Source organism: Pistacia vera, unplaced genomic scaffold, assembly GCF_008641045.1.
Source record: "Pistacia vera cultivar Batoury unplaced genomic scaffold, PisVer_v2 Contig539, whole genome shotgun sequence".
In the NCBI taxonomy this organism is placed as follows: domain Eukaryota; kingdom Viridiplantae; phylum Streptophyta; class Magnoliopsida; order Sapindales; family Anacardiaceae; genus Pistacia; species Pistacia vera.
The window spans coordinates 764,964-909,142 of NW_022196378.1; the positions used below are offsets into that span (position 1 = coordinate 764,964).

Genomic DNA, 144,179 nt, shown 5'->3' on the forward strand with positions numbered 1-144,179 from the left:
CATTTGTTTAGTGTTAGTGGCTCACAGCAAAAAGTTCTCTTTGCCTTTTCCAAAGTAGTTCAAGTGACACTACTTTTCCATAATTTCCAGATCTGGCTGATTGCTCGGCTGACCATATATTCTTTTTCGTTTACTATTTCACTTAAACAAGGATTTTCAATTGTTCGGAATTTAATTCTTGTAGATTGTGGGGATTTCTCCATTCATATATTGTATATATTATTTGACTACCAGACGCTCCGGAACATGGGGTTGTTGCGAAATTTCAATCAATTGCCATAATCGTTTGTTTAATCTTTAGATGGCTAACCGCATTTTGCAGCCTTAAATCATGCCTTCAAATCTTGTAACTGCTTTCAACATTTTCTACAGCTTTGACTATTCACATTATCATTTCTACGCATTATTATAAATGTTGACCTTCCGGGGTTTATGGCTTTCATCTCTGCTGAAATCAAACGCTTCCTTTTTATGTGAAATTATTTATTTACAGTGGTAAGTTCAAATTCAATTTAAATGAGCTTAAATTAATAAAATAAATTTCGTTCAGCTAGTTAATAGGACATGTCGGATGGTATTCTTATATAAATAAGACGAGGAGAAATTATATTTTGAAATCTATAGGATTTGTTTGTTTACAACTTTATGAGCGTAATTCGAGTAATTCCATCTCAGAAACAAACAAAACAAGTACGTCTGCGTGTCACGGGTGATGGCTCACCAATAACCTACCATCAACTGTTTTACCCAATTTAATACTTTCTTTAATCTTTATTTATTGATTAGTTAAGAATCCGATAAATTTCAACGTCCACCTCTATTAAAAATTAAACCTCTAAACCCCTTTGATTAAATATCCATTTATACTTGATATATATAATGTACCTGCTTTTGTTGGGCTCTAATAAATAGATTTAATGAACTTCAAAAGTTAGTTTTTTGCACGTATTCAAACTTAATAACAATATTTTTTTAGTTGGTTGACAAATAATATTTCCAATAATTAATTATTTCTTTATGACTAAATGTCCATAAAATAGAATGTTAGAAATTAATAAACTTAAAATTAACTCATACAAAAATATTATTCACGATTGATTTTGTATTCTTAAAAAAAGTGTAATAAATGAAATAATGAAACATAACACAGGGGGGGGAAAGAAATAATTGGCCAACCGTCTCAACCGCTACTCCTATTTGTGTTTTTATTTCTGATTGTTGATGCGGGTAGATTTTAATTTTGTCATTCACTACTAATAACTAACCCCCGCGATTTTCTTTGATGTAATTATTAATAGGTGGTATGATAATAAATAAGTAAAAGAACATTTAATATAGTTTCCCAAATTTAAATCCCTTTAATAATAAAACAGCAAAAAGATATGTTCTATGGTTTCTCGAATCTAGATTCGAGTTCCCACCCCTTTTACCCATTAGCAGTCGGATCATTATACTCAACCAGCTAATCATAAATTATCTAACTAATGCATGGCTGCCACGTCGGCACGCTAAGCTGTTCATTCTTCATCTACTTAACCTTTGTTTAATTAGTTGACTTCATCTAGTGAGGTTAGCTGAGCCCTGAGCAACATCTCCTCACATTCACACTCCCGCAACTAGTACTTTACAAACTTCAATTCCATTTCCATCTCCAAACCAATCCTTGGTCATCTCCTTTCAATCCCGCTAATCTCGCTTCCCTTTCATTCTTCTTCCACTTTCTCTTTCCAAATTTCTGTTTTATGTGCAAACACTCACTCTCCTCCCCCACCTTCACCATGTCTCCCTTCTTCCTCCTCTCTCTCTTCCTCTTAATTTCTCTAACTTTTTCCTTTCCTTTTGGTAACTACATTTCTATCTCTTCAACTAATTTAACTGATTTTTCAAGCTCTCACTCACTTCTTTTTCTTTCTTTTGTGCAGACACCAGCTTCCATATTGATTGCGGTAGCGCAACCTCCACCGTCGATCCTTTTAACACAACATGGGTTGCCGATCGCTACTACACGGGTGGGACCACTTCTATTGTCTCCGAGCCGTTACACTTCCGTTTCCCTCACGAGAAGACTCTCCGTTTCTTTCCGCTCTCCTCCGGCAAAAAGAACTGCTACATAATACCCAATTTGCCTTCTGGCCGTTACTACATCCGCACCTTTACCGTTTACGACAATTATGATGGGAAATCTCACGCTCCCAGCTTCGACGCCTCTGTCGAGGGCACTTTAGTCTTTTCTTGGCGCTCCCCCTGGCCCGAGGATTTAGCTCGTGATGGAGCTTACTCCGATCTCTTCGCGTTCGTCAAAGACGGCGAACTCGATTTCTGTTTTTACAGTTTTGCCACTGACCCTCCCGTCATTGGCTCACTTGAAATTCAACAAATCGATCCGGCGTCTTACGGTGCCACTGACATCGGTAACAACCACATTTTAGTCAACTACGGTCGATTATCTGGTGGGTCAAACCAGTGGGGCCCGGGGTTCAGTGACGACCCCGATGATTTTGGACGCTCATGGCAATCCGACTCCGGATTCCAATCACAAACTACCAAAAACTCAGTTAAGTCCGTGTCTACTAGACAAAAAATTAGTAACACTAATCAACCACCGAATTACTTCCCAATGAAACTGTATCAAACAGCAATCATGTCGCGCGGAGCTATTGAATACGAATTGGAGGTGGATGCGAAACTTGATTATTTGCTTTGGTTCCATTTCGCGGAGATTGATTCGAGCGTTACTAAGGTGGGGCAGAGAGTATTTGATGTGGTGGTGAATGACAAGAATGTGAGCCGAGTTGATATAGTGAAGCAGGTGGGGACCTTCGCTGCCTATAGTATGTATTACGTGGCAAAGAACTTGAGCAGTACCGGACTGAGTGTGAAGCTGCTGCCTGTTCTTGGTGCGGTGCTCATCAGTGGGCTTGAGAATTACGCGATAGTCCCCGCTGATCTCTCGACCATGCCTGAGCAAGGTATTTATTGTATCAATTTTACAGTCGTTTCTAAAAATAGAGAATTGTTCTTGTGGATAGTCCACGTATTGAGTTTGGGAGTTATTAATTTCTTCAAGTGAAGGTTTCTTGGATGTGAACTGCAAAATTAACCCTGTTTGATAGGTTAGTCATATAAAAACAGAGTTTTAGTTTCCAGAAATAGTAAGCTTCTCGTTGGAGTATTTTTTAATGCGTAGAGGTTTTTGTTTTTATTTCCTAGTAGAAGATAAAACATTAGTTGTTGATAATGTGTCCTTTTAGCTAGCAAATACAGATCATAGGAAATGCATGTTTTACCCCACTTTTATATCTCATTGCTGAGGGAATGTAGAATGGAAAAGAAATTCCTTAGAGAATAAGATTGACTCTCAAATAACTGAATACTCCAATATAGCGTTTTTGAATTTTTGAAACTGTAAAACATGCTAGATTGATCACTTTTCAATACTCTGTTTTTCTGTTGCTTTTAGCCTCAGAATGATTTTTTATTTTTGGCTTTTCTTGTTGATTATGAATGACGGGGAAAGAAAAATTATTAATCTGGTCATGACATTCATAAAGGAGAAGAAAAGAAATAAAATTTTGAGAATGAGGTTGCTTCTGCTTTAAATTGTGAGAATGCGAAGTGTGCTTATTATGAGCTTGTTTTTGTAGTGGTTGCCATGAGAGCATTGAAAGAGTCACTTCGTGTTCCTGACAGAATGGGTTGGAATGGTGATCCTTGTGCTCCTACAAATTGGGATGCTTGGGAAGGAATTACATGTCGACCCAACAAAGCTGGAACTGCCCTTGTCATATCACAAATGTAAGCCCTGGCTTTACTTTATGTTACACATCTAATGAACATATTGAACATACAGTCAGTCAATCACAGTGAAACAAAGCAACTTTTTTCCTTGAAGAAGATAATAGCACATTGTTAAAAGATATCAAGGAGTTTTACCTAGACGAGTTAGTTAATTAATCTAGGAGGCTGGAAGTCCAGTCTATTGGGAGAAAGAAGAATGCATTATCTTGACATAATATGGTTCATGACGCAGACAGTGTCAATGCAAATCATTCTGAGTTCACAGTTGATTGGGTAGGTGGGAAATAGAAGGTACAGATACAGGCTGAAAGAGCGAAAGGGTAGGAAAGACCATTTACCCGATATGGTTGGGAAGGAGTATAAAACTCAATTCTTCCATATATTAACAGAAGAGTGTCAGAAAGAATAAGAACTATGGAGGGAGAAAATCAATTTTTGTTTCCACTACTTTTCTTCCATAAAAGCATACACATATAATTATAGGTGCATACAACTTCAACATATAAAGGTAAAAGTGTGTAATTTTTCTCTTTTCTTCTCTCCGTTGATCATGTGAATGGTTGAAAGTGACAGTTCTTTCTTTTGCTTCCCCTGTCTGTCTTACAAACCAAATTGGTGTAAAGAAAGATGGGTTTAGTTCCCTTTTTCTTTTTCTTCCACTTACCATACTGTTAGTGATAATCCTTTACATCTCATATGAATTTGTAGCAATACTGGATCCAGTGCCTTTTCTTTTTCTATTCTTTCTTATTAATATTGGAAATTCCCTCACTCTTTCTTTCTCTATGGCTCTATTTTTTAAAACAAAATTTGTATATCAGATTATACATGCAACTCATATGTTTTACATTTATATCAGAGATCTTGGAAGTCAAGGCTTGAAAGGGACTATTAGTGACAAAATAAGTCTCTTATCAAACCTGGTAACCCTGTAAGTAACAGCTGCCTACTTTTTATGCGTTAAAATTCCTGTATGATAATATATTCTCAGCTTCTGAATTATTACTTATTTATTGTAATTTTCTGCTATAGTTCAACATAATGAATCGAGATTTCTATCCTGCTCAGAGTATATATACCAATAAGTTTTAGAATTCTGTATCTTGTCTCACATTTCCTGCTTTTGTTTTGGCCTATTGCTTGCCACCTTGCGTTTAACCTAATCCTTGTCCGTCTTTATTGTTATAGTGATTTGTTTTCATTAATATATGATCAACCAGTCAGTGAAGTACATGTAATACCTCTTCATTGTGACAATAGTTTGCAACAACTTTTATTCCCACATTATGTTGGAAAAAGTCCTCTACCTATAGGATTAGGACCTCTTCCAGGCATTTATTTAGTCAACATCTATAATTAGGTCCACACAATGAGCAACTGTTAGCTAGTTTGACCATGTCCAATGATATGCTCATGTGATACTTGCAAAGTTTGGGCTCATTTAATTGAGCAAGACCATTTAACCTTGAATAGAAACAAAGTTTGAGTTAGCATCAACCCTTTAATATGAGCTTGAGCTCTACTTCCAGATAACCAGCTACTGTAAAACTTTGTTGCTTAAGAAAAATTATATAGGATAATTTTAGTGTGTGTTGAATATTTATGCTCCTCTGGAGAAAAGAATATATATGCTTGCAAGCTCTGGCCAACTCAGTTCAGGCTTGTTTATTAAACTATCCAAAATCTTCCCAGGTCCAAGCTCAAGTAGCTGGCATGTGGCTTCTTATTTGCCACCCTGACTCTGTCCAGAGCAAGAAGAGTAAGACTTTATGATCAACCTTGTTTTAGCTCACCATGGTTAGAAACCTACTTCCCCTTAGTTCTCATGCTCCCATCGTACTAATTATCTAAAATGATCGTTCCTTTTGTTGACAAAATGCAATTTAGATAAAAAAAAAAATTTCAGATATTCGAATGTGATGTATTGCTTGTTAATATTTTGTGATGTTCGGTTTCTTTTCTTTGTTCTATTTTGATGGATAACCCAACCCACCCCCCCAACTAAAAAATAAATAAATAGATAAAGAGATAGAGGAAGGAAAAAGTTGTAATTACTGTTGTAAATCAATTGGACATTCAGAAACATTTTGCTTCTTTATTTGCAGGAACTTGAGCACTAATTCTTTGGGGGGTGCTTTACCAGCAGGGTTGGGTCAACAATCTCTTGCACGACTGTAAGTATACTATTCTGTTACTATCACTGTTTCTGATTGTTAACGTGTATGACATGTGCTAGGTGGTATCTGCACTTAATTCACCTAACTTGCTTTTTAGAACATAGTTCAAGTAAGCTCCTTTATGTGTTCATTTTGGTGTCTTTATTTCATTTTCATTATAGCTAATAATCTGGTTTTTTTTCAACAAAAAATAGAAGATAAAAAGAGGTCTTCAGTGTGATTTAGTTTACAGTAATTATACAAGACTGATACTTTACTACTTTGTGTATCGAATTTCTAGGAATTTGGGTCTTTTGGTTGATTAAATAACTTTACCTTCTCTCACAAGAGTAGTTTTGCTTGATGATCTTCTATCTCTAGTTCTCTGTGGATTTCTGGATGTACATGAGGCTTAAGTTAAGGAGCCTACACTTTGTTTTCCTGATAAAACAATTTTAATTTGCCATTTGCAATCATGTTTTATGCTTTGAAAGCTTTCGCTTTCCACTCAGCTTCTTGTTATCTCACTAGGCTAAGTTCCATTAGTTTAGCTGGATCCATTCTTTTTATTTGTGATGTTTTTCAATATAATTCTTCTTGTTTCCAAGCCAAAAAAAATTGTTTTTTTGTTAGCATTATTGTATATATACTTTGAACCTCCTGTGAGGTAGATTAAAGACAAAAATAAATGAATTTTCTATCTTCCTTTCAGTTTATAGTTGATTGCAATTCTTTCATCCCAATTACTCCATTTTCAAATGTAATGCCTTGTCAAAGCTGTTTTAAATGTGGCTGCTGAAGTTGATATTAATAGTTTTCTGTTTTTCACATTTCAGGGATTTGTCAAATAATCTGTTCACAGGATCTATACCAAGTAGTCTAACTTCTTCAAAGCTGCAGCTTGTGTAAGTAGTTTGCACGGTTTTATTATGAGAATTTTTAAATTTTTGTTCTACATTCTTACAGAAATAGGGCTTTGCTGGATTATGCTTTTTATATGATTCCCAGTTAAGATTTGTACTTATTGAACTATTTGCTTATGTGTGTGTTGAATATCTCAAGCATAAGTATGTGATTGATCTAAAATTTTAATTTATGTCATGGTTAGTCCATTTTGATTTTTTGTTGGACTTATTCACATACAATGGTAGTTTAAATTTCTATTATTAACATGCCAGCAGTGACATTCATGAGTTTTTTTCTGGAAGGAATTTTCATAACTATATATCTTTGCTTTTTAATGTCTATTTCAATTTCTATAAATCAATTTGCTTGACATGACATTCATGGATTCAACTTAATATTAAAATTACCATCAAGAAGTTCTCTGTCAATTCTACTTTCAGTACTATCCTATTTTAGCATATTTTTCCAATTACTAGTGGATGTTTAGTAGATTTGTAAGCAGAAGATATCATAGCTTCCTACACACATGACAAAGAAACTAGATGATGAGCGTGGTGGTAGCTACCTCATTGTCATTCCAAATGTGAGGACTTCTAGGAAACAGGCAGAGAAGTAATCAACCAGCATATACCAAAAATCTTTTCAATTATTTCATCTGCAGAGGCACATAACGTCAAATATATGGAGAAAATTATTTCTTGAAGGTCTATATATGCTTTTAGTCTAGTTCTAGTTGCTTAGTATTTAAAGGTAGACTCAAGAAAACATTACTGGAACCATGAACACCAGTCTTTGACTGAACCAGTACATCTCAACATTGGTTAGACTTCTTTTATTCTGCTATGGTACAATCCTCTAGTGGGGGAATCTTTGCATGATCACTCAACCCTTAAGAAATGGTCATTCCAATTTCAATAAATTAATATACTTATGCAGAGAGCCAGACACATAGAGATAAGGGGTTCCATCAGCCATTACAAAATAAATAAAGATAATCAGTACCATTTTTCTGTGGGTGAACATATAGCAGTTTTGCAGATTGCTTTTGTCTGTTATTTCAATATTGCTTTTGTATTAACTCCATCTTTGCTCGTTTCTTAGGCTATTGAATAATAACTTGCTAGATGGGCAAGTTCCAGAGGAACTTTACTCAGTTGGCGTGCATGGTGGAGAAATTGAGTAAGTTACACTTAAAGTTGCTAACCTGTAATTATTCTTTATGTGGCTATTCAATTTGTATTTAGAGGAATTTGTGGAGTCCATAAATTACATTGCATACATGATGTTGTGTTGTCTTAATGGTTACTGACTTTACTGAATATTGTACATATTAGATTTTGTTTTTTGCAGTTTTAATTTGTCATTTTGCTTTTCTGATATTTTCTTCTTTAGTAATGTAGCTACTTATAATGTAGCAAATTTTCCTTCGATCGCCTTTTGATTCTCTGATTGACTTCTCCCTGAGAATTTTGTTGTAGACGGTCATACTCCTTGGGTGAAATTTTCCCCTCCAATCCCAGGTTGTGTACCCTTTCGGGCACTAGCTATTACGTCAAAGAATGTTGGTTATAATTGCTGTTAAATTTGCTAATTTATTATTACTGTCCAACTGGTCTTTGCTTCATAGTATGCTTAAATTTGGTCATGATTTTTATCTTGTTAGCCTGTGATGGCTGATTTTCCACTTTTTCCAACCCAACTGTTGAAATCATGTACAAAATTTACTTTTTAGAGTTGACCATAAATATGTTGCACAACTGATTTATGTTTTCCTCTCCTGTCTAGAGTCTAGACAATTATGTCCAAAGCAGATTTGACAGCCTTTAAGTTTAATTGGCTTTCATAATTTGGGAGTTGGTGTTGGTGCATCATCAAGAATTGGCTTTTAAATTAATGTGAGAAACATTATTGATCATAATGGTGTAGTTTGTGGAGAAGAGGTATCAATCTGAGTCTCCTTCAATTCTAAAAGGTTCCCCATCTTTGCTTGCATGTCAATTTTCTTCTTCAGCAATCACTATATTCCTTTTAAGTCTGTTCTCATTGACAAGTAAAACTCCATACAACCCTCTTTCTATGGCCACTTCTTTCCTTATAGCTAGATGCCTTTTTATAAGGCAGCATGCTTTGTATTGTATCCCATGCTTCCATGTTTCCGCCCTTCCAATTTCTTATTGCCAACTCCTAAACTCGGATAAAGATCAAGAAAAAACCTCTATCATTGCACCCAGCTTTGTGAAAACCTTGGAATGACAAATTTGAATAATTATTTAGCTTATGGTTTTGTGGAAGTTCTTTCTGAAGCATATTCTGTACTTGGTATGTAAAGACAAAACTGATTGACTGAATAAAAAACGAATGTGGCTGCTTTGTTGAAATGACATTATTCACAGTTCATCACTATGATCAGCATTTATTATTTGATTAGCGTACTGAAATGCATTGTTATGAGTTATATTTGGTGGGATATAAAAACGTTAAACAAAGGATTAGTTCATTTGCTCTGGCTGAAGTGTGACTGCATTCTTGCTTGTATAAATATCTGAAACTAATTTTTATACTGTGCACTCTCTCAATGTAACACAATGTCTCTTTTCAGCCTCTCTGGTAACAAAGGTTTGTGTGGTGTACCTTCTTTGCCGTCATGCCCTCTATTTTGGGAAAATGGTGGCTTATCTAAAAGTGGTAAATTAGCAATAGGGCTATCGTGCCTTGTAATTCTTTGTGTGCTTCTGCTGATCGTATACATGTGCTGCATCAGGCGGGGTAGGAATGATTATGACTTTGGTCTACCACAAGATTTGATGTGTAAGTATGATCTCAAATAAGTTAAAGTTTGTCAATCTTCTTTTGGTTTCTTTTTCATTAGTTTATCATTATCAGAGTATTTTGTTCCACCTTAAACACTTATCATTTGGTTTAACATGCATGAAGAACAGATATAGTAATAATTAAGTATCTGAAACAAATTTAGGCTCCAATAAAACAAAAATTAGCCACTGCTGACTTGATTTTCATCTTGAAAGCTTAAACCAAACGGTGCAGAAGCTTAGGGTGCGCACAGATACATTCTCATAATTTTTTTTTTTTTTTTTTTCCATTTTCAATTTTACAAAATGGAAAGGACAGTTTTCAGTTGTTTTGAGAAATTAGTTTTACAAAATGCAATCTTCTTTCTAGCCTTTTTTGACAAAGGAAAGACCCAAAAAAAGCAGGGAAACTATTTGACATTGTTTTCTCCATTTTCAGGATTTGTTTCTTAAAACTGGAAAGCAGTTTTGAATTATTTGATTTTTGTCTGCAATTTTTTTAATTCTTCTTTTAAAATATAAATAAGATATTTTTAACGAATACATGCTGAAAATATATTTTTATTCTTTTCATAAAAAAAAACTCGACTAGACACGTTTTTATTGTTTCCATTTTCATAATACTATTTCAAAAATGATATGCATTCTTAAATTTTGCTAATACTAAATTCAACTTCTTTGTTGCTTTATCTGAATTCCATCTGGAAAACGACAACGGTCACCCTTTAAATTCCTATTGTTGTATACCTTTAATTAAACTGAAGAACTCTCTGAAATTGTAAAATGATAATATATTGAGATCTAGAATTAAAAGTTAGGATGATTTATCCAAGCAGATTATAAAACATTAAAGAAATCAAATTTCAAAACTCTGATTGCTTTTAATATCAAAAAAAGTTCAAACAAGGAGCAGAAAACACTGACATGCTAGAGTTTTGCTGCTATTTTTACGATGTTGTGGAACTATATCTATATCGAACTTGTTTTCTCTTATTCTGGTTCTACGTTCCTTTCAACTTGCTTATGCTTTCTTATTTATCATGTCCATTGTGGGAAAATATATTAGAACTGTCCACCTGCCTGGAATTATGCCATCAAGATGTCTCCTAATGGCCTCTATGTGTACCTCCTTTCTTCTTCTCTAACTAGTAAGAATTAAATGTCAGTAGCTTATGGTTAAAGAGGGCCAATATTGAACTGACCCTATATACTTCAGGGTGTTATTACTTCTTCCAGTCAGTCTTATATAGCACAGCTGCTTTGATTGAAATTAACTCATCTGCATTTGTCTTTTGCAATATGTTCAAGTATTGCACTCCCTAGAACATTTCTGGACTTCTTGTTAGAAATGTAAATGCTTTAAATGGTTTTGCATCAAATTACTTAAATATAAAAGTTTTATAATGATTATAGTTTGATACAATACAATAATATTTGTGCTTGAAAAATATCTCTAAAACGATTGAGGTACAAGTTTCCATATGACTATAAAATATCTGACCTACTTGGATTTTTTTTTTTTTTGGATATTTATCTCCAGCACTTGCAGCTAAGAGAAACAGATATCAAAGGCAAAAATCATTGATGCTTCTTGAAATGGAAAGCCAACATGCGAAAGGACTGCCATCACTTCCTCTAAATCCACACTAAGATCCGATGGAAGAAGTATAGTATTGATGTTGATAGTGTGTCACTCACCAACAGAACACAGAGAAGAGATGCTGAAAATGATTGATTGTACTAACTACTAAACGCTGAGGTGAGCTGTATTGCTGCTTTCCAAACAAGAAATCCATCGTTCAATGATTTCAACCAAAATGGGGTCTTTTGAGAGTCAAAACCCTGAAGAATACAATGCATCTCACCTTTATCCTTATCAACAAACCTTTAGCCCTCCACCACTTTGCGGCATTCTTCGATGAATGTATAATATATGTTGTAAATTCATACTTCAATGCATGTAAAGGCCACCACATATTTGTACCAAGCTGGTCCCGCCTTCATTATTTCTGCATGATTAACTTCATGCCACTCTTTTCCCATACTATCTCTTACACTAATTTGATTAGTTTCACACTATTAACTCAATTTTGTATTTTTATTCATAATCAACTTTACCAAAGCTGTTTCAATTATACTAATGATTTGCTTTTCCTTATTTGTGAATGAGCTGTTGTTGCAAAATATATCGTCCAGAAAATAATCACCTTAAGTTTCAATAGATAATGTCTATTTTTTTCTGGTTTATCTAATAATAATTCTAGATGGCAAAATTGATATCAAACTGAGGTAAAGGGATAGGCTCTGGGTCTACAAAAATAATTGGGGTTGTTCTTCTTGGAACTATTTCGAGTACAGCAGAGAAGATTGTGAGTGTTGGATTGGATAAGATGAGAATAATATAGCCATATGAGGCTGTTCTTGACACTTGAGGTTAGACTAAGACAGTGACAACAGTCGTTAAGCCGAATGAAGTTCATGATATCATATTATTATACAAATAATCAATTGGAGATTTACAGCCGTCAGCTATGACTTGAAGGGTGAGAGTGAGACCAGAGTCCGAATCTGAGAGGAAGGTAGCAAAATTTATGGGTACCCACTTTCTTAATGGGGTAGCTACTAAAATTTAAAAAATAATGCATAATATCCTTAAGAGTTAGAGAAGAAAATCGAAACAAAATCTGTATGGATCCACCCTGTTTGAAAACGATGGTAGAAGTAGGACAGGGATTTGCGAACAAACCCAAGTCTGTGTTCAATCCAATCCTTTGGACACTGGTTATAATGTAATAAGATGAGGAATTCCACCTACAATCTTTAGAATGATTAAATTAGAAATAGGAGGTCAGTTTCCATTGTATTTTGGGAAGTTAAGAATCAACTATATGTCACGTTTGACCTTGTAAGCACTCTCGTGACCATTATTAATTTCACCAACATTCATAACCAGAGTTTGTANTTTGCATCAAATTACTTAAATATAAAAGTTTTATAATGAGTATAGTTTGATACAATACAATAATATTTGTGCTTGAAAAATATCTCTAAAACGATTGAGGTACAAGTTTCCATATGACTATAAAATATCTGACCTACTTGGATTTTTTTTTTTTTTTTTTTTTTTGGATATTTATCTCCAGCACTTGCAGCTAAGAGAAACAGATATCAAAGGCAAAAATCATTGATGCTTCTTGAAATGGAAAGCCAACATGCGAAAGGACTGCCATCACTTCCTCTAAATCCACACTAAGATCCGATGGAAGAAGTATAGTATTGATGTTGATAGTGTGTCACTCACCAACAGAACACAGAGAAGAGATGCTGAAAATGATTGATTGTACTAACTACTAAACGCTGAGGTGAGCTGTATTGCTGCTTTCCAAACAAGAAATCCATCGTTCAATGATTTCAACCAAAATGGGGTCTTTTGAGAGTCAAAACCCTGAAGAATACAATGCATCTCACCTTTATCCTTATCAACAAACCTTTAGCCCTCCACCACTTTGCGGCATTCTTCGATGAATGTATAATATATGTTGTAAATTCATACTTCAATGCATGTAAAGGCCACCACATATTTGTACCAAGCTGGTCCCGCCTTCATTATTTCTGCATGATTAACTTCATGCCACTCTTTTCCCATACTATCTCTTACACTAATTTGATTAGTTTCACACTATTAACTCAATTTTGTATTTTTATTCATAATCAACTTTACCAAAGCTGTTTCAATTATACTAATGATTTGCTTTTCCTTATTTGTGAATGAGCTGTTGTTGCAAAATATATCGTCCAGAAAATAATCACCTTAAGTTTCAATAGATAATGTCTATTTTTTTCTGGTTTATCTAATAATAATTCTAGATGGCAAAATTGATATCAAACTGAGGTAAAGGGATAGGCTCTGGGTCTACAAAAATAATTGGGGTTGTTCTTCTTGGAACTATTTCGAGTACAGCAGAGAAGATTGTGAGTGTTGGATTGGATAAGATGAGAATAATATAGCCATATGAGGCTGTTCTTGACACTTGAGGTTAGACTAAGACAGTGACAACAGTCGTTAAGCCGAATGAAGTTCATGATATCATATTATTATACAAATAATCAATTGGAGATTTACAGCCGTCAGCTATGACTTGAAGGGTGAGAGTGAGACCAGAGTCCGAATCTGAGAGGAAGGTAGCAAAATTTATGGGTACCCACTTTCTTAATGGGGTAGCTACTAAAATTTAAAAAATAATGCATAATATCCTTAAGAGTTAGAGAAGAAAATCGAAACAAAATCTGTATGGATCCACCCTGTTTGAAAACGATGGTAGAAGTAGGACAGGGATTTGCGAACAAACCCAAGTCTGTGTTCAATCCAATCCTTTGGACACTGGTTGTAATGTAATAAGATGAGGAATTCCACTTCCACCTACAATCTTTAGAATGATTAAATTAGAAATAGGAGGTCAGTTTCCATTTTATTTTGGGAAGTTAAGAATCAACTATATGTCACGTTTGACTTTGTAAGCACTCTCGTGACCATTATTAATTTCACCAACATTCATAACCAGAGTTTGTATGGGATGAGAAGAAGACTTGGTCATTATTTTGGCAGAGTTTTGAGTTTTCTTTTCTTATGGTTTAGGTTTACTTTTTCATGTCAAACAGTGCTAGATTTAAAGAGCTGTACTGTACTGTCCGTGTCAAGGGCAACGACGGAAATGTGGAAATCTCCCCATGCGTTCACATTTCTAAGTGATCAAATTGTCAAATCCTAAAACTTAGACTTTGAATTTAAGTATCAAACTTGGACTGATGATTAGTAAAACAGATGATATTACAAGTTAGGTCCCATATTGATATTATATTATCATATTTTAGTGACTTCGTTACTAATTTTCATCTTCCATTGAAGTTATACATCATCAAGTCTTGAAAACTTTTCAAATTCCAAAGTTTAATTTATAATGATATGGTTTTTTCATTAGTTTTAATTTGGTCAAATATATGCATTTTCGTAATATTACTGTATAAGGCTTTTTATAATCCAAGTTGTTTTAATTATTTTTGTATGGTCTTGTCAACTTGGACACACAGAAATGATGAATCCGCGCATTATTGAATTTGAGGCTGCCACATGTATAGAAATCAAAGACTAAAAATTAGTCAAAGTCTTTTAACTTCAAATTACACTCTCACTACTGCTACTTTGACTTCAATTTTGTATTCCCTTTCATTCTTTGACTATTCTTCTTCTACATTCTGTGTTTGTAAAAATATCTTAATCCCAAACTTAGAGAATTTGTTATGATACTATATAAGGCCACGTAGCCTTCTCAAATGCCACATGATTTCCTATGAGGAACAAATGAATCCATGACTATGATATTAATTTGTTTTATTATCTTAAACCAAAACACAACATCAAATGCAAAACCCACCCCTGAGGTGGTATGATAGTAAAAATGTAAAACAGGACTTATTATTGTCCCCTAGCTTGAGTTTTCTTTCATGTTTTTCTAAATTTGAGTTCTTTTAATAATAAAAGAATAAGAAAAAAATCTAATATGATTTTTTCGAGTTTAAATCTATTAATAAAGATAATTACTAAAATTTGTATCTAATCAATAAATTTAAAATTTTAAAAATTAATTAAAATACGTATAAACTGTAAAAACATTTTACCATTAAAAAATAAATAAAAAAAATCAAACAAAGAATATTTTGGTATTTAATGAACATTCAATAAATTAAATGTTGAGTTCTAGAATCTAAAAATAAGAAAAGTACAAATAACATTGATTGTCACGTTGAGAAGGTGTGTGAAGAATCCAAAGGCGCAGCGCCATCTTTACGGCATTAACGCAGTGAGCTGTCTCGTCTCATTAAAATCAAAAAAAAAAAAAAAAATCAAACATAATTTTCAAGCAGTGGACCTATCAGCCACAGCTCCTCCATACTCTCTTATTTATTATAATTAATCTTAATATTAATTATAATTAATTAAAGATAATTTGTGAATTAAATGACGTGTTGTTAAAGACTTTTTCTTTTGAATACGACCAACAATAGACCTCGAAATATGCGTGAAGTCTTCTCTATCAACTCTGGCTAACAATCTAAACGTGAAAAATATAAAAATATCATAATAAATTTAAAAAAAAAAAAAAAATTGGCAACTAGTAGTAGCAACTTGTAATAGAAGATGAGGATTGAATGCTTATCTTGAATATAAACAAAACAGGAATTGCTAGCCAACTGCAACACTCCAAGTGGCCCTTTTTTATTTGATTTTCTAACGTCTCGTTTATGCGTGCCATGTCGGCAACATAACTTCATGTGATTTTTTAAATTTTTCCACGCTCTAAAAGTGTGGGGACCCATTTAAATTAAGTCGGTAATACCTAGTTAATATCTAATTATTATAATTAAAATTGTAGATTATATGTATACAAAAGTCTTTGATAAAAATCCAATAAAAGTGCCACAAATAAATTAAGGGTACTAGAATTAAAGAGTTATGATTTTTTCTCACCCAAATAATAATTTAATTACATTTTTTTATCCAAAATTTTTAAAATATTATTTTAATATTCAAATTTATATTTCAGTGACAAATAAAGATCAAACTTGATCCAAAGTATAGGGTTTTTAAAGAATAAAGGTCAATGAGTCTTTGGTTGTGGAAGGTTGAATTTTAATAATTGGGATTAATTAAAATTCAACTTAGAAGAGATGGTTACATAAACCATAATCGTTCGATTGTCGGCGATTAATGAAATCGGTAAGAGGAGGGTTTGAGAGGTTTTGATAAGTGATAATCATATAAAAGAATGGTGATGGTGTGAGGTCGTAATAATATTGAAATAAAAAATAGAATATAAATTTTGGTAATAAAGTGATATTTTAAAAGTCTGGACGAGAAAGTGTCATTAAACCATTATTTGAGTGGGAAAAAGTCCTTTTACTTTAAAATTGAAATTTTCTTTTGAATAGAGGAGCATTAAGGACAATTCACTTTATTGAATCTAAATTATGGAATCTTCGTGAATTGCTATTGAAAATTTAAAATCATCTATAGGATTATAATGAGGATTTAAAGGAGATTGCTAAGATCTAATTATATAATTTACATTATGATATATAATCGTGAATAGTAAAAATAGTTAATAACTGGAGTTTGGTGGCTGGCACGCAGGAGACGGTGGGTTCCATTTCTGATAATAATTACAAGGGTGGTGATGGATGCAATAATATTAATAATAATAACAATTATTATTATAGTCAACAAAAAACAACTTATACTTAAACCATTTCATGGGATGGACATGGAGCTGTATTCTGCTGCTTTTATTAGCCTACTGTTTCAAGTAAACTCATTATTTCTTATACTATAAATATATAAATATTTGTTTTTAGGGTAGTCTAGCTGTTTTTTGATTGACTCATTAAGAATCTTCTCTCATACTTTATTTCCATAAACTAAAAGCCTTTTTTGACCAAGATTTTATGTTTTGAAACTTGCATACCATATTACAAGTTTGGCACTGTTTTATTTTTTCTTCATTTTTTATTTATTTATATTAACTTAATCACACTTGCCTTTAATTAGGTTTCAAAGTTTCTAGAATGCAGTACGGGATAACGTTTAAATATTACAACCATATCATTTATGATTATGATATTCATATCCAAACAACATTTTATATACAGCATAAACATAGCGTTTACAACATAAACATTATATAATTAAAAAAAAACCAACAAATTTAGTCTGAACGTTGATAAAATAAACCAATTTTGAAATATTTCGTGTTTCAAATATTTATAAATAATTTTTTTGTCATCTATAAATAGTCAGATATAATAATAATATCTGTTTTTGTTTTGAATTAATTATTCAATCTAACATTTGAAAGAAAAGGCGACGTACTAAATACGGCCCACAAATTATGTAATACAGTTGAGCCAATAATTAAGGGTTAAGCATAATTTTGTTGGTTAATTAAAAAAAAAAAATAAAAAAATAGAGAGTTAGATAATGAAAGTGGGCTGACAGCTGATACGATCACGTGGTTTGACCCGGAAAAGGTATGTCATGGTCCACGTCGGTAAAGGATGAAGCAACAGTCAAAAGACGCTAATAAAAACCATTTGAGTTAAAATTGTATTTGTTTGTTTTTGGGTGTTTTGGAGTTAGTTGCGTGTGAACGGATTGACGAAACAAGTTGGAGGATAAGAAACCAACAAAAGCCATGGAATAATGCGTGTTGTTGACGCGGCAAGAAACTTCCACAAATCCCAATTACTCTTTTTTAACTTTTACATAAAAAAATTAAATTAAAAGAAAGATAGGATTATAATTTTAAAAGCATGAACATATTCTTACTTATAACTTTCTAGCCAGATAATATTTGTTATTTCTTTCACTTTGATGTTAATTGGGTATTCAGTTCCTTTTATAAACCAATGATGTGGCACGATATTCTCATCTCATCTTTACTTTATTTTATCTTAATTATACATTATCTTGTGAACAGAGTACTGACATCATCAACTACCCTATTAACAATAATCTTTACTAATATAAATATATATATTTTTATTTGATAATCAAGGTGTTTATACCAGTTTATAAACACCTCAATTAATTTTTAAAATCTGTTGAATACTTTACAGATCTAAAAGACTATATAAATCATAATGTTATTGTGATAGATGACCTTAATGTTTGAATCTAAAATTATTATAATAATTAATCTCAATGTTTGAATTCAAAAACAAAAAAAAAAAAAAGCAAATTTTTTTAACTATTAAAAGCGTTACTAATATAACTTCATCTACAGTTATAAATAAATAAATAAATCAAGGTTATTACAGGAGTAAATACATTAATTAAGGTTATTAATTACCTCATCTTTTGAAAAGGGATACGTGGGTTAATTTGGTCATAATTAGGAGATTAAAAACAACCAAATGGTGTTTAAAATCTTAATAAATCTCCAAAAGTAAGCATCCAAATCAAAGATTCCTTAGATGATGAGATTTCGTCACAAACGTGTAGCATCTTGATTGGATTGTTATAATAAGAGTGAGGACTGAGGTGGGTTGGCGTCGGTGGGTATGACGTGGCGTAGGCATCAGAAAGTCATCTTCAACCGAAAAAATAACCTAGGGAGTGGGAAAGTGGGAGCATGTCATCAACTCATATTATAAAATAATTTGGTTGAGATAATCACAAACATTATATTATAATGAAAAAGGTATGCAAAATAGATAACACATGCATGCTTTTAATTATTAAAAGTATTTAGTGAGGCATAGCAATAGCAGACAGTAACCTAGGTGGAAATGGAATTGATGACAATATCCAAAATGAGGTTGCATTCTCTTAATATATAAACCTTATAAAGTTTTGTTTGGTTGTTTTAAGATAAAGTATTTGTGTGATATCTTTGAGAAGATTAAGTTATATGGTATATTTTTTTTATATGAACCCAAAGCCGTCGGAAACTGTACTTTAACAACTTAGATTCATACCATATGAGGTGGAAAATTAAAAGAATAGTAAGTCAATCTGAAAACCATACTCTAGATTAAGATTAAGAGATAAACCCATCACACATCTAATGATGAAAGTTTAAAGAGATGACTAGGACTGCACCGAACCCCACCTTTATTGTAAGCTTAATTAATTTCATTACATAAATCAACTATACAAACTCATTCTTTCTTTAAGGCATAATAACTTTATACTGTCGACAGTGACAAATCTAACCCAAAATTTGTAGTTAGCTACATGTTGCTAAGATAGTATATATTAATTTAACACAACATTTGGAAAGGCCACATTGGCTCAAAAAGTTGCCAGATCTTATGATGAGTGTTGGTTGTTCCGTTGAATAAACACATCACCAGCGTACGTAGGGCGGCCAGGCCCTACCACTCGATTGGATTCGATTGCAGCTTAGTTCATACCAAATGTGGAAGGCTGAGCTGCTTATTTTGTAATTGACTCATGTGCAAAAATCAATCTGGATTTGATTTATTTATTTATTAAGAAGCGAATCTTTTTATATACCTCTAGGTTTCCACTCAAACGGAATAATTTTAAACGTTATTTCGTATAAGAAGAGCTTAATTTGTTCTTATTCCATTTGGCTTTGGAAAATCTCGACAAAAATTTAGCGTGACATGTTTTGTTTTCCAAATGTTTACTATTATCCACAGAAATATAACATCATTTGAAGAATAAATTTTATAATTGACAAAGGACTGTACCTTATTGTATTTTCAATAATACAATAGCTAGAAAAAGTGAACAAAAAAAGGAAAAATGTAGGGTTTAATTTAATATTGTTATTGGGATTTGGGAATAATGCACCTTATGTTATAAGATCTTCCGTAGTTTAGGCATCAAAATGCCCCCATAGTTTTAGATAGAATGTTGTAGTAGTAGCATCAATTGAATGTTGATTTGTCTTGTGAATTATTATTATTGTGTGTAAGTGACCAACCAAATAGGTGAAATTGTGATAAACATCAAAACAAGGGACGGTCGAGACGTAAATAATAATGTGGCAAGAGAAGAAAGTAGGGTCCATAAAGATAGTGTTCATGTTAACATCAATAATGCTTCTAAGCTCTCTGTGGATGAGTCATGGCAACCCAGAACCAAAACCAAAACTAAAACCAAAACCAAAACCAAAACCAAAACCAGGTGCCCAAACATGATTTGATATTCACACGTTCCCACTTGTAAGGAGTGGCAATACACACCAACCCCTCCCTTTCCGTATATCACTACTACAGTACACATGGACACGGTACATCGTTACCGTACCCGCAACCTCTACTGTTTCTTCTTATATAATCTAATCTAACACTATTTATATTAACTATAAACTTAATTACATGTAGAATCTCTCAGTAGGACCCACCTTAAGGACCAAAATCACAGCCAGTACTCTCAAATGAAACCCCTGACCCACTCTGTTTAATGATCAACTCGCTCACTTAGTGGGCCCTGCCTGCATAGACTCGGGACTCGTCCGTACAGATACTTAATTCATATTATGAATTTGGATCCAGGGAAAATTAAGAGAAATGAACACCGTCGGATCGGGGATCGAAGGGTGGAGATTTAGGATTATGTAAGTGCATGAACATGTGAATGTTCGTTAGAAATAATGGAATGATGATGAATAGTTTTGGTTTTGGGAGATACTAAGGTGAACCTACCCAATAAGACAAAAGAAAAGTTGAGGGAGGACGAATCAAATCATGCCAGGTAATTTAGATTGTATTGTTATGGGAATTTCTTGTTGGATGAGCCTTTGTTTTTTAGTTTGTCTTCAATGTCCAATGTCTATCCATCCATCCATCCATCCATCCATCCATCTCTTAATAATAATTTGGCCCACCTCCCATCCTAGTGGCCAAGTAAATAGAGGAAATGAAGTTATCAATAGCATAGCAGTATAAGATAAGATATGTAAAATAATAATATGTTATTAATATGAAAGAGAGAGAGAATGAGAGGCCATGCTTGTAGTCAGCAAGAGCAGGGGGGATGAATTTAACTTAAACACGGTCCACAGTAATGTGAACCCCATCAACTTGCTTATGTAGGTCCCACTTCACATACATAACCCACAACATACACATACTATTATCACTATTACTAATATGAACATGAATCTTCCTGGTTAGTTCCTTACCTGGGTTGACCCACTTCGCCCACATCCCCATCTCTCTTATTTCTTTACCTACAAAACCCCATGTATCTTCCTTTATATTATTATAATAATAAACACTTGCCCCAAACTTCTCTTATATATATACATATGTCTTCACCCACATGATCTTCAAACAAATCTAAACTCATATTTCATTACCTCTCTTTTCTATACTCAACTTAAACCCTTTCTTTTTATCAAAAATATGGACGCAACTTCTTTAGATGAGAGTACAACAACTGATTCCACATCCATTTCTCCACCAACTTTCACTCCTTTTCCACCTACAAAGTCACCACCTGAGAGCCTTTGCCGAGTTGGGAGTGGCACCAGTGTTATTTTCGACTCTGAAAGTGGCATCGAGGCCGAGTCGAGAAAGCTTCCGTCGTCTAAATACAAAGGAGTCGTGCCCCAACCAAATGGCCGATGGGGTGCTCAGATATACGAGAAGCATCAGCGAGTCTGGCTTGGGACCTTTAATGAAGAAGAAGAGGCTGCAAAAGCCTATGATATTGCTGCGCAGCGTTTCCGTGGGCGTGATGCAGTTACCAACTTCAAACAATTGGCGGAAGCCGAAGAGAATGACATCGAAATTGCGTTCTTGGACTCTCATTCGAAGGCGGAGATCGTTGACATGCTCAGAAAACATACGTACAATGATGAACTTGAGCAAAGTAAGAGAAATTACGGTCTTGATGTCAACGGGAAGAGAATAAAAGTTGAGGGTGGTGTTAATTCGTTCGGTTCGGACCGGGTCTTGAAAGCGCGTGAACAGCTTTTTGAAAAAGCAGTTACGCCAAGCGATGTTGGGAAGCTGAACCGGTTGGTCATACCAAAACAACACGCGGAAAAGCACTTCCCTTTACAAAGCGGAAGCACTTCCAAAGGAGTGCTTTTGAATTTCGAAGACGTTACGGGGAAAGTTTGGAGATTTAGGTATTCTTATTGGAATAGTAGCCAAAGTTACGTGCTGACAAAAGGGTGGAGCCGGTTTGTGAAGGAGAAAAATTTAAAAGCCGGTGACGTTGTGAGTTTCCAGAGATCAACCGGACCGGATAAGCAACTGTACATAGACTGGAAAGCAAGAACCGGAGCGAGTGTGGAGAAGGCGGTTGAACCGGTTCAGATGATGAGGCTATTTGGAGTAAACATATTCAAAATACCTGGGAATGGTGTTGATAAGATGAATAGTGGGTGTAATGGGAAGAGAATGAGGGAAATGGAGCTGTTGTCAATAGAGTGTATTAAGAAACAAAGGATGATTGGAGCTGTGTAACGTTTTGTTTTGTTTTGTTTTTAAACTACTTGTATTTTTCCTTGGAATTTTGTGAATTTTAAGAAGGTTCGTGCGGTGGGGTGGGGGAGGTGATGTAGTTGCAAGTTGCAAAGGTGAATTGTAAATTACAAGACAAAAAGGCTGAAATTAGGTGTAACAAGTTTTAAATTTTATAAATTATAAATGGATAACTGTTAATTAATTCTTATGTGTCCAAATTATCTCGCTGGAAAGAACCTCTTGTCTTCAAAAGAGGTACAGATAAGATGTGGTTTATTTTGATTTGGTTTCTCCTTACACCTGTTATTTCACTTTTAACTTATTATATTGATTTTATATCACTTTGGAATTATGTGATAGTGATTCCGTTTATTATATGATTGTAACATCCAAATTAGTTGAGATTCATACTTAATTAGTACATGTACCAGGCACTAATTCAAAGTATATTTGATAGAATAGAAAGATGATGCCCTCTTATGATATTTTGAAAAATGCATGAAATTGATTCTGATTCTCATAAAGCTTGACAACATTGACCACATCAACCCACCAATTCAATCAATTGTTACTCTTAAAACCCCTTAATTTCCATTAATTTGTTAAATTAATTTTGTTTTTGTTTTTGATAACTGGAGTGTTTCGTGTACTTTAATTAATTTTTAAAACCTATTAAATATCTTATAAATCTAATGTTTTAACATCTTATAAGTCTAATATTTTAGATAAATCATAAAATTAGTAATTTAAACCCAATAAATCAATAAAAGTAGCAAACGGACGAACTAAAATATAAAGATTTAAGATTCGGTAGAATAAAATAATCCCCATATTAAAAGATTGTCAATTTACGTGCAGTAATGTGTGACGCACATAACATATCTGCTAATCTAATGAGAAATGTCAAACCCATTAACCAATTTTGGAAGCCGACAATAATATTAATTTAAAACAAGACGCGTTCAAGGCGGAGGCAGAACCACGAATGTGCATGATATTTTCTTAATTACTTTGATTTGACTGGAAGATGTCTTCACAAGTTTCTCTCTATAAATGCTTAATTATGTCAACTGTTGGGTGGTTCAAAATTAATGAGACAGTTTGGATATTTTCATCACAAGAATAATCAACCTGAAATATGTTGATTGTCGACGACATTAAATTGAGTTCGCAGCTGTAATTGGGCAAGTGTCCATGCAATTTGAGCACAGCCGTAGACGACTTTCTCTAGAAGAAGAAGAATATGCATGTGTTCAAACTTCAAACTTTCAATTATCCTGCATGTTTATCTCTGAGAAAATTAGGCCTCCTTTGACTAATATTATTATGTGATTTGGGTATAAATCAATATCATTTTCACTCCATGTTTTAATTTTGGCATTCTAAAATTAGTCAAACTTTAAACACTTTGTCACATCTATTTCCTTCATGTATTTATTGCCATCTTAATCAAATAACATAATACGTAATTTGACTAATTTTATTTCTTTATTTTCAGATTTCATTATACATTGCCTTGGGATAAATACTGGGTTAATTTGATAATTACCACAATTTCAGGGTCATTCAAAAAACTCTTCTTTAGTATTTTCTATAGAGTTTAAATAACACCACTCTTTATTTCGGGCCGTGATCAAACCCAAATCCTCTGTTACTTTGTGGAGGCAAAGCCCAACTATTTGGGCCTTTTCTAATTAGCCCATAGCAGAAGGTTTTATATTTCAAAGTGCTACTGGGTTCGTGCACCTTTAAATAAGCCCATGGACTCTGGTTGACTAGCCCAGCCCATGTTTACACAAAATCCTTTTTTTTTGTTCGAATGACGCGAAGTCCTTTTTCTTTTGTTATCTTCTTCTTGTTCTACTTCACTCTCTGAGTATACCGAGAATGGCATTGGCAGCTTCACTTTCACATGGCTCATCTTCCTTCTTACATGGAGAATCTTCAAATTCAAACTCGAAGTCAACTCTTTTCATGGGAGCTCCTCTCACCTTCTCTGTCTCTACTCTCTCTGGTCTGTCTGTCTGTCACTCTATTACTTTTGCTGCTAAATTAATGTCTAATTAAATGCTAATTATGCTTTGTTCAATTCAGGTAAACAATCATTTTCACAAAAGAAACTTGTCGTCCATTCCAGGAAGATATCTGGTTTGGAGGAGGCGATGAGAATAAGGAGGTATATACTAACCATTTCATATAGTGTTAACGATAAATTTAATTAGTGACACGGAGATAACTCTCCATAATTTTGTCTTATAAAAGCTTTAATTGTCATCTTGGGGATATTGAAGAATTTAAATGGATTGTATTTAAATTAGTATGCAGAAGAACATCACCGAAGGATTTCATTAGCTTTAATACAATTTGTTTGGTAGGTGATTTGAATTTTTTATTTTTTTTTTTAAATATTAAAATACAAGTTCTACTTAGATATAACTTGGATTTAAATACTATGAAAGCAGAAAAAACAAATAATAATAACTTTTTCCTTGTTTTTAAATTTGAACTAGTTTTTAAGTTTATATCCGTAAACTATTTTTAAGACCACCCAAGCGAACACATTTTTATGGATAATACTCTCTAATACCTTTTGTGTTAAAAAAAAAAAAAAAAAATAGTTTCTCTGTTGAAAATTACATATACTCTTCATTTTTCATATTTTTCTTGCAATGACATGTCCACAATGTGTAGTGTTGCTCTTAAAAAATGAGTATTAGTTTCTTGTATAGATAAATAGAAAGAGAAAGGATATTTTGGAGAAGCAAGAAACAGATAACCTAAGGCACTTCTATGCTCTGGCTACTCAATCCACAGGTTCTAACTAAAGGGCTTTGAGTTTTAAAACAATGAATAGGTTTTTGGTTTGTGGTTCCATGTAAAGCAAGCATATTTAGGGAAACTGGACATGTACTCCTCATAAATTCATGTTGATTGTATTAGCTTCTAAATAATTGAAGTTGAAACTTCTCCCTCCATCTAAGTGCTTTTGGATTAGGATTAAGGTTGTAATTAAAGTGCTTTCATAAAAATATAAGGATTTAAAATCATTTATGTGCTTTTTTTTTGTGTCATCACCTAAGTTGTATCTCAATATTATGAATCTGTTTTTTTTTTGGAAAGTGTGGCATCTGTGTATGTGGTTCTATTGTTCTATATTTGCCTCATTGATTGATTGTTCGTCATCTGAAGAGAACGTGAGCTTCAAAGTAAACCAAAATTTAGGAAAAGGCCGCCTTTGAGGCGCGGAAAGGTATCACCTCGTTTACCTGTGCCTGATCACATACCAAAGCCTCCTTATCTAAGTTCAAATATACTGCCAGAACTTTCCCCTGAGCACCAGATTCACGATTCTGAAGGCATCACTAAGATGAGGGCTGCATGTGAACTTGCTGCTCGAGTCTTAAACTATGCAGGAACTTTGGTTAGGGTAAGAATTGCTATATCATGTAATTATTTGAGTACAAAACAAATCAAGAATTGGATTTTTTCATGAAAACTGTCTAATTAAAGTAACTTTAGCTGGTCTGGATATGCAATGAATCATCCGGTTGAATATGTCACTGAGGGATAAGCCACGTTCAGGGGCTTAAGTGTATATGCAGCATCTACGAAAGCTTCCATCTTCTAGATTTTTTTTTTTAGTGTTCATGTAAAAAATTTCTTAATTTTGATTTGGAGACTTCTATTGTTCTCTCTGGAAGCAGAAAAGACGTTGCGAGTTAAAAGTTTCTGTTTTCAGGATCAAAGAATTAGCATGCACTTCTTTCTTGATCATCCACATCTAGGAATAATTTTTTTTTTTTTTATTTTGGGTAAATAGTAGTGTTAGTATGTTCTGATTTAACCATTGCATGTTTTCCTCTTAGACATTTGATCCTTGAACTCTTAACCTGATATATTATTGATACTTCAGTTACATATTTTTTTAAATCTTATCAGCCATCAGTGACGACAAATGAAATTGACAAAGCAGTGCACCAAATGATCATAGAGGCTGGTGCTTATCCTTCACCTCTTGGTTATGGAGGATTCCCCAAGAGTGTCTGTACATCTGTTAATGAGTGCATGTGTCATGGAATACCAGATTCTCGCCAACTACAGGTCTGTTGTGTACCTATTTGTTTATTGTATGACAAGTACATATATCATCGTTACTGATTTGTTCTGTTTACAGGATGGTGACATAATAAACATTGACGTGACAGTCTATTTAAATGTATGTTCTTAATTACTTTTATCCTAGCTTGTTTATGAATATGCTTGAAATATTGTCTGAATGCTTAGTGTTGACTGCCTGACACATCAAGTTGGTTATCATCTCTTTGTATATAGTGATTACTAATTTGATCATCAATGGGATCCATGTCAGTATATGTATTTATAAGCTACAATGGCATTGGATTATCTGAGGGGGGAAATAAGTGACATTGAGAATGATTAGAACTGTAAAGAATTAGTAATATAATGTAATTGATTCTTTGTTCAGGATTTTTATGTTGCCATATTATGGTTGGCTGATCTTCTTAGCCAGCATGTATTTTGGTGCCTCATTCACTTAAAATATCCTAACCGTTCTCTTGAACAAAATTTCACAGGAAGAAAATACGCTCCTTAAATACTTAATCTTTCTGAGATATGAATCGTGTAATCTAACTCTGTAGTTTCATGGCTTAGAGGAGTTTCAGAATTTGAAGAGTGTAAAGCTTATTATTCTCTGTATGAAATGAGCTTCCTTTTGTAGGGTTATCATGGAGACACATCAAAGACCTTTTTTTGTGGCAATGTCAGTGATGCACTTAAACACCTTGTGAAGGTAATTTTTTGTTGATTCTTGGAAGGATAACTATTAATTCGGTTTGTCTCAACTAACTGTCACGATGTTAAACTTATTTGAAAAACTTTAAATATCTGTCTGTACTCTGCTGTTAGTTGTACACGTTCTTCTTTGCTTTTTCTGTAATTTTTATTTATATATACATGATTACAAATGGCATACATAATCTTCAAGTTTTGCTTTGCACTTCACTGTTAATTTTATTTGGATGTTTTTTACATTGTTACCTTGTGATAGGTAACTGAAGAGTGCTTGGAGAAAGGCATAGCTGTTTGTAAAGATGGCGCTAATTTCAAGAAAATCGGAAAGAGAATCAGGTATAATTTCTCTTTTTTTTTGAGAAAATGTCCGGACAAAACATTTTTATAGATGATACACAGCAGCAAAATTTTACCAGAAAAGCTATGGTACAGATGGCAATTGTTAATCAGAACAGGGTTGGAGACGAAATTTGTAGTGTGATACTTAGGGAGATCCATCATCACTAGGTGATTTCTGATCACTCCTGTGTCTCTCATTTTTCTCACATTAATACCATTCTCTTTGGTATCCTCTCAATAATAATTTAAAACACTATTGTCTACATTTCCTAGAAAATGCAAAAAAATTATTTTATCCTATTTATTTCAACCAACTCCTTTGCAATTTTTTGACATCATAACTTAAAAACTTAGTTACGTAAAAGGGAGTTATTTGGTAGAAGTATTTCCTGCATAAATTGAAATTTTAAGGTGGTGTAGCAGTTGCTGAATCCAAAAGGCAGATCATCTTATTCATTTATAACATTCATAGATATGTTTCTTGCTTATCTGATTGAGGATGAGTTTTCTGGTACATTGTTATCTTGCTTTAATGTGTAATTCTTTGGATGAACTGATGAATACTAACATGATGCAATTGTCAACTGTTATACTTGTTCTTAACAATTTAAATGGATCATTGTCTCAGTGAGCATGCTGAGAAATATGGTTTTGGTGTAGTGGAGCGTTTTGTTGGCCATGGTGTAGGGACAGTATTTCATTCTGAGCCGATCATATTACATAATCGTAAGGATCCCCCAATTATTTTGCTAATCAATTTTTTTCAAGTTTAAACATTTACAGATTATCAGTCAAAGTTTAAACTGTTCTTAGATGTTTAGACATGCATGACATTTGAACAATAGTGGACTTATATCTTACTGTTTTTGACTTTTTCTTTTTTAATTTTTTACTTCCGAAGGATACTTAGGTTTGCTGATAACTTAAGTAATATGCTGTTAAATTATCTTTTGTATTAGTAGTGATTATTGTACCAAAGGTCTTCTGAATGTAATTATTAATTATTTGACAGGCAACGAGAAACCTGGTTGCATGGTTGAAGGTCAAACTTTTACAATTGGTGAGTGCATTTCTTTCTTTCCTGGGAATCCAGGAGGCATTTCGATTATACATGATTCCCAACTTTTATTCAGGTTAGACTGGCAAAGCTCATGTCAAACTTGTCAACCCAGACCCATCTGAAATAAATTGCTCTGGGTGGTAATTATGTTAGATTTTTATGGGCAGTAGAGGTGCTCCTTTCGACTTTTCCCTTGCTAACTGCTAGTCAAGGTAGGATTTGTTGGGTGATGAGAACTGTTCCAAAAAAGTGAGCTATGAGTTGGCGGAACTATTAATTTTTTTTATTGTTAAGATGAGAAGTGAAACTGGGTTGAGGGTTAGTTAATGTAATTTGGAGTAGACAACAATCAGGTTTTGGACTATCTTAAATTCTTAATAAAAAATACCATAAAATGTTGTGATGATGACGCAATGAAACAGATACTATAATTCATTTGAAATCTTATTGCAGAACCAATTCTTACAATGGGAAGCATCGAGTGTGTAACTTGGCCTGACAATTGGACAACTTTGACAGCTGATGGCAGCCCTGCTGCTCAGTTTGAGCATACCATTTTAATTACTAGAACTGGCGCTGAAATTTTAACACAGTGTTAAATTTTTTTTTTTCCTTTTTGGATACATCTAATTTTTTGGCCCTATTATTCAAAACTGTACATACATAGTGAAGAATGCGGAGCAGCTTCCATCCATTCAGCTCATTTAAGTTTTGAAATGGTTCAAGGTTGATGATTATGCCCTTTTATTTTAAAACAGTCTCTTTTGATTGTTTTTTGCTTGGAAAAAGCTTAGATTGTGTTTACCGCAGTGGTTGAATGAGTCAAGTGAGGTTGCTTTCCTTCCCATTCACTAGAACATAAACCTAGTTTTGTAACAAGAATATTCATTAAACCCTCACTTATTTTGTTTTAAATCAATATTCCAAAATCTAAATTCAAAAGAGTATGCGTGCAAAATAGGTTTTTGATGAAAAGGACAATGTTATATATAATAAAAGGTTAATAAGTCATGGCAGCATTAACAGGTAGTTATATTTGGATCTTGTCAGATCACAAGTTATGTACTGCATTATTCGATGATTAATTTGGGTTTTGCACTTCTTGGATTCCTTTTCAGTGAAAATAAATAAAATATGAAAGCAATGGCGACAGAGTAGAATATGTGAAATTTCCACCTGTTTTCCAACCGGTTTCGTAAGTTGACCCCCAAGTAAGCACCGGCTTTGTAGCAACTAAAATTACAAGAAGCACATGTCTTTAGTCCACACTCCACAGTTTTATTTATTTTATTTTTTATTTTTTATTGCACGTTGCAATGTAACCTAAACCTAATGCCTTTGAAATGTCTTCGCAAAGGTTTGCTTGCATCGACGTATTATCCAGAATCTGTTGTATATTTTTAAGATAATTATCAAGAGCATTTATATATTTCTACAAACTAATGAAGATGAATACTCTCTTATAGCTTATTTTATTTGATAAATAGGCGGCTATTTAATTTTAATCTTAAATTATTGCAAAACTAATTAGTGCTAATAAACAATGTGAAACACCTTTCCTCTAAAAACTGTGATTGGATGGTGGAAGATATAAAATAACATATGTTTTGTGAAGTAAGAAAAGTACCCTTTATTGATATCAAGAAAATGTTGTCCAATATGAAAATGAGGACAACCTGTTTTGCATATTTAACAAAAGAGCCACATGAAGACCACCATACCAAGTCTCATTGACGCCGACCATTCTTTATGCTAATGTGAATCATGCTCCTATTGAAAATGCAAATCATACGGGTTTTTAATCTTTGATCTACAAATTTCCACCGTACATTTCTCTTTTTCCTTTCAATAAACAAAAAGAAAACCCCACGTGCTCATCAACATAAACTTTATAATAATAGTACAACACTCTTGTATTAATATGCTCCACTTTCATCTCTCCGTCCATCTTCAACCTTCTCCATCTCTTATCAAACCTAACTTTACCAAATCAATCAATGGCTTCTGCAACCTCTCTCAAGACCTTTTCTTCCCTCAAGCTCTTCAATCCTAGATCCTCCCATAACCAATCCCTCCTAGCTCTCAATCTCTCTCAGAAATACTCTTTTTCTTCTCAAAACCTCAAACTCAAACATTTCTCACCCTCTAGATCAAGCTCCAAGAACATCTCCACTACAGCTTTCTTCTTCAACAAATCAAACCCCCAGCGCGATCCTCCTACTCCCAGTAAGTTTCTCTTTAAACTAATTTTAAACTAATTATTACCGTGAAGATCACTTATTGAATTTCTTTTTTCAGCTAAAGTTCAAGAATTGTTTGTCTATGAAATCAACGAACGAGATCGAGGAAGCCCAGCAGTTTTAAAACTAAGTAAAAAAGAAGTGAGCGCACTAGGTGATCTTGTCCCATTCACCAACAAGCTTTACAGCGGAGACTTACAAAAGCGTTTAGGCGTCACCGCAGGCTTATGTGTGTTGATCCAACACGTGCCGGAGAAAAAGGGTGATCGTTACGAAGCCATTTACAGCTTCTACTTCGGGGACTACGGCCACATCTCAGTTCAAGGACCTTATTTGACTTATGAAGACACCTACTTGGCGGTGACTGGTGGGTCTGGAATTTTTGAGGGTGTTTATGGACAAGTAAAATTGCAGCAGCTTGTGTTTCCTTTTAAGTTGTTTTATACTTTTTACTTGAAGGGTATTCCTGATTTGCCTAATGAGCTTCTAGGAACTCCGGTGGAGCCGTCGCCCGCTGTTGAGCCGGCTCCAGCGGCCAAGGCTACGGAGCCTCAGGCTACTATTCCTAACTTCACCACCTAAAGCTCATGAGGCTCATAGATAACATAAATAAGGTAGCGAATAGTTGGGGAAGCCATTGTGTTTATGTAGTTAATTTCTAGTTTTCTTTTGCAAAGCCGATGTATGAGTTTAGCTATTCGTCGGAGGACTTTTTGTATCAGATTTGTGCAAGTTAGATCCAATGTATTTTAAGTATGTTGTATGTCTTTTATTTCAAAAGAAGAATTGATTCTCTTGGATCAAAATCATTCATAACTTTTAGAATATCTTGTTGGTGAAATGGTATCTGATAACATTAAAATTGGTGAATTGATCTCCATTGGTAGTTATATTTTGGACAAGTTACATGATCCAATCTTAATTAGGACAGAATAATAAAAGTTGTTGTAGTAAGAGTTAAAAAAAAAAAAATTGAAAGATGATGGTGGTGATAGAGGTACTGAGAATTAGAAATTAAAAATGTTTTGCAGCTGTGTCTCGTAAGAAGAAGAATAATAATAAAGAAAAAGAAAAAGAATCTCAATTCAAAGCTGAGGTTCTTCTTCTTCTCTCTTTTTTTGTATTGTTTAAGATAGAACAAGTTAATACAAAATATTGTGTAGGTGAAGGAGGCCATGATAAAGCCCATGACATGAGATAGTAATTAGAAGAAGTGCAGATACAAGTGAATGAAACAAAGAGTAGGCTCAACAGACACAGTCCTGCCGTTGGAATGAAGAACATCAGGTCCACAATCACAGTTCCATTTCCATAGTGGACAACTATCTCTTTCATTTAGGATCACTCACTCACATTCTTATTTCTTAATCACTCCAATGCTTTTTAACTAATTTATATTGCACACTCTTTTCCTAAGTTATATTTTTGTAATTTTCTTATAGAGTTTTACTACTGAAATATAACTCTCTATCTAGTTCTTTTAGTTATATATAATTCATATTTTTTGTTGCAAGTGCAATATATATTTTATATTATTAATTATTAACAGTATGCAACTTTAGTCCTTCTTGAGTAATATATCATCTCTTTCAATTGTGTACTTGTGGATTAATAAAGTGGAAGTTGTGAAAGAAAGAAAGAAAGCGAACTACTTTCCTGAATAATGAATAGACCACATTACATATACATATACGATTACTGAATCGAATACTGAATACTTTCCCGACCCCTCATAACTGGATGATGAGTATATAGTTCAAACTGCAACTAATTTATAAATGAATTAATGGTTTATTCGAAGATGAGAAGGTCATCACAGTAAACCAGTCCACAATCCAATCAATCAATTTCTAGAAGATAATGTAGTAAAAATGTATCAATCAACTTCATCGGCAACCACCAGATTGCCCTTACGTGATTTGGCAGAAGAATTATATTGGGTTGTTTGGGTGATACCATGTATTGGAGAGAGGTGTAAATTTGATAAAAAAATTCACTGTAAAAACTAAATAAATGTATCAATTTATACATTTATTTAGTTGTGGAGACGTTGAAAGCCGATGAAGTTGAAAGCCGAGACCATCGGGAGCGAACGAGATTGCCTTCGCACAAGAGATGAGAGTAACCTTCATCGAAGGAGATGTTGGAGACGTTGAAAGCCGATGAGTTGTAAGATAAAACTACTGAAAAGCAACACAAATACAACGAAGGAGAGACCACTTTGATGATGCCAACCCATTTTTTTTATATTTTATTTTGGATTTAATTTATATATAATATTATCCCACGTAAATGCTTAGAAATTTCTTAGAGGAGAGAGCTTTAACGTGACTAGTTGTCTGATCCTCTATTGGATATTGATAATTTGTTCAGATATTCATTTGAGTTTTTTGTTTATGACCCTCAGAATTCACCGAAAGATGAACCTGGTATGCTCAAAGCAGTTCAGAATGTGCATGCAATGATAACAAGGAAGTAGCTACTGGAACAGATCCAAAAATGTGTTTGTATGTGGATTTAGTCAAGGAGGTCTCTCTCTCTCTCCCTTTCTTCCAGACGTTCACAGAGACACACTAAATAAGACTTACTGTTTTGCTATTTTTTGTGCAACTTGATCATGGCGCTGAAGAATCCGTGCTATTTCAGCCATGGATTTCAGAGCATATTTGTATCTGAGCTGGTAGACTGCTGCAGAGTGTTGGAAAAGGGCATCGTGCTTGGGCAGCACAGAAGAAGGAAGCAGCATGGAGGTTGAGAAGGGTTGAGTTGCAGCTGGAATCAGAAGAATCGTCCAAAGTTTTTCTTTAATTTGTAGAAACCAACGCCCATCCAAGCTTTTTTTTTTTTTTTTTTTATAGGACGTAAATAGGAACGCCCGTCCAAACATAAGGGACGGCCGTTCCCAAAGTTTTACAAATTTTTTAATTTTATTTTAATAGGGACGAGCGTCAATATTATATGGACGCCCGTCCCTCGAATATGGACGAGTGTCCATGTGAGTGAACGATCGTCCAAATTTTTTGGAAGGCCGTTCACTAGAAAAAAAATTGTAAAAAAATGGAAAGACGCATTACACATAGGCCGGTACAAAAATTCGATACTAATAGTTCGGTGTCCGTAGTGTTATTGTATATATTTATACATTGTACACTGATTGATTTTTTCATTCAAATCCTGTTTGAATTTCAAAAATATCATGCTCATGTGATTATAAAAAAGTTTCTTGTACACTGTGACCACGCACTAATCATCTCAACTTTCCTTCAAATCCACACAAAGTCCAGGATTTTTCCCTTGTATTTAATTAACATCCAACTTTCTTTTATGTATACTTTTGAATATTAAACTTGATTTGGGCCCAATAATATTTGGATTTATCAACTAAAACCTAGCTTAATATTTTTTTTCAAGCCCAATGTAAAACTCATATGTGGCCCAAATAATAGGCTTTGTAACTAAAAAGATCTTATTTGTTAGAGAGATGTTAGATAGCTATTAATTGTGAAAAACGTTAGATGATACTCCCTCCGTTTCCAAATAAATGACGTTTTGGTTAATTGCACACTTTTTTATACTCTGATTTTTTTAATGTAAACAAAAAGAGAGAGGAGGCGTGGGCATACAAAAAAGTGGAGAGAGAGACACATAGAGCAGAGAAAGAGAGAGAGAGGAGATGTGGGCCATCGCAAAAAAGTTGAGAGTTGAGGCAGACACACAGAGCAGAGAAAGAGAGAGAGGACATGTGGGCCATCGCAAAAAAGTGGAGAGTAAAGATCAGACAAGACAAGCGACACTTATTTTAAAAAAAAATGACATCCTCAAAACGACACTTAAAAAAAAACGGAGGGAGTATTTATTAGGCGCTACAATAAAATTATTCTACAGTAACATAAAAAAAATGAGGCTTTCATAACACTTAAAAAGTGTCATTACTAATTATTTTGTTGTACTTATTGAAAGTTATAAAATGAACTTTCAACAAGTACAATAAAATGCTATTATTAAGCATATTATAACACTTAATCATAGTTGCAAATGATTTTATGTTACATTCTATAAGTGCTATAAATTAGTTATTCGTAACATTCTTAAATTTTTATAGGTTAGTTTTTTGTAACATCCTTAAAATATTATAGATAAGAAATTTATAACATTTTTAAAATGTTGTAGATAGGTTTTTCATAACATTGTTAAAATATTGCAGATAAGTTAATATATGTATCTTGTATAACATATATAAATACTATTATAGTTGTTACAAATTATAAATAATGATATACTAATCTTATTTGAAACAATTTTATAAATCTGAAGATAAATTTTTTAAAAACACATTTCATTAATAAACTTTCATATATAAAAAGCTTCATATTATTAGATGACAACGGTTATACTTGCTATTATACTTTAGTTAGTTTTATTATCCTTTAGTTAGTTTGTTATTTAATTTTTGAATATTTCAAATGTAAATCTGATTGTATCTAAGCTATATCCTTAACTTTAGGATCTTTTGTTATCTTTTTAACTCTTCTCTTGTAATATATATTTCTTTGAGGGGGCGTTTGGTTCAGGGAATGTTGGATTACTGAAAAGTTAGATTACCTTGAAGATTACTGGGAATCCTTAGGAAAATGTGTTTGGTTAATTGGTGGATATATTATGTTAATATGTTTGGTTGGGAGGAATAAATTGGTGGGTATGTTATTTAAATTACTGAATTGTCCTCTAATTAAATATTATTTTTAATATTGATTATTATAACCCTCTGCATTTAAAAACTTAGCAAAAACAACCCCATAATAAAAGTTTGGAAAATCAACAAAGCACCCCCATCAACCCAGCCGCTGTCGGCCGCCGGCAACCACACCGCAGGCCACCGGCAACCTAACGGTGCATGAAAGGTAGGAAATGGCCTCCGTGCGCCGTATGACCATTTTTGGCCAAAGATTTGGCCGAAAATGGCCAGACTTGACAAATCTGGTCAGAAATGGCCATATTGGCGCACGACAACCATTTTTAGCCTTCTGTGCGCCGTTCCGGTGGCTGGCCACGGTGATGGTTGCCGGCGGCAGGTGGGTGGGGGTGGTGTGCTTGGATGGGCTACAATTTGTTTTGAATTCAAGGATAATTTTGTCAAAAAAGTTAATTAATTAGGGTGAAATAGTAAAATCCATATTCATGTAAATAAATTTAAAAATAAGGGCATTATTGTCTTAAAATTTTATTAATCAGGGATAGAATTGTAACAAAAAAAAGATTACTCTGGTAATCTTAGAATACCTAAGAAAATAGAGGTAATCAGATTACCTCCAATATTACTAATAGTAACTACTATTGGTATTTAAAGATTATCGGAATCTTATATTACTTGACAACCAAACGTGGTAATCAAGTAATATACGATGATATAACTCTAGTAATCCTACATTACCTCCAACCAAACGCCCCCTGAATAATAATGAAAAGATCTGACTTTGGTCCCACAACATAATACAATCACATGGTAGTAGAGTATTTTCTTTTTCGTTGAAAAAAAAAAAATTCTTTTTTCTGTTTTTTCCCTTCTTTCTTCAATAGCCACAAGGACCACTCAAACCAATCCCACAATCACAACCACCCCTCCAGCGAACTCAACCACTCTCCACACCAATGAATTTCAACTCATCACCATAAACACCTCTGCTCAAGCTCCACTCAAACTCACTCCTAGCAACTATGCCTCTTGGAAGCTTTAGTTCCAAGCTCTCTTTATCGGGTATGATCTTCTTGGATATATCGATGGATCCAAGCCTTGTCCACTTGTCAATCTAATTGCAAATAACTCAACAACACCAAATCCTGCCTACGATAGATGGGTTTGCCAAGATCAACTCATCCTGAATGCTCTCATTGACTCACTTTCTTCTACAATCATTTCATTTGTTGCCAAAGCCAAAACATCACAAAAAGCATGGACCATATTGGCCAACACGTATGGCAAAACCATCTCAACTCTTCTAAAAAATACTACCAAAGGTATTATAAATATTACAAACTTCCTTCACTTAGTTAAAGCTTGTGTAGATGAACTTGCTATACTTGGTGCACCAATGGATGCGGAAGATCTTACCAAGAAAATTCTAGATGGGCTAGGAGATGATTATAAAGAATTGGTCAATGTTGTTCAAGCTCATGATAACCCCATCTCATTTGATGAATTTCATGAGAAACTTCCAACATTTGAAGCTTCTCTTCAAGGAAAAACAAAGGAATCTGCTAATTTTCCCGCCACTGCCAATCCAACAAACAGGACCAACACAAACCGACGCTTGCAAAACACAATAATTGGTGTCCAATTCCTCCTGGCAACATTGGCTGGCGTTCGTCACCCAATTCCAATACCCATCCTCTAATGACTACAAATTCTAGCACACCACCCTATGGCAATTGCCTACCGCCACGCCTTTACTTGGGCCATTGCTGGATTTGTGGTATTCAAGGACACACAGCCAAGCGATGCTCGTCATTCCAATTGGTGCCAATTCAACCATCCAACATAGGATCTACACCGCCGCCAAGTACTCTAACAACACCTTGGCAACCTCGGGCTCACTTTGTTGCTAATGTTGCCTTTAACAATCCAACTTGGCTTCTTGACAGTGGTGCATCTCATCATGTCATAACGGACTTGAGTAACTTATCTCTTTATGCACCTTACACTAGCTCCGATGATGTTATGATTAGCGATGGCACGGGTCTTTCCATCACTCACATTGGTTCAACTTCTCTTTTCACCCCTAACACTTCCTTTAAATTGAATGATGTCCTTTGGGTGCCAAACATTAAAAAGAACCTAATTTCATTTTCTCAATTTTGCACCACCAATAATGTCTTTGTTGAGTTCTTACCAACTTCTTTTCAGGTGAAGGATCTTCATACGGGGGCATTTCTTGTGCAGGGCAACACTAAGGATGGTGTGTATGAGTGGCCGACTATCAAGTAATGCTCTCCAATTCTTGCCTTTTCAAGTGTCAAAACCACCTTCTCAAATTGGCATCATAGATTAGGACATCTAGCGTTTCCCGTTTTAAAGCATATTATTTTTTATTATCATTTAGATTTGTCATCTCCTTTATCCAAAGATTTTTTAATGTAATGCATGTTATTACAATAAGAGTCATAAGCTACCATTTTCTACTTCATCTCTTGTCTCCTCAAAACCTCTTGAAATTATTTTTTCTAATGTATGAACTTCTCATGTTCTTTTGCATGATGGTTTCAAATATCATATCATTTTTGTTGATCATTTTACCAAATATATCTGGTTTTACCCATTAAAAAAAAAATAAGTTTTGAGGTTGAAGATATTTTTATATGCTTTAAAGCCATTGTGGAAAATCATTTTCAAACCAAGATTCTCACACTATACTCAGATAATGGGGGTGAATATAAGGGCCTTAAAGATTATCTAGCTACAAATGACATTTCTTATCTCACTACTCCACCACATACAGCTGAACATAATGGCTATTTAGAAAGACATCATCGTCACATAGTTGAAACTGGCCTCACATTACTTTTACATGCTTCTCTTCCATTAATTTTTTGGTCCCATGCTTTTGCTACAACTGTCTATTTAATCAATAGAATGCCAACTAATACACTTGACTTTTCCTCACCTTATGAATTAATTTTTGGTACTACTCCAAACTTAAGATTTTCGGGTGTTTATGTTATCCTTGGCTTCGACCATATTCCTCCCATAAACTTGATGCTTGCTCCGAACCTTGCATTTTTCTTGGGTATTTGTTATCTCAAAGTGCTTATTTGTGTTTTGAACCATCTTCCAAAACAATATTCATTTCACGTCATGTCCAATTTGTAGAATCCATTTTTCCATACACATCTCTATATGATCATCTATCACATCCTGATTCCACTACCATTGGTTCATGGGTTCCTCCAATAATAACTGTTAAATTTCCTAGTCATTCACAGTCGGTAACTACTACCTCATCTAATGTGCGCCCACAAGAGATTCCAACATGTACTGATCCTACATCAGCACCCCCCTACCTTCATCACCACCAATCCCTTTACCCTTGACTACAGTATTGGAACCTAATCAACACAATCCTCCTTCAACACCAACAACCCAAGCCTGCAACCAACAATCAACCCAACAACTTAACAACCCCACACAAATACACCAAGCTTCTTCACCTCCTAACCCATATCGCATGATAACCGGATCTAAAAACAACATTCATAAGCCACTAAGAAAACTTAACCTTCACGCTCACCTTAACATCACCTCCGCCATTGAACCCACCATTGTGACCTAAGCCCTCAAAGATCTTAATTGGCGTCGGGCCATGTCTAAAGAGTATGATGCTCTAGTTCAAAATGGGACGTGGGAGCTTGTATCTCTTATCACTGCCTCCAATATTGTTGGATGTAAATGGATATTTCGTATTAAAGGACATTGTGATGGTTCTATTAACATGTTTAAAGCTCTTCTTGTAGCCAAAGGTTTCCATCAATAACTCGATGTTAACTATTATAAAACATTTAGTCGTTTGTAACCACTATTGCGAGGCTTGTTTTTAGCATTGCTGTTAGTCATGGTGGGCCTCTTCAATAATTAATGTCAATAATGCATTTCTACAGGTCATCTATCAAAGATGTTCATATGGCCCAACCATGGGCTTCATTGATTCTTATCATCCAACATATTTTACAAGCTTCATAAAGCCATTTGCCTTAACTGCGCTGAGCTTGGTACCATGAGTTGTGCCAATTTCTTCTTGTCGTTGGCTTTAGAATTCTCATGCTGACACTTCATTGTTCGTTCTCACACTGGCACTAATATTCTCTATCTCCTAGTACGTGTTGATGATATCATCCTATAGGTGATAGTCCTACTCTCGTCATTATTTTTATTGATTGTCTTGCTCAATAGTTTTCCCTCAAAGATCTCGGTCTCTTTCATATTTCTTGGGTGAAGTACTCTCACAATCATGGGATTTTACTGTCCAACGCTGCTGTACATTATGGATCTCCTCACTCAGACTAACATGACAGGTGCTAAACCAGTTTCCACACTGTTGCCTACTAGTCTCCAATCAGTTTACCACCAAGTACACCTCTTCCAAATCTTACTGAATATCACTCTGTTGTTGGCGTATGCAATACTTGTCTCTGCACCATCTAGACATCTCCTATGCGGTTAACAATTATCTCAATATATGCATCAACCATCAATTGGAGATATATTGGAGCTACTCAGTTGTACTATAATCTCGTGTTCCACTCAAGGATGAAGCATGTTGCAATATACTTTCATTTTATTCGGGATCATGTCCAAACAGTGTTCTCTTCGCGTGGCTCATGTCTCCACTGACGATCACTTGCAGATGCTCTTACAAAGTCATTGCCTCATTCAAAAATTTTAGTCTCTCAAAGTCAAGATGGCCTCTCATCCCGTGGCCTATCTTGAGGGGCCATATTAGATGACAGTTGTTATACTTGCTATTATCCTTAGTTAGTTTAGTTATTTAATTTTTGAATATTTCAAATGTAAATTTGATTGTATCTGAGTTGTATCCTTAGCTTTAGGATCATTTGTTATCTTCCTAACTCTTCTCTTGTATTATATATTTCTTTGAATAGTATGAAAAGATCTACTTTGGTCCCCACATAATACAATCACACATATATTATGTCAAATTTTTAACATATAAAGCCTTCATATACAAAAAACTTTATATATATCTAACAAATAGGAACCCATCATTCTTTACATTATAATACCTAGATGATTGGAAAATTACATGAACAATATTAATACTTTCCAATCATTCAAAAAATTTATCAACAAAACCACCAAATATATCATCTTCAATTTCGATGCGCTACCATTTTTACAAAAAAGTCTTTGATTTTCACAACCTACCAAACCATTGAACAAAAATCATAAGTATCTTATATTTTGGAAATATATAGTATCTCAAGGACGCCTCACATATATTGCAAATTCAAGAAGGTGAGAACCAAAGCACCGTAAATAATTAAGTAAAACAAGGAGGAAAAGAACATATTTAAATCTCCAACTTCACAATGACTAATCCTAAAAATTTCCACTAGGCAAGTTTAAATGATCTATCAATATTACCATATCTTCAAAATGAGGTGTTATTCATGTTTTCCCTTTCATTTTTCTTAATCATGTTACAGAACCGAAAGTATCAATAAGAATGCAAAATCAACAAACTTATCTCCAAATCTATCATTACCAACAGCTCCTAAAAGTGACAAGATAATGGAAAGAAGTTACCTAAAAATAGTTTGGAAAAGCCATGACAACTTTGTCCAGGCCAAGCAACTGTACTACCCACAACATCTTCATAGAAACATTTCTGATGCAGGCCTCCACAAAAACGTAGATACCTTGGCTATATCAATCCACTCTCATAGCATTAGGTCCAAAGGAATAGGATGAACAAGTGCTTCTAGAACATTTGAAGAAAAACTTTATTCAGCTACTAGTTCATTAGCCCCTTCCATAAAGCAACTTGCATTTAGTTTTGTGGGGGATGTTTTTACAATCTGCAACACCAAATGGATGCAATGAAAATTCAAAACAAAATAATAACTAAGGAAAAACGTATTCGTATATGCCAAGTATACATCTTCATAAAAAATAATCTTACCGATCCTCTTGAGATTTTTCAATTGTTTGCCTTTGACCTTGTAAACTTATATGAAATATTACAAATATTAAAAGTAAAACTATGAAATTAAACATTAGTTAATTTGTACTACCCTAATTTTGTTTCAAAGCTAGGTGAGCAAGCTCTTTATACGTCTCATTTCAATTTTCATCTCCGCTTGCTCTTGTTTCATTTCACCTTAACAATTAAAACTCAACATTCCACATATAATCAACCAACATTCAAAATCAGCCAAGATCATTTAATTTCATCAACTATTTTATTTCCACTAGTCTTACTGTTTGCCTGGAAAATCAAGGGTTGACGTGGGAGTCACGTGATGAAGTGTGACCTGCTCCCTCAGAACGGTAAGCGCATGTCAGGTCTGCCAAACGCTATGAGCTCCCACGTGTCCATTTCCCTGCTCCAAATCACGTGAAATCAGCTTGGGAAGTGGGCATAGGACGTAAAGCCGATTATGTCCTGACATTCGCACCACCCCATGGATTTAATGATGATTACATGCATTCATCTCGTTATAAAAAGAGGAAGACCCCTTCATTAAGGGATTCGGCCATTTTACACTCGAACTCTCTCTCTCTCTGAAAAACTTTGTATTTACTTTTCCTAATCATTTGTAAGTCGTCCGCTGTTGCACCTAACCCACAATATTAATACAATCAGTGGACGTAGGACTTGCTACCTTAGCACCGAACCACTTTAAAAGCTCTCATTGCATTTATTTCGTATTTTCTATCCAATCACGTGTGTCTCTTGACCAATTAACGTTGAGCACGTGTTGATTAGTTGGTGTTAGAACCGCACATCAACATTACTCATTTCATATCTACTCCTCCATTCAATTTCAAAGATACTAGCCCTTCCCAAAAATTGACTTGATTTTCCCACAACAATGACCCATTCCAACATACAATCCATCCATAACTTCATTCTTGGCATAAACATTAAACTATACACCATTTCGTACATGCATGTCAATACCTTAATTCCAAAATATAGAATTTCTCTTTCATACACCAACATATAATCAAATATAGTACAAACATGCACAACTTGGTTTACAAAGACCATTCACCCATACATAAATATGTATATATCAACCACACTCCGATATGAATATACATTTTCCCGACCAATCCAGCCAAACCATTAGCCCACCAATCGACTAGATTTCTCTTAAACACCAAAAGATTAACTAAACATCCTTTAACAAAAGCTGTCTCATAATCGAACAATGATCACTCTAGGTTTTTTTGTAAATACTTTGCTCACTCAAACAAACTATAAATTTAATGGGGCATCTAAACGCACATATGTCGTTCCCATAATTTCCTCAAGCCATTCCAGAACCAAAAACTATTTAAAACAAAATTTTCTTTCCACCTTTTCAAAACTGCCAACTATTTCCAGAATTGAGGTTATTGACTTATAAAATTAATATCAATTTAATCCTTAATCGACCTCATGCAACTTTCTAGAATAAAACAAGACACATCCGAGATTCACCAGAATTTAAAATTATTCAATCCGGATAACAATAGATGTGTCAAATCATTTACTAAAAATACATGTTCTATAGAAAACGAAAATTCCAGAATTCCAAGGCAAACTTCAAAAATCTATAGAAAATCCAATACTTTGAACTTTTGGGTGAAATAAATTTCCAAACACTCCTCAAGAAGTCTAAAACAACATATCTAGATTTGAGCTTCAAATAAACACTTAAAGCATGTAGAAATTTCTTTGTGTTCCAAATGGTTAGATTTTTGCACAGTAAACCCTTATATCAAAAATCATATCTTTAACCAATTTTGGTTTAAGAATCAAATATATGTTCTTCTCATCTTTAAATCACTGCAACTAATCTTGAAATTTCAATTTGATTTTCAAGCACTTAGAACCTAATCATAAACAACACAAATCAAAGAGGTTTTCAAATCAGTTGAGCCAATAATCACCAAAAAGGGAAATAATAAACTTTCACTTACCTCATATTTGATAAATCTTCCTTTAATCTTTCCGATCGCCAGAATTGCTCGTTGATGACCTCATTGTCCCACCACCACCATCGCATTCTCTCGGCTCGTCCCCCTTCTCTTTTGATTTCATCTTTCTCTAATTTCTTTCTTTTCTTTCTCTCTTCTCTCTCTTTTCTTTCTTTTCTTCTTTCTCTCCTCTCTTTTCTTCTTCTTCTCGGCTTTATCTTCTTCTTCCTTTTTCTTTTCTTTGATTAATCATTGTTCATCAAAATATTTGGCAGATTTCACTTTATCCTCACTTGTTTTTAGCTATGACACTTTACTCCCTCAAAAGTTTCACATTCTTGCACTTTACTCCCCCAAAAATCACAAAGTAAAATTTTATAAAATTCTAAATATTCAGGGTATTACAAGGAAATTTTGGGTTAGAGGGTATTATGTGTTTTTTTCTCGGTTAATAAAATTGGGTATACGATAATACTTTTAAGATGCTATTATATTTTGATTATATGGTAACATTATAAAAAGCTACTATATTATTGGGGCTAGGGTAACACTTTAAAAATGTTATTGTAGATATATATTAATATCATTTTAGGGAAAAAAAAAAATTCCATTGATAGATAATAAGTTATAAAAAGATAAAGTGTTACTTATCAAAATTACTATCATAACATTTTAACAACAAATGCTACCATGGAAACGTATTCAGTAACATATTAAGAAAAAGTGTTACTATCCAGTGTTACCGTAGGTTATTATTTTTTTTTTGTCGTGAGGGTAGATGGTAGTTGGGAATTGGGAGTTGGAATGTAGAAGGCTCCATTGAGCAGTGAACACTATAAAAAGGGGTGACCCTTAGTCCTTTTGTACAAGCAAAATTTGAGAAGCAATAATAATCCTTTCTTCCAACACTTCTCTTCTTAATTTCTCCTAATTAGCCTTGAGCTAAAAGCTCATCTTCCGACAAAGTGGAATTAGAGCTATTAAGATCTTGAAGATGGCAAGTATGATGGTTCCTTTCCAAGTTCCAGTGCTCAACCAAAGCAACTATGATAGGTGGAGCATCAAGATGAAGGCATTGCTTGGGTTGCAAGACACATGGGAGATTGTGGAGAAAGGTTATAGGGAGCTTGAAGATGAAGTTACTCTATCCTAAGCATAAAATGATACTCTGAAAATCAAGAAAGAGAGACAAGAAAACTCTCTTTACCATCTATCAGGCCCTTGATGATGATGGATTTGAGAAGATCTCAAATGCAACTACTGCCAAGGAAGCATGGGAGAAGCTCTGCATATCTTATCAAGGAGAAGAGAAGGCAATGAAGGCTCGTCCCCAAACTTTAATAGCAGAGTTTGAGTCTTTCCATATGCAAGAATCAAAGACAATCTCCAATTATTTTTTATGATTTTAAGCAATTGCCAAACAGCTCAAGAGAAAGGGAGAAACACTGAGTCTACTTGAGCAATGGATAAAATTCTCCACTTTTTGGACTTAAAATTTGAGCACATAGTTGTCACCATTGAAGAAATTATAGATTTGGAGGGCATGACTGTTGAGCAACTCATGGGATCTTTACAAGCTTACGAGGAGAGACAAAAGAAGAATAGGGAGACTTTGGAGCAAGTTTTCCAAACCAAACTAACCTTGCAAGTATAAGGAGAAGGGCTAAGACAATGAAAAAAGTCAATGTGGAGGCGGATGTGGACGTGGGTGGACAAGGCCGAGGAAGAGGAGCTTTCAAATTATCCAATAATGAAGAAAGCATACGAGGAGGCTCTAATTCTTCAAGCAGTCGTGGAAGATGCTATCAATCAAAGCAAAGTTACTACATCTCTCAAGTACTATGTTTCAACTGTAAGAAACATGAACATTATGCCTCGAATTGTAAAACCTCTCGAAATGTTGAGGAGAAAGTCAATTATGCTGAAGATAATAGTCAAGATGAGTCCATTTTGTTACTGGACTACAAAGGAAAAGATGAAGGTGAAAGTCATACGTGGTACTTTGGTACTGATGCAAGCAACCATATGTTAGAATATGTGCCCTAGAGCCAATCTTATTTTGTATATTGACTCTTTGTAATCATGTTTTATTATCAATAAAGACATCTAATTATATCATGTGATCTGATTATATTCGCATAAGAAAATGATATATGTCTTTAGGATAGTAGAACTGTGACGCAAGCATATTATTTTTTATTTCATTTAGATTTGTCATCTCTTTATCCAAAGATTTTTTAATGTAATGCATGTTTTACATAAGAGTCATAAGCTACCATTTCTACTTCATCTCTTGTCTCCTCAAAACTCTTGAAATATTTTTTCTATGTATGGACTTCTCATGTTCTTTCGCATGATGGTTTCAAATATCATTCATTTTTGTGATCTTTTACCAAAATATCTGGTTTTACCATTAAAAAAAATAAGTTTTGAGGTTGAAGATATTTTTTATATGCTTAAAGGCATTGTGGAAAATCATTTTCAAACCAAGATTCTCACACTATACTCAGATAATGGGGGTGAATATAAGGGCCTTAAAGATTATCTAGCTACAATGACATTCTCATCTCACTACTCCACCACATACAGCTGAACATAATGGCTATTTAGAAAGACATCATCGTACATAGTTGAAACTGGCCTCACATTACTTTACATGCTCTCTTCCATTAATTTTTTGGTCCCATGCTTTGCTACAACTGTCTTTAATCAATAGAATGCCAACTAATACACTTGACTTTTCCTCACCTATGAATTAATTTTTGGTACTATTCCAAACTTAAGATTTTCGGTGTTTATGTTATCCTTGGCTTGACCATATTCCTCCCATAAACTTGATGCTTGTGCTCGAACCTTGCATTTTTCTTGGGTATTTGTATCTCAAAGTGCTTATTTGTGTTTTGAACCATCTTCCAAAACAATATTCATTTCATCATGTCCAATTGTAAATCATTTTTCCATACACATCTCTATATGATCATCTATCACATCCTGATTCCACTACCATTGGTTCATGGGTTCTCCAATAATAACTGTTAAATTTCCTAGTCTTCACAGTCGGTAACTACTACCTCATCTAATGTGCCGCCAACAGAGATTCCAACTGTCTGATCCTCATCACACCCCCCTACTTCATCACCACCAATCCCTCTCCTTGACTACAGTATTGGAACAATCAACACAATCCCCTTCAACACCAACACCCAAGCCGCAACCAACAATCAACCCAACAACTTAACAACCCACACAAATACACCAAGCTTCTTCACTCCAACCCATATGCATGATAACGGATTAAAAACAACATTCATAAGCACTAAGAAAACTTAACTTCACGCTCACCTTAACATCACTCCGCTTGAACCCACCATTGTGACCTAAGCCCTCAAAGATTTAATTGGCAATGGGGACGTGGGAGCTTGTATCTTTATCACTGCCTCCAATATTGTTTGTGTATAATGGATATTTCGGATTAAAGGACATTGTGATGGTTCTATTAACATGTTTAAAGCTCTTCTTGTAGCCAAAGGTTTCCATCAATAACTCAAGTTGACTATTATAAAACATTTAGTCCCGTTGTTAAACCACTATTCGAGGCTTGTTTTAGCATTGCTGTTAGTCATGGTTGGCCTCTTCAATATTGATGTTCAATAATGCATTTCTACAAGGTCTCTATCAAAAGATTTCATATGGCCCAACAGGCTTCATTGATTCTTATCATCAAAACATATTTACAAGCTTCATGCCATTTATGCCTAAAAAGCGCGAGGCTTGGTACCATGAGTTGTGCCAATTTCTTCTTGTCGCTGGCTTAGAATTCTCATGCTGACACTTCATTGTTGTTCTCAACATGGCACTAATATTCTCTATCTCTAGTAGTTGTTGATGATATCATCCTATAGGTGATAGTCCTACTCTCGTCAATTAGTTTATGTATTGTCTTGCTCAATAGTTTTCCCTCAAAAGCTCGGGTCTCTTTCATATTTTCTTGGTGTTGAAGTGACTCTTCACAATCATGGGATTTACTGTCACAACGCTGTTACATTATGGATCTCCTCACTCAGACTAAAATGACAGGTGCTAAACCAGTTTCCACACTGTTGCCTACTAGTCCCCAATCAGTTACACTCAAGACACCTCTTCCAAATCTACTGAATACACTCTGTTGTTGGCGTATGCAATACTTGTCTAACTCATCTAGACATCTCCTATGGGTTAACAAAATATCTAATATATGCATCAACCATCAATTGGGATAATATGGAGCTACTCAGTTGTATTAATCTCGTGTTCCACTCAAGGATGAAGCATGTTGCAATACTTTCATTTTATTCGGGATCATGTCCAAACAGGTTCCTTGCGTGGCTCATGTCTCCACTGACGATAACTTGCAGATGCTCTTACAAAGTCATTGCCTCATTCAAAAATTTTAGTCTCTCAAAGTCAAGATTGGCCTCTCATCCCGTGGCCTATTTGAGGGGCCATATTAGATGACAGTTGTTATTGCTTTATCCTTTAGTTAGTTGTTATTTAATTTTTGAATATTTCAAATGTAAATTTGATTGTATCTGAGTTGTATCCTTAGCTTTAGGATCATTTGTTATCTTCCTAACTCTTTCTTGTATTATATATTTCTTTGAATAGTAATGAAAAGATCTACTTTGGTCCACAACATAATACAATCCCACATATATTATGTCAAATTTATAACATATAAAGCCTTATATACAAAAAACTTTATATATCTAACAATAGGACCCCATCATTCTTTACATTTAACCTAGATGATTGGAAAATTAATATGAAAATAGTTAATACTCATATCAAAAAATTTATCAACAAAACCACCAAATAAATCATCTCAATTTCGATGCGCTCCATTTTTACAAAAAAAGTCTTTGATTTTCCAAACCTACCAAACCATTGAAACAAAAACATAAGTATCTTATATTTTGGAAATATATAGTATTCTCAAGGAGACCTCACAATATTGCAAATTCAAGAAGTGAGAACCAAAGCACGTACCTAATTTAAGTAAACAAGGAGGAAAAGAACATATTTAAATCTCAACTTACAATGACTAATCCTAAAAATTTCCACTAGGCAAGTTTAATGATCTATCAATATTACACATATCTTCAAAATGAGGTGTTATTCATGTTTTCCCTTTCATTTTTCTTAATCATGTACAGAAACCTGAAAGTATCAATAAGAATGCAAAACAGCAAAACTTATCTCCAAATCATATCATTACCAACAGCTCTAAAAGTGACAAGATAATGGAAAAGAAGTACCTAAAAATAGTTTGGAAAAGCCATGACAACTTTGTCAGCAGGCAAGCACAACTGTACTACCCACAACATCTTCAATAGAAACCATTTCTGATGCAGGCCTCCACAAAAACGTAGTAGATACCTTGGCTATATCAATCCAAACTCTCATAGCATTAGGTCCAAGGGAATAGGAGAACAAGTGCTTCTAGAACTTTGGAAAAACTTTATTCAGCTAATGTTCATTAGAACCCTTTCAATAAAGCAACTGCATTTAGTTTTGGGGGGATTGTTTTTACAATCTGCAACACCACATGGATGCAATGAAACAATTCAGAAACAAAAATAATAAATAAGGAAACGTATTCGTATATAGCCAAGTATACATCTTCATATAAAAATATCTACCGATAATCTTGAGATTTTCAATTGTTTTGCCTTTGACCTTGTAAACTTATATGAAAATATTCAAAATATAAAGTAAAACTATGAGATTAAACAATTAGTTATTTGTACTACCCTAATTTGTTCAAAGTAGGTGAGCAAGTTTTATACGGTCTTCAATTTTCATCTCCGCTTGCTCTTGTTCATTCACCTTTACAAATTAAACCTAACATTCCATTAAATCAACCAACATCATAAACAGCCAAGACTCATTTAATTTCATCAACTTGTATTTCCATAGTCTACTTGTTAGCCTGGAATAATAAAGGTTGACGTGGGGAGGTCACGTGATGAAGTGGACCTGCTGAGAACGGTAAGCGCATGTCAGGTCGCCAACGCTATGGAGCTCCCACGGGTCCCATTTCTGCCTCAAATACGTGAAATCAGCTTGGGAAGTGGGCAATAGGACGTAAAGCCGGATTATGCTGACATTCGCACCAACCCATGGATTAATGATGATACAGCAATTCATCTCGTTATAAAAAGAGAAGACCCCTTCATTAAGGGATTCGGCATTTACACTCGAACTCTCTCTTCTCTGAAAACTTTGTATTTACTTTCCTAATCATTTGTAAGTCAGTCCGCTGTGCGACCTAACCCACATATTAAACAAATCAGTGGACGTGATGCTACTTCATCGAAACACTTTAAAAGCTTCTCATTGCATTATTTCGTATTTTCTATCCATTAACATGTGTCTCTTGACCAATTAACGTTGAGCAGGTGATTATTGGTGTTAGAACGACATCAACATTACTATTTCATATCTACTCCTCCATTCAATTTCAAGATACTAGCCCTTCCCAAAAATGACTTGATTTTCCCACAACAATGACCCATTCAACATACAATCATCCATAACTTCATTCTTGGCATAAACATTAAACTAACACCATTTCGTACATGCATGTCAATACCTTAATTCCAAAATATAGAATTGCTCTTTCATACACCAACATATAATCAATATAGAACAACATGCACACACTGGTTTACAAGACCCTTCACCCATAAATAAATATGTATATATCAACCACACTCCGATATGAATATTTTCCCGACCAATCCAGCCAAAACATTAGCCCACCAATCGAAGATTCTCTTAAACACCAAAGATTAACTAAACATCCTTTAACAAAGCTGTCTCATAATCGAACAATGATCACTCTAGGTTTTTTTGTAAATACTTTGCTCACTCAAACAAACTATAAATTTAATGGGGATCTAAAAGCACATATGTGTTCCCATAATTTCCTCAAGCCATTCCAGAACCAAAAACTATTTAAAACAAAAATTTCTTTCCACCTTTTCAAAACTGCCAACTATTTCCAGAATTGGTTATTGACTTATAAAATTAATATCAATTTAACTTAATCGACCTCATGCAACTTTCTAGAATAAAACAAGACCATCCGAGATTCACCAGAATTTAAAATTATTCAATCCGGTAACATAGATGTGTCAAATCATTACTAAAAATACATGTTCTATAGAAAACGAAAATTCCAGAATTCCAAGGCAAACTTCAAAAATCTATAGAAAATCCAATACTTTGAATTTGGGTGAAAAATTTCCCAACAATCCCGCAAGTTTAGATTACCTTGAAGATTACTGGGAATCCTTAGGAAAATGTGTTTGGTTAATTGGTGGATATGTTATGTTAATATATTTGGTTGGGAGGAATAAATTGATGGGTATGTTATTTAAATTACTGAATTGTCCTCTACTTAAATATTATTTTTAATATTGGTTATTATAACCCCCTGCATTTAAAAACTCAGCAAAAACAACCCATAATAAAAGTTTGGAAAATCAACAAAGCACCCCCACCAACCCAGCCGGTGCCGGCTGCCGGCAACCACCGCAGGCCACCGGAAACCTAACGGTGCATGGAAGACAGGAAATGGCCTTCGTGCGTCGTACGGCCATTTCCGGCCAAATATCTGGCCGAAAATGGCCAGACTTGACAAATCTGGTCAGAAATGGCCATATTGGCGCATGACAGCCATTTTCAGCCTTCTGTGCGCCGTTCCGACGGCTAGCCACGGTGATGGTTGCCGGCGACAGGTGGGTAGGGGTGGTGTGCTTGGATGGGCTGCAATTTGTTTTGAATTTAAGGATAATTTTGTCAAAAAAGTTAATTAATTAGGGTAAAATAGTAAAATACATATTCATGTAAATAAATTTAAAAATAAGGGCATTATTGTCTTAAAATTTTATTAATCAGGAATAGAATTGTAACAAAAAAAGATTACTCTAGTAATCTTAGAATACCTAAGAAAATAGAGGTAATCAGATTACTTCCAATATTACCAACAGTAACTACTATTGGTATTTAAAGATTATCGGAATCTTATATTACTTGACAACCAAACGTGATAATCAAGTAATATAAGATGATATAAATCTAGTAATCCTACATTACTTCCAACCAAACGCCCCCTGAATAATAATGAAAAGATCTGACTTTGGTCCCACAACATAATACAATCACATGGTAGCAGAGTACTTTCTTTTTCGTTGAAAAAAAAAAATTTTTTTTTTCTGTTTTTTCCCTTTTTTCTTCAATAGCCACAAAGACCACTCAAACCAATCCCACAATCACAACCACCCCTCCAGGGAACTCAACCACTCTCCACACCAATGAATTTCAACTCATCACCATAAACACCTTTGCTCAAGCTCCACTCAAACTCACTCCTAGCAACTATGCCTCTTGGAAGCTTTAGTTCCAAGCTCTCTTTATCGGGTATGATCTTCTTGGATATATCGATGGATCCAAGCCTTGTCCACTTGTCAATCTAATTGCAAATAACTCAACAACACCAAATCCTGCCTACGATAGATGGGTTTGCCAAGATCAACTCATCCTGAATGCTCTCATTGACTCACTTTCTTCTACAATCATTTCATTTGTTGCCAAAGCCAAAACATCACAAAAAGCATGGACCATATTGGCCAACACGTATGGCAAAACCATCTCAACTCTTCTAAAAAATACTACCAAAGGTATTATAAATATTACAAACTTCCTTCACTTAGTTAAAGCTTGTGTAGATGAACTTGCTATACTTGGTGCACCAATGGATGCGGAAGATCTTACCAAGAAAATTCTAGATGGGCTAGGAGATGATTATAAAGAATTGGTCAATGTTGTTCAAGCTCATGATAACCCCATCTCATTTGATGAATTTCATGAGAAACTTCCAACATTTGAAGCTTCTCTTCAAGGAAAAACAAAGGAATCTGCTAATTTTCCCGCCACTGCCAATCCAACAAACAGGACCAACACAAACCGACGCTTGCAAAACACAATAATTGGTGTCCAATTCCTCCTGGCAACATTGGCTGGCGTTCGTCACCCAATTCCAATACCCATCCTCTAATGACTACAAATTCTAGCACACCACCCTATGGCAATTGCCTACCGCCACGCCTTTACTTGGGCCATTGCTGGATTTGTGGTATTCAAGGACACACAGCCAAGCGATGCTCGTCATTCCAATTGGTGCCAATTCAACCATCCAACATAGGATCTACACCGCCGCCAAGTACTCTAACAACACCTTGGCAACCTCGGGCTCACTTTGTTGCTAATGTTGCCTTTAACAATCCAACTTGGCTTCTTGACAGTGGTGCATCTCATCATGTCATAACGGACTTGAGTAACTTATCTCTTTATGCACCTTACACTAGCTCCGATGATGTTATGATTAGCGATGGCACGGGTCTTTCCATCACTCACATTGGTTCAACTTCTCTTTTCACCCCTAACACTTCCTTTAAATTGAATGATGTCCTTTGGGTGCCAAACATTAAAAAGAACCTAATTTCATTTTCTCAATTTTGCACCACCAATAATGTCTTTGTTGAGTTCTTACCAACTTCTTTTCAGGTGAAGGATCTTCATACGGGGGCATTTCTTGTGCAGGGCAACACTAAGGATGGTGTGTATGAGTGGCCGACTATCAAGTAATGCTCTCCAATTCTTGCCTTTTCAAGTGTCAAAACCACCTTCTCAAATTGGCATCATAGATTAGGACATCTAGCGTTTCCCGTTTTAAAGCATATTATTTTTTATTATCATTTAGATTTGTCATCTCCTTTATCCAAAGATTTTTTAATGTAATGCATGTTATTACAATAAGAGTCATAAGCTACCATTTTCTACTTCATCTCTTGTCTCCTCAAAACCTCTTGAAATTATTTTTTCTAATGTATGAACTTCTCATGTTCTTTTGCATGATGGTTTCAAATATCATATCATTTTTGTTGATCATTTTACCAAATATATCTGGTTTTACCCATTAAAAAAAAAATAAGTTTTGAGGTTGAAGATATTTTTATATGCTTTAAAGCCATTGTGGAAAATCATTTTCAAACCAAGATTCTCACACTATACTCAGATAATGGGGGTGAATATAAGGGCCTTAAAGATTATCTAGCTACAAATGACATTTCTTATCTCACTACTCCACCACATACAGCTGAACATAATGGCTATTTAGAAAGACATCATCGTCACATAGTTGAAACTGGCCTCACATTACTTTTACATGCTTCTCTTCCATTAATTTTTTGGTCCCATGCTTTTGCTACAACTGTCTATTTAATCAATAGAATGCCAACTAATACACTTGACTTTTCCTCACCTTATGAATTAATTTTTGGTACTACTCCAAACTTAAGATTTTCGGGTGTTTATGTTATCCTTGGCTTCGACCATATTCCTCCCATAAACTTGATGCTTGCTCCGAACCTTGCATTTTTCTTGGGTATTTGTTATCTCAAAGTGCTTATTTGTGTTTTGAACCATCTTCCAAAACAATATTCATTTCACGTCATGTCCAATTTGTAGAATCCATTTTTCCATACACATCTCTATATGATCATCTATCACATCCTGATTCCACTACCATTGGTTCATGGGTTCCTCCAATAATAACTGTTAAATTTCCTAGTCATTCACAGTCGGTAACTACTACCTCATCTAATGTGCGCCCACAAGAGATTCCAACATGTACTGATCCTACATCAGCACCCCCCTACCTTCATCACCACCAATCCCTTTACCCTTGACTACAGTATTGGAACCTAATCAACACAATCCTCCTTCAACACCAACAACCCAAGCCTGCAACCAACAATCAACCCAACAACTTAACAACCCCACACAAATACACCAAGCTTCTTCACTTCCTAACCCATATCGCATGATAATCGGATCTAAAAACAACATTCATAAGCCACTAAGAAAACTTAACCTTCACGCTCACCTTAACATCACCTCCGCCATTGAACCCACCATTGTGACCTAAGCCCTCAAAGATTTTAATTGGCAATGGGACGTGGGAGCTTGTATCTCTTATCACTGCCTCCAATATTGTTGGATGTAAATGGATATTTCGTATTAAAGGACATTGTGATGGTTCTATTAACATGTTTAAAGCTCTTCTTGTAGCCAAAGGTTTCCATCAATAACTCGATGTTAACTATTATAAAACATTTAGTCCAGTTGTTAAACCCACTATTGCGAGGCTTGTTTTTAGCATTGCTGTTAGTCATGGTTGGCCTCTTCGATAATTAGATGTCAATAATGCATTTCTACAAGGTCGTCTATCAAAAGATGTTCATATGGCCCAACCACCAGGCTTCATTGATTCTTATCATCCAACATATATTTACAAGCTTCATAAAGCCATTTATGGCCTTAAACATGCGCTGAGGGCTTGGTACCATGAGTTGTGCCAATTTCTTCTTGTCGTTGGCTTTAAGAATTCTCATGCTGACACTTCATTGTTCGTTCTCAACACTGGCACTAATATTCTCTATCTCCTAGTACGTGTTGATGATATCATCCTTATAGGTGATAGTCCTACTCTCGTCAATTAGTTTATTGATTGTCTTGCTCAATAGTTTTCCCTCAAAGATCTCGGGTCTCTTTCATATTTTCTTGGTGTTGAAGTGACTTCTCACAATCATGGGATTTTACTGTCACAACGCTGTTACATTATGGATCTCCTCACTCAGACTAATATGACAAGTGCTAAACCAGTTTCCACACTGTTGCCTACTAGTCTCCAATCAGTTTACACTCAAGCACACCTCTTCCAGATCTTACTGAATATCACTCTGTTGTTGGCGGTATGCAATACTTGTCTCTAACTCATCTAGACATCTCCTATATGGTTAACAAATTATCTCAATATATGCATCAACCATCAATTGGGATAATATTGGAGCTACTCAGTTGTGTTATAATCTTGTGTTCCACTCAAGGATGAAGCATGTTGCAATATACTTTCATTTTATTCGGGATCATGTCCAAACAGGTTCTCTTCGCGTGGCTCATGTCTCCATTGACGATCAACTTGCAGATGCTCTTACAAAGTCATTGCCTCATTCAAAAATTTTAGTCTCTCAAAGTCAAGATTGGCCTCTCATCCCGTGGCCTATCTTGAGGGGCCATATTAGATGACAGTTGTTATACTTGCTATTATCCTTTAGTTAGTTTGTTATTTAATTTTTGAATATTTCAAATGTAAATCTGATTGTATCTGAGCTGTATCCTTAGCTTTAGGATCATTTGTTATCTTCCTAACTCTTTTCTTGTATTATATATTTCTTTGAATAGTAATGAAAAGATCTAACTTTGGTCCCACAACATAATACAATCACACATATATTATGTCATATTTTATAACATATAAAGCCTTTATATCCAAAAAACTTTATATATATCTAACAAATAGGCACCCATCATTCTTTACATTATAATACCTAGATGATTGGAAAGAATTAACTATGCAAAAAATTTATCAACAAAAACAACCAAATATATCATCTCAATTTCGATGCGCTACCATTTTTACAAAAAAGTCTTTGATTTCACAACCTACACAACCATTGAAACAAATCATAAGTATCTTATATTTTGGAAATATATGTATTCTCAAGGACGACCTCACATATATTGCAAATTCAAGAAAAGGTGACCCAAAGCACCGTATAATTAAGTAAAACAAGGAGGAAAAGAACATATTTAAATCTCCAACTTCACAATGACTAATCCTAAAAATTTCCACTAGGCAAGTTTAAATGATCTATCATATTACACATATCTTCAAAATGAGGTGTTATTCATGTTTTCCCTTTCATTTTTCTTAATCTTTTACAGGAAACCTGAAAGTATCAATAAGAATGCAAAATCAGCAAAACTTATCTCCAAATCATATCATTACCAACAGCTCCTAAAAGTGACAAGATAATGGAAAGAAGTTACCTAAAAATAGTTTGGAAAAGCCATGACAACTTTGTCAAGGCCAGCAACTGTACTACCCACAACATCTTCAATAGAAACCATTTCTGATGCAGGCCTCCACAAAAACGTAGTAGATACCTTGGCTATATCAATCCAAACTCTCATAGCATTAGGTCCAAAGGAATAGGATGAACAAGTGCTTCTAGAACATTTGAAGAAAAACTTTATTCAGCTACTAGTTCATTAGACCTTTCCATAAAGCAACTTGCATTTAGTTTTGTGGGGGATGTGTTTTTACAATCTGCAACACCAATGGATGCAATGAAACAATTTCAGAAAACAAAATAATAACTAAGGAAAAACGTATCTTATATAGCCAAGTATACATCTTCATATAAAAATAATCTTACCGATACATCTTGAGATTTTTCAATTGTTTGCCTTTGACCTTGTAAACTTTATATAAAATTTACAAATATTAAAAGTAAACATGAAATTAAACAATTAGTTAATTTGTACTACCCTAATTTTGTTTCAAAGCTAGGTTGAGCAAGCTCTTTATACGGTCCATTTCAATTTTCATCTCCGCTTGCTCTTGTTTATTTCACCTTTACAATTAAAACTCAACATTCCACATATAAATCAACCAACATTCAATAATCAAGCCAGATATTCATTTAATTTCATCAACTATTTTTTTCCACTAGTCTTACTTGTTATGCCTGAAAATCAAGGTTTGACGTGGGGAGTCACGTGATGAAGTGTGACCTGCTCCCGTCAGAACGGTAAAGCGCATGTCAGGTCTGCCAAACGCTGGAGCTCCCAGTGTCCATTTCCCTGCTCCAAATCACGTGAAATCAGCTTGGAAGTGGGCAATAGGACGTAAAGCCGGATTATGTCCTGACATTCGCACCAACCCATGGATTTAATGATGATTACATGCATTCATCTCGTTATAAAAAGAGAAGACCCCTTCATTAAGGGGATTCGGCCATTTTACACTCGAACTCTCTCTCTCTCTGAAAAACTTTGTATTTCTTTTCCTAATCATTTGTAAGTCAGTCCGCTGTTGCGACCTAACCCACAATATTAATACAATCAGTGGACGTAGACTTGCTACCTTAGCATCGAACCACTTTAAAAGCTCTCATTGCATTTATTTCGTATTTCTATCCATAATCACGTGTGTCTCTTGACCAATTAACGTTGAGCACTGTTGATTAGTTGGTGTTAGAACCGCACATCAACATTACTCATTTATATCTACTCCTCCATTCAATTTCAAAATACTAGCCCTTCCAAAAATTGACTTGATTTTCCCACAACAATGACCCATTCCAACATACAATCCATCCATAACTTCATTCTTGGCATAAACATTAAACTATACACCATTTCGTACATGCATGTCAATACCTTAATTCCAAAATATAGAATTGCTCTTTCATACACCAACATATAATCAAATATAGAACAAACATGCACAACTTGGTTTACAAGACCATTCACCCATACATAAATATGTATATATCAACCACATCCGTTGAATATTTTCCCGACCAATCCGCCAAACCATTAGCCCACCAATCGACTAGATTTCTCTTAAACACCAAAAGATTAACTAAACATCCTTTAACAAAAGCTGTCTCATAATCGAACAATGATCACTCTAGGTTTTTTTGTAAATACTTTGCTCACTCAAACAAACTATAAATTTAATGGGGCATCTAAACGCACATATGTCGTTCCCATAATTTCCTCAAGCCATTCCAGAACCAAAAACTATTTAAAACAAAATTTTCTTTCCACCTTTTCAAAACTGCCAACTATTTCAGAATTGAGGTTATTGACTTATAAAATTAATATCAATTTAATCCTTAATCGACCTCATGCAACTTTCTAGAATAAAACAAGACACATCCGAGTTCACCAGAATTTAAAATTATTCAATCCGGAATAACAATAGATGTGTCAAATCATTTACTAAAATACATGTTCATAGAAAACGAAAATTCCAGAATTCCAAGGCAAACTTCAAAAATCTATAGAAAATCCAATACTTTGAACTTTGGGTGAAATAAATTTCCAAACTCCTCAAGAAGTCTAAAACAACATATCTAGATTTGAGCTTCAAATAAACACTTAACATGTAGAAATTTCTTTGGTTCCAAATGGTTAGATTTGCACAGTAAACCCTTAATCAAAAATCATATCTTTAACCAATTTTGGTTTAAGAATCAAATATATGTTCTTCTCATCTTTAAATCGCTGCAACTAATCTTGAAATTTCAATTTGATTTTCAAGCACTTAGAACCTAATCATAAACAACACAAATCAAAGAGGTTTTCAATTAGTTGAGCCAATAATCACCAAAAGGGAAATAATAAACTTTCACTTACCTCATATTTGATAAATCTTCCTTTAATCTTTCCGATCGCTAGAATTGCTCTTGATGACCTCGTTGTCCCACCACCACCATCGCATTCTCTCGGCTCGTCCCCCTTCTCTTTTGATTTCATCTTTCTCTAATTCTTTCTTTTCTTTCTCTCTTCTCTCTCTTTTCTTTCTTCTCTTCTTTCTCTCCTCTCTTTTCTTCTTCTTCTCGGCTTATCTTCTTCTTTTTCTTTTTCTTTCTTTGATTATCATTGTTCATCAAAATATTTGGCAGATTTCACTTTATCCTCACTTGTTTTTAGCTATGACACTTTACTCCCTCAAAAGTTTCACATTCTTGCACTTTACTCCCCCAAAAATCACAAGTAAATTTTATAAAATTCTAAATATTCAGGGTATTACAGGAAATTTTGGGTTAGAGGGTATTATGTGTTTTTTTCTGCGTTTAATAAAATTGGGTATACGATAATACTTTTAAGATGCTATTATATTTTGATTATATGGTAACATTATAAAAAGCTACTATATTATTGGGGCTAGGGTAACACTTTAAAAATGTTATTGTAGATATATATTAATATCATTTTAGGGAAAAAAAAAAATTCCATTGATAGATAATAAGTTATAAAAAGATAAAGTGTTACTTATCAAAATTACTATCATAACATTTTAACAACAAATGCTACCATGGAAACGTATTCAGTAACATATTAAGAAAAAGTGTTACTATCCAGTGTTACCGTAGGTTATTATTTTTTTTTTGTCGTGAGGGTAGATGGTAGTTGGGAATTGGGAGTTGGAATGTAGAAGGCTCCATTGAGCAGTGAACACTATAAAAAGGGGTGACCCTTAGTCCTTTTGTACAAGCAAAATTTGAGAAGCAATAATAATCCTTTCTTCCAACACTTCTCTTCTTAATTTCTCCTAATTAGCCTTGAGCTAAAAGCTCATCTTCCGACAAAGTGGAATTAGAGCTATTAAGATCTTGAAGATGGCAAGTATGATGGTTCCTTTCCAAGTTCCAGTGCTCAACCAAAGCAACTATGATAGGTGGAGCATCAAGATGAAGGCATTGCTTGGGTTGCAAGACACATGGGAGATTGTGGAGAAAGGTTATAGGGAGCTTGAAGATGAAGTTACTCTATCCTAAGCATAAAATGATACTCTGAAAATCAAGAAAGAGAGACAAGAAAACTCTCTTTACCATCTATCAGGCCCTTGATGATGATGGATTTGAGAAGATCTCAAATGCAACTACTGCCAAGGAAGCATGGGAGAAGCTCTGCATATCTTATCAAGGAGAAGAGAAGGCAATGAAGGCTCGTCCCCAAACTTTAATAGCAGAGTTTGAGTCTTTCCATATGCAAGAATCAAAGACAATCTCCAATTATTTTTTATGATTTTAAGCAATTGCCAAACAGCTCAAGAGAAAGGGAGAAACACTGAGTCTACTTGAGTAATGGATAAAATTCTCCACTTTTTGGACTTAAAATTTGAGCACATAGTTGTCACCATTGAAGAAATTATAGATTTGGAGGGCATGACTGTTGAGCAACTCATGGGATCTTTACAAGCTTACGAGGAGAGACAAAAGAAGAATAGGGAGACTTTGGAGCAAGTTTTCCAAACCAAACTAACCTTGCAAGTATAAGGAGGAGGGCTAAGACAATGAAAAAAGTCAATGTGGAGGCGGACATGGACGTGGGTGGACAAGGCCGAGGAAGAGGAGCTTTCAAATTATCCAACAATGAAGAAAGCATACGAGGAGGCTCTAATTCTTCAAGCAATCGTGGAAGATGCTATCAATCAAAGCAAAGATACCACATCTCTCAAGTACCATGTTTCAACTGTAAGAAACATGAACATTATGCCTCGAATTGTAAAACCACTCGAAATGTTGAGGAGAAAGTCAATTATGCTGAAGATAATAGTCAAGATGAGTCCATTTTGTTATTGGCCTACAAAGGAAAAGATGAAGGTGAAAGTCAAACGTGGTACTTGGGTACTGATGCAAGCAACCATATGTTAGAATAAGTGCCCTAGAGCCAATCTTATTTTGTATATTGACTCTCTGTAATCATGTTTTATTATCAATAAAGACATCTAATTATATCATGTGATCTGATTATATTCGCATAAGAAAATGATATATGTCTTTAGGATAGTAGAACTGTGACGAGGGTATCGAGTGTTTGAAATCTCGATAGTAAGAACCCTATGAGCACATATGGTGGCCATTCTAAAAACATCCATAGCCCCAGTATTATCCTGACCTAGGGCATAGATAATTTGGTAAGGCTATCATAGTGTTGGACGACCCTATCTAGAGGTAGTGACAGATCTCACATGTCAAGGTTATTGGTGACAACCTGGTGTAATATATTGGTGTGTTGTAGGCAAGTTCACCGAACCTGCCCATCAGAGGATTCCACATAGATGATTACCCTAGTGTCTGGGATAGGGCTACGAAAAATAGTCCAAAAACTGAACCAAAACCAAAACCAAAACCAGTATGAAAATCGATTCACTAGAAAACTGGTTTCGGTTTGGAAAATAGGCCAAACAGCTTTTCTAATTCGGTTACCAGTTTGGCCTATTTTCCAAACCGGTTTTTTAAATCGATTATCCTTAAAATCTAAAAGAGTAATAAGCCTAAGCCGTAAAGGCTAAAGTAAAAGTCAAACTTAAGTAAAACCATATATTACTAAAAAGTGTAAAAGTAAATCCCTAATACTTACACTACAGACTCTTTCCTTCTCGCCGTCGCCATCAGCTACCATGGTACTCATCTTTTCTTCTCCATTTTTACCGTCACCTACTCACCTTCTCTTCTCCATTCTCAAACTGAAACTAAATCCCTGAGTCCTAAACACTATAGACTCTCCTTCTCACCATCACCTATTCTGCTACTCAGTACTCACATTCTCTTCTCCATTTTTGCCACCATCTATTCACCTTCTCTTCTCCATTGTCATCGCCTTCTTGTGTTCACCATTCTCACCGTCGGCATCCAAACTCCATCGATTTAGCAATGTAAGATTTAATGCATCTTATGAGTTTACTAATTTTATTTTCTGTTGAACACATATTTGTAGTTTGCTTTCAATCTTCCATCACAGTATTTCCCATTATTTAAACCTAGATCTTAATCTTATCATTTAATCTTGCTAGTAAGTCCAACTTGACAATTTTTTTTTTTTTATCATATAGAATTAATTTGGTTTCATTTTTATTGACGAAAGAGACTAAAGTCTAAAACTTTGATCCAACTCATTGAGTCATTGTACTTTTGTTTATAAGGAGAGCTGAAGATGACAACATTAATGTACCTATTACCTAATAGACCAACAAGGCGACAAATTTTCAGATGTGTTTAATGTTAGTTATATTAACTTGGTTCAATTAATTGTGTTACTGTATTTTGATAACTCATGGATTACCTATGAAGCATTTACTTTTATGTCGGATGTGTTTAATGTCGATTTGTTTTCAAATCGTTAAAATGTGACCCTACTCTTAATAACCTCAAGTCTAATGAAAATTCACAATTGGATTCAGCATCTTATCATTTTATTTTTTTTGGCTACTTTAGAATTTTATTTTCTTTATTTCACCCAGCAGTGCTTCTAGTGAAAGTGGATAGTTTAGCAATTTTTTTTCTTTATTTTTGCCCAACAGTATTCCTTTTGCAGTTTTGCAAAGCTCTTGTACGCTGTAGTTTTATTTAGTTACAACTTGTAAACTTATAAACACATTTATTTGGCTGCAGATGTCATTGACCAATGACAACAAAGAAGCTCCTACTTGTGGGACTTTAGATGCCCTTAGCTCCCATGCATTGATTCCACCAACAAATGTGAGTGAAAATGCTAATACTTGCAATGCACCATTGCCACGTAGAACCACCAAACGTGGTACTATTGCTAGGAAGAACACTTCAGACGTGTGTGATCATTTGTCTAAGATCGAGTGTGAGAATAAGGATGACGCCACGACATCTTGTCATTATTGTGGGAATGTTTTAGCTTATCCGAGTAGGAGTGGTACAAGTTGTCTACGTAACCATTTAAGTAGATGTAAGAAGTATTCGTTGAATGTGTTGGAGAAGAGACAAAAGACATTAGTGTTCCAACAAGCATTATAGACACATGAATGTGATCATACAAGTGGCTCTGCCCAATTGTATCTACATTTATGGAAATTTGACCAGGAATTGATTAGAAAGGCTATAGCGAAAATGGTAATTATTGATGAGTACCCTTTCGAATAGTTGAGCGTGAGGGGTTTTGGTACATGACGAGTGTGGCATAGCCAAGGTTTCAAGTACCATGCCGAACTACAGTTGCTACAGATTGTATGAAAATTTATATTGAAGAGTACGAAAAGTTGAAGAAGTTCTTTAATAAGTTCTCTCAAAGAGTGTGTCTGACCACTAATACATAGACAAGTTGTCAAAATCTCAATTACATGTGTTTGACGGCTCAATTCATCTATGATGATTGACGACTTCAGAAAAGGGTTATAAACTTTTGTTTGATCACAAGTCATAAAGGTATTGACATTGGCAAGGCAGTGGAGCGGTGTTTCCTTGAGTGGGGCATTTCAAAGGTTTTCACAATCACCGTTGATAATGCAAGCTCAAATGATGTTACAATAAGCTATCTAAAGACTCGTTTTGCAAGTTGGAGGGGGAGTGTTTTGGATGGTGAGTTCCTCCATATGAGATATTGTGCTCATATATTGAGTTTAATTGTAAAAGAGGGGTTAAGAGATATGGATGACTCAATATTCAGAATTCGATCGGCAGTGAGGTATGTGAGATCTTCTCCAGCAAGGTTACAAAGATTTAAGCAGTGTGTGGTGAAAGAGAAAATTGAAAGTAAAGTCAATTGGTTCTTGATGTTGAAACAAGGTGGAACTCCATATATTTGATGTTAGATGCAACAATAAAATTTCAGAAAGCTTTTGAGTTGTTGGAAATAGAAGATAGTAAATATACAAATGACCTTAGTAGTGGGGAAATGTCAAGGGGTGTGCCTACATGCATTGATTGGGAGTATGCTTGGTAATTATTACCTTTGCTGAAGGTTTTTTATGATACTACTCTACATGTTTCTGGATCGCTTTATGTCACTAGTAATGTGTACATGGAAGAGATTTTTGCCATTGGTTTGCAGTTTATAACATGGTGTCATAGTCGAGATCCTGGTTTACGTAATATGGCTTTAAGGATGAAGGGGAAATATGATAAATATTGGTTGAATATTGATAATATCAACATCATGTTATTTATTGAAAAGATACTAGATCCGAGGTTCAAGTTAGAATATGTGGAATGGGTAATTCTTGATGCCTATGATTATGTTTTTGTTGAAAGGTTGAGGGAAAAATTGAAGTAAGTTTTGGTGTCTTATTTGAGCAATATAGTTTGCATAAGATGGTCCCTAGTGTACAGCCACATTAGGAGTCAGATATGACAATTCAGAATGATATTTATGATGCAAATATTGATTCTAGGGCCCTTTTGCAATATAGGTATAAGGAGAAAAAGGCTGAAAAAAATATGTTCATCACAAAAACAGAGTTGGACAAATATTTATCGGATGACCGTGAAGATGAAAATGACAAGTCGTTTAGCATCTTGCTATGGTGGAAGACAAATTCCACTAAATATCCAGTTATGTCCATGATAGCACGAGATGTATTGGCTATGCCTGTCTCTACTGTTGCATATGAATCAACATTCAGTACGGGAGGATGTGTATTAGATCCATTTCATAGCTCTCTCACTCCTAAGATGGTGGAGGCTCTAATCTATGCACAAGATTGGATTCGAGCTGAGCATGCACCATTCATCATAGAGGAGAGCTTGGACGAATTTGCAAGATTTGAGATGGGTAAAATTCTTTCTTTACTTATAATTTTTTATAACTTTGTGTTTGATTGTTTGTTAGCTTTGTTAAACATATTTTGTAGCATGTTTAGTCTAACGAGTTTGTCTAATGCTGTGTAGAATTTTCGTTTTTGAGATTGGAAAACAATCGTGCTCTGGATAATTGAAGTATTGAACGACTGTCCCGTTTATGTGGTATATAACTTTCAGTTAATGTAATTTAATTAGTATTATATGTGTCATATGATATTATGATGTGTGGATAATTTAATTGGCAATTTGGCATACTTAATTTTCTATTTCTTATGGGCTTGGCAGGCTTGGCTAGTTGGTTTGGCAGTTGGGAGTTAGGACTTGGGAGTTCAGGGACTTCATACTTGGCATTCTTGGTTGTTGGCAAATTGGAAATTTGGTTTTCTATTGTTAGCTTTTTGTAAACTTTTTATGTATTTATAATGGTGGTGAAAATGTTGGTAAGAGCCAAGAGGTGTTGGTACTTGGTTGTGTTTGGTGGTTGCTAGAACATTTTTTGTAAGCATTGTTTTGGACTTTTGGCTGCATTGTTGGCGTTGCTACATTGTTTTGGCTACTGCCTGTTGGAAATCTGGCTACATATTTGGATTTTGGCTGCATTGTTTGTTTTGGTTGCTGCCTGTTGTAAATGTTGCTATGTATTATTGTATTTGGATTTTGGTTGCATTGTTTTGGCTGCTGGAAAATGGAAATCCTGTTATGTATTTGGCTGCATTGTTTTGGCTACATTACTTTGGTTTAACAATCTTTTTATGTTGCTGGCTTTTTGGTACTACTACTAGGAAGAACACTTTTGGCTGAATTCAATGCAAATGCTTTAGTTTTGATTTCAATTTTAAGATTATTCATATAGATTACATATAATTATAGAGATTACTTACAATTTTTTTGAAAATGGTCTTTTTATGTTATGTGTTAATTGTTTTTGGAGATGAGAAATGAGTATATTATTAAATTAAAATAAAATTTAATATTTTTTGCAAAAAATGGTTTATAAACCAGTTAACCACTAACCGAACTGAAAATTCGGTTCGGTTAGTAATTGGTTCAAGGGATAAACCGATCCAATTTCGGTTTGCAAAATCCCTTGAACCGAATAACCGGTTTGGTAAGTAATATGGCCAATCCGGTTCGATTAACCAGATTTCCACACCCCTGCTCTGGGGAAAAATCTTCCAATGAATGGTGGTGCATGTGATCTTTAGACTCGAGATTACCGGAGCGCCTTGTGCACAGATTGATGTAGTTTGACACTAGCCCAACGTAGTCCTCTTATGACTATCAAAATGGTAGTGGTTGGCTACATTGAAAAGTGTATCGAGACTATGGTGGATCCACAAAGGATTCATCACTCCCAAGTACGGGAGAAATTATCTCACTGAGTAATTCGGTAGATGACAATGACATTAAATTTGTGGCCACAATGGGATTGAGTTGTAGCTTAATCTAATCTATTCTGGTCGTTGGTCCAATAATCGAATATCGAGAAATCAAGGATATCCGAGGTTGACACTACTTCTATGTCTTGGCCTTGAGGAGATAGTAGATGATGAAAGGATTTGATTGGATTGCACGGTAACCATATCATTGATAGGTAGCGGTTTCGCTGAATCTGAATCTATCGAGTGGCCATGATACCTGACTAGAGGTCAATCTTGGTCTGTGTCTAGTGGGACGATTGATTGATTGTCAATCGCGATACAATTCACTACCGATATGATAAGGAGCCTTTGGGTCGCATACATAGAAGACAAATTAATAATATAATTCATGAGAAGGGTATTTTCGTCATTTATGAAGAAAGGGTTTTCATCTTTTAAGATGAAAAGGCATTTTGGTAATCTCACAGTGTAATTAAATTTACTAAGGTTGTTATCTAAATTTAATTTCATATGGAAATTAAATTAGTGAGATTATATATATTTAAATGTCTAGTTTATATATATCCAATATTAATATTGATAATGTGAATTCAAATTTTGTTTTTAAATTTGAATTGAAATGCCATGTTTGGTTGCAAGGGTAATCTATTCCAACATTCCAATTAGAATCGATGGCTATTCTAATTTGGAATAGGGTTGTAGTGTGCACTATTTAAGTGCAACTGAAAATTAAATGAATTAATTCCTTCAATTAAAATAAACCCTAACCACCCTCTCTCTTCCTCTCGTAAAATGTGAACCCCTTTGTGAGAGAAAGAATTTTTCTTCCCAAGAAAAATTCTGCAGAAAATTATTCTTGAAGTTGAGAGATTTTTCCTAGCTTAAAAATCCACCAACAGCAACCGTCCTGTCTTTGTGTGGATACCGTGAGTGCACTTCTACTTTGGAGTGGTAGGGATCCCAACCTCAAATCGGAGGAGCCTCCAACGCTGGTATGAAATTTTATATCCTTTAATTTGGTTAATTTAAAATAATGTAAATTGGGCATAAGGATCTTGGTTAAGGTTTGCGGATCTAATTAAAAAATTTTAATTTTTGCTATGTTTTATAGATCCGTTAACCTATAGTGGTATCAAAGCCTCTTATGCTTGATTAATTTATTTTATTTATTGATTGATTCATTGATGTCGATGAGTGTGGTGTATGGTTTTAATTTGTCAATTAAAATCTGACAATTGGCTAACTTGTTTGGTTGAAATGTTATGTTGGATTTTTGCATCTGTCTTTTTGTTTCATGTTTAACGAAATCAAATAAAAATTGATTTTGGATTTATTTGATTTCGGATGCTGGACAAATTGCCCTTAAGGGACTTTGGGTGGTTGCCCTTTAAAAGAGGGCAGTAGTTGCGCTAAAAGAGTAGTAATGCGCAAACGTGCACTGTTGGGGCAGCGTTCCGTGCACGACGTTTTGGGCTCCTTACAATGCACAGCAGCTCCGCTGTTGGGCACTGCTTGGTGCCAAGGAGGTGGCCTTATGCCCTGGCATGCGGCTTTGGCTGGTGCTGCTACCAGCAGCACAACATCAGCCTTGCATGCAGAGCAGCATGCTGTTGTTGTCCCAATCTTTTGCCGCACTAGCGGTGGCCCCGTGGTGGCCAAGTGCCCACCAACACTTGTTAGAGTAGATGCCCTAGAGCCAATCAATTATTGTAGAATTGACACTTTGTAATAATGTTCATTAATCAATAATAAAAGGCATTTTATTCTATATCGCGTAAATCATTATTATTGCAATATGTATTGATATATGTCCTTAGAATGGTAGAGCCGTGACGAGGGTATCAAGTGTTTCAAATCTTGATAGTGAGAACCCTATGAGCACATATGGTGGCCATTCTAGAAACGTCCGTAGCCCCAGTATTATTCTGAACTAAGGGCACAGATAATACGGTAAGGCTATCATAGTGTTGAACGACCCTGTCGAAAGGCAGTGACTGATCTCACTTGTCAAGGTTGTTTGGTGACAACCTGGTGCAACACATGGGTGTTTGTTGTAGGCGATTACACCACAGCAAGTTCACTGGACTGACCCACCAGAGGATTCCATATGGATGGTAACCCCAATGTCTATGGAACAAATCCTCTAACGAATGGTGGTGCATGTGATCCTTAGACTTGAGATCACCAGAGCACCTTGTGCACCGATTGGTGTAATTTGACACTAGCCTAACGTAGTTCTTTTCAAAGTTGTCAATACGGTGGTGATTGGCTGCATCAAGGAGTGTATCAAGACTATGGTGGATTGACAGATGATTCATCACTCCCAGGTACGGGAGAAGTTATCTCACGGCACAATTCAGTAAATGGAAATGACATTAAAACTGTGGCCATAGTGGGATTGAGTTGTTGCTCTATCCAGTTTATAATACGGGTCATTGGTCCAGAAACTGAATACATAATATCGAGAGTACCTGAAGGTTGACACTATTTCTATGCCTACGTCTCGTCGAGATAACGGATGATGAAAGGATCGAATTGCACGGTAACCATATCGTTGACAGGTAGCTACTTTGTTGAATCCGAATCTATCGGGTGGCCATGATGCCTTGCTAGGGGCCAATCTTGGTTTGTGTATTAGTGAGACGATTAATTGGTGTTAATCACGATACTATACACTACTAGTATGATGAGGAGCCTATGGGTCACACACATAGAAGATAATTTAAGATCAAAGAAGAAAGAAGAGAGTTTTCATCTTTTAAAGCGAAAGGGTATTTTGGTAATTTCATAGTGCAATTAAATTTGCTGAGGTCGTAGCCTTTATTTAATTTGTTAGAAAAATTAAATAAGTGAAATTACTTTTAAATATGTGTTTAATATATTATCATTATTGTTAAATGTTAATGTATATTAATTGATTTTAATTGACATAATGATGGAAAATAAAATATCAAATTGGGAGTGTTTGGCAACATGGGGTGTTTGGGTTGGAGCCCAAGCCTATTCCATATGGGAATAGGACAACTTGATTATTTTACTATAAAAAGAAAAGTGTGTGATTATTCAATTAATTGATTTCTCTTTTAAAAGTAAAACACACACAACAGCCCCTCTCAATACACTCCCACGGCAGAAACACTTTAGGCTCTAAAATCAATTCAATTTATTCGCTTTCTTCTTAATCTTGAAGCTAAAGAGGATCTAGCAAATCCTTCTTTGGTTCTTTTGAGATTGTCTTCGTGTGGACTACGCAGGTTCGATCCTACACTTGGATCGGTAGCAAAACATTCGTCGACAAATTTGGAGGAGCCTCCAACGTGCGTTTGTTTTCTTTAAACTCAGATTTATTTTTTCCTGCAGATTTTTATTTAATATGAATTATAAAATTATACACTTGATCTTGGCTCATGTAAACGATCCCTGAATTATTTCTTTTGTTTCCGCTGCGTATATGGGACCATTTACTAACAGCACTTGGCCTTGATTGGCACTTGGTTTTCCAGCCATGTGCCTGATCTTATATGCATCAGAATGCATGTCAAATCTGGAAAAACGAGACAGCCCACGCAAAGATGCAATGGGCCGAATTTTGGGCTTTTTCACATTGTTGTGCAATAAGAAAAATCCAGAACATTTTTGGATATATGTTACTGCATATTGGAGGCCCCATTGAGTGAGGCCCGAATCCATTGGGTTAAATTGCAATTTTTATACATTATTGGACCTAAAAAATTTGCTAAACATCAAGGGGTAATATGTAATTTACCAAACCAAATCAAAATTTAATTTTGGTTGTTTTATGCATGATTCTTGTATGTGAATATGCATGGTGTATGGTGCATAAGCCTTTGGTCCTAGTTTAATTTTGGGTTATATAATTTAAAATAGGGTATGCGTGCCCAATCTTTCTCTATTATTTCCGTTGTACTTCTCTCTCTCATCTCACTCCCTCGAATGTAACTCAAGGTTTCTTTTCAAATATGTAAAATTAGATTTGTAATTTTATTTTGAAAGTTGTGTAATGTTCGAGAAGAAGAAGCAAAGGAAGGAGAAGATGAATTACTTGAAGAATCTAAAGTTGTAATTAACCTAGGTTGACCTACCGATTCCTCTAGGCTCAGGGAATCAGTTTTTTGTTAAGGCTATGACCAACACGTTTATTTTATGCTTAGTATGCATGCTAAGGGTGTATGTTATGACTATAACATGTTAAACAAGATAAAACTAGTGAGACAAAAAAAAAAAAAAAAAAAAAAAAAAAAAGCCCTCAATAAAGTATATTAAGTCAAATCAATGAAAGCCTTCCATCACCATGGGTTTAATCAAACCACTGTTTGTCGAAACCTTATTCGCCAAAGCGAAAGGTACACCTCTACCAGTGAGAGGTTAAATTTCATTGGAGTTTTCCTTAATGGTGATAGGTCGACTTAAATGGTGTGTTTTGCTTGTTCGCCAAAGCAAAGGTTGATACACTTGTAGTGTGGACATGGTGACATGTAGTGTCCACTCTACTGATACTGAGAATCACACTCAAGGATGATGGCTTCGGCTATTGAATTGTGTGATTGGTTTGTTGGCTTATTTCGCATATGAGGTTGGTAGTTGAGCTATCAACTAGTGTGAATTAAGTTTGTTGGCCTACCTAATCAAACCATTTTGACTTGTTCACCGAAGCAAAGGTTTGAAATGGGCTAGATGGGATCTCAGTCCACTAGAAAAGCCAACGGGCTTTCCTGAGTTAATAGTAAAGACTATTGGCTTGAGGAAAATAGTGGGAGCAATTATTTAATAAAAGACCTTGTTAAATAATAATAATGAACATGATAGTAACTTTTACTTTTCTGCATTTGTAGATTCACCAAAATGAGTAATACCAACCTGCAATCGATAATTGAGAAAAAAAAAAAAAATAGGCTAGATGGATCCATTTTCTCGGACTGGTATCAAAATCTTCGAATTGTACTAAAGTCTAAAAAGAAATTGTATATTTTTTATAAGCCTTATATGGCTAAGCCTGATCCCGATGCCACTCAGGAAGTAAAAGACACATACCAAAAGTTCGTTGATGATGCTGATAATGTTCAATGCATTATACTAGCATCGATGATACCTGAGCTGCAAAAGAAGTATGAGAATATGGATGCTGCTACCATGATTCTGCATCTCAAGGAGCTTTTCGAAGGAAATACTCGTCATGAGAGGTATAAGGTGTCGACCACATTGTTTAGGAGTCGTATGACTGAGGGAGCCCATTTTGGTCCTCATGTGCTCAAGATGATTGGGTACATAGAGAGGCTTGAGACTTTAGGGTTTGGTGTGGATGAAGACTTACAAGTGGATTTAATTATGTGTGTAAATGAACAGATTCACACAGCGGAAAAACACAATAAAAATCATAATTTTAAAACCGAATCTATCATTACTCCAAACCTAAAATCTGAGCAAAGATTATAACGTCTTTACATGTTATAACGAAAACAGTGTAAACAAAAATTTGTACAAAGTAAAAAACAAACCCATACAAGTATTCAAAATACTTACGCACAATTGGAGGCTCCTTTAAATGTCTCTGATTTTATTTCGCTTCTCGATTCAAAGTAGAACCACACTCACGTCGTTTACACAAAGATAATCCGTAGAACCATTAAGGGATTTGCTAGATCTACTTGATGGCTTCAAGAATCCAAGAAAAGAAAAGGATTTTCTCTCCACCAATGTCAAAAACACGAGAGGGAGAGAAGAGGGTGGCTAGGGTTTTATTTTTATTGAATGATATTATGTGTTTTTTAATTTTAAGTTGCACTTATATAGTGTAACAACCAAAAACCCTATTCCACTTAGGAATAGCCATGCGCTCCAACCCTAATCCACCCTTGCAACCAAACACCCCATTAATGATATTTTAAATTTAATTAATTATTATTATAATTAAAAATCAATTAATATATATAATAATATATTAACATTTAATTAATAATAATAATAATCCATTTAAATATATGCGCACATATATTGAAAGAAAAATGATATCCTTATAAAGACCCATACAAAGAAGGCTTAAAAGTGACATCAGCAAGAAGAAAAAAACAAAGAAAAAACGGAAAGAGAGAGAGACAAATCATGAAAATCAAAGGTGGGGATTGTCTTTGTATGCCCCCTTTGTATGTGTCTTTGTAAAACTAACATTACTCATATTTAAATATAATCTCACTAATTTTTATTTTAATATTAAAATTAAATACATGCAACAATCTTAGAAAATTTAATTACACTGTGAGATTACCAAGATACCCTTTCGTCCAAAAAGACGAAAATACCCCTTTCACAAAACGATTCTTAAATTATCTTCTAAGTGTGTGACCCGTAGGCTCCTTATCATATCGGTAGTGAGTAGTATCGCGATTAACACCAATTAATAGTCTCACTACTCACAGACCAAGATTGGCCCCTACAAGGCATCATGGTCACCCAATAGATTCAGATTCAGCGAAATAGATACCTATCAACAATATGGTTATTGTGCAATCAAATCCTTTCATCATATGTTAGCTCATCAAGGCTAAGGTACATAAATAGTGTCAACCTTAGTTATCCTCGATATCTTTGTATTCAGTTACTGGACCAATGACCAGAATAATAAATTGGATTGAGCAACAACTCAATCCCACTGTGGCTATAACTTTAGTGTCCTTGTCATTCACTGAATTAAGCTATGAGATAACTTCTTCTGTACCCAGGAGTGATAAATTCTTTGTCGATCCATCGTAGTCTTGATACACTCCTCAATGCAGTCAATCACTACTGTATTAATAGCTCTAAATATAATTACGTTGGGTTAGTGTCAAACTACACCAATCAGTGCACAAGGCGCTCCGGTGATCTCAAGTCTAACGATCACATGCACCACCATTCGTTAGAGAATTTGTTCCATAGATACTGGGGTTACCATCTATATGGAATCCTCTGATGGATCTGTCCAGTGAACTTGCCTACAGTAGACATCCATGTGTTGCACTAGGTTGTCGATAAACAACCTTGACAAGTGAGATCAGTCACTATTTTTTGACAGGGTCGTTCAACATTATAATAGCCTTACCGTATTATCTGTGTCCTTGGTCAGAATAATACTGGGGGTACGGACATTTCTAGAATGGCCACCACATGTGATCATAGGATTCTCACTATCAAGTTTTGAAACACTTGATACCCTCGTCATGGTTATACCATCCTAAGGATATACATCAATACACACAATTATGATTTACATAATATAGAAGAAAAAATGTCTTTTATTGATTAATAAACATTATTACAGAGAGTCAAATCTACAATAATTGATTAGTTCTAGGGCACCTACTCTAACAAATTCTGCAATCACTACCTGATTCCTTTTCACCATTCATAACGAATTTCAATATGACCACGATGGTGAAATCCCTGTTAGAGCTTCTGAACATGCTTAGGACTGCAGAGCAGGACATGAAAAAGTCCAAGACTGTTTTACTAATTGCTACCAGTAAAGGAAAAGGTAAGGACAAGGGAAAGGCCAAGTCCAAAGGATAGGATGCTCTCAAGCCTAAAGGTGGCACTGGGAAGGTAGTCTGCTTCTATTGTGGCAAGCTTGGCCACTAGAGGAAACATTGCAAGGCTTTCCTCGTAAACAAGAAGAAGTCAGACGCTTCGACTTTAGGTATGTACATGATTGAGATTAACTTCTCTTCTTCAATATCTTAGGTCATTGACACAGGATGTGGTACTCACATTTGTACTGATGTGTAGGGACTAAGGTAGAGTAGATTGCTCGCCAAGGGAGAAGTGGACCTATAAGTTGGAAATGGAGCACACGTGGCTACATTGGCTATAGGATCTTATTGTTTGTTATTGCCTACGGGCTTATTGTTAGAACTTAATAATTGCTATTTTGTACCTTCCATTTCAAGAAACATTAGATCTGTACTGCTTTGGATGATATAGGTATCATTTGGAGATTTTTAATGGATTGTTATCCTTTAGTTTGAATGGTATTTTACATTGAAATGCAAGGTTATATAATGGATTATATGTTCTAGATTTAAACAATAAGGATACTCTCAGTATGGAAACAAAGAAAGCTAAACATAGTGATCAAACCCAAATATACCTCTAGCATTGTAGATTGGGTCATGTTAATCAGATTCGCATTGCAAAACTGTAAAGGGATGGAGTTTTGGACCCTTTTGACTTTCAGCCATTTGAGGTATGCGAGTCATGCCTTTTAGGTAAGATGACCAAGTCACCTTTCACAGGACAAAGTGAAAGGGCTACTAAATTGTTAGGCATCATCCATAGTGATGTATGTGGTCCACTAACAATTGAAGCTAGAGGTTGATATTCGTATTTCATCACGTTTACTGATGACCTCAGTAGTTATAGTTATGTCTACTTTATGAGACATAAATCTGAAGTCTTTGATAAATTCAAAGAATTCAGAAGTGAAGTATAGAAAATGTTGGGTAAGAGTATTAAAGTTCTTTGGTCAGATTGAGGAGGTGAATACTTGAGCTCCAAGTTTTTTGAATACCTAAAAGAGTGTGGGATAGTTTCACAACTCACCCCTTTGTACACACCCGAACATAATGGTGTGTCTGAAATGAGGAATATGACCTTACTTAATATGGTTAGGTCTATGATGAGTTTTAGTGATCTACTTGCATCATTCTGGGGTTATGCCCTAGAAACTGTGACTCTCGTACTTAACCATGTGTCGTCAAAGTCTATGGATAAGACTTCATATGAATTGTGGAATGGGTGAAAGCCCAATTTGTCTTATCTGAAGATTTGGGGTTGCGAAGCGTATGTCAAGAAATTGACTTCAAACAAGCTGGACCCGAAATCTAATAAATGTATTTTTGTGGGATATTCTAAGGAGACCAAAGGATATTATTTCTACCACCCAGAAGAGTGCAAAGTTTTTGTTGCTAATTTCCCCTAAGAGGTACTAGTGGGAGAAAAGTAGAACTCGATGAAGTTCTAAAACCACAAGATACATTAGACGAAGGACAGGAAGATGTGCTGTAAGAAGTAGTTGAACATCGTGAGGAGGTTACTCCACAATCTGTGGATCAAAGTGAATCACCTCAAGTAGCACAAGAGCTACGTAGGTCTAGGAGAGTACGTCATGAGCCCAAGAGATATGGTTTTCTCGTGACTTAGTATGATAACGTACTGGTCAATCAAGACAATGAACCCAGAACCTATGATGACGCTGTATCAGATCTAGATTCTGTTAAATGGCTTGAAGCTATGAAATCTGAGATGAACTCCATGTACCAAAACCAGGTATGGTCTCTGGTAGATCCACTTGAAGGGGTAAAACCCATAAGGTGTAAATGGGTCTTCAAGAAAAAGACTGACATGGATGGCAATGTGCATACCTATAAGGCACGACTAGTTGTCAAAGGTTTCAAACAAATTCATGGTATTAGGGGTGGGAGAAAAAGACTGAAAACCAGACCGAAACCGAACCGAAAATTCAGTTTTTCTGAAATCTGGTTCGGTTTGAAAAATTCATAAACTGATTAATCGGTTCGGTTTTCGGTTTACAAGTTTTTTTAAACCAGTTAACCGAAACTGAATTCTAAAACCGGTTTCAAAAAATAAATAAACAAAAACCTTACATATTAATTATAATTAAACTTCCTAAAGCCTACCGCCACTTTTCTCTTTCATCTACCTTGTCCATCATTTTCAGTTTTCTCCTCCACTTTTCTCTTTCATCTTCATCTTCTTCTCCTCCATTTCTTCTTTCCACTTTTCACTTTTTTTCATCTTTTTCTCCATCTCTTCTCCTTGGGTTTTCTCTTTCTTTTTTTGTCTTTTTCTCCATCTCTTCCCCTTCAGTTTTATGATTTTATCTTTCTTTTCCATCTTATCTTATCTTATCTTCCATTTTTCTCTTTCTCTTTCATCTTTTTCTCCAATATTCAAGTTTATTTGATTTATGAAGATGTAAGAAATTTGGATGGCTTAATTTGACTTCTTTGATGAAGAATAATATATATTTATTATTTATATCAAAACGTGCAGGTGAATACATAAATTTCTCTTTATTCTAGTAATGGATACTACATTTGGCTACAATTTTAGAGTAGAAGTTCTGGTGATCGGCCAAACTTTCTCAGTTATTTCGTCTTAGTTATTCTAATTTTAAAAATCAGTTCGGTTCATAACCGGTTTAATCATATAACCTGTTCGGTTTCGGTTTAAGTTTTTACTTGAACCAAAAAACTAGTTTGGTTTATAAACTACCCTATCCAGTTTGGTTAACCAGAATATCCCACCCCTACATGGTATTGACTATGAAGAAACCTTTTCGCCAGTAGTCATGATTAAGTCCATCCAGATTATACTTGCGATTGTTGCATGTCATGACTATGAAATTTGACAGATGGATGTCAAAACAGCTTTCCTGAACGGAAATCTTGAAGAGGATGTGTATATGACACAACCCAATGGTTTCATTCTTGATAGACAAGCTGATAAGTTATGCAAGTTGCAAACGTTCATTTATGGACTCAAGCAAGCTTCAAGGAGCTAGAACATTCGTTTTGATGAAGTCATAAAAGAATTCGGTTTAATAAAAAACGAAGATGAGCCATGTGTTTACAAGAAAATAAGTGGGAGCGTAGTGACATTCTTGGTGTTGTATGTTGATGACATACTTCTCATCGGGAATGATATACCGAACTGCAATCGGTAAGGACTTGGTTATCCAAATGCTTCTCTATTAATGACTTAGAAGAAACAACTTACATCCTTAGAATAAAGATCTATTGTGATAGATTGCGTAGGTTGCTTGACCTAAGTCAGAGTACATATATTTAGAGGTGTTCAAAAGCTGTTAACCAAACTGGTTAACCGCTTTCTTGAATCGAATTGGTTTTTCGGTTTAGGAAAATTCCTGAACCGAAACTGAACTAGTTTGGGGGGAAAACTGGTTTTTCGATTAACTGAAAAATCGATTAAAAACTAGTTAACCGGTTTTCCCCTTTTTATTAAATAAAACTTTTTTTTTTTTAAAAAAAATTCCTAAATTAAATTGTAAACATCAACAATACATATCCAAATAAAAATTAAAAATTCATACATATCCATTAACCACAACTAACAATACATTAAAAATTAATACAAATAAAAGTCTGAAATTAAACAAAAATAAAAGTCTGTAATGAAACGTCCATAATAAAACAACAAAATAACTAAATAAGTCTCAATGAAAAACAACAAAAGATTTAGGGGTTAAGATTATTATTATTATTTTTTATTTAATATATATATATATAGTAAACTGATTCAAAAAACCGGTTTTCATTTTTACCCAAACGGAAAACTGAACCTAAAATCTGGTTTTTTGAATTCTTTGAACCGTAATTGAATTGTTTTTCGATTAACTGGTTTTTCAGTTCGGTTAATGGCTCGGTTCGGTTTTTTTCATTTTTTTGAACACCCCTATATATATTGACAAGGTACAAAAGAGATTTAGTATGGAAGAATCCAAGAAGGGATTTCTTCTGATGTCACATAGTGTCCATATCTCTAAGGATATGCGTCCTAAAACACACAATGAGAGAGATAGAATGAAGAGGATCCCATATGTATCAGTAATTGGATCTATCATGTATGTCATGTTATGTACTCAGATTGATGTCTTATTATGCGTTAAGCACTTGTAGTAGATATCAATCGGATCCAGGTGAGCGTCACTAGATAGCTATCAAGAACATCCTTAAGTACGTGAAAAGGACTAAGGATATGTTCTTGGTTTATAATGGGGAAGATAAGATCACTGTAAGAGGATACAGTGATGCTAGTTTCCAAACAGACAAGGATGATTATCGCTCACAATCCAAGTTTGTGTTTTGTCTCAATGGAGATGCAGTGAGCTAGAAGAGCTCCAAGCAAAGCACTATAGCAGATTCTACAACAAAAGCTAAGTATATCACATTATCCGATGCAGCCAAAGATGCGTTTTGGATCAAGAAGGTTGTCATTGAACTTGGTGTGGTCTCCACCATTGTTGATCAAATAGAAGTCTATTGTGACAACAATGGAGCAATAGCTCAAGCAAAGGAACCATGATCCCACCAAAAGTCCAAACACATACTTAGGCGTTTTCATCTCATCAGGGAAATGGTTGAGAGGAAAGGTGTGCAAATTAGTAAAGTGCATACTGATAACAATCTCGTCGGTCCATTAACGAAACCTCTGTCGTAGCAGAAGCATGAAAGGCACTTAAGGTCATTTGGTATTAAATATATGAATAATTAACTATAGTGAAAGTGGGAGATTGTTAGAGTAGGTGCCCTAGAGCCAATCCTATTTTGTAAAATGACTATTTGTAATCATGTTTTATTATCAATAAAGGCATCTCACTATATCATGTGATATGATTATATTCGTATAAGAAAAATGATATATGTCCTTAGAATGGTAGAACCGTGACAAGGGTATCGAGTATTTGAAATCTCGATAGTAATAACTCTATGAGCACATATGGTGGCCATTCTAGAAACGTCCATAGCCCCAATATTATCCTAACCTAGGGCACAAATAATACGATAAGGTTATCATAGTGTTGGATGACCTTGTCGAGAGGTAGTGACAGATCTCACTTGTCAAGGTTGTTTGGTAACAACCTGGTGCAACACATGAGTGCTTGTTGTAGGCAAGTTCACCGAACCAGCATATTGAAGGATTTCACATAGATGGTTACCCCAATGTCTATGGAACAAATCCTCAAACGAATGGTGGTGTATGTGATCCTTAGACTTGAGATCACCAGAGTGCCTTGTGCACTGATTGGTGTAGTTTGACACTAGTCCAACGTAGTCCTCTCAAGACTATCAGAACAGTAGTGGTTGGCTACATTGAAAAGTGTATCGAGACTATGGTGGATCGATAGATGATTCATCACTCCCAAGTACAGGAGAAATTATCTCACTGAGTAATTCGGTAGATGGCAACAACATTAAATCTGTGGCCACATGGGATTAAGTTGTACCTTAATCCAATCTATTCTGGTCATTGGTCCAATAACCGAATATCGAGATATCAAGGATATCTGAGGTTGACACTACTTCTATTGCACGGTAACCGTATCGTTAATAAGTAGCATTTCATTGAATCTGAATCTATCAGGTGGTCATGATGTCTAGTTAGAGGCCAATCTTGGTCTTTGTCTAGTGGGACGATTGATTGATTGTTAATTGCGATATGATTCACTATCGATATGATGAGGAGTCTTCGAGTCACACACATAAAAGACATATTAAGAATAAAATTCATGAGAATGGTATTTTTGTCATTTATGATGAAAAGACATTTTGGTAATCTCACAGTGTAATTAAATTTACTAAGGTTGTTGCCTAAATTTAATTTCACATGGAAATTAAATTAGTGAGATTATATATATTTAAATATTTAGTTTAAATAGAAAAAAATATATATGTATATATTTAAATATAATGGATATTATCCAATGTTAATATTTATTATTAATATTGATAGTGTGAATTCAAATTTTGTTTTTAAATTTGAATTTAAATGCCATGTTTGGTTGCAAGGGTAATCTATTCCAATATTCCAATTGGAATAAATGGCTATTCCAATTTGAAATAGGGTTGTAGTGTGCATTATTTAAGTGCAACTGAAAATTAAATGAATTAATTCATTCAATTAAAATAAACCCTAGCCACCCTCTCTCTCCCTCTCCCAAAACGTGAACCCCTTTGTGAGAGAAAGAATTTTTCTTCCCAAGAAAAATTATGCAGAAAATTATTCTTGCAGTTGAGAGATTTTTCCTAGCTTAAAAATCCAGCAACGACATTCATCTTGTCTTCATGTGGATACCGCGAGTGCACTTCTACTTTGGAGTGATAGTGATTCCAACCTCAAATCGAAGGAGCCTCTAAGGCTAGTATGAAATTTTATATCCTTTGATTTGGTTAATTTAAAATAATATAAGTTGGGCATAAGGATCTTGGTTAAGGTTTGTTAATCTAATTAAAAAAAATTAATTTCCGTTGCGTTTTATAGATCCGTTAACCTACAACATATGGGCGAGAGTAAAGACATGTTCATGGAGCTTGATAAATCGGTAAGTGGCAACGTCACCTTTAAAGTTAATTCTAAAATATTGGTATAAGGGAAAGGTGAAATTTCAATTTGGTTAAAAGATGGAAGGCATTAATTTCTTTCTAATGTCTACTATGTGCCCAACATAAAGAATAATATTCTAAGTTTGGGCCAACTCTTAGAGAAAAATTATGATATTCATAATAAAGAAAACAGTCTTTCTATAAGAGATCATTTAATTAATTTGATTGCTAGGGTGCCTATGACAAGAAATCAAATGTTCCTGCTGAATATTCAAAATAATGTTGCCAAATGCCTAAAGGCCTATTTTAGTTGACTTTGGTGGCTTGAAATTATTGTCTAAAGAAGGGATGGATTGCCCTTAATAAATCGCCATGATCAATTAGGGGTGGGAAAAAAACTGAAAACCGAGCCGAAATACCCTTTTTTTTTTTAACCGGCTGAATTTCAGTTTGGAAAATTGGCTGAACTGGTTTTCCGGTTCGCTTATCAGTTCAGCCAATTTGAGAAACTGGTTAACCGAAACCAGCCTAAAAATCGGTTTTTCGAAATTCCAAAGCCCATTTCTTCTTTCTTCTTCTTCTTCTTCTTCTCTATTTCTCTTTATATCTGTTTTCCCTCTTTTTTTCTTCTTCCTCTTCCTCCTTCTTCATGGCCCTCTCTTTCTCCTTATCTTTTCTTTTTCTCCTCTTTCCCTTCCTTTCTTTTCTTTCCTCCTCCCTATTCACTCTCTCTAATTGCCACTGTTTGCCTAATTTGGCCAGCCAACCAGATCGGTCGGATTTCGACTGAAGACTGAAGCTACTGAAGTTGTGAAGCCATGAAGACTGAAGAATGAAGCTGAAGAGTGAACACTAGACTGACAACTTCCTTGCATCTTCAAAGTTCTTAAGTTCTTGGGTTTTGATTTAATTTTTGGAATTTATTTGTTTGATTTTGGTTTGTGGTAATGGATTGTTGTTTGCTTGATGTAGTATATGGATTAGTTTCGCAAATTAATTTCTTTTACTTTTGATATATTTTGTTGATGTTACGAGTGGAATTGATGATTGAAAAATTGTTGACCAATTTTTCTTAAAGTTGGATTGGTGGTGGATTGATTTAGTTTTGTGAAGAAGATTGGCTAGTGTGGTTGAGATTTGCAGGATTTGATTTTGTGGAGAATTTGTTGAAGGAGTAGAGATGATAAAACCGGTTAAACAGTTTTTCAAACCGATAATTCGATTAAGTTTAAAACCAGTTCAAGTAGTAAATCGGTTCAGTTTCGGTCTGGATTTATGCTTGAATCGGTTTTTTAGTTCTTTTCGAAAAACGATCAGTTTGATTCGGTTAACCGGTTTTTTTCACCCCTATTTTCAAATATGTGAAGGCTGTTTACTTGAGAAACAATTTAGAAAAAACTTTCCCAAAGAAGCATTACAAGGGCCAAGAAGCCATTGCAGCTCATACACATTGATGTATGTGGGCCAGGAAACCCAACTTTTGGTGGAAACAACTACTTTTCTACTCTTCATTAATGACTATAGTAGAAAGACTTAGGTTTATTTTCTAAAGCATAAGTCGGAAGTATTTGGTGTTTTCAAGAAATTCAAAGCACTCGTTGAAAAAGAAAGCGGATCCAACGACTTTCAAGAGCTTGGTAGGAATTGAAGCTTAGTATACCTGACACGCACGAGATCAGATATTATGTATACAGCTGGGCTTGCTAGTCGCTACATGGAGACACCAACAGTCACTCACATGAAGACATCCAGAAGGATCCTACTTTGCATCAAAGGAACACTTGACTTTGGTCTATTTTACTCATCATCTGACAACTACAAGCTTGTTAGATATAGTGATAGGACTGGGCTAGAGATTTGGATGAAAGAAGAGCACTACTAGGCTTGTGTTCTTTATGGGAGATACAACTTTCACTTGGAGTTCTAAGAAACAACCGATTGTCACACTCTCAACCTTTGAAGCTAAATATATGGCCGCTACCTTATGTGTCTATCATGCAGTTTGGTTACGAAGTTTGTTGAAAGATCTTAATATGCCACAAATCAGCACTTGCACTAGCAAAGAATCTTGTATTCCATGATCGAAGTAAGCATATCGATACAAAATTATCATTATCTGAGAGAAAGTGTGGCAAGCAAGGAGGTGCAATTGAAGTATGCCAAATTCTCAGGATCAAACTGCCGACTTCTTTACCAAGCTACTCAAGCATAAAGTTTTTGGAAGACTTAGAGCACAACTTGGAATTATGTCCCAATCAAGTTTAAGGGGGTGTTGAATATTAAACTTATTTGGGTGCAAGAATATTTGGATTTATTGCTAGCTTAATATTTCTTTCTAAGCTCAACGTAAAGCCCATATTTGGTTTATGTATTTAGCCCAAATAATAGGCCTTATAACTAGAAAAATCACGTAAAAATATTTCATTTGTTAGGGAGTTGTTAGGTAGTTATTATATTAATCATGGATAGTGATGAATGATACTTATTAGGGTAGGTGATAGTTGGAGTGTAGAAGGCTTCTTGAGCACTATAAAAGAGGGTGACTCCTAGCCATTTTGTACAAACAATTATTGAGAAGCAATAGTAATCCACCCTTCCAAAACACTTTCTCAATGCCTCCTCATTAGCCTTGAGCTAAAAAGCTCCTCTTCCAACATATACTACTCTCCATATATTGCCAAAAATTAATGTATATATATATATATATATATATATATGGTCTACTGATGATAATATAACTTCAATTAAGAATGACAAATTATTGAAATTGGCCACCAAATTAATTACTTATTTGATATACATGGCGGCTTGTGAATATTCGTATACACCTGGGTCTGATTTGCATTTAAACAACACAAAACCAGTCCTAGCTTTTGGGGCGAGCCCATCTATCTTGTCCTTAATTAATTATATCGAGGAAGAACTTTGGAAGTCATGCCAATGAATCCAAAGGAGAGCACACACAGGTTCAGGTTGCAATTACTTAAATACCAATTGTATTTACACCATCCGATCGATCGGAGGACCACCTGACATAATTTCTCTTTAGACACATCTTCGAAACGACCACATCAGACCGCTTTTATACAGTGAAAGCAGTAATTAAATTGTTTACTTTCTACGTTAATTTTGGATATTATAACCACCGAGAGTTTTGATGCGGCGGCAATTTGTGAGAACAGTTTGCTTTCTGATGTATATAAATACAAACGCTAGCTCTGTCTCTCTTATGGCAGCAAAGATGGTTACTTATTTAAAGAATGTTGAATAATAGAAGAAGAAATATGGTTCTTAATTAATTTGGAAATGTAAAAGATACATACATAAAGTTTTACAAATTTTCATGCAAAATTTTTGAATTTTTTTTTTTTTTTTTGTTTTTTTGGTGCTTGATAGTTTAATTTTTGTCCGTAAACGAGATCTGTATTTAAAAAATATGTGAACATATGCACTCGAGACTTGACTATATATATTTATATTGTGAACTAAATTGCTTTTAAAATTGATTATTAATTGTTTGCAGAAATAATATCACGTCTATCTAGATTCTCCAATTACGTCGTATGTAGTTTATGATCCATCCATCCATCGAGAGTGAATTATTTGTTATTAGGATCAAAGGTTTTGGTAAATTGGGACAAAATAAGAGAGGAAAAAACAAATAACTTTGCAGGAGGGAAGGGAGGCACTTTCTCTCAAATGAATGACTCTTTACAAACGTTCATCATGGCTGCAGCCTTGCAGCCTGAGCAAAAAGGACCTTCAAAAGTAATCACTGAGCCAAAGCCAACTCCTCGCTAGCTAGCATGCATACACTTTTTATTATTTTATATAACAGTTTATTTATTTATTTTCAGTATTTCAGGTTTTTATTTTGTTCGTTAAAAGCACTTCACATTTTATGATTAAAGTAAATAGCTAACGAGATTTAAGCTCAAATTGGGTTCACTGTGCAACATGTCTGAAGTACAAATAAGAAGAGGTAGAGAAAGCAGTACATATTAAACAAGTTTAATTGGTTTCAGTTTCACTTTTACAATCTGCAATTGCTTTGTCTGTCACTGTAAATCTATGTCTAAAGTGCATCAACAAGAACTGGCTGGTTGCATCAGAAACCCCTTCTCAAGAATGATTTCTGTACTCTCCTCTCGTCACTATTTAAAAAAGGGTTCTCAACTTAGAACAATGCGTTAAACCTAAATGCATTTCGTTTTTACATTGGGTGTTTGTTTGCCTTACATTGCTTTAATGAAATTGGAATAGTAAGGTGTGTATATATTAACAATTGGTTTTTTGTTTTTTACTACTTTTTCAACGAGAGAAAAGCAACACTTGAACAGCTAGCTTGGTCAATGCTTCTTGTATATAATCTTCTACATATATTTTGAGTATTGGTTTAAGACCATTTTAATAACTACAGTTTTTGAAGCAGGATGAGCTCGAAAGTCGAAAGCCCCATCAAACATTCCCGACCCAGTGCATGTCCTCTAGGATCTATTGACTTAAATGAGTGCATAACATAACGTCAAATCGTCTCTCCTCTATAATTGATCAACATTTGAAAATTTACTTGAATTATTAGTCATAAAGATCCTACTATAATAATTGTCTTCTCAAATCTACCTTTTAATATTATTGTCAAATTAGTTACAAATTTAATATTTGACATATATAAATGTGCTGTTTTACATGACAAATACAAGGTACAATGTTATTCCAATAATATTGTTGTTTTTATATAATTTACAGCACTGAAGGTTTACATTATGAAAATGTTGTTAGATTGTATGAAGATGGATCGGTATTGATCCTACAAATTAATTAATTGTCACTATCATTAATTTGTGAATTCCAAAATGGATCAGTGGATAGATGCATGGTAAATTGATTGAATATAAGAACATATTTAGTGGCACCATTCTAAAGCTGTGTACATGGTTCAACAAGTGTGTAATAAATGCATTAATTAATGTATGTATTAAAACTAAAATGGTTCATAAATTTTGTTAAATGTAATTTCGAAGTTACCCAGTGAGTGAAGTTTTTGGCTTCATAGATGACGGATGGATATAAAGTATGACGTATGGCCATTCAGACCAAAATGTTTAGACGAATCAAAGACAAGACCATATAAATAAATAAAGAAATATATATATATGCATTTAAGCTCTAACAAGCTTCACAAATGAATATCAATTAAGGATTTGTGATTTGAAGTATTGCACCTCAGCTGTGAATTGTGATGGTGAGGACTGAGGAGACCACGATTTACAATATTGTCTTAATTAATTCAGTCCATGCATGAGTGACTGTGTACAGGATGCCGGGCGGAAATTATAGTCTTAAATAGCTAGAGAGAAATGAAAATAATACATGTATTAGCAATAAATTGATAAAAAAAAGAGGTTGTAATATATATGATAATAAATATAAAAGAAGCAAGGCCATGCAGATTATAATTACTAGGATTTGTGGAGAAAATTAAACAGAAACAAAGGTTCCTAAAAATGGATGATATATGTGTTTGTAGATGATCTGGAAAGGAAATAAAAAGAGGTCTTTGGGTGAAACCCCAAAAGCAGTGAACATTCAGTGGTCCCTTGATAGCCCACTGACAAAGGAGTAGTCGATCAAAGTGTTTTAGTGGTAGTCGAAACTCAGAAAGAGAGAGAGAGAGAGAGAAAGCGTCCGCGATTTCTATGGCAAAGCAAATGAACAGTAGAATCTGTGAATCTACTGTGCATGTCTGCATGTCTGCTTGTATCTGCAGTGACTACTGAATTTACTTGACTACCTTTTTAAAAATAAATTAAAATTAAATATAATATAATACCAATGGTGATTGAAAAATCAAATCTCTCTCTCTTATCTGTGTGAATTTGTAAATATGTATGTGCCTTTTTATGCGTGTACATATACTACAATAAAAGGTATAACAAAAAGGTAATTTGATTAGATAATCTAACTGGCACTTTAAACATTAAATGCTTACAGCCTTGGCTTTCACTGTATCCTTTGTCTTCATCCTCTCTCTCCATCTCTCTCTCACCACATAAACACACAAAAAACTCTTTAATTTAATTATTCTTAATTACTTAACATAACGTAAACTCTACATTCATAATTAGAACAAACCATGACTAATGATATTATTATAACCACCATTTTCATCTTCTTCATCATCATCATCATCATCTTCATCCATGTTGTCTTCCTCTCCAACTTCACACGACTCAATAGTGTGAGGTGCATGTCCATCTCCGAAGGCACGAACATGATCTTTAAGGGACCTCTTGTGCTTAAAATCAGACCCGCAAATACAAAACCAAAGCTTTCCACAATTTTTCTCATGGGTTCTCCAATCACCTCTGACAGCAAAAGGCTTACCGCATTTTCGGCACCCAAAAGGCTTTGTTCCATGCTTTCGCTTGTAATGTGTCTGTAGAGTCCGAAAATCCTTCAATGGCCTTGATCTTGGGTGCTCTATGTTGTTCTTGCAACCCTCAGCACAGCAATAACAAGGCAGTCTGAGCATGGAAGAAGCTGCTTTTGTCCCTCTTAAAGACTCCGGGCCCTTCCTGTACTGTGAACCATGACCCCACATATGCATCTAGACAAACACGAATTAATAAAACACAGAAGAAAAAACAAAAGAAAGTAACAATACATTTGAACGCATATGGACAAAAAAAAAAGAAACTAATTAAAATGTAAACTACTCATATTAGTACCTGCATATTATTGTATCTATTGAAGGTTTTGCTGCAGACAGTGCAAGAGAACTGTGTTGGGCCAACAAGGATTTGTGCGGGTGAAGGAATCCAGTAGTGTCCTTCAACTAGATGACCATTATCATTAGTGTTGCTCGGGCCGGCTTGATCGTCAGTGTTTGGTGGTGGACCGATATGGAGAGCCACTGTTACACCATTTTTAGCATTGGGGTTTTGGTTTTTGTTGCCAAGTTGATTTGAGGAGGAGGGTTGATAGATGGGGCGTTTGGAGAGGTGATCTTGACCTGGAGGGCCAAGAGAAAGGATAATAGAATCTTCATCTTCTTGATCATCGGCCTCCAAACAGGCACTCTCACTAGAGTATATGTAGTTGAAGGAGTTTGAGTTGATCTGCATGGTTATATGAGTGAGAAAGAGAGAAGAGTTTTAGGGTTTGTTGGATGAGAAGATGAGTGGGAACGAGAAAGGGCAATAAATAAAGAAACCTTATGGGTATTTGGGTCTTGTTGCGGGTTAATTAACAAGAGGAAAATGGTTTCCAATATGGGTTTGTCTTGTTTTGCTACTTGTTAAGAGAGGGCACGTGGAGTGAAATGAATTGAGATTTATGTTTTGATTGTGGCGTGTTTGGGAACGAAAGGGACAAGAAATTGGCAAAGGAGCTAAGGATTGAATTGATGGAGAAGAAAAGATATATGGATGCATAGAATAGCGTACCAAACAGTAAAACAAAAACCATTATAATTATAAACTCTTCTATCTCAATCCCAAATTAATGCTCGATTCTTAACAAGTCATTGCTCTAGACCACTACTGTTCTTCTATAATGCTGTCTTTCTTTCCGTCTTTGCCTACATTTACTCTCTTTTTCCTCCCCTCTCTCTCTATCTCCAACCCAAATTGACATTTATAAAGATCCATGTACATTATGTAGACATGGAGCAACGTTTAACTGTAGAATGAAAGGCCTGACTTGTCTCTCTCTCTCCCACTTTTGTTATTAAAGACGTTATGATGGTGATAGTTGTGATGGACATGTTATAAATTTATTTATGAGATAGTATCACATAGATTTGATGACTCAATATTTAAAAGAACCGAAGTCTTGGCATAAATTGTTAATGCAAGAGATGTAACACTATATGTAGAATCATCCTTTTTATATTACTCCTAATTAAGATTCAACAAAGAAAAATACTTTAACATTTTAAAAGGTGCAGTGGTTATATTTCAAGTGCTTCTAATTTAAAAAATGCATTCGACCTATGCATTAGTTTCGTCATGTTACATAAATGTGAAAAATTCTCAACTGTAGAGGGAAAGTGAGAGTAAAATATGACAATTCTCTTCTCATGAGCTTTACACCAATGGATCAGCTTGATAAAGAAAAAAGCAGTTGTGATTCGCATTTCAAAACACTGTATTGAACATTTAATGTCTCATCAGTTGAAGATCACATTAATTGGAAGCAAATGGAAATGGTGGGGGTGGGACATCCACCCTGTGCTTGGACTTGGACTACATAGCCCAAAACTTATGATATGTAGCAGATTCTTCCAGCCATCTCTCATCAATTTAAAGTACTAGGTTCGATCTCCATCAGCTTTCAAACCAATTTCACCTCAATCCTACTGTACTACACTGAAAAGAGTTAGCTATAAATACTAGCTTTGGCCTTGGCTTTTTGAGTGCCACCAAGAAATAGAAATCCCATCTGCGACTTTTCTCGAGTTGCTACAGTTAGATATATGTTAAGTAAATGGATATATGAATCTAATTAATATTATGTAGTTTGTGATAATAGAATTTGCATAGTCTCCGAATTTTTGTGTAGTGGACTTTTTTACGACCAAATTTGTGTCACCTGCCCTTACACCATGCCAGGATCTAATGATTAAACTCATCCCATGTGTCGGTCCCATAGCAAATGATTTCACTAGCAAAATTATCAGTATTAAGCATGAGTATTTAATTTTACTCATGAGTGTGCCTAACTTAGATCCGGATTACGGGAGATTATACGTGAAATCCATCTTGTAACATTCACTCTCAACCACTATCAGACAGTGTATAAAAAGGAGAAACCACCTCTGTTTTGGGGGATTGACTATTCGCACAAAAATAAGAAACCGACTTAGAGAGAGTTGATCCTCATTTTTACTTGTTTTGTTTGTAATCAGCCTGAGTGTAGAGCAAATACAAAGCAATAACATATCAGTAGATGCAAGCTTGATTCCAACTCGTCAAACCACTTTAAAAATTGTCTTTGTCCTTTCATTATCTGTTTTCTAATACGTCCCTAGCTGGTTATTCATAATCACGCACATATCCAACCCAATCCCGCCATAGCCGATTGGGTATCTCTTATTGTTGCGTTTTCATGTAACAACACGAATAAAAAATTTCCTAAACTTTTGGAGGATCTTAAAATGTGTATTAATCATAAGTATACATAGCTATATAGCTGGTCAAAATGCATTAAGTTACTGGGATAAGATAAAAACTTAATAAATGAGAATCGTAGTACGGTCAAAATGTGAAACTTATGGCTAGAAGGTTTACCAACACGCATGCCTAAAGCTTGACAATTCACCATTAATTTATCGTTGTTTATACATGAAATTTCGATGGTCAATGGAATAGTCATATGGTTGGTGCAAGGTGGAGTAGTAGCCGCATGTGAGATATAGGAAAATTAAATTGGTAATTGGGTACTTGCTTCTCCTTATCAATCCTTCAACTTACTGGAACTGGAAATGAAGGCATGCTACTGTTTTTATTGTTATAAATTTCAGTCTTTTGGAGGAATTCATACTAAAGAGTTATCATCAGTTAATTAATTAGTTTGCAATTTCATGCGTTTTGTGTTATTAATTCCTTCAAAATTTGAAAGTACAGGTTTAATTAATGTGTGTGCTTGTGTTATACAAGTAATTATACGTATTTAATGATTTATCTACGTCATTAAAATAAGAACAAGAATATTTTGTAATTGTATAACAAAAGAATGAAGTCTATCTAGGTACAGCTCATATATTCTATATATCCTAAATTGATGCATAGAGGGTACAGGACAGTGATCATCAAACAGTATCATTTTGTTTCTTTTTCCCTTTGTTTTTAATTTTCATTTTCTATTATGGCGACGGATATTTATACAATTACTTAAAGGTGGGGAGAAAGACTTTCTCAAGTAGAGGTTAGCATTGTTTGACGAATTTCACATCAGATGCGTATTGAGAACTCTTGGGTTTTTGAACGGGGAAGTCTCTATACCTAATAGGTTGTTTGGAGTGAAACTCTCAGCATGTAACAATGATACAGAGCAGACCCGATCCATCTTTTGGTGTCTCGCCAAGCGTCAATGCAGGGGCGTCCATGTGTAATTGTAGGTTCACATGAAAGTAAAATGGATGAGTAGGGGGGCCCCACTTGTGACGAGGGTATCACAGGATTTGGTGAGGGTGAATGTAAATCTCACATCGAAATATGTGATTGTGGGTCACACACGAGAGTGAGGTGGATAAGTAGACAGGGGGCCCCATCTGTAACAAAGGCGTCACAAGATTGGGTGGGGAGAATGTAACAAAATCCACATCGAAAATATTGGGGAAGTCTTGGACTTATAAAGAGGGGAGTCTCTCTACCTAATAGGTTAAGTTTTGAGTGTGTGAAACTCCATCATGACAATTGGCATATATTGTGTACATATAATTTAATTTGAGTTATGTCATCAAAAGCGTGTTGGGGAAATCTTAGGCTTATAAATATGAGAGTCCTCCACCAAATAGGTTAGGCTTTCGAGTGTGAAACTCCCAGCCATGACAATTGACATTATTGTTGTACATATAATTTAATTTGAGCTTATATCATCCGTTTATTGTTTCATGATCAAATTACATTTCGCTTAATCTTTAATTGCACTTGTTTTGAAGGATCTTATAATATATGTAGTTAGTTACTATATTTAATAATTTTATTCTTTATTTGTTTATATTAATCACATATCACAAGTCTTAAATATGGAACTATTAGATTAAAACATTTTTGAAGTATTAATTATGCCTACTAAATTGATTTAATCCATTAAACTATTACATTTAAATAAATGATTATATATTATCGTATTAAAACAAACACATATTGATATGCAGCATATATCATGTACTTGTTAAGTAAATTAATAACCATAACTTTATCTTAAAACTTAAATGTCCAATTAATTAATACAGGCATCAATTCTTGCCAGAGCCAGTTTTGGTTTAAGGTTAACCCGACACATAAATGAAAATCGAATTTTTTTTTTTTTGGCAACCAGGGTGTTGGGCCAGTTTACACGCACTTCAATTAATGTTCAGAGTTCATTGAACCTTATATAAGCCAAAAGACGGTAAGCTACAATCTTATGTGTAGTAGGTGATTTCAAGGTTTGAAACCAAAAACTCAAAGAATAGAGTAAACCTCATTGATCGTCAGGCTAAACCCTATGGATAAATTTTATTGCTTGGAAATTTTGAAACTGGTGGCCTGAATCATTAAGTTGCAGAATGTTCAATATCCCAAATGGGCTCTCACTACTTAGACAATAGAGTTATAAGCATATTATCAAATGGATCATAATTTTCAGCATTATTTTCCGGTTAATATATATATATAATTTTTTTTTTTTTTTTTTTTTTGTCAGTGTTTTGAAAACATGAAAACCCTAATAAGGGCCTATGGCAGGAAAGAAAAAAAAAAAAAAAAATTATGAACTGGATCTCATCTCACTGTCTCTCAATTAGATTGCCAAATCTTTGCTTAACGACAAGTGGGGAAGAAAGTACAAAAAGAAAAACTGTAGCTTACGCATAGCTTAACTTGGTTAACAAAATAAGTAATTTGAGACATGAATGTGGGAAAGATGAAGTGAAGATTCCTATTCTTCGTCTTGTATCAGAAAGGAAACTTGGAAAAGTTATTTATTAGGGTTTTGATAGGAGACTTTATGGCTGATATCTTACATGTCACTGCACTTTGCTACAGTTCACTATCAGTGCTACCAATACCAATAGCATCCATTGCCATTAACTATTCTCTCTCTCTGTATTCCTGGTGGTGGTGGTCAACGTCAATCTTTGACTGGGATGTTTCAATGAATTTCACTCCAACTGCGCTACTGGTCAATTTTATTCATAAATTCGTCTGTCTAACCATTTCTTTCTCTGGTGTTTATAATTGTATAATTTGAGCTTTTTCTAACCAAATGATTGTTGAATCTAAAAGTCAAACATGTCACAAGTCAATATAAAATAAAAACAGAGACACGATTTACCTGATTCATTCAAATTAAAGAACTATGTTCAACATTCAAAATAAAATTTTATTGAGTATCAGAATTATGTAACAATTACAACGACAGTATACTCTCACTTCTATTCTTCACATATAGGTTTTTTACCATTACAAAAAAATAATAAAGAAACCTAACCTAATTTGAGCTTACCCGAATTAACCCGACTTAAACCCAATATTAGTAAACTAATTCTAAACCAAAATAAGTCGTCATAGAGACAATCCCTTAAGACTAAGAGAAATATACATCATATTAACAACGATGAATTACAAAGCTCAAAAGCCAAAACAATAAAGAATTGTGCTATCTTTCATACAGTATAGATTTTATTTCTATGGATCAATCCCATAAATCCCATCAGTCAATTACCAGATTATACATTATTTGGTATTTGATTGTAGTATATCATCATGTGTTATAAGAATAATCAACTATACATGAATTAACATCTAGATCATCAAGTCATTTGTAAATATTTTATTAATCAGTGGGATATAACATTTTGAGTATAAACTTCCGAGGTAATAATGTCATCTAAATTAATGTAACATTGGTAGAAACTGGTAAGTGATTATAATTTTAATTGACAACATTCAGTGGGCTCTTGTTCAAACTTTTATGCAGTGGGCCTTCGATGCATCCTCATAAATGGTTCATTTGATGTTCGGGTTCCATTCCACACCAGAGCCCAAAATGGAGAGTTTTACCTTGTACTTTCACATGAAAATTGGTACCATTTTCAAATATCAATAAGGCTTGAATGTGATGGTAGTAGCAGTCCCTGTTAGCAAAAATTAATTGTAAACTGTATAAAGATAGTGAAATGACAAGACAATACAGCTATGAATTTAATTGTAAACTGTTCATCAAGAAGGAATTGAAGTATATTCTACGCCAGAGGAGGATATTTAAAATTTTAATTTCCTACTTGTTAAGGTTAAAGGACCAGGTATATTATGCAGCAGATAAGAATATTTTGGGTGTCCCACTGTTTGTGATACATCTTTTGATATCAGTTTTGGTGCATTGCTCTTGTCGTCATAGTCCATGTATTTGTGGACAAAACTAGGACGACCATTTTTATTGTGAAACCGGCCAACAAATTGAATTAGTAAAGGATTTTTTTTTTACTTAAATTGTTTATATTCGCTAGAGTTTGATTATCTTCGAAAGCCGAGCCCATTTGATTTTTTCTCTTCCTCCCTTATGAATTATTGGTGCTCAGCTCAGACATGTGAAAAATAATGAAATAATCTTGTCTTCAAAAGGAATTAAAAAAAAAAAAAAAGGAGGTGAAATTTTCAAGATAATTTCGTGGGTAACCAATAAACGGTTTATGTAGATTAGCTTGTGGAGTCAACAACGTGGGTCCAACAGGAAAAGCATCGTGTCAGACTTATACTGGCCATTGACTTATACGCGCCTGATTAAGCGAATGGCTATAGCAATAATTGAGCAAACCGTAAAACAAGGACATAGTGGGTAAAAGTAAAGATAAGTTAATTGGCTCTCAAAAGCGTGAAAAGCCACATTCACATTAATAGCCTATACAAGACCTAATCATACGCGGCCTGGGCAGTGTGTGTGTGCACGCTCACAAGATTCCTCTTTATTACAAAAACGATCTCGTGATTCCTCACCACCACGGTATATTCGGATGTGAGAGAAAATAAATAAATAAATAATAATAATCTCTATGGACCAAACTCTTAATCACACCGACAATGTTACAATACCACCAGCCCTATCAACTTACCATGGACTCGCACCCCACACAACGCGAAAGATGATTATGATGTGATAAATAAAGAAGGGGTGAGAATGCAGAGTAAGTAATATGAGAAGACAAACACAGAAGATAAGAGGCAGATAAGAAAGTCGAATCTGCAAAAGTTTGATTAGATAGAGAGGGGGTCGTTTGATCTTATCTGAGAGAAAGAAGGTGACGTCATTGCCAGCCCACACAGAAGAGACGAAAAACGAATCACACCCTGGAATATTCAACTCTAACTCTCTATTTCCTTATATAAACTCAACTTTCTCTCTCTAACATCAACTACTACTAATACACAAAACCCATCTCATCAAAGATTCGTTTTCGTTACGCGACGCCCCGACTTCGATATTTCCTTTCTTCTACACCCTACGATACAAATAACAAATTTTAAACCGAACCCCTTTCTAAGGTTTATTCTTATTATTCCTTTTCTTGATTCTACTTGGATCCCTTATTCTCCTGTTAACTATTCTCTCTTCGTTCGGATCTCTCTATGCTTTTTTCCCAGCCTAAAACAAACACTAACCCTTCTTATAATCATCATTTACAACTCCACTTTCTTCATAATCTCATATTCACGAAAATACAGCTTGATTAATCTTTAACCTTACCAAAGACATGGATTATACTGAAAAAATGCGGAGGTGTCATGAATATGTGGAAGCTTTGGAGGAAGAAAAACGCAAGATTCAGGTGTTTCAGCGTGAACTTCCTTTGTGTTTAGAGCTTGTCACACAAGGTATTCATCTTTATGGTTTTTTTTTTTTTTTTTTTTTTTTTGGTGCGTTTTGATTTCTGAGAAGTGTTGTATTTGGAGCTATTGAGACGTGCAGGAGGGAGTTATCTGGTACGACACGGAGTACATGCATGGGCAATCAGAGTGTTCGGAGCAGACATCAAGTGATGCTCCTGTTTTGGAGGAATTTATTCCTCTAAAAAGGACCCATCGGAAGAAGATAATGACGAACAACATTCGCATGACCCCGCGGATACAACTCTATTGATAAGAAAAAATCTGACTGGCTTAGATCTTCCAGTTGTGGATCAATCCCCAGATCCACCATCTAAAGAGGTACCCACAACATCCTTTTTACTTTCCTTTTTTGTTGCTAAACAAAAGTTCAAAAGTATCTTTTTTTTCTCTTCTTGTAGGATGTGCCTAGAAAAGCAACGGGTGGAGGTGAAAGAAATGGTCTTTCAGTCCATTTCACAGAGAGAAAAGTGAAGGAAAGGCTGATCAGAAAGCCAACCCTTCTGTGCCAACGGCTGCCACAAGTTCACAACAATACTTGAGTAAAAGCGTTGGTGGTGGCGTGCGGTAGCGGTGCGGTGGAGGCAGCAATAAAATAGACGAAAAGAGCAACTCAAAGAAAGCAAAGGCGGTGTTGGTCACCGGAATTACATAGACGCTTCTTGAACGCCCTTCAACAACTCGGTGGTTCACTGGTAGTGGTTAAAGGTTTTTTTTTTTTTTTTTATTTTTTTTTCTCTATTTAATTGCGTTTCAGATGAAATATTGAATGTTTGTATTGATTTGAAATTATTAATTGTATGTGTTGCAGCTGCTACGCCCAAGCAAATTAGGGAGTTAATGAAGGTTGATGGGCTTACTAATGATGAAGTCAAGAGCCATTTACAGGTTTATTGTTGTTATAATCTGTGTTAATTATTCTCATGAAATTATCATTCACCATACGAAAAATAACATACCTGGCCTTTGTTCTATTTCATTTGCTGATTCAGATAAATTTTATTGCAGTTAAACATTAGGATAGGCCTTCTCAATTAGATATAATCTAACCAATGAAAATACCTCATTCAAATAGACAGCAACTAAATTTTAGGTTTTTGGCTACATAAGTCCAGCAATTGCTTGATAAAAATAGGCCTAAATTCTAGGTGTCATTGAAAATAAACGTGTATAATCTGAATTGTGAAGGATTGGCTTTTCTTATTAATGTTGTCTTGCTATGCAATGGCATTAAGCATAGGCTAAATGTTCGGTTTCTTCTCATTTGTTTCAGAAATATCGGTTGCATACGAGGAGACCAAGTCCAACAATCCACAATAGTGCCAACCAACAAACGCCCCAATTTGTAGTGGTTGGAGGCATATGGATGCCGCCCCCTGAATACGCAGCTGCGGCTGCAAAAGCATCATCTGGTGAAGCCGCCGCTACTGTGGCCGCCAGCTCCAACGGCATTTACGCACCAGTAGCCGCACCACCTCCTGCAGTTCCTAAATCATCAACATCAGTAATCCAAAGATCACAACAGACACAGTCCGAGCAGTTGCAATCCGAAGAAAGAGGCAGCCATAGCGAAGGAGGCCGACACTGTAATTCACCATCCACATCTTCCTCAACACATACAACTACAGCTTCCCCTGCGTTTAATTAGTGTTGATAGAGTGAAAATATTAAAAATTTTGTAACAAATTAAGCGTCGGTAGAAAGCCCTAAATGATATATACATACATATCATTATAAGATCTTGGTAATTTTTTTTTCTTGAGCGTGAAATTTCGAGTTTGTTGGATACATTAGTGATTTGACAGTGACAGTCAACCTTGTTGAATAAGTATCCTTGTAGTTCACCATCAAACTGTTTCCAGAAGCTAGAATGGTAAAACAATCATAATTACGTTCACTAATTTTTTAAAACCCAATCAATGTTTACGCTATAATCTATCAAAAATTCTGTATATGATTTTCTTCCCAATCTGAACTTGTCCGTACAGGCCAAGCCAAGTCACCTTTGAAATTTCTGAAGCAATGTTTGGTACACAGTGGGATCCACCTTTAATTTTCTTTGCCAAGAAGATAATATGTAATAATGTCCGTTGATTACCTCTTTGCGGAAATTAATGAAAAGCTTCGTCGACAATATTGGAATAATATTCAATCTCCTTTGAATTTTATGTAAATTAAAGGATGAGATGCCATCTCACCTGCAACAACCATAGACGTTAGAATCTTCCTGTTCAAGAAAATAAGAGGATATGCTCAAATCCTTATATGAGAAAATTAAAACATAAATATATTAATTTAAAGTATAAAGATTGCAGGGTGGATTCTCTGGTTGGGAAAGTAAGATAAGGTGAAGGTGGTACGTAACCTGGAAAGTTCATCAACATTTTGCTTCATTTTTTATGTGAATCTTTTAAAATTGTTAATTTAAGCATGTTTATTTATTTATTTGAATACCCAAAAATATGATTTTACTCACTCATTTGCAGGTACAATTAATTTGTAGGTAATTGAGTTAAGAAGGAAGGAAATTATAAAAGACCAAGTCAAACGAAAGTCACAATTCTCATTGAGAGTAAACGATTCCCACCCAAGTTTTGGCCAAATGGTACTTTTTCCACTAAAAAGTTTCAAAATGACACTTTTCCACCAATTGTTAAGATCTGTTAATAAAATTTATTAACTGACATAATATAAACAGTGTAAAGATGAAAACACCCTTCTCTCTTCTTCCTTCTTCTCCTTCTCTCTTTTTCTCCTCCGCTTTCTCTCCTCCTCCACCACCACCAATACCACCCAGATCCGATGCGATTGGTTGGATGCGATTCCAACCGAATCACACAAGGTCGATTGCGATTCCGACCAAATTGCACTAGCCCGATTGTAATTCTGGCTGAATCGCACTAGACCGGTTGTAATTCCGACCAATCTGAGTTGGGTTTGCTTTGAATTGTTGTTATAGTCCCTTTTAATTAATTTCATTTTTTTTATTTTTGGTGATTTTGGTGTTGTTTGAATTGTCATTTTTGAGTCCCGACTTGTTTTGATTTGGGTTTGCTTTGAATTTTTGTTTGGTTTTTTTTTTTTTTTTTTTGGTTTTATTAGAAATTTATATGTGATGGTTCAGGATTATTTTGTTACTTAAGTGAATTTGTTTACGAGAAATGATGCCACAGAGGATTATGAATGGCTTTGCAGTTTGTAAGATTGTTTGGTGACTAGTTTTTGACTTCTAATGATGATCTTTGAAATTAAATTCTAGACCACTGTTGAGAAATAAAGTGACTGGGGATTGGATTGATACATTTGAAGGACATAAAGGTGCAATGTGGAGTTGTTGCCTGGATACTAATGCTTTATATGCGGCATCTGGCTCTACATATTTCAGTGCATAAGTGCAATTCGACCAGAACCACACCCGACCAGGTGCAATTCAGCCCGAATCGCACCTAATTGAGTGCAATTCCAGCCGAATCACGTCCACCAAGCGCACCATATTTAGGTGGTATTGGTGGTGGTGGTGGTGGAGGAGAAGAGGAAGAGAGGGAGGAGAAAAAGAGAGAAGGTAAAGAGGCCTAGTGCAATTCAGTCATATCACATTCGGCCAATTGCACCAAATTTGGGTGGTATTGATGGTGGTGGAGGAGTAGAAAAAGAGAGAAGAAAAGAAAATAAAGAAGAAGGATATTTTCGTCTTCATCATTTATATCATATTAATTAATAAATTTTATTAATAGATCTTAATTATGGATGCAAAAGTGTCGTTTTAAATTTTTTGGATGAAAAAGTGCCGTTTGGCCAAACTTTGGGTGAGAAATTGTCGATAACTCTCTCGTTAATTATTACGTGGTCCACTATAAAAGGTAAATTTATGCATGGAGGTTATAAATATCCGTAGTAATTTGTAGCCTAATTAAAACGGGTCAACTTGAGAGAAATGGGTACGGTGAGGTCATCATATGGCCCAATAATATTAAAAAAATTTCACATAGGACAGAGGCGTGGTTGTAGCCAATTCTTTAACTCATCACATACCCACTATCTTCGTTTAAATAAAAACAAAGTAATACGTTCTATTCGAAGGTCCACACCGAATATTCTAGGCACTTGAGCATATTTCTATTTTTTTTTAATTGTGCATATAACTTATCATCTAATTGTTCCAGTATATTCTCTCTTTGTTTAATTTATCTTCTAGGTTAGGAGGACAGAAGAAGATATTCTGATCCTCAGAATCTTGCCTTGTCCAAGATTCCAAATCCATAAATTAACCTCCAATTCTAATTTTAATTATAATTAATGTAATCCTTTATAATAGTATAGGACGCACCTGTAAAATCTAACTTGTACCCCTGTGATTATCAAAAATTCACACTACAAATTCTTTAGATTAAGCATAAATAAATGAATAAATCAGCAACGATGATTTATTGAATGGGTATATGATTGGTTAATGTATCAAAATTTGACGGTGATGAGAGGCAAGTTATCAATTAGAGTTTCTTACCCATCATTAGGTGATTTGATGGTAAAAGAGTAAAGGGGTTTAACATAAATTCTTTAATTCGAGTCTTTTAGGCACTAATATAGATGATCATTAAAAGAATTTATCTGACTGTTTACTTCGATTATGAGATTAGATGAAATACACTTGAAGGATAAAAAAAAAATAAAAAAAATAAAAATTAGAGTTTCTGGTAGAGAAGAAAAACCCATATAATATTGAATGTAGCAAGATAAAGATAGACATGGATCCATAGAACAAGGAGTTGTACATATTCTGTGAGAAAGACGTAAACATAATATGTCTCTTCAATAAATGTAAAGGCCAAGTGTCTCTTGCGATATCTTAAAGAGTAACATCCATTAGTATTATTGTTATTATTATTATTATAAACAAAAGGCTAGAATAGTATACGAGAAGAGATGAGTATACAAAGTCGTTTCTTGATTTATTTGATACTTAGAATACAACTGGAAAGCTATGGGAAATGTGAGAATATTCCAATGACCTAACTAAAACTTTGGTAATCAAAAGATTTGTTCCACTAATTAAATTCAAGACTCTCATAATTATAAAAACACATGTTTATCACTTAGGTCAACTATTTGATACTTTATTATTTACATGAATGGTTTCTTTTCATCTGGGTTTCTCTGTCATTAAAGCTAGTGTTGTTTATAGGTGCCAATCTTTTAATCTAAAAGATTTTCTTTGTTTTTTTAATATTAAAGTAAGTACAAAGTTTATGATTAATTAACAAAAGATATATGCGGATTTATAAAATTATTCGTGCGACTAACAATTTTGTCTTTCCTTAGTTAAGTTTTGACATTGACTTGGCGAATTGAGGAAAGTGGGCAATTTGGGGTGTTGAATTTTCAAAGTCTTCAATGCCTCTCGTGATCACTTTGTGGTTGAAAACTAGGTAAAAAGTATGAACAACTTCAGTGGTACCAGAACAGAATTCATACCATATTTGACATTTTTGTGCGTTCTCTTTGTCATCCTGACTCATCAATGGTTTCACATATGACTCTTGATTTAAGGCCATTGAATTCAGTGTGTTACTGTAAAAGGTTCAACAAAGTCCATTCATATTTCTATTTTCAGATCTCAGTTCATTAACCCTGAAACAAGTTTGTACAAAACATGTTATTAAATGTCTTTGTTTCTCTATTTTGAAATCCTACCCAAAATACATATTTGTTTTCCTATTCTGAAAATTCAATTCAATTCATTTTAAACCCCCAAGATTTGTTAATTTAACTAAAAACCCTCAACAAAAAAAAAAAAGTTTTGAAATTGATAAATGCACTCTCACCCACCCTCCAACAGTGGTGGCCGATTGGCCGGCTGCTGGCATTTAATGGATGTGTTTGGGTGTTTTTGTTAATTTTTAATGTTTTATTGTAAGGGTGTTTAGTAAATTAACAAACCGAGGGGATATTTTATTAATTTTCAAATTCAACCTCGTAATAACCACCAAACTCAAGTTTATTTTAAAAATCCTACCTAAAATAATAAAACAAACACACCGCTGTTTTTGGTTATGTTTTTATTTTCACTTACTGGTTTTCATTTTCTCATGATTGATGGTTATCAGTTGTGTAGGTTGTGGGTTTTGTTATTTTCATTTATTCTTTTGTGTTTGCCAACAAATATGCTTAACACGATTTTAATTTCCAATTTTTAAAGTATTGTTTTTTTTGACAAGCATATCAAACATATTTTCATTTTTTGAATATAATCGAAATAAATTATTTTAAACATTTTCAAGAAAGAAAAAATAAAAGCCAAATTAATAATAATAATAAAAAAAACACATTATTAAAATTTTTCTTTTTCCTTTCCTCATCTACCCTAAGCACAAGTTTTGCGTCAACATTACTTTATATGATGACCTTTTAGCCCCAAAGACTGGTAAATAGGTTAAATTTAAGAGTACAGTCGTTACATTGAAATATAAGCATTCCCATTGCTATATTTAGTCCAAAAAATGTAATAAAAACTTGCCCACAACTTCAATAAATCATAGGTTTCTCATCATTCATCCTGATAAATGTATTAATCAAATGAATCATTAAGCTCCAGCTCCAATTTCCTTAGCTTGGCGAGCTCGAGCTCAATACTATAGCAGATGAGCCGAACTCGAGCTCAATATTGTAGCAGCTGAGCTGAGCTCGAACAACCAAATACTCAGCTTAGGTTGGCTCGTATACAACCCTAGTCACGGCATTACATTATTGGGTGTTTTCTTGGATCTCTTGAAGTCACTTGGTGTATAAATGATCTATACTGCATACTACAACACCATTTTGAAACATAAATCACGTATAGGTTTGGGGGGAAAAAGTCTATTAAGCATGTCTCCTGATTAATTCATGTGCATATGTAAGAAAAGCATTTCCATTTTAGGTTCTGTATTCAGTGTGAGTTACGGAGAGTCGGTTTTCATTGTAAATTTTGAATTACATCAAAAGGTCTAAGGGAGAAATATTTTCACAGGTATCAAGAAAAATTAGAGCCACTTGAGGTTGAAAACGAAGGGTATAGCTGAAGTTACACCTTTTGGCCCTCACTTACATCTCTCTCTCGAAACAGATGCTGGAACTATAAAACTATTACTTGATATAAACAGTTTCTTGCAAAAATGCATTTTAATCAGGATATTGTACAGAATAAAGATGTCCTACAGAACATTTGAAGGTGCTGAAATCTCCAGTGGCACACCAGGAGTGGGTTCTAGTACCTGAGCATCTGGTAGTTCCTTTGACAAAAGCTCCTGCATTAAGAAACCATTCACTTGGAATTTCAGAATATATTGCAGAAATGAATTTGTACCATATACTTGTGAGAAAAGCACACAAGAATCAAGCAAAATAGAAGATTAAAAAAATATATAAATTAAAAATCAAACTCGATTGCTAATTACAAAATCCATCCTAGATGATCCCATACTAATCCTCAAGCCATTCCATATCCTTCTGTTGCATCATTTCTAAATGTTTCACTTTTCAGAACAGAATCATCAATGGATGATTATTAACTACACATATACCCCTCTTAAAGTCTCTAACCACCAATTTAGAAAACACGGAGTAGATTATTTTTTAGGAACTCCATTGAAGTTAACAAGCTGAGGTTGAGGGAATCAACAAGCCAAAGAGTTCTCCACATATGAATGTCTGCACTAGATACTGTGATAATCAGTTAATAATAGTTTGTTTGCACATATGCGCACTCTACAAAGGTTTAAGGTCTCTTCTAACTAACCTAATAATTTACTACACAGGCATCAGTAAGAGTGCATGACACGATTTATTGATGTCTATGTTTCTGATTATATTACACATTAATGAAGCAAAAGTCGGTTTCTGTTCTCCTGTATGCAGATTAATTTATATCAACTCGAAATTTCACCAATTTGCATGATGAATACGAAAACCATGTAGACAGCTGTTGGTACTACTATAAAGTTGAACCAAAAAGAGATTCCATGAATCTAACTGTACAGTCTGGATTAAGTTAGTGTAAATCTTTTCAAAAAACATCAGCATCATAATGTCTCCTATCTATATCTTCTGGGGAACAAGTGGAACCTCAATCCATGTACGGCCTATCAAGTAAAGAAATCAGACCTTGAATGATTCAACTGTTCCTTCAGCCTGAACTATACTTGCAAGAAATCCTTTGCTATCAAGATCTCCATTTTTCATAGGCACAATAAACCTACAAAACAAAGAAAGAAATGAAATAAAAAGTATTAACACAGTAAAATTAGGTGGACTTAGCTTCAAAGTTATAGGTTTTATACTTGGCATTCAGCAACTTAGCAAGCAGAACAGCGTCTTCTTGTCCTGAAACCAGTGTAAATTTAGGAAGTTGCTGCTTTATTACAGGGCTAATAACAATGTCAGCATGTTCCTTCTGTAGAAAATTTTTATTGTATATGCAGTGGGGTTCGTAGTAAAGAGTCAGTTGGCCCTGAGGAGAATTGACAAGATACCTGGACACCATATTACACAACCAAAGGATGGAAAACCTTAAATTGACAAATTAACCAATGATTAAAAAAAAAAAAAAAATTAAGGCAGCACCATAACCAAAGTATGCTTAAAGTCACATTAGAAAATGGAATAATAAAAAATATACCCATTCTCAGGTCGTTGCCAAGGAGGCCCTAGAACTGGCCCGGCAGTGGCTTTCAGTTTGACTTTGGAACCATTTTTTGCTTCAACTTCAGCACTCTGACCAGGTTCTAGATATGTAACCTGAAAAATTCTGACATTAAACTTAAAATGGTAAAGTATACTCATTAACCATGAGCGTATAGCATGAACAATGTCTGGGATGATAGCAGATAAGTTTTGATGCCAGTGAGTTTGCAGAAAGTTGCCAAGACAAGGTTGCCTTGGAGAGTGATTAATTGGAAAAACAAGTTTTGTGTAGCACTTGTCTATGCTCTTCTCCAAATCTACCTCAGTTCACTACATATGCCAACTAGACATCCAGGAAAGGTACACTGGAGGTGAAAAGAAGTCTCACATAAAGATGACACTCATTTGTCACTTATCGTCCTCTAAACAATACAAACCTAACTTTACAAAAATAGAAGACAGCACATTTGTGTGAAACGAAATATGACGACGTGCGGAGTAACAAACTTTAGAGGAAACAGTCCCTGAAAACCAAATTAAATAGGACACTTGTACAATATATTAACGCCTAATTCAAGAAGTGCACATGTCTTTCCATAATCTAAAAACTCAGACATTTGTAATTCTAAAAGTATAAATATAATGGGTCTGATGTCCTTGATTCCTGCAGCCATACTTTGTTTGACTGAATTTACTTTAATTGATTATTCACCTATATAACTGAATATCAGAAGTACAATGCAGGAGTGCAACCCATAAACAGAAAACTTATTAGTACATCTCTGAAGGCAACAGAGACTAAACTAAATAAAGACTTGTTAATTACCCATAATTATTTTAGATGCCTATAATACAGCCTCACATGAAAGGATTCACAGTTGTAGCTCCATGGGACAAACAAATTACAGAATATCATTATTATTTGAGAACGGAGACAAGGTGAGGTTAACCCGTAAGAGTTATAATAGTTTAGTAACTATGATTTATCAAGAATGCCCACTGAATTCAATAGCATAATGATTGCTAATACCGGCCAAAGTGAGGTTAACCACCCATCCATTCATCTATCTACTGGGCATAATGTAAATTACATTAAACAAGAGATCTCTTCTTTTTCATCAAGAAGGCATCAGTTTGTACGGAAAACTCATTACAGTTCCTCAACATTGAATGATAAAACTAGCCATTGGGAGCAAAATTTATAACTATATTCAAACAGCCAACAATGTCATTAGCAAGAACTACACAGAAGCAAGATTTTGAAAAACCTATGACAAGAACAGAACTCAATTAACTTTATCATTTTTATTTCAACTGCCATTCAATTTCATTAACTAGAATTGGACCAACTGCAAAAACAAAATGTTCAGATTTCAATTAAAAGGATTACATATCACCAAAAATAAATAAATGAAAAACATGAAATTTGAATTGTATCACTCACATTATTAAAAAGGGGATCCAGCAATGGCTTGGCATTAGGAGTAGCAATGACCTTAAGATTTGGAGACATTTTAGAAAGCGGCTCTAACGTCTTTAAATGGCAGTGATCATCAAGGCTTTGTGTAATCAATAAACAATCAACTTCTGGAAGATCACTAAGCTGCACTAAAGTTGCATGCCAATTAGAATAAGCTCATTAAATTTCACTACATTAGGGAAGACTCTTAACAAGTACAAAAACTGACTGCATATGGTCCATAAAATCATATAGATGCAATTTTTCATTGCATCAATGATTGAAAGAGCAAAAGCTTCTTTTTATGAGACTCTTCCTTAACATTAACCCAGAAATTTATAAAACCAAACTATAATTTTTAGGATATACAAGAGGTGATGATGAGTAGTTATAGTGCAATTACAAAAGTACCTGGAAATTCTTCAAAAATTTCTTGGCAGCATCATAAAGCCAAGGAATTCCAAAATCCAAGTTGCCCACCAAGATTGGATCAACCAAAATTTTCAAACCACCAACATCCCACAACCAACTATTTCCCTAAACCAAGAATTCAACAGAAATATCTTAACCAAAACCTCCACATCAACCAAATTCAAAAAATTATCCAATTCTAACAGTTATATCTCCACGGAAACTCCAAACTTATCAATTTTAAAGAAAACCCACTTCAAGAAAACGAAAGACCCACCTCTAAGTACGTGAGTTTAAACACATCAGTACCAGAATTAATTGAACCGACTGCACTCTCTTCGGAAGTCACAGCAGAAACAACCTTACTTAACCTGTGAAAACAGCATGAACCTCACAACTAAATAGTCTTACATATGCACAACAATTCGTACATGTATTATGTATATAAGAAATGAACCTGGGGCTGGGAGTTGAGAGCTTAAGCGCAACGTTATTGGTGCGGTTCGGATTGTGAGAAACTGAAGTTAAACGGGTGGTTGACAATGGAGACGAAAGTGTAGTTCTCGTTCTGCATGGTTTGATGGAAATGGGAAATGTGTTGCAGTGAATAGCCATGAACATGGTATTACTTTTCACACTTGAGTTCAGTGTCTTGTATTTTTCTGTTAATTTTTATTTTTCTCTTTAAACAACATGAATTTGCTCAATCGGCTTCAACTCTGCCACTTGGCATACGCTGACCCACTAACCACTATCTTAATTTGCACATAAAACTTCGTTTTGATTCTGCATTTGAATTATCTGGAGTTTTGTGGTTATATACAAAGGGAAGTATTAATAAAGGGAAAGAGCAATACTAGTCTTAACAAAAATAAAGAGAACATACAAAAACAAAAACAAAAATAAAGGGGATATAGAAAGATAATTTTCACCTTTCATCTTCATGATTTTTCAATCTCTCTCTTTCTCTTTTTCCTTTTTTCTTTAATTTTTCCTTCTTGTTGATATTACTTTATAGTCCTCTTTATATTGTCTTTGTAAAGATAACATTTTTGTAAAGGAAAATATGCAATGGTAAAAGTAAACGAGTTGTGATTTTCATTCGCTTATATGTGATCAATATGAAAAGAATTTATTAGAAACAAGTGAGAAAAGAGAAATTAATTTGATTATGTTGTACTGTCAATGTAACCTTTTTCATGGCTATTTTCCCAAAAAATTAAAGTTGTTGATCACCACTTTACTAGTAATGAAATATCTTGCCAGACTGATAATAACTGCTAAAAGCTTAAACATAAACCAGACTTTAATTGAATAAAGGGAACTCATCATCCGCAACTCCAAGTTTCTTGTGGATGCTCTGGAGTGTAGCTTTGATGACAAAATAAGAAAGCCATAGGAGCATTAGCACTCAATGTTTCCACTCAATGTTTCCATTAAGTAGTGAGCAGGGAGAGCCTACCAGTATAATCAATCATAAAAAATTATCACAAAATCTTGGGTCATTCAACTCGACCGAACAACAAATCGAGCTGTCTTCTTCTCATCGGCCAATCCCAGAAATGTACAAGAATGTTTTAAAGTTGGTAACCCTCAAACATTACATCACTCCTTCTGCACAATAACCTTGGCTTCAAGGTTTCAAACAGGACAGGCTCTGTACAGAATGCATTTCTCAGTATTTATTTATATCTTGAAAACAAGTTCTCTTTCCCATCTTTTGGGATAATAAGGAATAGCATTCACGATTCTGTTACCTTGGAGTGATGGCAACTCATCACCACTGGCAATCTTATCACACCAGACAAATTCATTCTCATGTTCAAGCTTCATAAGGAGATCAGCAGCAGCATCGATTTCCTTTTTAAAGGCAGATTTCTGTGGTTCTTCCCCCGGCATTTTTTTTTTCGAATTCTGCAATGCATCACGAATAACTCCAATAGCAACCCCAACTTGGGAAGTAACCTTTAGACTTTCTGCAAGGTATTTCTGACTCCTTAATTCATGTAAAGCTTTGCAAGATGATACAAATTCCTGCACAATGAAGATAAGCTACACCTAATTAATACAGATCACAAGAATAAGAGAGACATTTTTGTCTTCCCACTCACTCTTTCAAACCAAACAACATAGAATGGCATTGCACCAGACTATTGCAGATGCAAGGGCATGGAGAGAATCATTGTTCCCACAGCAAAGAGTCAGTAGATCATCAATAACAAAGCAAAAAGTAGGGAAACATCATGTGCTGCCTGGAGAGCAGTAAGAGCGTCCGGAAAGTATACGAAGGTTGAGTTAACAGAGTTATTCTGGTATGAAATCATATTATTTAGGTCTTTCACTCATTTGGATGCATGAAATTTACATGGGAACAGCTACGGACGTTCATTATTAAGGAGCAAAAAAATATTTTTCCTAAAAAATAAGACTGAATATTACACAAAACAAGATAAAACATTTTAAACACAATTCAAATACAAAAATAACTCCAATTATCATTGTATCATTTTCCTTGACTCACCTGATAGATTCACACTCAATAAAACCAAGTCTTGGTTCAAAAAGATGATTTAAATTACCATAAAGTACACCAATAAATTCATATCTTGATAAATTTACCAATAGTTAGTAGGTCAAACATATTGGTAATATAGCACATACCATAATTGCTTAAACACATTGATCCTTACCCTACAGATACGAATGTACATGTATATGTATGTGAATGTCTGTGTGTAATACATACAAGAAAACACCATCTAGATACATCCGCTACTTTGTCAAATGAAAATTTTCGTGTATTTAGACTTATCCATTTCAGTATCATTAATTTCACTTAAAATCTTTCGTTGAATTGTTTTTCTTTCCAGCCCCACGATTCTACCCCAGGAAGCATACCTGGGGCCTGGGGCTGGGGGGTACCATCGCTTCAACTCATATAGTCCCCTTCTTGCTCCGTATGATTTCTCTATAAGGGTCACCTCCATATTTTCAGTTAGGTGCATTGCTTCTACTAGTTCTATATCATTTATCATGTCAGGAAGCCAACTCTTTTCTGATGAACTGATAAGTAAAGCCATCAATTAAACAAAGAGGAATGAATAAAATTTCTTAACAAAATGCACATTAACTTAACTTTTTTCTCTTTCCTTTTTTTTTTTTTTTTTTTTTTCACTTAATCCCCGATCAGATAGAGGCTAGAAAAAATATAATGCAATAAACATACATACCATGAAGCGAGATGAAATATCTTTGCACTCTCCATTTGATGAATATAGAATATCAGTGGCTTCACCAAGCATCTCTGCAACACCATAGTGCAGCTTCCCCAAAAGAGCAACAGTAGTTCCTTTTTCTTCAGCCTTCCTAATAGTTACTGCCTATTACGTTTTCAGAACATATCAATTAGCAAACAAAATAAAATTTCTTCAGAACTTCTATTAATTAGTAAAAATTATCAAAAAAGGATCAACCACTAGATATTACTATCTCAAATGATTAAAGGAATTTGAATGCCATGATTCCATAACAAATACACAACAGCAAGAATACATGTGACGGTCCAAGACCAACCTGGGCTTCAGCCAGACAAATTAATTTCATTACATCAGACATATATGAAGTAGCTTCAGGTGGCCTTTCAGCTGGCAAAGCTGTCTGCAAAGACGGGAAAACCTCTTGAGACAGATGTTGAAAAACTCCTGCAGCTTCTCTGAAGAGAGCAGCAGATTGCACCAAATCTACAATGACATGAAAAGAGTCATTAATGCCTTAATCAATAAACTCAGGAAATAATAACATGCTTATGAGTAATAATGCCAACCTGCCGGGATGACCTCTAGAGCTCTCTCTCGAAGTATTGCACCATAGAGGAAAAGAACCATACCAAGCTCAAACCGTAAATTATCAATTTGATAAAACTTGGGACCCAAAAGATTAAAAAAAGATGATGAGCTAAGGGCACTACACCATCTTATTTTGAGTTCTGAAGTCCACTGAACTAACTGCTGGTTGCTGCTAACCAAATCAACATGAAAAATCAAGTTTTCCAGCAATGGTAGATACTGTTCCAGTTTGTGGAGGTCCTGACATAATTTTTGAATAAGTAAAACACAATCAGAACAACATGCTAAAGGCTGCATAAGACCATTTGGGGTATGTTCACCTCATGCAAAATTACAAATGATCACATAAATCATCAAACAACATGGATTCATTGAAAAAATCATCGAAAAGACAACAAAAGGGAAAAAGTACATAGACGAAGTGACGGAAAAGAATATTAATTCTCTTATAGGCCATGAGAGCCAAAAAGGCTTGTTTCCGATATATGGAAAATTAGATTACCACTTAATCACCTTAATCCATACAGTCAAATGGGATAATTGCCAGTATCACTTCCAAACAAACAAACCACTTAATATGGTTCATTCATTAAATTCAAGGTAAGTGCTCGCAAATTTGAAGAGTGATGTACAGTTTTTAATATGTATGCCAGTCAAAGAAAAATGGAATTGTTTCATCTAATTATGGAGAGAAAAGTTCCCATGATAGTATGACAGAAAACAGAACGTTTGCCTGTCTATATCAGATTACCTGTTGAAATGGACAAGTTAATCCTCCAGATATCTCTCTTGCAATGGCCTCTGTAATATAGCTGCTTTGATTTATGGAATCCTCGATTACTTTACGCTTACAACTTAGTTCCTTCAAATGCTCTAATGTGGCAGAATCACGCGCAGCGAATATATCCTCGAAAATAATCTGTTCACGTAACTAATATATCATACATGCCCTAAATAGCCATTCAATCAACCCATCTTCCACAAAGGGAGCATACAATGTTATAACAAATTCAAAATCCATCTTCCATACATGAAATATTACCTCTAATACCAAATTTATTTTATCTTCTATACATGGATATATTCTATCTAATGCCAAAAACCATCAAGACTGATCGTTAAACAAGTTAATAACCAAAACAAATACAACCCAATAAACTTAACATGATGAAAAAAGAAACAACCATACCACATGAAAATCAATAATAAATAACAATAGATCCAATTCAATTATAAGAAATCCACATAAACAACACAAAGGCAAAGAACGAAAAGAGATAATTACTTTCTTGGTTTTAAGCTTAGCTGGTTCTCGAAAATGCAGCATCATCTTTTCAAACTCCAGACAAGTCAAATACTTAATTCAGAATCTTAAAATCAATCGAACCACCATAACGTATAACAAAAACCACAAGAGAAAACAAAACGCTACTGATTCTGAGTGTGATTCCACAAAATCCAGTTTACGTAAATCCAACTTTGAGATGATGGATTTTAAGGGACTTCTGGTCGTTTTCAAGGCTTCTTCTGTTGGGTTTCTATTTCTTCTCTGGCAAGTTTATAAGAAGAGGCTGAGGATGGTCAGTGGGCCCTTGTGGGCTCCCGCGTTTCTTGTGACTCATCTTCTTTATTCGGGTTTGGGCTTCACCCGCTCATATACCCATTGAGTAATTGGCAAATTGCAATTAATAATATGAATTGACATTCAAATATTCATTAACTTTTTGTTACTTTGCGGCTAATATTAAGAGTTCTTCTGTATATAGTCAAAAAAAATTTTATTGAAATTTTATTTTTGTTTACTTACAACAATTCAAATAATTGTTATGACTTATTGAGGTAATTAATTGTTATTTACTTTTAAAACGAGTTTAGAACTATTTCACCCTAGAGATGGCAAAAAGGTAAATTTGGATTGGATTGGAAGAAATTTCGTTCTTAAAATCTAAGAATAGATTGGATTGGACGGATGCAGCTAATATTACATTACAAATTGATAAATATACCTATACATAATACTTCAAATTACAAAATAAACTTAAATCAATATTTAATAAATTAAATAGATAATTTCGTAAACTATTTATAAATTAAAAAAAAAAATATATAAATATATTGGTTACTAAAACCATTGGCAGTGGATGACTATCGGTCAAACCATCGTTGACCGGCGAACCTCAATTAACTAGTGGTCAACGTTGGTCACCAATGTCGATTTGACGTTGTAATCGATGGGACCTAAAACTTCCAATGTACATGAATCATGTGATTCCACTAGATTCCAAAGCTTATTTTGACTACAACAACGTAATGCCTTCTCTCTTTAGCTAGTGTTATTGTAAAATAAACAGTAAAACTCATATAAATAGGAAAATCTATACATATAAATGAGTATACAAAAATTGGACCCATTTCTTCTATATACACAATACTCTACATTAAGAAATAAAAGTGCTCAAAATAAACTTGACAGTGGTTGACAGACCCTTCCGCTCATGATGTTCCCTCCGACCGCATCTTATCTCCTACCTGCAAAAACATTGAAAACAATAGGGTAAGCGCTAATTGCTCAGTAAGTAAACCCGCTAAGCTACTCCTCTCTCTCTCTTGTTCAAATTCTGAAGTTCTTTCCTTACAAACATTTCTCTCTTCTTCTCTGTTCTTTTTTATTCTTTCTCTCTGTTCTTTTTATGTTCTAGTCTCTCACTTACTGACATGTAAGCACCACTAGAGAAACTAATTCTGAATAATATAAATGACGTGATGCATGTGCATAAATGCATACATGAATGCATTTCCTTTTTTGTTTTTTGTTTTTTGTTTTTTGTTTTTTGTTTTTTGTTTTCTATTGCCCTTCTTTCTTTCTTTTATGTGTTCTATGCTTTCTTTTTGTATTCTATTCTTTCTTTATGTATTCTATTCTTCATTCTTTCTTTCTTTATGTTCTTTCTTTCCATTCTTTATGTTCTTTCTTTTTTATTCTTTCTTTGCCAATCGGACTCGGTTGAGGCATGGATTCAGAACTCTAGCCATGTGAGTGGGTACAATCCTCATCTACATACACTTCTAACGGACTGTACAATTCTTCTTTCTATTCTGTAGTCGCTTGCTAAAAGCGGCGTGCATGTAGGTATATTCTGTTGGTACAGTTCTCCTCCACATGCATTTCTAACGAACTGTACACTTTCTTCTTTCTGATTCTGAGGCCGCTTACTGAAGGCGGCGTGTATGTGGGGCTATTCTCTTCTGTCACTCACAGGTTCCTCATCGCAACAACCTGTTCTTTTCTTCTTTTAAAGCATTCTTTAATAGTTTTTCTTTCTTTCTCTTTATTCTTTAAGTTCTCATACGTATGTATATGTATGCATGTAGATGGCTCATGCTTGTTATTCTTTCTAAATGCAAATGTTTAAAAGCAAGAATGCCATGTAGCATAAAAATAAGTCATTCTCTACCATCTACAAGCTCATATTAAGATCACAAGTGAATAAACTCATGCATACACTTCTCTTGGACATTTCATCAAACATATTGCATGCACACTCAAACTCTAATTTGGCTACACTTCTACTTCTTTCTCAAGCCACCAATATTTGGAGTAAAACTCCCTTAAATCAATACTAAACCTGGCCAGGAAAATACACTCCTTAAATTCTACTCAAACTCTTTCTAAATTTAACCAAACTTCCATCAATCACCATACAACAAATTCCTCTTCTCATGGCTGAAGTCTATTCATCAATAAACATCAATCTCATCAACAATTCTCAAAATCATCAGCATATACATACATGTAAAAATTCTCTACTCAATTGAGTTCAAATCATAACTTGGGTTGGATTTACTTACCTTGAAAATGAGCAACTCAACGCTCTAGTCTTCTCTTGACACAACTTTCTTTCTCTTTCTTTCTCTTACACCCTATTAACAACAACCATAAGAATTCACCACTTAACAAAAATTAAAACTCATATTTGGGTGCAAGAGTCTTATCGTGAGGCTTAGGATTGAAAATCTACACAACTTAGACCAAAATCTATGAATTTCCTTTGAAAATTGATTAAAAGAACTTGAGAGAATTTGGGTAGAGAGTGGCGTGAAAGGCAAAGAAGAATGGCTAGGGCTTCATCTTAATCTCTTAATATAACAAAAAGTTACTCATAGCTTACCATTTTACCCTTACACTTTCCATGAAATTCCATCTATGTCCCTTAATCAATTATCAAAAAGTCATCATTCCATTGCATTCTCCATAACATTCAATCTCTTTTCACTCCCCACACTGTCAACTAATTATGGGTGGAATGACCATTTTGACCTTGAGCAAGATTTTCCCCAAAATCAATAAAATTTCTAGGGAGTTCTTCGCCTCAGTGAAGCACTTTCTTTGCCCTGGCGAAGCTGCCTGTTTCTGCCACGAATTTGGGCAGAATGTACAATGTCGCGGCGACAAACTTCCTTTGCCGCGGCGAAGTCTGCAAAATTTTTCTTCAACAAATTTTCATGCATTCAGCTTGAAATAAAGGCATAAAGACTTTAAGACATGAATAAAATTTCATACCTCACTGTGGGTGTTAGTTACAAACAGGTGATGAAATATTTGACTGCCTTCTATAGTTTAAATAAGCATTGGAATCCGGTGAAATCACCGAAAAACCTATAGATCAAGGATTGTCGATCCCGATGGAACCTACTATGTTTGTACTGTGCCACTGTTGACCATCCTTGACCTATAATTAATCATCACTGACCAGATTAATATTTTGATTTTTTTTTACTGAATTATTAGTTAACTAATAATTTATATAAAAAATAATTTTAATACATTTTTAAATACTTATCATAATATAATTTTTGGATTTGGATTTAGATATCTATAAGAGTGATTTACTAGCACCCCGTTAATGGACTAAAAAAAACCCAGCTTTTTAATAAATGTTATAAAGACAAATTTATCCTTATATTAAATTATTAAAATTAATTTGATTTTCCTATTTTTATAAATACTTTTGACTCCCTACTATTATCTCAAGTAACCTAATTTTTTTTTTATACTATTCAAATTATTATTAGAACAAAATTATAGTTTAACAGTGGATGAAAATTTGCAATGGGATACACATGTTATAAGCAATAAAAAATTGTAAAATTTTAATTGCTTTACATATAAATTTATTTTTATTTTTTAAAATATTGATAGTTATTTTAATCTATATACTTATGTCATATAATCTATATATCTATATAATCCTAAAGCTCACATTCTCTATTGATCGTCATTTGGACTCCACGTAGGATGCCACATAGGATCTTAAGATTTCTATACTTATTGCAAATGTTTGTAATTAATGTGCTATGATGTGATTGGTTAATGGTTAGTGGATGTAATTAAAAGTTAAATGAACCATTCAACTTCAAATTAAAAATTAAAATATCTATATCACATTCTCATTAATACTAACCATTCACCTCCCAAATTTTAATCATAAAGAATTTTATTCAATTAATAACATATTTATAAATTAGTGATTTTATTTTATTGGGCATTCCAAAGGTTTAATCACTCCACATTCAACTCTTCGATACAAACACTTTATGAATATGTGAAATATACACGTAGGATTTCAGTTATAGCTCTAGAATTGCTACTTAGTAGTATTAATAGTACATATTGGGCATCCAAATGTCTAATTAAAAGACATATAGATTCATGTTAATCATTTCACACTCACCTAAATATTAATAACAATTAAATAGTGACATCTCAAAGGTCTCAAAAAAACTTTGTTTATATATATATGTTTGTCCCCTCACATTCACTTATATTCAAATGATTGATGTTGTCATTATATGTTGTTATTCAAGATTTAATATATTATTGGAATTGGTTTGTCTTTTTATTTGTTGATATGTTCATTTCTAATGCTTTCTCTCTGTCTTAATTTACAGACTATGCACAACTCTATATAGCAAAGTAAATATCTTGGTTTCAGGGAACATAGCCTCATCTAAAAGAGTTTTCTTTCTCTAATATTAAAAGGGTTTTTTATGTTATACTGGCTGAATCAATATGTAGTTTTATGAGTCTCAAAGTTCACTGTGATACTCCATAAATTCAAGAACTTAAGTTTTGTTGTAATCTGAGTCTAATTTCACCAATTCAAGAACTAATTTATCATCAAGCAAGAAACAAACAATCATACACAAAAGACAATCTTTTTACCGTGGTTCACCTATCCAATGTTGGATAGATTACATCCACGTTGAGCGCCGAAATAAGGAGACTCACTGCACTAGGATTATCAACAAATTATACAAGAAATACAATCTTGATCTACTGATCATACGCAGACAGAAACCAGGCTTAAACACTCTAACCCCTTTCTACTGCAACTCACCAGACTCTAGAGCACTACTCTAGCCCTTAAAGGAAACGCAACCTTCATCATAACTACTGCCCATAATTACAGAGAGATCACCAAGTGACAAGCCCTAACCCGATTATACAACAACACAAATTGCACCAACAGAGAAGAAAAGACCCGATTATCATTTTCTAACTATTTACCCTCTTTAATAGCGTTGACCATCAGCCAAATGAGAGCCATATGATCTGTCTTGAACCAACGTCCAGGATTGATCTGCCTAACTAATGCAAAACGACACCGTAGGCTTCATAATTCTTTCAGTCTCCACCTTGAAGCCTACACTCTTCCTCCCTTTTGCTGAACCTCCTTTAGTGTAGTAAGTTTCTCACATATTTCTTCTTAGCTCCAGGGGTGACTAACTGATTTGTAATAAGTTCAAGCAGTGCTTAAACTTTGCTGTTGTTACCACTTTGGTTCCCATGTCGACTGGGTTTTCTTCAGTTCGTACCTTCAAGAGACTTAGTTTTCCTCTTGAAATCAGGTCTTTGACAAAGTGGTATCTAACATCGACATGTTTTGTCCTTTCATGATATACCGGATTCTTGCTCTGGTGGATGACACTTTGATTGTTTAAATAGACAGTTGCAATGCCATCCAACAAGTTAGCATCTCTTAGAATCCCCTATAACTATGTTGCTTCCTTGAAAGCATCTGAGACTACTATGTACTCAGCTTCTGTAGTGGATAATGCAACCAGTGGCTGCAACTGTGATTTCCAGCTAACACAGTTGCCCCCTAATGTGAAGTAGTATGTTGTAGTAGACTTTCTGGAATCTCGATTGCCTGCAAAATTGGAATCTACATACCCAACCAGATTAAGTGATGTGTTCCTTTTACAAAAGACCAATCCAACCTGAACAGTGTAGTTTATATATCTAACCAACCATTTTAGGGCATTCCAATGTTCATATCCAGGATTTGACATAAATCTACTCAATAGTGATATTGCATAAGACAAATCAAGTATGGTGCTTATCATGGCATACATCATAGAACCTATGGCATTCGAATAAGGAATATTTTCCATCTTTAATATTTCAGATTCTGTTTTGGGGCATTGTGACTTACTGAGGATAAAGTGGTTTGCCAGGGGCATTGTAGCAACTTTGGAGTCAGCTATGCCAAACTTAGATGCTAGTTTCTGTAGGTATGGGGATTGATGAAGTTTTAGGCTGTTTGAACTTCTATCTCTATCAATCATCATCCCTAGGATTTTCTTTGCTCTACCTAAGTCCTTTCATGTCAAATTCAGCACTTAATTTGACTTTTAATTCATTAATCTGAGACATGGACTTACTAATTAATAGCATGTCATCTACATATAACAGTAAGTATATTGACATGTTATTAGTGCAAGCAAAATAGAAATAGTTATCATACATGCTTCTGGTGAATCCAATTCCTACTATGAATGCATCGAACCTCTTATACCACTGCCTAGGGGACTATTTGAGTCCATACAATGATTTGTTCAGTAAGCATACATGCTCAGGCCGCTTTTTATCCTCAAACCCTATGAGTTGACTCATGAATATCCTTTAGCTAACTCACCATGCAAAAAAGCAGTTTTAACATCCAATTGTTCTATTTCTAAATCATATTGTGCAACAATTGATAACATGAGTCTAATTGTTTTAAATTTAACTACTGGTGAGAAGATTTCAATGAAATCAACACCTGCCCTCTGTGTGTAGCCCTTGGCCACTAACTTGGCTTTGAATCTTGGTGGATCATATTGATTTATCCCCTCTTGCAATTTGTAAAGCCATTTGCATTCCACCAACTTTTGGTCTTTGGGCTTTGGGACAAGTGTCCAGGTGTTGTTCAGTTGTAGTGACTCCATTTCCTCTTTCATTGCAGTAAGCCATTCTTTGCTGTCCTTTGAACCAATTGCCTCTACATATGTGTCTGGTTTAGTTCTATGAATCTCTACACCAACCAGCAGTGCTGTGTAGATCAGATCAGCATAGTTGAACCTTGAGGTCTAATTTCCCTCCTGACTCTGTCCCTGGCTAATTGGTATTGGACCAGATCACCTTGTTGGTCCCCTTCAATATTTTCTGTTGGTTCTTCTTCATCCTCCTTATCTTGGTTTGTCTGTAGTTGATCCTCTGTTGTATCAGCCTCATCAGTTTGGTTATATTGATCAGAATGGGTGGCAGGCTCTACCTCAAACTGAGTTATCTCAGTTTGACCAGAACTCCAGGATCTCCTTGTGAACTGCGTGCATTGTTAGTAATAGACTTACAAGGAAAAATAGTTTCATTAAAGATTACATCTCGACTGACTATTACTTTAACCCCTAAGGCAACCCTTTCCCAAAGCCTATAGCCTTTGGTCCATTCTTGGTAACCTAGAAAGACACACTTAAAGGATCTAGGCTCTAGCTTCCCATCTCGGGTGTGTGCATAAGCAGCACACCTAAACACTCTCAGGTGGTCAAGAGATGGTCTTCTCCCAAACCACCTCTCTTCAAGGCACTTAAGGTCTATAGAGCTTGAGGGACTCCTATTGATAAGGTAGGCTGCAGTAACTAGTGCTTTCCCCTAAAAAGTTTTTGGTAGACTAACAGTGAATATGAGACATCTTACCCTTTCTAGTAGGGTTCTATTCATTCTCTTAGCAACCCCATTCTGCTGAGGGGTTCCCCTAACAGTCCTATGTCTTAAGATGCCCTCACTTATATAATAAGAGTCAAATTCAAAGTTGCAGAATTCCAATCCGTTATCAGTCTTAAGGACCTTAACTTTTCTATTTACTTGGTTTTCAACTAACTTTTTCTAGCCTTTAAACTTGGTTAAGGCTTCATCCTTCGACTTAAGAAGGCACACCCATATGTTCCTGCTGTAGTCATCCACAATGGAGAGGAAATAACTATTCCCTCCATTTGTCTTAACCCTTTCGAGGCCCCAAAGGTTAGCATGCAAGTAATCCAGACAGTTTTCAGCTAGATGAGTCCCCTTTTGGAAACTCATCCTATGTTGTTTACCCAACACACATGTTTCACAGAAACTTAAATCATATAGGGATTCCTTACCAAAATAGCCTTGCTGGTTTAAAACAATCATACCCTTCTAGCCTATGTGGCCAAGTCTCAAGTGTCATTTCTCTGCAGCAGATAGGTTAGTAGATAACAAAGCAGAATTAATAGCAAGTGCATAGTATTGACCACACAGTATGTACAAACCATTTCATTTGACTCCTTCAAGCATTATATCATCATTTTTATAAACCACTATGGACCCATTTTGAGCCTTATAACTACAACCAGCTTCATCAAAGGTTCCTAATGAGATCAAGTTTCGTTTAAGTTAAGGGATGTACCTTACGCTGGTTAACATTATGATCTTGTCATTTGTAACACCCAACATTGAGGTACATGATTTAAATTATGTTGTATAGCCCTTAGTTAAATTTTGTTAGAATTATTTTAAGAGATTATGAAGAAAATGCCTTAAATTTGCATTAAGGGTAAAATAGTCTTTTCACTCAAAACTAGTTGATTTTGTGGGGAGTGAAAAGAGATAGAAAATCATAGAGAATTCAATAAAAGTGAAGGTATTTTGGTAATTGCTTTCTAGGGACAAAGATGGAATTTCTAGGAAAGAGTAAGGGCAAATGGGAAAGTGAGTTTATAAACTAAAATGTTAAGGGTTTGAAACCCTTATTTCGTTCATACCACCCCCACACTCCTCCTCCTTTTTCTCTCAATTTTCATTCACTTTTCCAAGGAATTTGAGGGCTTTTGAGTAGATTTTCTAGGGTTTTGATTCAAGGCATCAAAAGTGAGGTTCATACTCTTTATCTATGATTTATTTGTGTAAAGGTGAGTTCTTATGAATTTATGCTTGGTTAAGAGAAGATTTGAATCCAACAAGAGTAGAGAGTTTAGAGAGACTACTCAAGCACAAGGTAAGTAAATTCCACTCAAAATCCAACTCAAGCTAAAATTTAAGAATTCAAGTGAGTAGAAATTTATTTTAAATATGCATATGTTGTGATTATTGAAAATTGAGATGAGATGTATGATGTATTATCTTATTGTTGGATATATTTGAATATGAGAAGTATATGTGATGATTTGATGATGGGTTAAACTGGAAGAATTGGAGAAATTTTTTTGGGAGTGTGTTTGCCATGTAGGTATGTGTGCTACAAGAGAGTTTTTCTCTCATTTTGGATGGTTTGAGAAATAAATAGAATTATAATTGAATTAGGGTTTGTTTGTGCAACTAATGTTTGATGAAATGCCTATTGAAAACATGTTACCAACTGCCCTGTCACAGCCATGACTTTCTAGGTGATTTTTGGCATCTTACGGACTGAACGGGTTTAGACCAAAACATAAAAGTTGTAGCCTGTCTCTAAGCTTTAAACAAGACCAAACCGTATCATCCGATGTATATAATTCAAGTTATGTCTTCTTATGTGTGACCTGTGCAGAATAACTATCTTGATGCAATATTGCTTTTGTGCATTTCATAAGTGCATTAAGTAAGAAACTTTAAGCATGAACCATACTTATGCATTAATTGTGCATAAGAAGTATTTGAGAAAGAGTAGAGAACTTTGTATGAGCTACTCTAAAAGTAAAGAGAATGAGAAAAATCTAAGAATGGGTTGGTGCTTTGTGAACTCCACCCGGAAGTCACGAAGAGCGGTTGTGCTTTTGAACTCCACCCGGCCGTGCCTCTGGTAAATGAGCCGTGACATTCAAGTAGAAAGAATGAGAAAATATGCAAAGAGAGAGGAACAGAATGAGTGAAGTCACAAAGATGGGTGGGTGCTTTGTGATCTCCACTCAGCCGTGCCTCTGGTAAGATGAGGCTGTGCATACAATAGAAAGTTATAGAAGAGAGCTATGTGAAAGAGAAATAAAAAAAAGAAATAAATGAGAAAAGAAGAGTGTAAGGAAGAATAAAAGAAAGAGTTACGGGGATAGACGTAGATGATTTACTTACTGGCATTATTTTGTGCTCAACCTTGTTTATCTTTGTGTTTGCAGGATCTAGGTGAGGATGCGTCGGATGGGCGTTGGCAAGCGAGGAGCAATAGCTACACTGTCTACTTTTTTTGTAACTTTTACAAATGATACCTTACTTTTGTATAAGAATGATTAATGTATTAAAAAGAAAATTTCGGGCCCATTTACTTTTGCTAATATAATGCATTTTACTTTAGTATTTCTTGAGTAACCTAGTATGAAGCAGTTATTACATTTTTGGTATCAGGCCAGATTTTGGGATTGATAGTGTACTATGCTCATCGCCCCGACGTTCGGTAACCACTGGTGAGTTAATTTTTTCCTTACTTAAGTGTTTCTCGAATTATTAATGTGGTTGTTTTGTAGATGAGGCATAGTACCCGAAAGTGTGGTAAAGGGTGATGAAGAGGGAGAACTTTCTAACCCACCAGAAGCTACGGCCCCTCCCTTGGATGAAGCTAGAATTCGGGGAATTGTACAACAAGTTATGGCAGAAAGCCAGGGAGAGTTGGGACCCCGTACAGGTACGCCACCCACTAATGTAGAAAGAGACAACCGGTACCCCCCCAGTACAGAATAGAGTTGAACCGATTTATGGTCTTCCTAGTCAACATCAACCTTCGAGTTTAAGGGTACTACGACCCGGTAATAGCAGAAGAATGGTTTAGATCCGTAGAACGTACCACGGCTTTGTTTCCCATGACAGACCGGGAGAAGATCCGGTATGCAAGTTTCTTATTTCGGGTGATGCCCGAATTTGGGAATTAATAGAAGATACCCATGATGTGGCAGTGATGACTTGGGAAGAATCAGACAAGTTCGAGGCTGAGTATAGAACAGAGGATCGGTTCATGAAGGTCCAAGAATTATCACTTGCAGCAGGGGTCTAGTACCGTGAAAGAGTACTCAGTGAAATTCAACTCCCTGCAAGATTTCACTGAATGTGAGCACCCCCAGCATTGAGAAAGACAAGTTTGTACAGGGTTAAGCCGGAGATAGCTCGGGATATATGACGAGTTCTGTCCCCCTCAAACTTATAGTGAGGCCTGAGGCAAGCATGAGGGTGAAATATTTGGAAATAAAATTCCCTTAGTAGTTCCTCGACAGGAGACCAAGTGAGCCATCTTCCGCCCGCGAGAGAGAATTTGAGGGTGTAAAAGCAAAGAAATGAAGAATATAAGAAAAAGTTCAGTCTAGGCAGAATAGAAGAGATTGGAGGAGTAAGCGGCCTAGGACAAAAATTTCCTCCTTGCCCTAAATGTGGGAGAACCACCCAGGAGAGTGTCTGAGGGACCAGAGGGTGTGTTATAGTGTCGACAGCTAGACACTTGATGAAGATTGTAAACTCCTCTTCCACCACCAGCACAGAGTTCTAGAGATATTACGAATGCCAGTGTTTACATTAGCACAGGGTGAAGCAGGCTAGTCCATCAGCCGTTACTGGTCAGTTATTATTTCATGCTGTTCCTTTATGCCTTAATTGATTCGAGCCACTCATTCTTTTGTATCTTATGGGATGATAGAAATAGGTTTGAAACCTACCAGAGTACCCCACCCATTAAGATGAGTTACCTGATGGGTTGTGTTGTGACCCATGAGATGCTTTTAGGAAAGTCCGTGGTCCATGGTCGGGAGTTAGCATTTGATTTAATAGTGTTTGATATGCCCGACTTTGATGTGATTTTGGGTATGGATTTCCTAGGGAGGTATGGAGTAGAAATTGACTGTCGGAAAAAAAATGAGATTTAATCTTGATAATGGAATAAGTTTAGTTTTGGAGAGGGCCATCAATTGAGTATGTTGATTAGTAGTATGAAGGCTAGAAAGATGTTAAGAAAAGGGTGTTCAGTATTAGCTCATGTGGTGCAAAGTAGAGATGTCCCCAAACCAGAATTGCAGAGTGTGCCATTAGTCCAAGAATTTCCAGATGTATTTCCGGAAGATTTACCGGTTTGCCTCCAGAAAGAGAAGTTGAGTTTAGTATTAAGTTGGCACCAGGGATAGCGCCGATTTCTAAAGCCCCTTACCGAATGGCCCCAGCCGAGCTTCAAGAATTGAAAAAGCACCTTCAAGAACTCCTAGATAAAGGTTTTATCCGACCAAGTCATTCTCCCTGGGAGCTCCAATCTTGTTTGTAAAGAAGAAAGACAGGTCATTACGGATGTGTATTGATTATAGAGAATGAATAAAGTGAACAGGGGTGGAAAAATCCGGTTAACCGATTCTTGACCAACCGGTTTTCGGTTAACAAAATAAACTAAACCGAAACCGGTCCGTTTCGGTTATTAACCGGTTATAAACCGAACCGAAATTCGGTTCGGTTAACCGGTTAACCGGTTTTTAAACCGGTTAAAATTTTGGGTTCGGCCCATTTCACACACTCACTCCACTTTGCACTTTTTTTCAGGTTTCTATTTTTTTTTTAACACTTAAGTTATAACTTATATTTACTGTAAATTCATTTACTTAATAAACTTATATTTATTGTAATTGAATTTGAATTCATATAATTTGAATGTACATCAAAATCAAATATTAATAATTTTAATTACAAATCAAAGATACAAAAACAAAGATATGATACAAACTCAATTACAAACTAAAAAATATACAAACTATACAAACAAAAAAATAGTCCTCTGTTGCCAACTTAGTTTCCACAAAATCAAATAAATAAACACATTTCCACATCCTAAAATTACAAATCAAACACATGAAATGAAAAAATAAGAAACATATTTCACAAAATCCAAATCAAACACATGATTAAAACTAGCAAACCCATTTCCAAAAAACAAACAATAAAATTAAAACTAGCAAACACATTTCCACAAAACAACATAATAAACACATTTCCACAAAACAAACCTAAGTACTAACAAGCACATTTCCAAATCAATAATGAAATGCAAACTGAGAAGATATACAAAGAAAGTTCACAAAGACAATCTAAATATAACAAATCCACAAAAATGATTTCAAAAGAGCCTCCAAGCAAGCAATAACTGTCCAACTGCAAGCACATTCCAATCCATTGTCAAATGTCAACTGTCAAAACAAAAAGTTCCACAACTTGTTAGATAGCTCCATTTTAATTTCTTTCTTTTTAAAGTTTGTCCAATCAAATCTAGAAATTAGTAAATAAAGAACAAATAATAAATAAATCATAGTATATCCCTCGTTATTGGAAATTTGGATTGCCCTTCAATCAATTAGTTGAGAACGTTACTTTCTACTCTGAAAGATGGAATTCTACAAAAAGTTGGATAAACACATAATTAAATAATTGAAAGTATAATTAACAAATCCAACACATACATAATTAATATTTGAAAGTAAAGCAAAATTTTACCCGACTCAATTTTCGTCAACTCATCCAAGGTGTCCTCAATGGCTATGGTGCACGCGTAGTCCAATCCAATCTTGTGTGCAGAGAAAGCTTCCACCATTTTCGTAGTAAGAGAGCTACGAAATGGATCCAATACACGACCCCCCGTACTAAAAGCCGACTCAGATGCAACAGTTGAAACGGGAATAGCCAATACATCTCGTGCCTCAAAGAGATAACTGGATTTTTTGTTGAATTCATCTTCCACCATTTCAAGAGATCAAATGTCTTGTCAGTGTCATCTTCAACGTCTCACCTAAATACTTATCAACTCTGATTTAGGCTGATTAGCTTGGTTTTCAATCTTTCTCCTTTTAAACTTAACCCTGTAATCTTCAGGATCAATATTCCATCACGATTATCAAGTGCACCTTGCACCTGAAGATTCTGACTTGATTGCGTAGTAGGAGCCCCCACCCCTTACACAAATTATAATGGTTAATAAGACACAAAGTTTCCATCACTTTTTTCTTCACTTATCAGCAGTTAAAGCATCATAGGACTCACCAATCACCCATTAACATATTCAACTTGTCCCTAGGTCTAAAACAACTGCAATGAATAACATTATGTTGATATTTCACATTCGACCAATATTTGTCAAATTTCCCTTCATCCTTATCGCCATAGAACTTAAGCTAAGATCATGACTATAGACCATTCTGAAATCTTCATCCCAATGCAATATATCTGTCGCATGTACTCATTACCAGTTACATAAAAAGAGCCGGACACACGTTGGTAGCATCATAGAAAATTTTCAGAACGTAACAAGTACTGAGCATATTCCCAATCACTGACGTAGGCAAACCCTTGACCTGTCCCCACTAGAAGCTCATCTTTGTACTTACTATCTTCTATTTCCATTAATTCAAATGCTTCTGAATTTAACTGCAGTATCCAACATCAAATAAGTAATGTTCCACCTGGTTTCTACATCAAGCACCAATGACTCTTACTTTCAATTTTTTCTTTCTCCACACACTCCATAAATCTCATTAACCTTGCTGAGAAGACCTCACATATCTCACTGCAGCACGAATTCTAAATATGAGTCATCCATATCTTTTAACCCCTCTTTTACAATCAAACTTGTATTGTGTGCACAACATCTCATGTGAAGAAATTGACCACCCAAGACATTTCCCTGCCAACTTGATAACCGAGTCCAAGATAGCTTATCCCCACATCATTAGAACTTGCATTGTCAACCGTTACTGTTAATACTTTAGAAATACCCCAATCAAGCAGCATCTCTCCACTGCCTTCCCAATGATTAAACCTTATGACTACTTATGGAAAAAAGTTCAAAATCCTTTTGTGTAGTTGCCAATCGTCATCAATGAAGTGAGCCGTAAGACACATTAGTTGAGGTTCTGACAACTTGTCCACGTATCAGTGTGAGACAAACTTGTGATTGAACTTACTAAAAAACTTCTTTAGCTTTTCACGCTCATCAATATAAATCTTTAACAATCTGTAGCCACAGTCTTACGGGAGGGCATTGAAACCTAGTTGTGCCGCTCATCACACGCGAAACCCCTCACGCTCCACAAAATTAAACGGTAGCTCATCGATAATGATCATTTGGGCAATAGTTTGTCTAATAAAATCTTGATCAAATTTCCATGACAACAATGCGATTGTGTAGAGTGGCAACCTCACTTGAGAGGCCACGTGATGCTTGCTGAAAGAATACGTCTTCTGTCTCCTATCCACCACATTCAAAGGTACTTTTTACAACCTACTTAAGTGGTTACTAGACAACTTGTACCACTTTTACTGGGCAAGCAAGAACATTCCCACAATAGTTACATGTTGCCGTCAAATCATCCTTATTCTCACACTCATTTTTGTGAAGTGATCCCACATTTCAGATGTATTTCCTACTAATAGTCGATTTCGCACGTTTGGGACCTAAAGGGATGGGTGGTCTTGGTGTAGGTGCTTCAGTGTGATTGAAGTGTCAAAAGTGGTGTGTTGTTCTCACTAGTCGAAATATCTACAATGGCACCATGCACTTATATAGTTTAAGAAGCGAAATCTTGTAACAATCAAAGGGATATAACCGAAAATTGACATTGGAATTGGAATTGGAAATAACTAACATTTCAACATGTACACAAAATTACCAATGTAATAAAGCTCACTAACCTTATTTAAATCAGCAGTACTTGGGACTTCCGCACTTGAATTCCTGAAACGATTAATTATACACAAAAATCAATAAAATAATGAACAAAATAAAATACAATTATACTAAAAAAGAAGTAATTAAATTACCCAGGGAGGACAACTTCTCGTATGACTCTTTCAGTCCTTCAATAGGATTGCACCGTTTCATTTTGAGAACTAGAATTCACAAAAATAAACACATAATAATCAATACTTAGCGCAACCGCAAACAATCAACCACCCAAAAGGCCTCTTATTCTTTTACACAAAAGACCAGAAATTAAAGAAGTTTTGGCACCAGAGCCGTCCCTGATACAACATTGCCATCCTGAGTAATATTGTTACTGTCTTCTAAAATCATAATTATTTGATTATTGATAATATTAAAAAAAAAACACATCAAACTACCATACTACGGCTACTGAAGCCCAAAGAAGCACTTTAACTTTAGAACTCATCAAAAGCTACTAACTTATCCAAATAAGCACTTCTCAAATTTATATAATACCTCTAAATGCATAAAAATAGAATCTGGAAACAAATGAATGGGATTTTCAATTTTTCATATTACTGTCAAAGTATATACATTATCATTCCAACACTCTATAGACAGTAGACACAAAAGGATAGCTCCCAGCCTCCCATCATCAATCCTCACCGGCTTTCCCTTGTGCCCACTGAAGATTCTGACTCTTCATTGAAATTCGTCATCATCATCATCAACAATCACCCCACCTTCATTGTTCAAGCTCATGTTACTACTCACAGTAGTGGTACTCCCCCTCACACTCTCATTGTTTCTCTCTGAATCCATTTCTTTAACCCCTTTACACACGATTTATTGCCACGATAAATTGATATAACTCTCTTGAAACCTTCTTTAATCTTTGTTTCTTGGATTTCCTTTAATACTATTTTGAGATAAGCCAAAATTGAGTTTTTTTTCTTTTAAAAAAATAATTATCACCTGCCTCACCCCGTCAATGGTCACCGACTCACCAACAAATACAAAAAAAAAAAGCCAAAGAAGAATTGCTCACCCACCGGAACAGACGATGACGTGGAGACTGGTAAGGAAGAAGATGGTGCCGCGCTGGCGACAGATCTGAGAACTGAGAGTGAAGACTCCGGCGTGACCGCTGACTCCGGCGTGAGAACTGACAACTGAGACAGGACTCTGAGAGTGTGAGAGAGAGACCAACGTTTACTGGGGTCTGAGGTGACTGTCTGAGTACCGGCGCCGGCCGACTGCGTCTGAGACTGAGTACTACCGTACTGGCAGTGGAGCTGCCGTCTGCCGAGCTGGAGAGTAGAGCTGCCGTCTGCCGAGCTGGAGAGTAGAGCTGCCGTCTGCCGAGCTGGAGAGTGGAGAGTGAACTGTGAGAATTGGAGTAGACGATAGACTCGACGACTCGTACTGGACAGTGGAGCTGCCGTCTGCCGTAGAATGGAGACTGGAGTAGAGTGTAGACTGACTGACTGAGTAGTGATGATGAGACTGTTGAAGCCGTGAAGGTATGAAGTCTGAAGTGAGTGTCTGAGACAGTGAGAGTGTGAGACTGACTGACTGAGTGAGATCGTGAGACTGTGAGTGGGATTCTGAGAACTGAGATGGTAAAACAGTAAAAGCGTGTTAGGGTTTGGAATTGCAAATGCCATAAAAATGTAAAAATCAAAATGCCATAATTTTTTAAACTTTCGGTTTATAAACCGGTTTCGGGTAACCGGTTTTCTTTTTAAAAAAACCGAAACCGAACCGAATATCCGTTTTTTTTAAATATCCGAACCGAAACCGAACCGAAATCCAGAAAAAACCGAATTTTCGGTCCGGTTTCGGTCCGGTTTCTCGGTCCGGTTCGGTTTTCGGATTTTTTTTTTCCACCCCTAAAGTGACTGTGAAGAATAAGTACCCGCTCCCTCGTATTGATGATTTGTTTGATCGTTGAAAGGAGCCGCAGTGTTTTCTAAAATTGATTTGAGGTCAGAGTACCATCAGGTAAAGTGGCGAGCAAGATGTAGCTACAGACTGCCTTCCGACAAGATATGACATTATGATTGTGGTTGCCTTTTGGGTTAACTAATGCCCCGCAGTTTTTAGGACTTAATGAACAGGTGTTCCATGATTGTCTAGATCGGTTTATAGTGGTATTTATTGAGACATCCTGATTTATTCGAAGTCAGAGAAGAGCAATGAGGAACACTTAAGATTGTGCTACAGCGCTGAGAGGAAAAGTTGTATGCCAAGTTTTCTAAATGTGAGTTGCTGGCTGATCTTTATTCTGGCCATACTGTTTCTAGCGAGGGGATTTCAGTGGATCCTAGTAAAGTACAGGCAATCCTAGAATGGCAAAGGCCGAAGACCATAAAAGATAAGGAGTTTTTTTGGGACTAGCAGGTAACTATCGCCGGTTCGTGGCAAGGTTTGCCCAGTTAGCTAAGCCATTGACAGCTCTTACTAACACAGAGTTCCTTTTATATGGTCAGTTGCCTGTGTGATAGTTTTAAGAGTTGAAGAAAAGATTAACGACACTCCAGTGTTAGTATTACCACAGGAGGTTGGAGATTATGACATTTATACAGATGCCTCTCTGTAGGGACTTGGTGCCTTATTGATGCAGTTAGGTAGGGTTATAGCTTATGCTTCTCGTCAACTGAAAGAGTACGAGACAAGATACCCTACACATGATTTAGAGTTGGCAGCAGTAGTCTTTGCCTTGAAGATTTGGAGGCATTATCTTTATGTGCCAGGAGTAATATCTACACCAACCATAAGAGTTAAAGTATTTTTTTACTTAGAAGGAGTTGAATATGAACAAAGAATGGTTAGAGCTGGTTAAAGATTATGAATGCGAGATTAATATCAGCCGGAAAGCTAAGTAGTAGCTGATGCCTGAGCAGGAAAGCTTATTTGTCCCGACTCCAAGACAGAAAGATTAATAGAAGAGTTGTGTAAAGAGCAGATTGAGGTCATACCAGGACGGATTGCCAGGTTAGAGGTTCAGTCTACCTTACTGGAAGAAATTAAAGAAAAGCAGCTAAATGATGAGTGGTGTCAGAAAACAGTTCAGCAATTGTATGAGGGCAAGATACCAGAGTTTCGATTGTGGATGATGTTCTCTATTTTAGGAGTCAGTTGTGTATTCCTCAGATGATGATTTGAGAAAGAGAATCCTTACAGAAGCTCATGAGACACCTTACACTGCTCATCCTGGTAAACCAAAATGTATCAAGATTTAAAGAAAGACTATTGGTGGCCAGGGATGAAAATATATGCAAGTTTGTAGCTAAATGTCTGACTTGTCAGCAAGTGAAAGCAAACACCAAAGCCATCAGGTTGCTTCAGCCACTTAGTATTCCGAATGGAAATGGGGAGAGCATCTCGATGGTTTTTATTATAGGTCTCCCTAGAGTGCAGAAAGGTATAATGCTATATGGGTGATAGTAGACAAATTGCTAAATCAGCCCATTTTCTTCCAGTAAAGGAAGTACCACTTCGGATCAGTTGGCTCGATGTATATTAGGAGATAGTGAGACTTCATGGTGTACCTAAGACAATAGTATCAGATAGAGATCCAGTTTGTCTCAGCTTTCTGGATGAGTTTTGCAAGGAACTTGGGTACCCGATTGGCCTTTAGTACTGCCTATCATCCTCAGACAGATGGCCAGACAGAGAGACAAATCAAGTGCTTGAGGACATGTTGAGAGCATGTTGTATGGATTATAAAATATCCTGGCATGAGATGCTACCCTTTAGAGTTTGCTTATAATAACAGTTATCAGTCTACAATTAAAATGGCTCATTAGAGGCTTTGTATGGTAGCCGTGTAGATCTCCACTGCATTGGGATGATGGGCAAGAGAGAAGAGTTGAATATAGTTCTTGGGCCAAATGACTCAGAAATGATAGAATATGTAAAGCTGATCAGAAACGATGAAACAAGCCCACAGGCAGAAAAGTTATGCTGATCTAAGAAAAGAAGTTGAGTTTGAAGTGGTGACAAAGTTTTTCTTAAAGTCTCCCCCTACAAACGGGTGATGCGTTTTGGTAATAAAGGAAAGTTAGCACCGAGATTCATTAGTCCATTTGAGGTATTACAGAAGTGGAAAGGGCCTACAGATTAGCACTACCACCCAATATGGACAAAGTTCACATGTATTTCATGTCTCGATGCTTCGAAAGTATGTAAGTGATCCCTCCCATATTCTGGCATAGGGACTAGACTTAGAAGAGAATCTTGTTTAGGAGCATCCAGTGCAGATTTTAGACAGAAAAATTAAAGAGCTCTGGAACAAGAGTATCCCTTTAGTGAGTCCTCTGGAGAAATCATAAGTTGAAGAAGCTACATGGGAAAAAAAGCAAGACATGCAAAACCGTTACCCAGAGTTGTTTGTCGGAATTTCGGGACGAAATTCTTTAAGGAGGGAGATTGTAACACCCACATTGAGGTACATGATTTAAATTATGTTGTATAGCCCTTAGTTAATTTTTGTTAGAATTATTTAAGAGATTATGAAGAAAATGCCTTAAATTTGCATTAAGGTTAAAATAGTCTTTTCACTCAAAATTAGTTGATTTTGTGGGGAGTGAAAAGAGATAGAATCATAGAGAATTCATAAAAGTGAAGGTATTTTGGTAATTGATTTCTAGGGACAAGATGAATTGCTTTCTAAGGACAAGATGGAATTGCTTTCTAAGGGACAAGATGGAATTTCCGGAAAGAGTAAGGGCAAAATGGGAAAGTGAGTTTATAAACTAAAATGTTAAGGTTTGAAACCCTTATTTCGTTCATACCACCCCACACTCCTCCTCCTTTTTCTCTCAAATTTTCATTCACTTTCCAAGGAATTTGAGGGCTTTGAGTAGATTTTCATAGGGTTTTGATTCAAAGCATCAAAAGGTAAGGATTCATACTTTTTATCTATGATTTATTTGTGTAAAGGTTGAGTTCTTATGAAGTTTATGCTTAGGGTTAAGAGAAGATTGGAATCCAACAAGTAGAGAGTTTAGGAGACTACTCAAGCACAAGGTAAGTAATTCCACCCAAAATCCAACTCAAGCTAAAATTTAAGAATTCAAGTGAGTAGATTATTTTAAATATGCATATGTTGTGATTATTGAGAAATTGAGATGAGATGTTGATGTATTATGCTTATTGTTGGATATATTTGAATGAGAGTATATGTGATGATTGATGATGGGTTGAAACGGAAGAATTGGAGAAATTTTTTTGGGGTGTGTGTTGCCATGTAGGTATGTGAGCTACAAGAGAGTTTTTCTCTCATTTGGATGGTTTGAGAATAAATAGAATGATAATTGAATTAGGGTTTGTTGTGCACAACTAATGTTTGATGAAATGCCTAAGTGAAAACATGTTACCAACTGCCCGTCACAGCCGTGACTTTCTAGGTGATTTTTGGGCATCTTACGGACTGAACGGTTTAGACCAAAACATAAAAGTTGTAGCCCTGTCTCTAAATTAAAACGAGACCAAAACCGTATCAATCCGATGTGTATAACTCAAGTTATGTCTTCTTGTGTGACCTGTGCAGAATGACTATCTTGATGCAATATTGCATTTGTGCATTTCATAAGTGCATTAAGTAGAAACTTTAAGCATGAACCATACTTATGCATTAATGTGTGCATTAAAAAGTAGTTTGAGAAGAGTAGAGAACTTTGTGAATGAGCTACTCTAAAGTAAAGAATGAGAAAAAATCTAAGAATGGGTTGGTGCTTTGTGAACTCTACCCGGAAGTCACGAAGAGTGGGTTGGTGCTTTGTGAACTCCACCCGGCCGTGCCCTCCGATAGATGAGGCCGTGACATTCAAGTGAGAAAGAATGAGAAATATGCAAAGAAGAGAGGAACAGAATGAGTAGAAGTCGCAAAGAGTGGGTGGGTGCTTGTGATCTCCACTCAGCCGTGCCTCCGTTAAGATGAGGCTGTGACATACAACAGAAAGTTAATAGAAAAGAGAGCTATGTGAAAGAGAAATGAAAAAAGAAAATAAATGAGAAAAGAAGAGTGTAAGAAAGAATTAAAGAAAGAGTTCCGGGGATAGACGAGTAGAGGATTTACTTACTGAGCTTATTTTGTGCTCACCCCGTTGTTTATCTTTGTGTTTGCAGGATCTAGGTGAGGATGCGGTCGGATGGGCGTTGGCAAGCGAGGAGCAATAGCTACACTGTCCACTGTTTTTGATAACTTTTACAAATGATACCTTACTTTGTATAAAGAATGATTATATGTATTAAAAAGAAAATTTCGGGCCCATTTACTTTTGCTAATATAAATGCATTTTACTTTATGTATTTCTATGAGTAACCTAGTATGAAGCAGTTATTACACCATTATTCAACCTAATGGTTATATTTCCTATGACTTGAACCTTACACGAGTGGTTGTTTCCCATGAATATAGTTTCATATTCACCTTTCCTAAGGTTTTGGAACCATTGTATGTTTGGGCTCATATGGAACTACTAGCTAAATTTGAGACTGTTAGAGCTTCTGAGATCTCAATATTAATACTAGTACTGGCTAAGTTACTATTTGTGCTAGTTTGTTTCTGTTTCTTTATCCAGTCCTAACAGTTCTTTTTAAGGTGGCCATTCTTATTACAGTGGAAACATTTTCTGGTTTCTCCCTTAGTCTTGTTATTAGTCTTTCCCTTCTTTTTAATCCTGAAACCCATGTTTTGTTGGGAACTTTTACCAGTTTCTTTACCTAATTGTTATAGGTCAGTTTTACCTTTGACAAACAAATTGTTGCCATTTCTTTTCTGGATTTTTAACTCTAGCTCCCTAGACTTCAGGCCAGCTATTATCACGTCAACACTGGGAACTGTCCTAGCGTATTGTAAGACAATTTTTACCACTAAATACTCATCAGGCAGAGAAATTAACATTATCATTGCTAGACTAGAATCTCCTAACTCCTGATCAGTTCCTTTTAGTATCAATGTCATTTTTAGAAACTCATCAAGATTCTCTTCTAAAGACCTAGACACATCCATCTTGTAAGAAAACAGGGCACCTTTAAGAAATGCTAAATTTGGTGCAGACTGTAAAGAGTATAAGGATTCGAGTTTACCCCAAAGCGTGATCTGTGTTTCCATACCGTCTACCCTTTGCAGTATAGCCTTGGACAGGTTCATGATAATCAAGTTATAGGCCTCCTCGTCAACTTTTGACTTCCTTTTCAGTTTCTCTTACGACCACTTGGTGGTGTTCTTCTCCAGAGCAATCCCTACCTTGTTGTGGGAAATGAGGGCCTTCATCTTTTTCTTCCATGTGTTGAAATCGATCTTCCCATCATATTGGGAGATCTTCATATGCATCGTGCTCATAGCTCTGATGTCGACAGTGAACCCTAGAAATTTCCAAGATTGACTCTTTGATTTGTGTTTCTGACTTAACACCTCTTGTGATCGAGGTGAATCTTAAAGAGATTCAAGAATTGACCCAAGACTCAACAAGATTCGAAACCCTAGTGATCTAAAACCCTCTAAATCGAAAAAACCCCAAAATCTGACAAACCCTTGAATTTCAAATTCGTCATGAAATTGAATCGATCTTAGAACTAGATGAACCCTAGGATTCAGGCTCTGATACCACTGATGTAATCTGAGTCTAATTTCACCTATTCAAGAACTAATTTATCATCAAGCAAAAAACAAACAATCACACACAAAAGACAATCTTTTTACCGTGGTTCACCTATCCAATGTTGGATAGATTACATCCAGGTTGAGCTCCGAAATAAGGAGACTCACTGCACTAGGATTATCAACAAATTATACAAGAAATACAATCTTGATCTACTGATCATACGGAGATAGAAACCAGGCTTAAACACTCTAACTACAACTCACTAGACTTTAGAGCACTACTCTAGCCCTTAAAGGAAACACAACCTTCATCATAATTACTGCCCAGAATTACAGAGAGATCACCAAGTGAACAAGCCCTAACCCGATTATACAACAGCAAAAATTGCACCAACAGAGAAGAAAAGACCCGATTATCATTTTCCAACTATTTACCCTCTTTTATAGCGTTGACCATCAGCCAAATGAGAGCCACACGATCTGTCTTCAACCAACGTCCAGGATTAATCTGCCCAACTAATGCAAAACGACACCGTAGGCTTCATAATTCTATCAAGTTTTTTACTAAAAGTACTTTTTTTTTTTTTTTTCAATTAAGTAACGAGGAAGTAGCTTTATGGTACAAGGGGTTCAATTGTTTTCTCCAGTCGGGTTAAATGCTCTCAAAGTTGGTTGATTTTGAAATGCTACAACAAGGTGAGCGGGAGAAAGCAATCAATTGAAAACACTTCCAACATTGAAGAAGAATGCATATACTAGATGTTTACATTGCAGCTAATTTTACAACTATGATTGACTTGTATTTCCTCTTTGTTCCAGTTAGATGATTGGGTTCTTTCCCGGATCTATCAAAAGTCCCATCTGTCTTCGCCAACATCAAATGCAGCAGCAAGTGATCAAGAAGAAGAACAATTTATCCAAGATACCCTTTTACCAATCCTTAGAAGTCCTCCAAACCACAACACCTTGAGGTCTCAAAATTCTTCTTTATTCTCCAACTTACTAGACGCCATGGATTACTCAATGCTGAGTAATTTTCTATTAGACAATCAAATGAATCAAGCAGGACTCGAATCCGCTCCAATGTTCACTTCTGTGATTCTTGACTAGCCTTTTTTCAACAACGTAACTAACAGTAGTGACCATAATAGTAGCTACTTTCATCAAAAGTTGCCTCCGTTGAACTCTTCAGTCCCAAACCTGAAGAACAAGCTCAAGCGCGCGCATTCAATCATTGATGATAACATGTTGCACCCATCAAAGAAGTTCATCAATTCTTGCATTTTCACTAATACAACTAATCAAAGTGATCCTCAGTACAACTTTCTACACCAGCCATTCTTGAATCAGCAAATACTTTTGAGTCCACATCTTCAGTTTCAAGGATAAGTGAAAACACAACCAAAGAGTAAAGTATTTTTTTTTTACTGAAGGAGTGAATTGAGACAAAGAAGATGGTTAGAGCTGGTTAAAGATATGAATGCGAGTTAAATATCAGCCGGGGAAAGCTAATGTAGTAGCTATGCTCTGGCAGGAAAGCTTATTTGTCCCGACTCACAAGACAGAAAGAATTAATAGAAGAGTTGTGTAAAGCAGCAGATTGAGGTCATACCAGGACGGATTGCCAGGTTAGAGGTTCAGTCTACCTTTCTGTGGAAGAAATTAAAGAAAAGCAGCTAAATGTGAGAGTGGTGTCAGAAAACAGTTCAGCAAGTGTATGAGGGCAAGATACCAGAGTTGATTGGTGGGTGATGTTCTCTATTTTAGGAGTAGTTGTGTATTCTCAGGATGGATTTGAGAAAGAGAATCCTTACAGAAGCTCATGAGACACCTTACACTGTCATCCTGGAGTAACCCAAATGTATCAAGATTTAAAGAAAGACTATTGGTGGCCAGGGATGAAGAAAGATATTGCAAAGTTGTAGCTAATGTCTGATGTCAGCAGTGAAAGCAGAACACAAAGGCCATCAGGGTTGCTTCAGCCACTTAGTATTACTGAATGGAAATGGGAGAGCATCTCGATGGATTTTATTAATGGTCCCTAGAGGCAGAAAGGATATAATGCTATATGGGTGATAGTAGACAAATTGACTAAATCAGCCCATTTTCTTCCAGTAAAGGAAAGTACCACGTGCGATCAGTTGCTCAGATGTATATTAAGGAGATAGTGAGACTTCATGGTGTACCTAAGACAATAGTATCAGATAGAGATTCCAGATTTGTCTCAGCGTTCTGGATGAGTTTGCAGAGGACTTGGGTACCGATTGGCCTTTAGTATGCCTATCATCCCCCCGACAGATGGCCAGACAGAGAGAACAAATCAAGTGCTTGAGGACATGTTGAGAGCATGGTGTATGGATTATAAAATATCTGCATGGATGCTACCCTTGTAGAGTGGCTTAAATAAAAGTTATCAGTCTACAATTAAAATGGCTCATTATGAGGTTTGTATGGTAGACGGTGTAGATCTCCACTGCATTGGGATGAGATGGGCAGAGAGAAGAGTTGAATATAGTTCTTGGGCCAGAAATGACTCAGAAAAGATAGAATATGTAAAGCTGATCAAAACAGAATGAAACCGCCAAGACAGGCAGAAAGTAGCTGATCACAAAAGAGAAAGAGTTGAGTTGAAGTGGGTGACAAAGTTTTTCTTAAAGTCTCCCACAAACGGGTGATGCGTTTTGGTAATAAAGGAAGTTAGCACCGAGATTCATTAGTCCATTTGAGGTATTACAGAGAGTAGAAAGGTGGCTCAGATTAGCACTACCACCCAATATGGAAAAGTTCACAATGTATTTCAGTCTCGATGCTTCGAAAGTATGTAAGTGATCCCTCCATATTCTGAGCATAGGGGACGAGACTTAGAGAGAATCTTGTGTATGAGGAGCATCCAGTGCAGATTTAGGACAGAAAATAAAGAGCTCTGGAACAAGAGTATCCCTTAGTGAAAGTCCTCTGGAGACTCATAAAGTTGAGAAGCTACATGGGAAAAAAAAGCAAGACATGCAAACCGTTACCCCAGAGTTGTTTGTCTGAATTTCGGGGACGAAAATTTTAGGAAGGGAGAATTGTAACACCCAACATTGAGGTACATGATTTAAAATGTTGTATAGCCCTTAGTTAAATTTTGTTAGAATTATTTAAGAGATATGAAGAAAATGCCTAATTTGCATTAAGGGTAAAATAGTCTTTACTCAAAATTAGTTGATTTTTGTGGGAGTGGAAAGAGATAGAAAATATAGAGATTCAATAAAAGTGAAGGTATTTTGGTAATTGATTTCTAAGGACAAAGATGGAATTGCTTTCTAAGGGACAAAGATGAAGCTTTCTAAGGGACAAAGAGGAATTTCCAGGAAAGAGTAAGGGCAAAATGGGAAAAAGTGAGTTTTAAAACTAAAATGTAAGGGTTTGAAACCCTTATTTCGTTCATACCACCCCACACTCCTCTCCTTTTCTCTCAAATTTTCATTCACTTTTCAAGGAATTTGAGGGCTTTTGAGTAGATTTCATAGGTTTTGATTCAAAGCATCAAAAGGTAGGATTCATACTTTTTATCTATGATTTATTTGTGTAAAGGTTGAGTTCTTATGAAGTTATGCTTAGGGTTAAGAGAAGATTGGAATCCAACAAGAGTAGAGAGTTTAGGAGGACTACTCAAGCACAAGGTAGTAAATTCACCCAAATCCAACTCAAGCTAAAATTTAAGAATTCAGTGAGTAGAGATTTAAATATGATATGTTGTGTATTTGAGAAATTGAGATGAGATGTATGATGTATTATGTTAGTTTGGATATATTTGAATATGAGAAGTATATGTGATGATTTGTGATGGGTTGAAAACTGGAAGAATTGGACGAAATTTTTTTGGGAGTGTGTTTGCCATGTGGTATGTGATGCTACAAGAGAGTTTTTCTCTCATTTTGGATGGTTTGAGAAATAAATAGAATGATAATTGAATTAGGGTTTTGTTGTGCACAACTAATGTTTGATGAAATGCCTAAGTGAAAACATGTTACCAAACTGCTGTCAAGCCGTGACTTTCTAGGTGATTTTGGGCATCTACGGACTGAACCGGTTAGACCAAAACATAAAAGTTGTAGCCTGTCTCTAAGATTTAAAACGAGACCAAACCGTATCAATCCGATGTGTTAACTCAAGTTATGTCTTCTTGAGTGGACCTGTGCAGAATGACTATCTTGATGCAATATTGCATTTGTGCATTTCATAAGTGCATTAGTAAGAAACTTTAAGCATGAACATACTTATGCATTATTGTGATTAGAAGTAGTTTGAGAAGAGTAGAGAACTTTGTGACTGAGCTACTCTAAGTAAAGAGAATGAGAAAAATCTAAGAATGGGTTGGTGCTTTGTGAAATCTACCCGGAAGTCACGAAGAGTGGGTTGGTGCTTTGTGAACTCCACCGCGTGCCTCCGATAAGATGGAGCCGGTGACATTCAAGTGAGAAAGAATGAGAAATAGCAAAAGAAGAGAGAACAGAATGAGTAGAAGTCGCAAAGGTGGGTGGGTGCTTGTGTCTCCACTAGCCGCTGCCCGTGAAGATGAGGCTGTACATACAACAGAAAGTTAATAGAAAGAGAGTATGTGAAAGAGAAATAGAAAAAGAAAATAAAATGAGAAAAGAAGAGTGTAAGGAAAGAATTAAAAGAAAGAGTTACGGGGATAGACGATTAGAGGATTTACTACTGAGCATATTTTGTGCTCACCCCGTTGTTTATCTTTGTGTTTGCAGGATCTAGGTGAGGATGCGGTCGGATGGGCGTTGGCAAGCGAGGAGCAATGCTACACTGTCCACTGTTTTTATAACTTTTACAATGAACCTTACTGTGTATAAAGAATGATATATGTATTAAAAAGAAATTTCGGGCCCATTTACTTTTGCTATATAAAGCATTTTACTTAGTATTCTATGAGTAACCTAGTATGAAGCAGTTATTACACCATATTCAACTAATGGTTATATTTCCTATGACTTGAACCTTACACGAGTGTTGTTTCCCATGAAATAGTTTCCTATTCACCTTTCCTAAGGTTTGGAACCATTGTATGTTGGGCTCATATGGAACTACTAGCTAAATTTGAGACTGTTAGAGCTTACTGGAGCAGTGGAGCTGCCGTCTGCCGAGCTGGAGAATGGAGACTGGAGTAGAGTGTAGACTGACTGACTGAGTAGTGAAGACTGATGAAGACTGAAGGTGAAGCCGTGAAGGTAGTGAAGTCTGAAGTGAGTGTCTGAGACAGTGAGAGTGTGAGACTGACTGACTGAGTGAGATCGTGAGACTGTGAGTGTGAGAGTCTGAGAGACTGAGAGTGTAAAACAGTAAAAGCGTGTTAGGGTTTGGAATTGCAAATGCCAAATAAAAATGTAAAAATCAAAATGCCATAATTTTTTAAACATTTCGGTTTATAAAACCGGTTTCGGGTAACCGGTTTTCTTTTTTAAAAAAACCGAAACCGAACCGAATATCCGGTTTTTTTAAATATCCGAACCGAAACCGAACCGAAATCCAGAAAAAACCGAATTTTCGGTCCGGTTTCGGTCCGGTTTCTCGGTCCGGTTCGGTTTTCGGATTTTTTTTTCCACCCCTAAAAGTGACTGTGAAGAATAAGTACCCGCTCCCTCGTATTGATGATTTGTTTGATCAGTTGAAAGGAGCCGCAGTGTTTTCTAAAATTGATTTGAGGTCAGAGTACCATCAGGTAAAAGTGGCCGAGCAAGATGTAGCTAAGACTGCCTTCCGAACAAGATATGGACATTATGAATTTGTGGTTGCCTTTTGGGTTAACTAATGCCCCAGCAGTTTTTATGGACTTAATGAACAGGGTGTTCCATGATTGTCTAGATCGGTTTATAGTGGTATTTATTGATGATATCCTGATTTATTCGAAGTCAAGAGAAGAGCATGAGGAACACTTAAGATTTGTGCTACAGCGGCTGAGAGGAAAGAAGTTGTATGCCAAGTTTTCTAAATGTGAGTTCTGGCTTGATCAGGTGATATTTCTGGGCCATACTGTTTCTAGCGAGGGGATTTCAGTGGATCCTAGTAAAGTACAGGCAATCCTAGAATGGCAAAGGCCGAAGACCATAAAAGAAGTAAGGAGTTTTTTGGGACTAGCAGGTTACTATCGCCGGTTCGTGGCAAGGTTTGCCCAGTTAGCTAAGCCATTGACAGCTCTTACTAAACAAAGAGTTCCTTTTATATGGTCAGTTGCCTGTGATGAGAGTTTTCAAGAGTTGAAGAAAAGATTAACGACAACTCCAGTGTTAGTATTACCACAGGAGGGTGTAGATTATGACATTTATACAGATGCCTCTCTGTAGGGACTTGGTGCCTTATTGATGCAGTTAGGTAGGGTTATAGCTTATGCTTCTCGTCAACTGAAAGAGTACGAGACAAGATACCCTACACATGATTTAGAGTTGGCAGCAGTAGTCTTTGCCTTGAAGATTTGGAGGCATTATCTTTATGGTGCCCAAGGAGTAATATCCTACACACAACCTAAGAGTTTACAGTATTTTTTTTACTTAGAAGGAGTTGAATATGAGACAAAGATATGGTTAGAGCTGGTTAGATTTGAATGCGAGATTAAATATCAGCCGGGAAAGCTAATGTGTACTGATGCCTCTGGCAGAAGCTTATTTGTCCCGACCCAAGACAGAAAGAATTAATGAGAGTTGTGTAAAGAGCAGATTGAGGTCATACCAGGACGGCATTGCCAGGTTAGAGTGTTAGTCTCCTTCCTGGAAGAAATTAAAGACAAGCCACTAATGAGAGTGGTGTCAGAAAACAGTTTCAGCAGTTGTATGAGGGCAAGATACCAGAGTTATTCGTTGTGGGATTATGTTTCTCTATTTAGAGTCAGTTGTGTATTCCTCAGGATGATGATTTGAGAAAGAGAATCCTTACAGAAGCTCATGAGCCACTTACACTGCTCATCCTGGAGTACCCAAATGTATCAAGATTTAAAGAAACCTATTGGTGGCCAGGGATGAAGAAAGATATTGCAAAGTTTGTAGCAAATGTCTGACTTGTCAGCAAGTGAAAGCAGAACACCAAAGGCCATCAGGGTTCTTCAGCCACTTAGTATTCCGAATGGAAATGGAGAGCATCTCGCTGGATTTTATTATAGGTATCCCTAGAGTGCAGAAAGGATATAACGCTATATGGTGATAGTAGACAAATTGACTAAATCAGCCCATTTTCTCCGGTAGGAAAGTACCACTTCGATCAGTTGGCTCGAGTATATTAAGGATAGTGAGACTTCATGGTGTACCTAAAATAGTATCAGATAGAGTTCCAGATTTCTGCAGCTTCTGGATGAGTTTTGCAGAGGACTTGGTACCGTTGGCCTTTAGTACTGCCTATCATCCTCAACAATGGCCAGACAGGAGAACAAATCAGTGCTGTAGGACATGTGAGAGCTGTTGTATGGATTATAAAATACCTGCATGAGATGTACCCTTGGTAGAGTTTGCTTATACTAACAGTTATCAGTCTACAATTAAAATGGCTCATTATGAGGCTTTGTATGGTAGACGTGTATCTCCACTGCATTGGGATGAGATGGGCAAGAGAGAAGAGTTGAATATAGTTCTGGGCCAAAAATGACTCAGAAATGGTAGAATAGGTAAAGCTGATCAAAAACAGATGAAACAAGCCCAAGACAGGCAGAAAAGTTATGCTGATCTAAAGAGAAAAGAGTGAGTTTAGTGGGTGACAAAGTTTTTTCTTAAAGTCTCCCCCTACAAACGGGTGATGCGTTTGGTAATAAAGGAAGTTAGCACCGAGATTCATTAGCTTCCATTTGAGGTATTACAGAGAGTGGAAAGGTGGCCTACAGATTAGCACTACCACCATATGGAACAAGTTCACAATGTATTCATTTCCTCGATGCTTTCGAAAGTATGTAAGTGACCCTCCCATATTCGAGCATAGGGGCCTTAACTTAGAAAGAATCTTGTGTATGAGGAGCATCCAGTGCAGATTTTAGGAACAGAAAATTAAAGGCTCTGGAACAAAGTATCCCCTTTAATGAAGTCCTACTGGAGAATCATAAGTGGAAGAAGCTACATGGGAAAAAAAGAACGACATGCAAACGTTACCCAGAGTTGTTTGTCTGAATTTCGGGGACGAAATTCTTTAAGGAGGGAGAATTGTAACACCCACATTGAGGTACTTGATTTAAATTATGTTGTATGCCCTTGTTAATTGGTTAGAATTATTTAAGAGATTAGAGAAAATGCCTTAATTTGCATTAAGGGTGAAAATAGTCTTTTCATCAAAATTAGTTGATTTTGTGGGGAGTGGAAAAGAGATAGAAACTATATAGAATTCACTAAAAGTGGAAGGTATTTTGGTAATTGATTTCTAAGGGCCAAAGATTGAAATTGCTTTCTAAGGGACAAGATGGAATGCTTTCTTAAGGGACAAGAGGAATTTCCAGAAAAGTAAGGGCAAAATGGGAAAAGTGGTTTATAAACTAAAATGTTAGGTTTGAAACCCTTATTACGTTCATAACCACCCCACACTCCTCCGCCTTTTCTCTCAAATTTTCATTCACTTTTCAAGATTTGAGGGCTTTGAGTAGATTTTCATAGGGTTTTGATTCAAAGCATCAAAAGGTAAGGATCATACTTTTATCGAGATTTATTTGTGTAAGTTGAGTTACTTAAGAAGTTTATGCTTGGGTTAAGAGAAGATTGGAATCCAACAGATTAGAGAGTTTGGAGAGACTACTCAAGCACAAGGTAAGTAAATTCCCACCCAACCAACTCAAGCTAAATTTAAGAATTCAAGTGAGTAGAGATTTATTTTAATATGGCATATGTTGTGATTTTTAGAAATTGAGATGAGATGTATGATGTATTATGCTTATTTTGGATATATTTGAATATGAGAAGATATGTGATGATTTGTGATGGGTTGAAACTGGAAGAATTGGAAATTTTTTGTGGGAGTGTGTTTGCCATGTAGTATGTGATGCTACAAGAGGTTTTTCTCACATTTGGATGGTTTGAGAAATAAATTAGAATGATAATTGAATTAGGGTTTGTTTGTGCACAGACTAATGTTTGATAAATCCTAGTGAAACTTGTTACCAAACTGCCCGTCACAGCCGTGACTTTCTAGGTGATTTTGTTGGGCATCTTACGGACTGAACGCGGTTTAGACCAAAACATAAGTTTAAGCCTGTCTCTAAGATTTTAAACGAGACCAAACCGTACAATCCGATGTGATAACTCAAGTTATGTCTTCTTGAGTGTGACCTGTGCAAATGACTATCTTGATGCAATATTGCATTTGTGCATTTCATAAGTGCATTAGTAAGAAACTTAAGCATGAACCATACTTATGCATTAATTGTGCATTAAGATAGTTTGAGAAGAGTAGAGAACTTGTGGAGTGACTACTCTAAAATAAGAGAATGAAAAAAATCTAAGAATGGGTTTGTGCTTTGTGAACTCTACCCGAAGTCACAAGAGTGGTTGGTGCTTTGACTCCACCCGGCCGTGCCTCCGATAAGATGAGGCCGTGACATTCACGTGAGAAAGAATGAGAAAATATGCAAAGAAGAAGAACAGAATGATTAGAAGTCGCAAAGAGTGGGGTGGTGCTGGTGATCTCCACTCAGCCTGCCTCCTGTAAGATGAGGCTGTGCATACAACAAAAGTAATATAAGAGAGCTATGGAAAGAGAAATAGAAAAAAAAATAATGAGAAAAGAAAGTGTAAGGAAACAGATTAAAAGAAAGAGTTACGGGGATAGACGGTAGAGGATTTACTTACTGAGCATTATTTTGTGCTCACCCCGTGGTTTATCTTTGTGTTTGCAGGATCTGGTGAGGATGCGGTCCGGATGGGCGTTGGGCAAGCGAGGAGCAATAGCTACACGTCCACTGTTTTGATAACTTTTACAAGAACCTTACTTGTATAAAAAGATTATATGTATTAAAAAGAAATGTTCGGGCCCA

At 35.3% G+C, this 144,179-nt stretch overlaps 7 protein-coding genes and 2 pseudogenes across 9 annotated transcripts; 6 read left to right on the forward strand and 3 right to left on the reverse strand.

The window, feature by feature from the left end:
- The first annotated feature begins 1,552 nt into the window (after positions 1 to 1,552).
- Positions 1,553 to 11,805, forward strand: LOC116107486 (receptor-like protein 4). Its single transcript, XM_031393747.1, has 9 exons — positions 1,553 to 1,842; positions 1,923 to 2,969; positions 3,645 to 3,795; positions 4,658 to 4,729; positions 5,904 to 5,972; positions 6,791 to 6,859; positions 7,962 to 8,039; positions 9,460 to 9,668; positions 11,211 to 11,805. The coding sequence occupies exons 1-9, from the start codon at positions 1,743 to 1,745 to the stop codon at positions 11,318 to 11,320; spliced, it is 1,905 nt and encodes a 634-aa protein (XP_031249607.1). The 5' UTR covers positions 1,553 to 1,742; the 3' UTR covers positions 11,321 to 11,805.
- Positions 11,806 to 21,475: 9,670 nt separating this feature from the next.
- LOC116107511 (AP2/ERF and B3 domain-containing transcription factor RAV1) lies at positions 21,476 to 22,742 on the forward strand. Its single transcript, XM_031393781.1, has one exon. It carries the CDS (start codon positions 21,605 to 21,607, stop codon positions 22,673 to 22,675), a length of 1,071 nt encoding a protein of 356 aa, XP_031249641.1. The 5' UTR covers positions 21,476 to 21,604; the 3' UTR covers positions 22,676 to 22,742.
- Positions 22,743 to 24,516: 1,774 nt separating this feature from the next.
- On the forward strand, positions 24,517 to 29,786 carry LOC116107534 (methionine aminopeptidase 1B, chloroplastic). Of its 2 annotated transcripts, none has more exons than XR_004124477.1 (10): positions 24,517 to 24,689; positions 24,770 to 24,851; positions 25,865 to 26,102; positions 26,615 to 26,776; positions 26,850 to 26,891; positions 27,417 to 27,488; positions 27,747 to 27,826; positions 27,923 to 27,997; positions 28,458 to 28,555; positions 28,842 to 28,861. XR_004124477.1 is itself a non-coding variant. In XM_031393807.1 (10 exons), exons 1-10 carry the CDS (start codon positions 24,563 to 24,565, stop codon positions 29,486 to 29,488), a joined length of 1,095 nt encoding a protein of 364 aa, XP_031249667.1. In that variant the 5' UTR covers positions 24,517 to 24,562; the 3' UTR covers positions 29,489 to 29,786. The 2 variants fall into 2 exon arrangements, 1 of the variants encoding a protein (XP_031249667.1); XM_031393807.1 differs by lacking the exon at positions 27,923 to 27,997 and adding an exon at positions 29,343 to 29,786 and having other exon boundaries at positions 28,842 to 28,889.
- A 1,015-nt stretch (positions 29,787 to 30,801) lies between these two features.
- Positions 30,802 to 31,935, forward strand: LOC116107479 (allene oxide cyclase, chloroplastic-like). The gene is made up of 2 exons (XM_031393742.1): positions 30,802 to 31,115; positions 31,188 to 31,935. The coding sequence occupies exons 1-2, from the start codon at positions 30,887 to 30,889 to the stop codon at positions 31,709 to 31,711; spliced, it is 753 nt and encodes a 250-aa protein (XP_031249602.1). The 5' UTR covers positions 30,802 to 30,886; the 3' UTR covers positions 31,712 to 31,935.
- A 20,688-nt stretch (positions 31,936 to 52,623) lies between these two features.
- LOC116107455 lies at positions 52,624 to 82,951 on the forward strand (annotated as a pseudogene).
- Positions 82,952 to 86,492: 3,541 nt separating this feature from the next.
- On the reverse strand, positions 86,493 to 87,865 carry LOC116107434 (zinc finger protein WIP6-like). Its single transcript, XM_031393710.1, has 2 exons — positions 87,371 to 87,865; positions 86,493 to 87,249 (listed from the first exon to the last, which is right to left on the reverse strand). The coding sequence occupies exons 1-2, from the start codon at positions 87,764 to 87,766 to the stop codon at positions 86,764 to 86,766; spliced, it is 882 nt and encodes a 293-aa protein (XP_031249570.1). The 5' UTR covers positions 87,767 to 87,865; the 3' UTR covers positions 86,493 to 86,763.
- Positions 87,866 to 94,755: 6,890 nt separating this feature from the next.
- On the forward strand, positions 94,756 to 97,130 carry LOC116107456 (annotated as a pseudogene).
- A 5,112-nt stretch (positions 97,131 to 102,242) lies between these two features.
- On the reverse strand, positions 102,243 to 106,445 carry LOC116107513. The gene is made up of 8 exons (XM_031393783.1): positions 106,219 to 106,445; positions 106,039 to 106,132; positions 105,762 to 105,887; positions 105,336 to 105,494; positions 103,887 to 104,005; positions 103,549 to 103,740; positions 103,373 to 103,463; positions 102,243 to 102,516 (listed from the first exon to the last, which is right to left on the reverse strand). The coding sequence occupies exons 1-8, from the start codon at positions 106,380 to 106,382 to the stop codon at positions 102,424 to 102,426; spliced, it is 1,038 nt and encodes a 345-aa protein (XP_031249643.1). The 5' UTR covers positions 106,383 to 106,445; the 3' UTR covers positions 102,243 to 102,423.
- Positions 106,446 to 107,190: 745 nt separating this feature from the next.
- On the reverse strand, positions 107,191 to 111,133 carry LOC116107546. Of its 2 annotated transcripts, XM_031393820.1 has the most exons (7): positions 110,892 to 111,133; positions 110,358 to 110,525; positions 109,585 to 109,846; positions 109,335 to 109,501; positions 108,992 to 109,141; positions 107,519 to 107,795; positions 107,191 to 107,418 (listed from the first exon to the last, which is right to left on the reverse strand). In XM_031393820.1, the coding sequence occupies exons 1-7, from the start codon at positions 110,934 to 110,936 to the stop codon at positions 107,339 to 107,341; spliced, it is 1,149 nt and encodes a 382-aa protein (XP_031249680.1). In that variant the 5' UTR covers positions 110,937 to 111,133; the 3' UTR covers positions 107,191 to 107,338. The 2 variants fall into 2 exon arrangements, with proteins under 2 accessions (XP_031249680.1, XP_031249681.1); XM_031393821.1 differs by lacking the exon at positions 110,358 to 110,525.
- Between the last annotated feature and the right edge of the window lie 33,046 nt (positions 111,134 to 144,179).

Coding starts and splice junctions, on each gene's coding strand:
- LOC116107486 (XM_031393747.1), top strand. CDS start 1,743: ATGTGCAAACACTCACTCTCCTCCCCCACCTTCACCATGTCTCCCTTC. Junction 5,973..6,790: donor CAACAATCTCTTGCACGACT/GTAAGTATACTA, acceptor TTCACATTTCAG/GGATTTGTCAAATAATCTGT. Junction 8,040..9,459: donor GTGCATGGTGGAGAAATTGA/GTAAGTTACACT, acceptor GTCTCTTTTCAG/CCTCTCTGGTAACAAAGGTT.
- LOC116107511 (XM_031393781.1), top strand. CDS start 21,605: ATGGACGCAACTTCTTTAGATGAGAGTACAACAACTGATTCCACATCC.
- LOC116107534 (XM_031393807.1), top strand. CDS start 24,563: ATGGCATTGGCAGCTTCACTTTCACATGGCTCATCTTCCTTCTTACAT. Junction 24,690..24,769: donor CTCTGTCTCTACTCTCTCTG/GTCTGTCTGTCT, acceptor TGTTCAATTCAG/GTAAACAATCATTTTCACAA. Junction 27,489..27,746: donor CACTTAAACACCTTGTGAAG/GTAATTTTTTGT, acceptor ACCTTGTGATAG/GTAACTGAAGAGTGCTTGGA.
- LOC116107479 (XM_031393742.1), top strand. CDS start 30,887: ATGGCTTCTGCAACCTCTCTCAAGACCTTTTCTTCCCTCAAGCTCTTC. Junction 31,116..31,187: donor GCGCGATCCTCCTACTCCCA/GTAAGTTTCTCT, acceptor TTCTTTTTTCAG/CTAAAGTTCAAGAATTGTTT.
- LOC116107434 (XM_031393710.1), bottom strand. CDS start 87,766: ATGCAGATCAACTCAAACTCCTTCAACTACATATACTCTAGTGAGAGT. Junction 87,250..87,370: donor ATAGATACAATAATATGCAG/GTACTAATATGA, acceptor GTGTTTGTCTAG/ATGCATATGTGGGGTCATGG.
- LOC116107513 (XM_031393783.1), bottom strand. CDS start 106,382: ATGTTCATGGCTATTCACTGCAACACATTTCCCATTTCCATCAAACCA. Junction 106,133..106,218: donor CTCTCAACTCCCAGCCCCAG/GTTCATTTCTTA, acceptor CTGTTTTCACAG/GTTAAGTAAGGTTGTTTCTG. Junction 105,495..105,761: donor AATTTTTGAAGAATTTCCAG/GTACTTTTGTAA, acceptor ACTTTAGTGCAG/CTTAGTGATCTTCCAGAAGT.
- LOC116107546 (XM_031393820.1), bottom strand. CDS start 110,936: ATGATGCTGCATTTTCGAGAACCAGCTAAGCTTAAAACCAAGAAA. Junction 110,526..110,891: donor CTAAGCTTAAAACCAAGAAA/GTAATTATCTCT, acceptor TTACGTGAACAG/ATTATTTTCGAGGATATATT. Junction 107,796..108,991: donor ATATTTCATCTCGCTTCATG/GTATGTATGTTT, acceptor TTCATTGTGCAG/GAATTTGTATCATCTTGCAA.